Source organism: Strigops habroptila, chromosome 1 (genome assembly GCF_004027225.2).
Source record: "Strigops habroptila isolate Jane chromosome 1, bStrHab1.2.pri, whole genome shotgun sequence".
Taxonomy (NCBI): domain Eukaryota; kingdom Metazoa; phylum Chordata; class Aves; order Psittaciformes; family Psittacidae; genus Strigops; species Strigops habroptila.
In genome coordinates, this window is record NC_044277.2 from 25,691,844 (window position 1) to 25,821,040 (window position 129,197).

The following is a 129,197-nucleotide window of genomic DNA, read 5'->3' on the forward strand; positions in this document are numbered from 1 at the left end:
GGGAAAAGTAACAAGCATAACATTTGATGTACCATTGGAAATGGTAAGTGCAGCGAGGAGCAGATCAACATAGGATGCAAGTCAAAGGGCCGTTAAAACAGGTTCAGTACTTGGTTTCCATTTGTACAGGCTTGCAGGAACCTGAAATTCTGCACTGGACAAAGTAATCCAATACACTTGGCAAATGTAAGAAGTTGCCTCATTGGCACAGACCTCTTCTATCTAAAAATGATGGAAATGCCATTTCCATCTTTGTCTTCTTCCAGTGTCCTTGCGTCACTGGCACCCCGTTGTCTTTCCCAAGCACAAAGGATAATCTCAGGCTCGATTCACTGTGTTTCCACTTATCAAGGCCAGAGCACTGCCATGTCTGTGCTCCTGGTAAATGAAAAAAGCCTCATGAATCCTCTCTTTTCTTGCCATCATTGCTACTTTATGGAAATGCATTAGTTTCAGATTTTTATTTTCAAGACAAGATGTAGTCAGATTACAGACATTTCAGGATATGGCTCCCACTGAAGTCTGCTACCTTGAGAAAGCCATGCCTGGAAATCAGCTCCTAGATAGGAAATTGACCCAGTCATGATTTTTTATTTCTTTTTTACATGGCAAAACAGAAAGCCTGATCAGAAGGAATTATTTTCCATTTCCTCAGTCCTTTTGCAAATATATAATGATATTTGTGGCTATAAAAGTATTCTGAACACTTTTTGTTAATACAAATATTTTGAACTGGAGGGATTAATGATCAGATTATTGTCTTCCATCTTAGCTGCTGCTTTGTTCAGCAGCTCACAAAACACAAACCAATATGATGTATCTCTTCAAAAACTCACAGCCAAAGAGCAGCAACAGAATGAGAGAAAGCTGCACATAACAGGTGGAGAAACAGGAGAATGGAAAGATGGAGGGAATCAAGTATAATGTCTCATGATTACTTAATCGCTATGCCCACATCTTGTTCCAGAATGCATACAAGATTTCAGCCACCCAATCTACTGAAATCCCTCTCAGGACAAGTCAGCCTTTAACTAAGCATCCACTTCTCATCCTGCTGGGTTATCTATCCCCCTCGGCATCTTGCTGTCTTCTGTTCTGCGTTATCCCAGCATTTTTTTTATTCTCACACTATATGTGAGTCTTAACATGCTATTGTCCTACTGTTGCTCATGTCAGTCACTTCACCCATGGAGATTCCCAGGTATCCCAGCTGTTCTCATCCTCCACCCTTACTATACCACTGTATTTGGCAATGTCCTGTCAACCAATCACTTTGGCCATCGAACTAGGGTAACTTGATGTAGCATGTGAGGGATATTGCCGGATGGAGAAACGCAGCTTCAGTGCTTGAGTACCCAGGTAACCATAATAACTAAAATGAGTCATCCCAAAAGGGACTCAATCATTACTACTGGTACAATACTATGTTAGCCTGTGACAGAAGGAAGATTTTTGGTAAGGTGCTTGGTCTCCTCCCACCAACCCACTGCTACAGGAGGGCAAGTCTCCAAAGCTGGTCTACCAAAAAACATTCCTGCCCAGTCAGAAGTGACTGTGGTCATGTCTCTCACACCTCCAAATGGGGAAAGAAAGAGTTTACTAATGAAGCCTTCCATACTTACCTGTTGAGATGAAATTACTTCCTAGAACAGTATATTTAAATTTATCATGCCTGTTCCCATGCTACCTCAATATGGATATTGCAATATCTCATGATATCTCAGTGGGAATACTGTATTAAAGGGTTGCAGTGCTTCAAAGAGTTAAGTTTGCATGGAGCTATCTGCAGGTCTGGATTGAGGATGCAGCTGTGAAATATGGATACCTTGCACCCCACATGTCCCATATGGCTTTTCTATTCCAGGACGTCCTGCAGTGCTATTAGCCATATGCTCTGACCTCCAGGACCCTTTCCCGATGGAAACCCAGTGACTAAATTGGGAGACTGTGCTCACCCTCTGTGCCCCCCACGTCTCATGGGCACAGTCTCTCACCGCGAGGGACTCACAATAACCACTGGGTCACCCAGCGCTGCTTCCCCTGCCCGGGGACCTCCATCCAGCACCCGTACCCCCTCCCTCCGACCCACGTTTCGGGGTGACTGTCCCCCGGGGCTCAGCCGCGGGGCCGGGGCGGGTGCTGCCGGGCTGGACCAAGCCGCGGTGCCGCCGCCTGGAGACCCCAGCCCCCCCGCTCAGGGCAGGGCGGGCAGGCCGCGCCGGGGACCGCGGCGAGGAAGGGCGGGAGGGAGGACAACGCCGGGGGGAGTGGCCCGGCCGCGGCGGCCCCATAAATAGCCCTCGGCGGGGCGGCGGCGGGAGGAGCCGTCGGAGCTGTCGTCGCCGCCGCAGCCGCCACCGCCGCCGACCGCGGGCAGAGTCAGCACCGCGGACAGCGCCCGCCGCGCCCCCCGCGCCCCACCATGACGGCGGAGACCCACCTGCAGGGCGTGGAGATCTCGGCCGCGCAGTTCTTCGAGATCTGGCACCACTACGACTCCGACGGTGACCCCTTCCCCAGGGCGGCGGGACGCGGGGGGCGGAGGGGGGCAGGCCCGCGGGAGGCTCGGGGGGATCACACCGCTCTCCTCTCCGCGACCGCCGCCCCGCAGCCCTCGGGGCTGGCGTCGGCGCCGGGCGAGGCGGGCAGGGAGCCGCTCCGCCGGGAGGGAGCAGACGGGTCCGAGACGTTCCCGCCGGCGCTGAAGAGCGGAGAGAGTTTGGAGGGAGCGGTGACGGCAACCGTAACTCTTTCTTATTGTAGGCAATGGGTACATGGATGGGAAGGAGCTACAAAACTTCATCCAGGAGCTGCAGCAGGCACGGAAGAAGGCAGGCTTGGTAGGTTAACATTTCGCCCCACTTTTCCGTCTTCTCTGGGAAAGAAGAGTTTACTTGAACAAACTCCAGCGCCCCGGTTCCTTCTGTTCTCTGTTGCCATCACAGAGTTCACTCAGTTGCCTCACCAGGCACAGGGAAATAGCTCAGTTAGAAATCAGCAGATTGCAAATGAAATAAATGGTCTGCTTTGGAAGGGTGAGGCCAGGGTCCACCTCCCCGGCGAGCAGGTCCTGCTCACAGCTTGCCAGGCTACGAGCTGCTGCTTCTGACAGTGCTCAACAAGAAAAGTCAGGAAATGCGTGAGCATTATCTTTTTGTCTTGGATGGGACCTTAACCCATGGCAATTAATCTTACCCGATCCAGATATGTACCAATACTAAAAAGAAAGGGGAAAGAAAAGAAAAAAAAAGGGGGGGGGGGGGAACCACAACCAACAGTTCCAAGTTAGTTGGACTCTTAATTTCGTACCTAATGGGCAGTATGGGCAGTATGGGCTGTATGGGCTGAAATGCATTTCTGCCCCTTGGTGGTCACTAAATAGATCTGCAGATGACTGCTAACCACTTTTTGCCCTTCACTGGTGTTACGCACCAAGAGTATGAGCACCAAACCCTGGTAATTTAAATTGTTCAGAGACACAGCAAAGTTTTTGACAATGTTGTTAAAAAAATTCTGTGTGAGTTATTAAAGCACGGATGATTAATTTCCTCCAAACTATTCCCACATGGAGAAAAAGCAGAGAGATAAAGTAAAAAAAAAGTAAAGAAATTAAAGATTCCATGTAAAGATTTGAATTAAAATAAAAGTGAACATTTTTAACAGATAAATTGTCTTTAAAATAATCAGTTTCTAAAACAGGCCACTTAGCATCAAACTCCAATATAAAACCTAATGGAATAAATTTAAATGAATCTATGCTAATAGACTTCTGAAGTAACAGATAATAAAATTGTAATTTAACTGGATGGCTTGTGTGCATGGGGGAAATAGCTTAATATTTCATGTAAGGATACCTCCAAATTGAGCAATAGCTTTTCTACTTTGCTTTAAAAACTGATGCATGTTTTAGAAGTAAATGCAAAAAGATATTAATATGAATCTTAATTTATATTGTGGAAAATTGTAACTTCATATTAATTATAGAATCATAGAATCATAGAATCGTAAGGGTTGGAAAGGACCTTAAGATCATCTAGTTCAACCCCCCTGCCATGGGCAGGGACACCTTGCCCTAAACCACATGGTTCAAGGCAATTGTATGAGTGTAAATTTCACACAGCTGGAAATCTGTCCCCCGGTAATGCCTCTAATGTTACTGCAGTCTAGGTTATTGGTTAATTCTTCTTAAATACATTTGCGTAGACACTCATTTTCATGAGTGTAAGTTTAAACTAAACTAAACTAAAAAAAAAAAAAAAAAAATCCCCAGAAAATTAGCAAAGGAATGTTTGTGGAGGGAAAAAGTGTATTTTTATTTTCACAGTAAAGATTAAACGTAACTTCAATACCTTTCAGGTATTGCAACAGTGTGTTGAAGTGCAGGAAACTTAAGTATGTCCAGTAGAAAGAAGACATTAAAGCCTCTGTATATTTAGTGTGATTGCCATTCTTAGTAGAAATGCTGATATATTATTCAGTAGTTCAAAAATTAATTAGAAGCTCAAGGAAAAAAAAAAAAATTAGCATTGTAAGATCAGATTCTTTTCCCTCTCAAAGCAAGCCTGCATCTCTTCTTAAAATAGAGCCTGCTCAAAGTAACACAGAAAAGCCTTGCAAGACTATTCTTATCTGATACAAATTTTGTAATATATGCCTTTTTTTTTTAATAACCCTTGCCTGTATCTCACCCTATATTTTAATGCCTAGGTGCTTAATTAAGTTTTCATTTCCTGTTTCTCTGATTCAAACCTATCTTTGGATGAAAAGAGCAATCTAGAGTAGCAACATCAAACTCAGTACTTGGGCTGTTGGCTCTGGAGTATGGATATATGTCATCCGAGGTTTCAAATCTAAGCTGATTCTTGGATTTGAAAGCTCATTTGCTAAACAAGCATCTCATTAGTTTGTGTCTTTTCTCACAGGGTACTAATTCAGTAGCTTTGAATTTCTATTCTTTTGCCAGAAGGGACACATTGAGTAACTAGTGTAGGTTACATGTCATTTCCTCAGCTGTCCTTCTTTTAACACCCCAAAGCTTCTTTGTCATCATTAACTTCTGCATTTCAGGTCAATCTCCTGCTCACTATTTTTGAAATATTCAATTATGCATTCTTCATAGCTGGATTTTACATCAGTCATGCCATGTGCACTGAAGAATCACATTGATTCTATGATTTAATAGAATGGTTTAACATTTCCCAGTATTCTTCCCAACTACGGAACTGTTCTAATTATGTCCTAATGCTAATCCTTTTATTAATCCACTTAGTAAGACCATACTTTCATAGCTGATTTTTCTCAGATGGAGCAGTAGCATGCAGCTTGATTCATGCTGACTCCAAGGGGTGGATGCGTACTTGGACGTTTTATGGCTTGGGCTTTTCTTAGGTAACACTGTGTCTTTTTGCTTCATGCATTATGGTAGATAGTGAATTGATCTGATATACTTTCAGACATGTTGAAAGAGCTGCCTTTTTTAAAGATAAAAGCTATATAAGTATGTAAGTATAGCTTCCATTTATTGTGCCCCACATTTATGCAATACATTATTTAGGTATGCCAACTGCCAAATAAACTGTGGGGTATAAGTGACTAACATAGGGATTGATAAACAGTCAATAGGTGTATCTTGGCTGAGCTATTCCACATCTGTTTCTCACTTTCTCTGCATATATAGATGATGACAAAATTTCTCCACAGAAATATGTGATCTAATAGAAGTTTATGAATATAGTCACGTAAATGTTTCTGTAGTGCCATCTATCCTTACGTTTTCAAATCATATTGAAAAAAGCTATTTTTTTCTAAAGCTCCACTTGGTTGGATAAGTGTCTCTTCAGTTTTAAAAGGGGAGACTGAGGTATGAAGGGCTAATTTCTTAATTTCAATCATCGAGCACTGCATCTGTATCTGGTTTAGGACCAGGCTTGGTTAAATTTAGGCTAGTTTTTAGACTGAAAACATATATTTGAGTAACATAATTCAAATAACCCATCAAGCAGCTCAAAAGCAGGTGAAGTGAACACCAAAAAGAAAAATACCACCTTTCTGAAGGTAGTCCTAATATACTAGAGGATGAGCATCCTGTTTTGTTTAACCTGTAATCAGCTGTGCCTCCTTCAATGGCTGGACACTGGCACTGCGGAGCTGCTGTTAGAAGGATTAGTAAAATATTTAACCGGGACTAATTAAAATCCAGGTGTCCAAATTCTCCATTCTATCTGCTAAGCAAACTTATCCCCACTTTGGGATCATTAGATGAAAGGTGACATTGAAGTGCATTGTATTAATAACCATATCTCTAATTAAAGCCATGGCAAATTACTAACCTGCCATGGATGACTTTGACAGAAATAGGATAGTAGGCCATGATTGTATCAGCCACAAGGAACTGACATTTTACTTAGCTTTGGTAGATGAAATTTGGGACAAACTACAACGGACTTTGTACAGCTGAGATTCCCTGTGTCTCCAGTGAGAGAATCACTTTGGTCCTATATAATCATATCAATTACAGCAACTAAGCCTTTAATTTCCAAAGATTGCTGCATCTTCATCTATAACCATAAAATTCTCCATTGTTTTAATATATCTGTAGTCCTAATTGTTGCTGTGTGGTTTTACTAGATGACACCTATAAGAAATACAAAGAAAGTTAAAAGTTTAGTTAGTATTGAAGGCTGATGGCAGCTCATGTCAAAGCAACTCATGTCAAGCTGAAGTGTGAAATCAAATATTTAGATCTTCACCCCAAGGCTGGCACGTTTGCCATAGCCTAGAGCGAGGATAGCCTTTAGAGAACAGATGTATAGCAGGGACCATAGTCTATATGAAGAACAGTCAGTCTGGCTTTACTTTGTTGGATTTAAGGTACTGCTTGAAGTTTTCTCCCTCTTAAATCTGCCTCTCTACTTAGCAGTGACATTTTGACTCTGTTTCTGTGCTAAGCAAATACCAAACAGTGAAAAATATATCGTGATGAGTTCTTTTAGGGTAAAATAGCATCCATTGTTCAGGAAAAATCCACTCAAAGATGTGGGAAGGCTATTTTGGTGTTCAGATATATTATACTGAAATGTTCCTTATTTTGAAAGATTTTGCACTGCCTTCAAGTTACTAATTTAAAAATGAAAACTGAGAAAATTGACTAATAATTGGCTATGAACTTCACTGTCATCCTCTTAAACAAAGGAGCTGTTATACACATTTCCATCACATCTATCTTTATAATCTTTTCATACTGTAAACTAAAAGAGGAGTTCTAAGTATTTAGATGCCAATCATTCACACTGAATATAATATAATTCCTTAGGAAGTAAAATCTATCACAATGACATTATTCATGATTAAAAATTACTAAATTAAATTTGAAGAATTTAGCTGCAAAAAGTGTGAGTACTTCATTAAATGTAGCATATTATTTGGAAACGAATCAAATATTCAAGTAAGTTTACATATGTTTCTTTGTATCTTAAAGTAATGATTCTCTCATTGTAACTTTTTAGGATTTAACACCCGAAATGAAAGCTTTTGTGGACCAATATGGGAAGGCTACTGATGGAAAAATAGGAATAGTTGAGGTAAGACAGTTACTTTATAACAAAAGACTGACATGTTTACTTGTAGAAAATACATTTAGCACTGAACGATGTGAGCATAATATGCAAATATCTTGGATTTTTAGTTACGCAGAAAATTTTTTCCTCTGCCTTAAGGTCTTTAGTATTTTTTTCACCAATGAAACTTTTTACTTAACAAAGGGTAAGGTATTCCCTAGCCCTCTCCAGACATTTCACTACACTTTATTTAACTTTGCACACTTTATTCTGTACTATTAAACAGCAATTTAGTTTTCCTGCAAAGCAGATTGGAGCTCTGTTTTAGAAATTTAAATTGTGAAAGGTAATGTGATTTATTTCTAGCTATGATTTTGAACTAATGCTCTGTCACCACTCCTGTAGTAAGGATAACACACAAGTGAATGCAATTGAGCCATCACTGTATGTAGTCTATTCTAAAAAAAAATCCATATATGGTAAGAAAGCACATTAATCATGTTAAGTGTAAACAAAATTTGAATAGTAGTTGTGATCCATCTTGTAAAAGATCAGGATTTCTTATAAATTCCTTTCTTGAACTTTAACAGAACTTGAGACAGAAAAATCCCCTATTCCTTACTCCCACTTTCTACAGAGGACAAAGATAACCAACGCCTTCTGCACACACAGCTGCTCAACAATTGTATATCTTAGACACCTTACTAGGAAGGGGGGGACCACTTCAGTGGTACAAGTCAAAAAGGACAGTTTGCTGGGTTACAGCTTGAGAAGTCACTTTTTCAAGCCTAAATCTACAATTCATTTATGTCACTGAGTGCAGTGAGACTGCAGTTTTATTATTAAGTAGTATTATATTTTTTTCTGCTAATAAGAAATCTGACCTAGAGAGCTAATTAAGAAACAGCTGGAAACAAGCCAGGTCTGCAGAATTTCTACACTGACCAACTTGGGGTCAGTAGCTAATTTTAAAATAGAGGACTGAATAAAATCTGTAAAAGTCAATAGGAAGTTATCACTGCTGATATAACAGATCCTTTTAGGGTATCTTTTCTCCTCTGCCATGTGTCTGAATTGCATATACTTGTTTAAATGCACATGTAATTATGACTAAACTGCTATGGAAATATGAACAGTTTGTTTCACTTGCAGTTATACTTTATTTTTAAAAATGCATCCTTTGACAATACTTAGCATTGATCAAATTGTTCTACATCTAAAAATAACTAGTGTTTATTTGAATAAAAAGTTGCTTGGGTTTGGACTAACAAATGCTTATTGATTTAGTATTCAAGAATCCTATTTAGTTTAGTATTTTTGAATATGTGTAATAGCAAGCATTGAATGCAAGAAGAATGCATAGACCGTGCCTGAAATAGATTGCTTTTCTTTGCTTAGGAAAGATAACTAAAAGTTTTACCTTTCAAATTCTATTTCTGATACTGCTGTTGACTTAATGGCTAAAGGTGAGCAAATCCAATAAGGCTGATATGGCATGGTGCTCACCACCCCCAGTGAAGTGCCAGGCATGGTCAGCATCACAGACACCACTGAATACTGACAGTACTCAGTTTAGTGACTGAAGGGACTTTCTCCCTTAATATAGCAGTTTCCTAACCCAATAGCTGTATTTTATTTCACTTACATCAGCATGAAGCTGGATTTGGAAAGTGCTGATGGGACTCAGATGAAATTTGTTGTATACGCAGAGAAGTATGATGTTAAAGTTGGTATTTGGACTTGATTCTCTTTCCTTACAAATAAAAATGTCCAGTAATTCCAGATTGCTCCCATTTACATAGTATATCAAATAGTTTTTATGAAAAAGTGTATGAATTTTGTCTAAAAAGAAAAAAAAGTAAAGCAGTTCAGACTCTCAGCCATCATAATGAATACCCCAGCATCTGAAGGAAGATGTCCTAGCAAATAATGATTTTTCAGGAAGGGTCTGTTGACTGAGATAAAGAGGAGGCCTGGATGGCTTCACAGAGGAAAGAGTGGATTTTCGTTCAGATTGGCTTCACAGAGGAAAGAGTGGATTTTCAGTTCAGATTAAGTGTTGATTCTGTCTTTGCAAGCACACTGCAGTTAGCTCACCAGCTTTTATCCAGCCCTCTCCAGCTGGATAAAAGGCAGAGTCTGACCTGACCACTTGCTTGTCATTGTGTAATTCACCTTTTGTATTCATTCAGACCAAAGCTTTCACTAAAATTTAGATGTGAAACCCAAGATTTCAAAACTCAGGACTGCAGTAATTCCACATCAAATTATTTGAATCTTACTGGTGCTGTAAAAATAACTACTTATTAGCCTAAAATACTCTTTGTACTCCCATTCTCTATTATAGGATTTTAAAAGGCAAACTCAATGTATTAGGTGAAAGGAATTTTAAATAAAGTTAAATATCAACAGAATTTACTTTAAGAATGATTTCCAGAAAATAGTTCCGATAGTGTTGTAAGAACTGAGAGTATTTTTTCTCCATAAAAGCAGCAGAGCTCACAGAAGCGATCACCAAACCGCTATTGCTGCCATGCACAAACATGTAGCAGTCTTCACTCGTATTCAGATACTCTCAAAGTCCCCCTATGATTATCCTCACAAAGAAGTCATCACTAGAAATAGCACCAGGTTTCTATCTTTCCTTTCTGAGGTGTTATAACTGGGACTGGGAAGTTGAGCCAATTTCCACATGATGTCCTCATCCCTTAATAACACAGTTTTCCACAAAAGGCAATTTAATTCTATTTGATGAATGAGCTTGGAGAACTGGACTTTCCTTTAGCTATATTGTTTCTGTTACTCTAAAAGGTACAAAAGAAAGAAAACATGAAAGACATTTTAATTTTTGGCAGAAGCCTGAGCTGATGTTGGATATCGAGCTTCTACATCTTTGTAACTTGAAAGCTTGTGCTTTCTCCTGAGACTTACAAAGGGTCAGAAGTATAGCTTAAAATAAGGTAATTTTCTTCCAAAGGTAATATATTCTGTACCTTAAATACAGTTTGGTACTGCTATTAAATTGTTAATGATTCTTTGGAAAGTTACCATTTTACATTTACCCTTGCACTTTGTACTGTTTTACAGTGCCCTTTGCAAAATTTACCAGTTAGCTAGAGATCTCACAAATGACATCTAATGTATAATTTCCATGCATATAAACCCTTTCCCATTGTCATAATCAGTCCCTTCCCCCAAACTCTGCTTATTATTGTAATCACTTCTTCCATCAAAAACGTTTGATGGTGAGTAGGGATGTAGTCTAAAAATCAAAGCTTCCCTGTCATGGCAGAAATAAATTTTTCCATGAATCTGTACTGTTACACACATTTAGCTATTGCATATGTATGAATATAGAACCATAGAATGGTTAGGGTTGGAATGTACTTACTCGCATGTGTATAAGCTATTGATAATGGAGTTGCTGACAAAAAACATATCAAGTTGATTGGGTTTGGTGTTCAACCGTTTAGTGAAAGCCCTCAGAACACTCTGATGGGCCTGACAGTCTGTCATTAGACGTACCATGTCTGTAAGAGAGTGCTCTGATTTGTCTTTTGTCATAACCACACTTATATCAGTAATATATACTGGAATCAGTATAACTGATTCCTTGCAAGGATAATTTTAGAGAAACAAGACATCTGTCTCCATAACCTTGCTATACGTCTAGGGTGAGAGGGAGACCTGAACTCACCTAGCATGCCACGGGACCCCAATAAAAAAGCCAGACCAAGTAGGAAATATCACAGAAATAGACAGAATGAGGGTGTAAAATGAATGCAGAAAACCAAAAATTTTAATCAAAATTTTAAAATGGGGCTCCAGAAAGTCTGCAGATGTCATTTTTCATGAAAGAATGCAGCTAAGAAATCTTTTTTCTCCATTTTCTCTTCCTAGTAAGCACAGCTGGTCTATTCTTCAACTAAAAAGTTTTCTTTAATCAAAACACATTTCATACGTTTTGAGAATAGAAAAAGATATTGGGCTTTTGTTAAAAAGAAATCATGATTTTACATTAAATTATACAGCATACTTTCCATCTTCTACATTTGTCCCTTGCCAAAGTTGAGTTATATAGTAAATGAACATTTTCAATAATCAGTACAATAATGTCTGATTTTAAAAAAGCCTTTTGTAGAGCAGAGGCATTGGAAGAACCACCCCTGATTTTGCAGGGCTAAAAGACCTTCTGATTTCTTTCTGGTATTTATAGCTCTTCTTGAATACATCTCTGTGCCTGACAAATGATTACCGGTTGTCATCCCCATACACTGCCCACTTGCTTTTTTTCTCTCCTGGCTTTTCCATACATTTTTCTGTTTACCTTACACATGTGTTCTTCATGTCAGCTTTCCCCTCTCTTCTTCCTCTTCCACAACATCTGTGAGTAGTCTATTTTCCTTACTTTCTGAATTCATGGACCTTCGCACTTATCCTCTAAACATCCTTGTGTTATGCTTTCCCTTCATGCCAATTCCAAGCTTTTCATCACAGGTCCTAACTCTGCGTGGGTGTATTTTTCTCCCTCTTTCCCCAGGTACCCCTTTGGTATGTGCTGTCTCACTCTCTTCTCTCAGACCTCATTTCTGTTTGACCTTATGAATATGGCAAAGCTGCAAGCCAGAAGCCTTTTAGAAGCATCTTCCAGACATTCTGGCTAGCAGGATGAAGCTTCCTATGGGGCTACAACAGGGCAATATGAGTACAAAGAATTTCATATTCTTTTAAAAAGTTTCATGCTCTTTCACAGGCTCAGCTGCCTAATGAAGAATCAAAATTTAATCTTTCTTAAATTCTGTTATAGCTTGCTCAGATATTACCAACAGAAGAGAATTTCCTGTTGTTCTTCAGATGCCAGCAGCTAAAGTCAAGTGAAGACTTCATGCAGGTACAGTATGAAAAGTTACCTTTTGTAAAATCATCCAAGACCCACTTGCCATGAATATATCATTAAAGCATTCACTTTCTGATTGCAGACCTGGAGAAAATATGACAGCGACCACAGTGGCTTCATTGATTCTGAGGAACTTAAGGTAAACTGATACCTACGAGTATACACAACATGAGAACAGGCATTGGATTACAGCCTGTGCTGCTGTTTCTTCAGATACCCACCTGTGCATGGTTTTGCATTTCAAACACAACCGAAAAGCAATATAATTAGCTGATTTTTTTATTGCCAGTAAATTATTTAAAGGGGAACTCTAATCTGATCAATGTTTTTTAAAACATGTTTTAATTCAGATCAATGTTTGTCTCAAGTGACTCAGGGTAGCAGGTAGCTTACAAATAAGAAAGATTGAGAAAGCAAGGTAGACCTCTAAGAAAGTTGTGTTGTTCTTTTTTTTGTATATTAGGGAGAAGGGCTGTTTTGTGGGGTTTTTTTCCTAAGGGCATCACTGGTGTGAATTGCTGCTGCTGGAGAGATCATGCTCTCTCAAGTATCATGTAGCCCTACGGTTTACACTATAATACTGTTAGGCTAACACAAATGGAACTGTGTTGCCCCTGCTTGGTTAACTTTTTGGGATTTTGGTATGACCTTTAATATGCACATACAAGAGCAGAATTGAGATTATTCCATTAGCCATCTCAGCATTGCAGAGTTAACAAACCTGAAAACTAGAGTGATTTACCTAGCTAGTTATAAAACTAACAGTGATTTGTAGATGCTGAGTCACAGTCACAGAATCACAGAGTGGCTGGAAGGGACCTTGAGGTCATCTGGACCAAGCCCCCTACTCAAGCTGGGCCACCTAAAGCCAGTTGCCCAGGACCATGTCCAGATGACTTTTGAATATCTCCAAGGATGGAGACTCCACAACCTTTCTGGGCAACCTGTGCCAGTGCTCAGACACACTCACAGTGAAAAAGTTTTTCCATACATTTCAACCATGTTTCAGCTGGTGCCAATTGCCTTTAGTCCTGTCACTGGTCCCCAGCCTGGCTCTGCCCTCCTTGCATCCTCCCTTGAAGTATTTATATACGTTGACGAGGTCCCTCTGAGCTTCCTCTTCTCCAGGCTGAACAGTCTCAGCTTTCTCAGCTTTTCCTCATAGGAGAGATACTCATATACAGCAACCTCTGAGTAGAAAGGTTCCATTTTCCACAGTTCAATTGCTCTGGATACATTACCATAGTGGTTTCTGAACTTAATTCGTAAGAACCAAAACAATTCATAGCAAGAGAAAGACCTAGCAGTGTTTATCCATCTAATTTGGACTATTTTGCCCATATGTGGTATTCTAAAGAACTACATAAGCTTTATTAATTAAAGCACCAGGAGATCAAATTGTCTGAAGTCCTCACAGCTCTTTTGTTCAGAAGAGGAATCCACATCAGGCAGTTCACATCTTCTTTTCTTTTCCCTTCCTCTTTGAGTCTGTTATCTGTGTGGTGTTTGCCAAGGATTCTAGCTTAAGGTAACCCTCAGGCAGACAAGCCCATTCTTCTGCTGGCTAGTTGCAGCAGGTCAAAATATCTAAATCAGGAGGCCATGCAGCACTTGAGAACTCTCCAGCTGTTACACAGTGCTTTAAGGACTGTTGTCATTTGCTATAATTTACAATAGACTAAAAAATGCAGGGCTGATTGAGGACCAGCTGAAGAATGAAGGCATTTTAACTGGATTCCTAATGGTCCCACCTCTCTTGTCCTGTGAGAATTTGTCTGCCTCAAAGAAATGGCCCATTTTAACATGTTGAAAGACATAATGTCCAGTTTTATATTTAGATCAGTATTTCTTGATGAGCCCAAACATTTTAAGTATTTGTTATGTGAGGAGTACACCCATTTACAACTTTGTAAGAGAAATTTAAGCTGGAAATCAGGAAAACTTTCTAACAATAGTAACAGCAGTGGAATACCTTGTCTAAGGAGGAGGCAGACTCTCCATCACTGCCTCTATTTAGGATAGGTTTGGTAATAGTAAGTCAGGAAGTTTAGATATAGATGATCCTTTCTTGAGACATGGATATGGACTGGATAGCCTTTCAATGTCCTTTCCAGTTCTATTTTCCATCAAAGCACGCAAGATTAAACATATCCCCATAACATCCATTTACAACATTTCAGTCATGTTCTTCATATGCAAGCTACCAGGAAGGACTCCCAGCACAGAGGGGGCCAGATGACAAGAACTATAGTGGGTATAGTCATATGGCTATTGATATGGTTGTATTCAAGTTCAAGAATGTAATCTATGCACAAATAGATTTTCTTATGAGCTACCCCATTTTCTACCTTGCAATGTGGACCAAAATTCCACAAAGATAATGACACTCCAACTGATGACAGGAATTAGGTATTTCATTGTGCATTGACAGGCATTCTCAGGTCTTGAAATGTCCTTTTTAAATAAATTGATATCTTTCTTTTTTAATGCCACAAATCTAGTACCAGAATTTAAACCACTGAATGGGTGGAAACAATCTTATTTTTCAGAGTAAAAATGACGCTGTTTCAAGTCATGTGTTACTATGTCAAATTCTCATTCAAAAAATGCAATGTACTGGCTGCACACATTTAAAATACAAGGTAGGAAGAGGCAACATAGGTTAACGTTCACATCTAGCATCAGGTACTGCCATAGGCAAGGAGAAAACTTGATTAATCATTGATCTTTCTGTAAAATTGTTCCTATGTTGCAAGAAGTGATTAGGCATCCAAGTCTTCAAGGAGACCCAAGGTTAATTAGTTTAGTTTACTGATAGAGCTGATTAGGAAGCAATATACTTGAAAGACAAACTATTTTTTTCCAAATTCACAATACAACAAATGGCATACAACGCAGAATGTTTTATGAGTCACTTTTTCCAAATAAAACCGCAATATACTTGAATTGATCAAAAGAAACTGTTATATTCTTAGCTGTTAATTACTACTTCTTTTCATACTTATTTGGAACTTCAGCAGTAAATAGTAAAGTGGGAGTAAAATAGTATTTTCCATTACTTTAATCTGAAGTTAGCAAATCAAGCATTTTATACTGTAGTTAAAAATTCACCTATTACTCTTCTATTTATTTTAACAGAGCTTCTTGAAAGATTTATTACAGAAAGCGAATAAGCAGATCGAAGACTCAAAGCTAACAGAATACACAGAAATAATGGTAAGATTATTTACAGGCATATTTCATCAGGACTAGATTAGTCCAAACTCCGTTTATCTTTAGTCACTGGAAAGCTCCAAACAATTTGGAGCTCCACCAGGTCCTAATCAGGCTAACTATGTGGTTGCAACAGAGACGACTGTGGCATCCAGCACAAGTACTTCTGCAGCTACAGAGCTTTGATGGGCAGTTTTCAGTGCTGCTTAAAAATACACAAAAAAAAAAAAAAAAAAAAAAAATCAGGATTTCTTAATTTTCTTATTATTTATTTGATACTAGTCCATAGTATAGTACTTCCCCCTGTTCTTCTTCCCTGAACCATTAGTTGTAAAACTGAATTAAAATTGTATCTGTCAGAATTGCAGAATGGTTTGGGTTGGGAGGGACCTTAAGATCATCCAGTTCCAACGCCCCTGCCACAGGCTGGCACACCTCACACTAGACCAGGTTGCTCCAAGCCCCGTCCACCCTGGCCTTGAACACTGCCAGGGATGGGGCAGCCACAACTTCTCTGGGCAACCTGTGCCAGCACCTCACCACCCTCACAGTAAAGAACTTCTTCCTAATATCTAATCTAAATTTACCCTGTTTCAGTTTAAAGCCATTACCCCTGTCCTATCGCTACTTTCTGTTATAAAAAGTCCCTCTCCAGCTATCCCATAATCTCCTCAGAAACTGGAATAGAAAACTAATAGAAAACATACAGTCCTGAGCAGCTGCAGGCAGGCACAGCCAGCCACTAACAACCCATCAAAATCCAAAATATGTTTACTTCACAGCTGCCACTGCTTACCTCCCCCAAATGCAAATCTCCTTTCACAGGAAATGCATGAAAGACAGATGCTTTTATACAAGGAAAGGAAGTGTTAAAAGGAACCAGGGTGTTATGTAGAAATAAATGTTTATAGAATTGGTCTCTTTTCTGTTCTCCTTTGCCATTTATTGTGCATTAACCAAGTGAAACCAGGTCTTTTTTTTCATGGCATTAATTCTATCTTTAAAAGGATATACACTTAGTACAGGATGTTGCTTTTCCTCTTATCTAAAAATTACATCTAAAATTACTGTGATTGAAAGTGATGGGATGGAGTGTGGGTGGTGGTGTTTTCAGTACAATGTCTAAAAATGTTTTGTATGGTTTGCTGCTTTTGTGACTCTTTTATACAGCAAAGACAAAATAATACTTGAAAGTAGAAAAATGGAGCTATATAGACATAAAAACTAGAGAGGACGTCCCACGCAGTTGCAATATCTCCATCTACTTCTAATAATGAATATAAGCTGTGCCTCTCAAGCAGCAGGAGCTCATCATTTCAAGGCCTCAAAGGGAAACACTTTAATACAATAGAGTTATTAAAATTGTTAGAATAGTATTCACTTATTTTGTCAAATTACAATAATATATTCATTCCTATAATTTCATTATCATTATTTGGAGAGATTTAATATCCCATTTTCATACCATTAACAAAATGTTATAATCTACAGCATCTGCTCACACTTTTCTTGAAATGTATCACAGAAACAGAACATGATCTTTACTTAAATATTTAGATCTAGCAGCCAATTGAATGAAAAGTCTATTATTTTCTGTCTATGGAATTGAATGCTTTGGATTCAATTGAACTTTACCGAACTGTTCTTTCACCTTTATGAATAGAGACTAATGAAGCTATTATCAAATCATGACATGAATTCAAAAGTAAAATGTTATCATGTCAACACTCCTCTCATTTATAAATAATTACATGTGCATTTCTCATGTGGGACATTCATCAGTGTAGGCAGGTTAAGACTTACCTTACAGTAGGTTAATCAGAATTGTTCGTCCGGATTCTTATCAGGCTTTTGCAGTAGAATTAATTACTAAAATTACTTAGCACTTTAAATAAATGTATTACACAGCAAATGTGACAGATTAAAAGCTGGAGCTACCATTTCACCATGAAATAAAGGCTAAGTTTCATTGAATTTAAGTTTTCCAAGAAGTGTTTTCTTCATTGTGTTGATTTATTTTGGTTAGTAATGTAAAACTATACATTCTTTCAGCTCAGGATGTTTGATGCAAACAACGATGGAAAGTTGGAGCTTACTGAACTGGCCAGGTATGTCTTCTGTCTATTTCACAACAAATACCATGTACCATTGTTGTTATGGAAGCAGTTAAATATTTTGACCTTTGTTTTTTTCTCTCCAAAGACTACTCCCTGTACAGGAAAATTTTCTCATTAAATTTCAGGTATGAGTATTCTCATTCTTAAGGTAACCTGTTACCATCACACATAACTGGTGTCATTAATTCGTTTTCCTTTTGGCATATAGGGTGTCAAAATGTGTGCAAAAGAATTCAATAAAGCCTTTGAGATGTATGATCAAGTAAGTCTTTAAAAAAGCTTTTTATTAGTCGCATAGTTTGAAGACACTTGTTTTCTGAATTTGTGGAAAACTAACCATAACCTCTGAAATGAAGAATAAATATTTAATAAAATTAATGTTAATTTTCAGGATGGCAATGGCTATATAGATGAAAATGAACTTGATGCGCTACTGAAGGATCTCTGTGAAAAGAATAAAAAGGTAATCCTGAAGGGCTTTTTTTCCCTTAGAGATTAGATTTAATTTAGATTTTAAGGACACTTTAATCCACCCTATTAAGATAAATATAGAACTGCTAAATCATAATTCCTGAAGTCAAAGCACGACTGAAAATCTTGGCAGAAGTCATAGCAGTATAAATCCTGAACTAGTGGAGTTGTAATTGTATAGCAACACTGTCAAAGCTTGCTTCTGAGACATCAACTATTAGCAGTCTAACATATGGCTATAATATGGATAACATACAAATACATTAACAACATTTGCAATGTGTTACTGATAGACAGGCTGAAAATACCCTTTTGTTTTCTCATTTTCTGCCAGTTACCAGCATTGTTCATGCTGGTAACTAAACAGGATTATAAAGCATTATCTGTTCTTTAAATAGGAATTAGACATTAACAACCTTGCAACATACAAGAAAAGCATCATGGCCTTGTCTGATGGAGGAAAGCTTTACCGAGCAGAACTGGCTCTTATTCTCTGTGCTGAGGAAAACTAGAACTCTTCTATCATGTCCACTTAACTAGTGATGTAGTCTATCTACACAATAACTGTGCACTATAAGGGAGTAGGCTGTATTTTTAAACTGCATATAGAAAATTAGCCAGGATGTGTGGCACATTCCTTTCAGTTTGTTTCTATACTGTTTGTAATGTACAGTTTTTGTAACAATAAGATTGATAAAGAGAATGTCTATGTTTGGGCCAGTCTGTATATTCAAAAAGAAACTAAAATATGTCAGGGTTGGATTTGTTTTTTGATTTTGTTTGGTTTTTTTCTTTCATAAACACGGCTGGAAAACAAATTAAACCTGCTGAAATTGCTGTGGTCATCATATCCTTTGACATTTGCGACATTTCTTGTTGAACTACATAACGAAAAAGTCTCAGATATCTTTCCCCACTACAACTAAATGGATTTTTTCTTAAGGCAAAACATGAATTCATATTAAATATGATCTAGGTCTGAAACAGAAAAGAGATGTTGGCATGTCTGATTTCCAAAATGTAACAAGGCACTAAAGAAATACTTCAGTTGTCAAACCACCCACTTACAGCTCTGTGCTCTCTGCAGTTTTCCAATTACTTGCCTCATTACAACCTCATAGCATATAGACAAAGCATTTATCTGGGATAGATCTCCACACAGTAGTTGACAAAAATATAGTGTTTTCAATCTAGCTGTTTAACTTTACTGAATTTAAACATAGGCACTTCAGAAATAAATGCCTTTAATCTGTCTTGGAATCCTGGCTAAATGACAGGTAGTATAGTTAATACACAGATTAACATATGATATTATAAGTGTACCTTTCATGACTATTGCTGTGTCAGAGAATATGACAATCCATTTTCTAAACTATTTTCACATTTTGCAGGTTATAATTCTAGTAAATTGCTGTTTTTACATCATATTCTGTGTAATCTCTAATTAAATTTAATATCCTAAGATTGTTGGTGTCTAGTTTGTCTATCATCTCCTGGATTCTTTTTTCTGTAACATTTAAAGGACAAAACAATTTAAAAAAAACAATGTGCCTCCTTGGATCTTACACTGAATTACTAATCTATAATAATAGTATTAAAATTTAAAACTCAACAAAGCAAAAGACTTTATATCAATTTAGTAATTTAGTTTACATGGTGGGCTCTGCTTTTTATTATGCTAGAGAGGTATTTTTTAAATGGGAAATATACTATGGAAACAGCCCTGTCTTCCTGAACCTTTATTTTTTTGGCCTGGCTCATGTTTTACTTTACACAAGTTGTATGCCAGACAACTCCACGAATCTCCAGGCCCTTGCTTCCAGTATGTACTGGTGTAGAAAGGAAACTGGGCTGTCTGTTACAGCCAATAAACCTATGTTGTATCCATGTACAACTGTTTCAGAAGCAATTCCAGGTTAGCAGATTAGCTGTCTACAACTTCTTCGATACATCTCTGTGTCTTCTTATTTAACAAGCAGAAGCAAATGCATTTGATCTGAAATGTGTCTCAAACAATGAGGTTCAGGTCCTCCAAGATTACAGTCACTGAACTCCCACCTTAATAAACCCTTGAATTCCTCAGGTGAACTCAGGTAACTAAATACCATTTCAGAAATGGCCTTAAGCTATGGGTTCTCTCCAGTCCGAGCCTTGGAAAGTTAAGGAGTTGGTAGTATGGAATGGGATCTTGCTGAAAAAAAGCCACAAAAAAATTAAAGTAAGATTAAGCTAGCTCGTTCTCACCACTCCATGCACAGTGATTTAACTTCTCACCTGCTTGTTTTCTTTTCTCTATGCAATGTGAAATACAGTTGTGTTTGTTAAGTGAAGGAACAGTGAATCTGCCTATAAGTACAATAAATGATTGATATTGTTCATACCATGCACTTGAAACCCTGGATTTTGCCTTATTTTAACATTTTAAAAGTGTAAAGGTAAAGGAAAAAAAAACCAACAAAAACTTGTACGTAAAAATATAATGGGACTGTCTGCTAAAATTGTTACAGTGGAAGATGAAGTGTTTAAAGTGTTTTGACAAAAAGTCATCACAGAAACTGGAATCTGTCTTCCTGAATATGTGTAAAATTATCTGTCACAGATATGTTCTGAAGCCACCTTTCTACTACTACTGCTGCCTACCGGCTGGCTCTGCTGCCAAGCACAACACAGAAACCAGTTCCCAGTCACCCACAGGCAGGATGTTTCCTGCAGTTACTTCTCATAAATGAAACTTGGATTAAAAGACAGCAATTCTAAACCCCAGTTCTAGCACAGGTGCCTGCTATGCCAGTGCAAAGCAAAGTGTAGCAAATATGGATAAGTCAAAACTGCTGTAAAAGCTCCAGGATTTCAAACCTCTAAAACACTTGTGGGCAGAGCTCTTAAAACTGTCAGAGTTGGAGCAGAACAAGGCTTGGAATAGTAAGAGAGGTGATGACAGAGAAGACTGCAATCTTCTTTTTTCTGGCAGACATCTGGTGACCAAAAATAGGAGTGAAAGTAAAATCATAGCATGCACAAAAATCAATTTCATGAGGCAGTGCAGGTACTCCAGCAGTATTCATGCTAACAGAGAAACTGACTGATACATAGCTACCTGGGATCCACTCTACTGAAGCTGTTAACCATTTTACTGTCAGAAAATACGTATTTTATTAAAACAAACACTCAAATAAGGACCCAAGCTAATAAATACTCAAAACTACTGTCCGACTTAGGCAGTGAGTGCATGCTTCCAGATGTGCCACAACACAGCCCATCAGTGCACCTTGAGGCTCGCCTGATCCACAGCCACTAACACCCCGCCACTGGCAGCTGTGACACAAACCACTACCCGTTATGGAGAGTATCATGCTAATTTTCTTGACCACTTAATCAGGATTGCACACAGCCCTTGAAGCGAGCGATCTGGCTTTTACTCACTGCTGCAGTATTGTGCCCTGAACAGTTCATGCACGGTATCACAGCAACAGCCTAACCCTGCCCGCTTACAACTCAGTTACGCACCTTTGGAAAGATTACCCACATAAGCTTAGGAAATTTCTAAGCAGCATATTCCACATGCAAATGTCAAATACAGATGAAGATGCCGACAGCCAGCAGTGCTTTTACGTAAAATGAACTATGTCTCACAAAATGCACACATGCTCCACTTAAACTGGGATTAAGTCTTTGTTTCATTAGACAACATCAGCTTCTTCTGATTAAGTTCCATTCAGCATCTCCTGCATTTATACTAAGCTCTCATCATAATCATTGATCTACTCACTGGTGTGGAGGCATAATGAGACCCACACCTACTTGCTGTGTCCACGAGGAGGCTTAGAATCTGTATTTAGGCACCCAAATACATGTGGCCTGATGTTCTGAAGTGCTGAGCACTTCCACATCCCTCTGAAATCAACTGAAGTTGTTCTGCACCAATTAAAAGAAGGCAAATGCACCAAAATCCCAAAGATCATTTTATTTTACTGTATATTAAATTATCACAAAAAAGACTAGGGCTTTTACCTTGGTTAAGGAGGAGTTATGTGTTTAGCAGTTATAATAGTAGATGCTCCATGGAGTTCAACAAAGGTACAAGTTTCCTTCCAACCCAGTGTCTTTAGTCACATGTTATCAGCACATGAAAAAAAGTAAAGATAAATGAGCAGTTCATGTGCCAATCAACTTGGAAGCCAGGATGGACAGGTGGAAACTCACAGTTCCCTTAGATAGTGTCATCACCTGGTTGTAAAACAGATTCTTGCATTGGTAAACAGCAGCAATATGCTCAACAGTGACTGAAATATTCAAAAGGAGAGAGGGAATTCCCAGAAATAGAACCAAAGGTTGACAGCAGTTCTAGTATCATAGTGAAGAGGCAATACTGATACTGACAACTGATCTCTTTCATCAAATGATTTTCATAACTTGCTCATAACCTGCTACTATAATACAATACCACTTTTATAGCACTGAATTCATCTAAGAAATTTTAAGACAGGTTCAAAGACAGTAAATTGTCAGCTGAAATAAAAAGGGTAATTTCAAGATTTAATCAAGCAGACAAGATGTACTTCTCAGTGGAAAATAGACAACAAATCCTCCTTTATGAATGTCTCCAAGTTGAGTTCATAGAAGCAACACCACCTTTGACTGACGGGTCATGCAAAAGTAATTTTAAAAAAGGTATTTAGATTCCAGCAAAGTTTTCTATGTGATCCATGAAAACCAAACTGCCTCTGCAGTTGCCTCTGCAACCCATCACCTTTTCTGACTGATTCCTCCACTTTCTTATCCCTTCATCTCCATAAAATTATCATGCTGCAAAGCAATACCTTTTTCACACTCCCCTTTACATTGTAGCTTGCTAGCAATCTGAGGTAGGGTCAGGAGGTAACCAGCTCAGGACAAATATGTCAGCAAAGGACAATGTGCTTAACGTGGATACTGTCTCCTACCATTTTTGCTATGTTTGGAATAAAGCAGCTGTGATGACCATGCTTTATATCTGTGATAAGCGTGCGTGATACACAGCTGTGAAACATGCTTATGGATTGGGCACCTCTTGGGAATTAGTGACATTTTATGCCTCTTTCAGGACAGTCTCATCCCTGTGGACATCTAGAACAGGTTCCAAGCCAAGCCATATATTGCTATAAAGATACTTTCTCTTGTCCTTTTCCTGAGTTCAGATGTCATATGTTGCTACTTTAGTAACAAATTGCACTTGAGATGTTCAAGATTTATCTCTTCATAGAAATGTTCCTCTCCTGTCCCTAACAAGTGTAACAACTATTTTAAAGAAGGAAATGAATCCAAGCCAGACTATTCCATTCTCCTGCAAAAGTGGATGGCTACATCAGAGTTAAATTTTTCCACTTAATTAAGCCTATACATTACAAAATACTTTATAACTCCAGTAGCATATAACTCTTTAAAACATGACATGCCATTTCTAAAACCTGCATCAACACATTGTGTATCTCTTGTGAAGACAGGATGTTCTGAATCTGAAAGCAACTACTTGCAGAGTTTGAAATGGATGTCATTGGTACAGGCAAGATAAAATACTCTATTCTTATTATAGATACTCATTAAAATTTAAACTGTGCTTTCTGGTTCTGTCACTGAACCAGAATGCTTTACACTTTCAAAATGTTTTGTTGTCGCTTTACAACTAATAATTCATTTAGCTACAGGCAGTGAATAGGTAGAAGAAGATACTTTGGAAGTAATACCTGTTTCTGCAAGTGATAAATGTTCTGGTTTTGAATTAATATCTAGTATCTATTTGCAAGACAGGCTTTAAGTATCCTCCCTTTGATATTCTCACCTTATCAAACAGAGCAAAAATGCCACCCTTAAAGGAGACATTCCAGTAACTCTGATGGTTCAGAATAAAGCTTCAGTCCCTGAAAGGTTCACTATGAATTCAAGTGAGTTCCTCCTAGATGCAAAGTTGGCCTGGATGATGAGTAAAGCAATGAATGAAAGCCTTTAATCTTTTTTTTTCTTTTTTAATCTTTTTATTTTTAGGTCAAGAAGCAGTATTAAACTGCAAAGCACTTGAAATTCTTTATATACTTTTGAATAGGGACCCAATGCCTTTCGTTGTGGAAGAGGCTGAACTGAGCTCTGAAGTTTACTTTCTAAACAAAGAACATACCCAGGGAAAGCAATACTTTAGTGGTGGTTGAGCAAAAGCATAGTGGGTCTGTGTGTTTAAAGTCACATCATGGATTTCTGGCAATTATTGTGTCAGTAGACATTACATCTAAGCACTGTGGTACCTACTGCTGAAATAATTGGAAAAAATAATTGTAGAGCAAGCACAGCTATGTCCATGCTTGTATGTGTGGACTGTCTGCAGCTCAGGTCAAATAGTTAAAAAACAAAGGCATTGATTTCAGGCTGTTAATTTCTTTGAAGAATTCCATCCATGGTTTGAAGCAGGGGGGAAAACAACTGGCACCTCCCTAATCTGGAAAATACAATACTAAAAGAGGGACAGCAAAAACTTGATAGGGTTTTTGGGGGGTTATTTTGGGTTTTATTTATTTAAATCACCTGCTCATTTGGGATGGATAAACTGACTAGATTCAGAGGTAATGCCATCATAAAGCTTCGTTAGTACCAGTACATGAATGCAAATGAAACCTAGGGATTTCCGTAAATCTCAACCAACCAGTGAGGTTTCAACACTTTCAGTCCAGATTTACTGATCTTAAGTAAACCATTTCATGGAGAGACTCCCCTAGTCACACACATACACTAGGAGCAAATGATTTTTAGTTTCTCATTTTCAAGAACATTAACTTATTCATGACAAAGAGCGAGCTCCTTGGAAAGGCATTGCTAGTCCTTAAATGTCAGTTTTAAAGTTCAGCATAAAACAATGAACAGACTGAAAATGTCAGCAAAAGCTGAGACCAAAATGATCTGGTATTTCAAGATTTTGTAACCACAGTAGTTACATCCTATCTCAGTGTTGTTAGTTGCAAGTTTAGGACTTCTTACTGAAGTGTGAAGATTAAAATTTAACTGAATGTTAATTGTTAATCTGAGAAAAAAACCTAATAAATTATGATATTCCTGAAATGCTATTGGAATTACAATATTGAGACAGCTGCATGTATCTGAGAAACAAATAATGCTCTGAAATATAAAAAACCAATTAATTGTAACTATGGCATGGCTTTATATGACATAATCTAAACCCAATAAAATTCCAGTGAACAACTGTTGTTCACTATTGGCAACAGATTACAGATGGCAAAAATACACGTTATGTTCAAAATATGACAATTTCAAAATATTTTATTGAAATTTGCATACAAACAATTTTGAAGGTTATTCCTCAACTGGTTAATTCTAAATATTAATCAAAAAGTAGTGGTTGATTTCCAAAGATCTCCACCATACAGTTACGTGCTTCAAGAGCTTTTTGTTTTTCTAATCATTGCTTCCATCATATCCCACTGCTCTTTGGTAACCTAATAAAAGAAAAAAGCATTTTATTGGAATTCCATATAACAATTATACATCTAATTATTCGTTTGAATAAGAAAGGAATTAATACCGTCTTCAAATCATTGAATTCTCCTGCCATTGAAACATATTCTCCACCATCCATTCTTATAACCTAGAGAAAGCATAAGCAGTGTATTTAATAGTAGCGGGGTTTCTGTAGCATTTCCTTGTTATGAGCTATGAAAGTTATTTTTTATTAATTTGGATCAGAAAAACCCATGCTCAAAATAATAATTCAATCACTTTTAGAAATTTTTAAAGGCACTAACTACCATGCATTGCAATTAAAAGGTTAATAATGCTTGTAAAGAATTTCAAAGTAGCAGTTTGTGTTTCATTTCTGAAAACAGGGCTTTATAGAAAGTATCAGCAAAACTCAGACTGTCATAAGGTTAATTGTGTAAACAAGATCAACCCAAACTCACTGCTCCATTAACCCAGCTTGCATAGTCACTGCAGAAATAGGCAGCAAGATTTGCAATTTCTTCTACAGTTCCCAGACGACCACAGGGAATCCTCTCAATCATTTTCTTCTCAAATGTGCCTGTTGGGTCAAGGCGGCTAAAAGCACCCTGAGAATTGAGAGAAACATTGTGGGGGTAAAGTTATAACTGCATCAGAAATTAAAATCCAACAGATATTTGACTGCACATAAACAATATGGACATTAACATTTGTCAGTAAACTGTCTACACCCTCTTTGTCAGTAGGATGAAAGAGAAGAAAGCAGGAAACAGAAAACAATTCATCCCTCTTGCACTGATACACACCTACTGAGGATGATAAGCTAGAATTCTACTCATTTGGGACAATCACCCACCATCTATCTATGAAAAACAAAAGGAGTTAATAATCTTTGTTTCCCACTCAACCCCGATAAACATCTGAGGTAATAAGCAAGACTCAAAATTGCTGTATGGGCAGAGGAGAGGAACAAGGGCAAAAAATGAGCAGGAAAGTGACAGAAATAAATTATACATGACATGGAGTAAGTAAAACTGAAAAGAGAAAAAAACCAAGTTCAGTTAAATTGCAGCAATGGCTAGAACTAAACCAAGTCACTGGAAGTTTTGGTATTTGAATAGTTTAGAATGGCATGGGAAATGGAAGAAGATTTTGTTCTTCCTGGTTCCTCCAGAAGGAAACAACTTCCTCACATAAAATCAGAAATGTATTAGTAACATTTATGTTAAGTTACTGCAGTTATGAGTTAAAGCACACTGTAATTTTGTAATCATGGCTGTTCTCGTGCCACTTAAGTCTTCTATCATGTTTTTAGATGCCAATTTATAAGCTTAACAGTACTGCACTTGTACATTTTTTTCTTTTCCTCTCATGACTTATAACAGTGTTTTCTGAAGACATGGATGCAGCCTCTAAGGCAGAAAGCCTTGATCTTGCAATATGCTGTTTTAAGTAAGGCTGGTCTGCCTTTTTATGCTTTCAGGGCTATTTTAACTTGGAACCAGTATGACAAATGCAGTACTTTATTAAGAACGCACAGTATCTCCAGTGGGATATACACTATTAGTTTAAATCAGAAACATTACCAGGAGGTAGCAATACTGACATTTAAAGCAGTTAACTTGCCAAAAATTATGAGAATCTATAAATCAAAGTGATATATTGCCACATGATATAGTGGATGCCAAACATTTATATGGATTCAAAAAGGAACAGGACAAACTAATGGAAGAAAAGAATCCACCAAGATGACTGTAACATGAAGAGCTACCAAGTGTATCAAACTTCCCAGATAGAAAGGAGAAATGTTACTCAATGTTTTTCTTCTACTCTTGCCTAAAAATCCACCAGATACAAGGCCTGGAAGACTTTTGGTCTGATCCTGTAATGTTGTTTTAACATTCTCACAACCCTGCTGGTACTGCCACTTATCTTTCTTTACAGTCAAAAAAGGTAAAATCGAGTTGTCCAATGTAGCATCTAATACTGACAAGAGGAAAAAAATAAAAATAGAATAAAAAAAAAGCAAGCAACCCTACACCCCTACCCCAAAAACAACAGCAAAAACAACTGTGAAACATTTTACAGGTAGTAGTAATACCATTATTAGCTGTTACTGCTCATAATTGTAATTTTTTGGTTCAATGTGAAACGCATCCTCCTCTCTCCTCTTGCAGGACTGCTTTCTTTTCTCTTCCTGTTCCAGCTGGTCTGGATTACTTCCTTCGAACCCTCCAGTCCTCCTTTTCACTCATAACAAAGCTTCACATTTCCTTGCTGACTTAGTTTTTCTCTTTCTAGATTTGTGTTTTTCAACAAAACTAGTGAGATTCTGTTCTCATAAACCTAAAAGAGATTCTGAAATTTTGGAACTGATGAGATGTTTTGTTTAAAAATTCGGAGTTCAGGCAGAAAATAGGCACTCTTACTCCACCAAGCATAAGTTGACAAACTATGTATGTACAGTTGATAAGAATCAAATTAGGTATTTTGATATATTTCTTTGAAACCCTAAAAAGGGGTTTGTTTATATTAGTGTAGTAAAGGGGCAGTAGCAGGCTTCAGAAGTTCCAGAAATTCTGTTTTACAAAAGGACTGAGATGTAGTGTGTTCAATATTCCAGCGCAGTCTTGAATACCATGGAAATCATACTTTAACAGTTACAGAAAAGGTTACAGAAAAGGTTACACTATCTTAAAGTTAACTACAAAGCATAAGGTGTACTATAAAGAATATTCAAGGCTGTGTTTCACTTCATGCTATGTACCTTTGTTTTTATTGGACCTGGTTGAATCACATTGAATCTCATGCCATATTTACCCCATTCAGCTGCAAGAGACCTAAAAATGCATTAACAGAATGCATCAATATTTTAAACACAGTATTTTAATAATGCTATTTAGACAAAAAAAAAAATTAAACTGAATCAAACATGTAAATACTACAATTTTCCTGAAACAGGCATTTCTACTTGGGGTTGGGGTTTTATATTATTCCTAACACTTCAAAGAAGAAAAGATCGCATTCACAAACAGAGGAGTATTGATTTGGTAGATACATCGTAGACAAAGCAACATGAAGGAGTAATTCTTCCCTCACAAATCATACAGATGATTTTGGCACCTAAACTCCTTGAAAAGCAACTGTTAAGCCACCATCTTTCTCTGGTAATTTAGACTATCCCATATGATACTCAACACAGCTCTCGGATGTTTTGAAATAACCCAAATCAGAGGTTACATTCTAAAATGGGACCAGTAGAATAATTCTGCTTTATGGCAACATTTTCTCTGCATAAGCAGTACTTCAGACAGATCCATCTACTACAGTGAATGAATTTGCTGGGTCATAAAGTCTCTCAGAAGTACACAATTCACTTACAACTCTACACACACAAATCAAGACCATCACTCGTTTCCTCATCTTTTTCTGGATAAGGAATTCTAGTTACTAAAAGGCTGCCAAACTATTTGATTCCTTCTGCCAAAAGGCAGAGGAGGATCTATTCCCTGTGAAGGACTGCCGTATAGTTAATAACAGTAGAAATACTTTTGTTTGCTGAGAAACATGGACACATCACATGATACTGTTCTGAATTAAATATGACTGCAGACCTTAATTTAAAATAGTGATAAGAAATACATTTCTTTATGAAACTAGACAGGTGAAGCAACAGTATACTCCCCCCAACTACAAGCACATCTTTTCCTGAGACAAAAGAAAAGTGGAACACGCTACAGACCTCAAACAGTTCCCCTAATAACTATCTTTAAGTGCTGGTTCGCCCACGAGAATGCAAGAGAATCTGATTATCAAAACTCTGTAATTGAAACTTTAGAACTTGTTATTGCCAAAAGTAGTTCCACTTGCCCTTACCTTGTCCTTGTGAGAAAAATCATCCACTCATCCTTGTGATAGAAATCATCATAATAATAGCAGTTAATACTTCCTTCTGCAAGAAGCTGTCAGCATACTATTTTCTTGCCAGGATACTGGAGGCTGGAAGGTTCTCTTATGATACAATGGAATAAGAGGACTACACCAACTAGCTTCATTTTTACAGACCAATTACCCTATGTCAAGGATGCGAAAAGCAGAACACACATTTTGCTATATTACTCACTTGCTCATTGCTTCTACACCAGCTTTGGCAGAGGCGCTCGGCAACACAAATCCTGAACCACTCTCTGCATAAATTGTTGTAATAGCCAGAAATGCCGCTCCTGCAATTTTCAACACACATTTAAAAAACCCCACGCCAAACAAACAAAAAATACATGAAAATCAAATTCTGAACTTAAAGTAAAAACAACCTCAGTGGTACAGAAGTTTGCAGCTCAAATGCTAGGGCTGACATTTCACTCTGGGTTGTAAAAAGGCACTTTAAAAATCTGGTCTTGGAAGCTTTGCTTTCAAGCCTTTTTATTTCAGTTCCCTCTTTTCCATCAATGTTGAGTTGTTCCATGTAAGTGTAAATAGCTACTGATTAGGCTCCAAAGGTCTAAACCCTCAGACCTTTTCTGATAATGAATTTACATGTGCAAATCAGTCTAACTGGAGTGAAGGTCTAAGATGTTACTGTCTTTTTAGAAGCTGCCCTAGTCTAGTAGTCACTAAGCCGGTAATTTGCCCCAGTTTCATCAATACCTGGTTGGAAAGAGAAAAAAAAACAATCAACATTAACAATTAGGTTTGGCATTATCTTAAAATGACACAGTGTAGGGCTTGAGTTAAAGTATATGCAGAAAAAAAGAAATTTTCAGTAGCTTTTTCTGCAGTAGAGCTTATGACAAAGCTAACCTGCGTAACTTTTTCCTATTATTATCACAACAAACTGTATTAGAAAAAGACCACTTTCCTTTATATATTTTGTAACAGATTTAGCAAAAACATTATGGAAACTGCAACTGTTTATTTAATCTTTTATGGAAGCCTGCAAATTCTATTTGTCTGATCAACGATGAGCAAGAACTCACTTTTACTGGGAAATGGAGGACAAAGGATGACACTTCACTACTTATACCACAGTAACTAAAATAACTGTTCTACTTACCGTATTTTAAAAATAATTTAATTAGAATAGCTACCCAAGAGATATTTCTGAAACAATATACATTACTGGTAGAATGTATGTGACGAAGTAGAGACTTGGTTAAAAAATTACAGTAATATTACACAAGAGAAACTAAAGAGAACCATACACAAGCACTGACAGAAATGCCAGCAGATATCCCTAATTTATAAAAAGTAGGGCACACCAAGTGACTTTGAATAGAAAAATCAACACAGGAAAAAAACACTGGAGTTGGTTGTTAATTATATGTTTTGCAGAATTAAACCATTGAAATTTGAAAATATGGGTTAGAGGTGAGTTGGGTGAACCTAACACAGAGGCAAGAATGACAATTTACAGCTCTGAAGTTAGTACTCTTCAGTTCACACTCAGTTTTTATTTCTAAAGCTTATATTCATGAAATGGACAGTATCTAACCAATTAACTCTTCTCATTCTGTAAAACTTTAGCACATAAATAATGCACTAGCAAATTACAAATCCCTTTTAAATACCGGTACAAACATAAGAGTCTAAGAGCAGAGCACTTTTATTAGTTACTAAATTGGGTTTAATGTAGGTCACACTGTAGACCTAAAGGACGTGCCAGTGTTTTAGTAACTGTCAGATGTATAGCATCCTCACAGACTGTTATAAAATACTTGCATGGGGTAACATCACTTCAGAAATTAAAGACTCTGCTCAAACTTAAAAAAACAAGCACATAAAAATAAAATGAAGGTGGAAAATGCACTGACTAATAGCTACGCTTGATTTACTTACAAAAACATGTCTTAAAGAAAACCTTAAATAAAAAGTCTTAGTTACAGAATCCCCTAGAAAGAAGGCATGCAAGTAATAGCAAAAGAAATTCATGTGTTTTGGAAGCTAGAAGTGAAAGGAAGAGAGACTAGAAAGGAAGGTGAATGACTTCTGGATTTTGCCAAATTTGAGGGTGGAAACAAGAAAAGTAGTTTTTCATTCAACAGCAGCAAAGACAAAGGTGTTCCAATTCATAACTGTAAGATAATGTAAAATGAAAACAGTTATTTCTATATAAAGTATGACTTAACACAGAAGGGCATATATTAGTTTTCCCTTAAAGACAATAATCTGGTTAAGTAAACCTCTGGCTATCAAAGAACTATCATATTTTTAAGGTAAAGCTAAAACAGTGGCTTAAACTCCTTGGTAGTCTAGAACTAGGAATTATACTTGGGAAAATAAAAGCTAATACTGATTTCAATTTTGAAATTCTTTTTCAAACTATCTCAAAGGTAATATTGTCTAGTGCTATTAGTCAAACACCACAGCTGTGAATTTACTGGAAAATTTGAAGTGATATCCTGACTTGCTGCTCATTTAAATAAATGTCACATGCTGAGTTGCTCAATAGAATCAACACGGATATAGAAGACTCAAGAGAAGTAACATAAGTAAGCATATGTTTTAAACAAAGCCTTATTTTTCTCATTTTAGAAAAGTTTTACAACTAGTACGAACTCTGCAATCAGATTTTTATATTCAACTTCATGGCTTCTGGGTTCAATTTTGAGGGCAGATTCTAGAATGAAGTAATTGCTAGCCAGTTTTACTGTGTGATACTTAAGTTATGGCTTTACTAAAAATTAAGTTTCTTTCTAGAAATGATGTATAATGTTAAAAATTGTGTTTAAAACTCTTAAAATATATAACAATAGTAAGGCAAGGAACGCAAGTAATAACATTGTGTAATATAACATGCTTAGTTACCATTTATCTTAAGATACCTTTCTGTGCATTAATGAGCTCCTTTCCGACTTCCAGAGTTACAAACGCAGTACCATTAAGCACAATATCAGTTATTGTTCTCCATGCATTAGCAGAAAGCCGTTCAGAAGGGGAAATAAAGTTTCCAGCTGCATTGTTTATCACAACCTGAAACATATGAAGGAAAACCGAAGAGTTAACTAGAAGTAACTTTCCCTGAGAGAAAAGCAAAGAAGGAACTTTTTAGGGTTTCTAGGTGGAAAAGTAAAAATATCCTCATCAAATGGAGGGGGGGAAGGACAGGGAAGAATAATTAACCAGAAATTTTAACATCTGTAGCATGGATATATATCAATAACAGAAAATGAGCTTTATTTCCAAACTGCTGTAGTTACTAATCTAGTACTGAGGAACTGTAGAGGGTGATTTAAGTCGCTATTTTCCGTAGAGTCTCAAGTTCATCCTAACAAAATAGTTTGTCCCCACCAAGTTCCAAGGTCACATATCATATTTAATGTAACAGTTGCATGGGAATAAAAGCAAAAGAAGTTCAGGTAACCTGATGACTAAAGTCTGGATTAGCTGACTGTTGTGTAACAGGAAGTCTAATCAGCCATGACAAAAGAGAATATTATGATTTAGTGAACTGCAAGCAACTAGACAGAACTTTTTTTTAATAGATGTATATCCATAATTTGTTGCCTCTCTACAAACAATAATTAGGCACAGGATACTTTCAATATATCATTTGCTTAGCCCTTCAAACTAGCAAGTTAGATATATTTTATCTTAAGGCAACTAAGCATCACATAAGCAGTTTTTAACCCAAAACTTATGTGGCCAGATCTTGTGTATTTAATGATAATAACATGCAAGGAAACAATAAAATAGTGTATTACTTATGGAATGGCACCGAGATTCATGTAGGTTTGCACCTAAAAGAAAGTATTTGTCCTGAAGAACTTCTAGTCTAAATTAAGACATTAGGCCTCCCTAGAGTTCGAAGAAAAATAAATATGTGAATACCTCAAGATACTGAGGACATTACTTGAATCACTGAATAATTATAGTGAAGACACAACAGTAAAACTAGTGAACTAAAGACTGCATAACACAATCTTTGAGGCATGTAGATAAATGACTGCCAAAACAATCCATACGACAAGAGAATGACTGGTTTCTAACTGGGACTAAGACTCTTGGGGTTGGAGCTGTAGCTATAAGGAGTTACTGCCATTAACTTCTATTTTTGAGATCTCACCTCACATGCACAGTGGCAATGATGCCCAGGCTTGCAGTATCCATAAACTTAGGTGTCATGTCTGTCACTAAGAGAAAAACTAGACAATAAGAACTGAATATCCAATTTACTCTGCAGTCTCTCACACAGAATATGTGAAATTAAAGAGAAATTAAATGCTTATAAAGAACAAGTCATGGGAGGTATTTATTCAGAAAATTGCTGATGTACTAAAAATGTAACACATAGAAAGAAGTCTTCTTCCTTTCTGCACACGCTTAAAAACTTGAGATTGTGACGAGCTTTGGCCAAAACCTGCAGTAACCATTAGCCAAAATAACATACAGAGTATCTTGTCTACAAATCAGGACAGTGAGCTGCCCTATTTTATAGCATACAGCTGTGAGAAAAAGTTTCTCCACTTCTTACCACATTTAGAATTCAGTAGGTTCTATTCCATGTCTATAAGAAGCTACTGGTGAATGCAGTGTCTACAATAAGTATGTCTACACATGACAGTTTTAAACCCCACTGACTATCCTTTACGTTGATGTTAACATCCTCATCACACTATCAGCTAGCAGAATCCGAGTTATTTCTCTCATGATCAAATCAGAATTTGGTGCCTATCACTGTCCAGACTCCACCAGACCACCCTTCTCAAAGCAACAGTCTGATGTGAAGTGCTCTGTGTTTTGTTCCAAATTACTAAAAAGCACATGCTTAGCTTGACTGAATATTTTTTTCCTAATTTTATGAGAACTTAGTCTTCAAGTTGGAATCTTCTTTGTGTATTTAATCAGCTAAGCAAGGACCAAAGAAGACATTCACAATTACTTCCATTTCAAATTTGTGAGACATACTATTAATAGGCAACAAGTGTAATTTGGTACCAACACAGGTAAGTCACCTTTTCAGGAGGATTAAAGGGCAATAATATTCAGTTTACTTAATTAATTCAAAGAATCACATCATAATTGTTTCACTGTTTAAAAAGAAAATGTTAAGTCTTCAGAATAAGGACAGCAACGTTTTGTCTATTTGGCCACTAAGTATTTTAAGAACCACAGGAACAGAGTAACCAGTCTAACTGTGAATGCTAGCTTTACGTTGAAATACTGCCAGTTTCTGCCTAATGTCTCTTTAGATCCCATTAACTTTCTATCATAGTCATTTGCTTCATACCTACTATGCAGAGTATTTTCAGTAACGAAGACTGAAGTTCTTTGCTTTCACTAGAACACTTACATCAGGATGTCCTGCCACTTGGATTACTTCGGCAACAGCATTCTTAACAGAAACTGGATCTCTCACATCACACTGGATGGCATGAATCTACATAATAATGGAGAGACAGTTGTAAAACTTCAAAACTATGTCACTCATAAATTCAACATGCCTACAGAAGCAGATACATGCATAAAAATCCTAGAAGCATTTAAAGTATAATAACTAACATTCACAAAACTATAAAAATTTACCTTATTCCCCGTTTTAGAAGAAATTTCTTCTGCTGTTGCTTTCAAAACATCAAGCTTCCTAGAAATAAGTACACAACGTCACTAAATTGCAATTAAATGCAATTAGAATTCAGATTAATAAAATTTGATTATTTTTTCTGAGCAAATGGGCTAAAACTTATAATGGGTGCACGTGCGTGTTGCTGATTTTCATGAAACTATGTTTGGTCACTAACTTTCTGAAAGAAAATTAAATCCAAACAATTTCTCATTAGTGCTACTTCAAAGCAATCCAGAAGTGACTACAGTAAGAGACTGTTAAACTAATCAAATGTGATAACCTAGAAAACATTTTTTAAAGGAAAATCAGGGCTGTTTTTAAAGTCATAAGAATTAAGAGGAATGGCTTTAATTCTTTATTGCAATTCAAATCTGTATCAATGACACCTGCAATAATACATTCAAAATGTTCAATAATGGCTATTTCAAAATTTTTGTTCTCTTTTAGGCTTTAGTTGAATTTAATATTCTGGGTTGTTTATTTTGCTGCTGTGTTTCATGGAAATGCATTTGGTTTGTTTCTTCTTACTGTTGGTTACACCATTAGTCATTTGCAGATGGATCTGCAAATGTCTGGTATTTGCAATATGACATAAAAGCGTACTGAAATAGAGTAAACAGAATACATTTATCCAGTTTATGAAGAAAGCAGCAAGATCCATTATGAAGAAGAAAACAGATCTATTCATCATTTAGTACTAAATGAAAGCTCTAAACTACCTTCATTAATATTTACCTGCTTGCTATAACACATGTGGCACCTAAACTGGACAAAGTTGTTGTCATCCCTTTGCCAATACCAGTACCTCCACCAGTTACAAAGGCCACTTTCCCTTGAAAGGTATTTGGTGGCAACATCACTTTTTGAAGAGGTGAAAAGAATGCAGCTTGAGGTGCACTGCTGCCTTGATGCAGTACATTTGGCCCACGGCTGAAAAACTGAAAGAAAGAAAAAGAGGAAAGCTAGTTTTTTCTTATTTCTGCATACAGGGTTGTTACACGAGATTAGGTTTTCTTATGACACCGGAGGAAACCGTAACTGCCTTATTATAAAGTGAATGTAAGAATGATTCCATTGTACTATACTAAAACAGGCCTTCATGCAATTAGGAATAATATTAGGAAAGCGCCTGAGCTATTTTTAGACTTCCCAGTCCAACTACTGAAAAAAATATTGTAATCATTATTTGTGTTATTTTGAAAGTTGGTCTGTCTTACGTCTGTCACTCTTACTAACGTAGATGGAAAAACATTACCAACTAATTAGACTCCCAGCAGGATTTAGATTTCAGATTCATATACATACGGGATGCATAGAGTTTAACCCTAACAAATCCATGTGATTTTGAGATTAAAGTGTACATGTTTACAAATTCAAAACCTTCAGTAGCAGCTTCAAGGCTTTGACCCTTTACTACTGTAGTTACTAAAACATTCTTCCTTACTGGAGAATAGGGCAAATCAAACTCCATGAGACCTGACTCAAACGTTACTGCTGCTAAGCAAACCAATGCCACCTCCCAGACAAAATTGTTCCAGGTTTGGTTATCAGGCTAAGAAAGTTGGGGCTGTTCAGCCTGGAGAAGAGAAGGCTGCATGGAGACCTCATAGCAGCCTTCCAGTATCTGAAGGGGGCCTACAAGGATGCCAGAGAGGGACTTTTCACCAGGGACTGTAGCGATAGGACAAGGGGTAATAGATAACTCAAGCCCTAACCTAAACACTTAATTAAATGCTTCGGGACAGTAGCACTACAGTAATAATTCCCAATTTATTTAGAATACAAAAGTTACCTTCACCTGAAGCTACAAACTCTTCCGAACATGACAAAACTAGATTAATTTTGATATGTGCAAAATTAAAACACTGTAAGTTATGTTTATTTTCTCTAGCAGTAATTTGTCCTTTCATGTGTTTATTTGAATTTAAAAAAAAAAAAAACAAGAAAAACAAAAAAACAAAAAAACAAACAAAAAAAAAAAAAAAAAATGAAAGAAGACCACATGGCTACTCTTGTATGGTGGTCTTAATAAAAACATGAAATTGTTCAGTAGGTTGACATGAATAAAGGTTATTTTAAAATAGTAAAAAATATTACAACTTAACAGGGGAGAATCTGGCTGAACATGAGGAAGTTTTTGCAGTGAGGGTGGTAAAACCCTGGCACAGGCTGCCCAGAGAGGTGGTGGATGCGCCATCCCTGGAAACATTCAAGGCCAGGCTGGATGTGGTTCTGGGCAACCTGATCTAGTTGAAGATGTCCCTGCTCATTGAAGGGGGTTAGACTAGATGACCTTCGAAGGTCCCTTCCAACCCAAACTGTTCTATGATTCTATTTACTAACTCACATTGTCAACACTAAAATTAAGAGACAGCATTTTTAGTGGTAGCTGAATCACCTGTACGTGCCACAGCTATAATGCACAGGGATGAGGGTTTCACAGAGCTTAACGTTGGCCTGAGAAAGTGTGCATGTGAATCTTTCTGTGTTATAATACATCTGCATATGAGGAACAGGTGAAAACAGAATAATCATGGAATTACGCTCCCAATTTAACAGAACTCATGTTCCAAAGAAATGATGAAGCAAAAACAGAGTGAAGAAGAGTGGTGGGCACTATGTAGAACAAAATCAAGAAAGTAGAGCTCAAACTACAGCTAGAATTACCACAAAAGTGAAGCAGTGCAGCAAGTCCTACAGCATTTATATTAAACATGTACTATCTAGAAGGGATACCTTCTAGAACCTGTGACTCTTCAGGTATGTGCAACAGCTTCTCATAAGGACAAAAATAAGCCAAAGGTGGTTCTAAGGAACACAACCAGACCAAATGGAAAATCCAAAGAATGTCATAACATTTTTCTGAAACAACAAAAGTCCATGGATCAGATCTGCCACAAATGTCTGTAAAACAGTGGTGATTTGTTTTTTTTTTTTCCCAATTCTCCCAGTGAAAATGAAATTTGCGTATTTTCATGGGAGTACCAGAATACTATTAAGTCGCCAGGAAAGTGGAGCGTGAAGATTCTCTCTTCCATCTTTCTCTGTAGTTCCCTCACTCACGTCATCTCTCTTCAGGTATGCAGGGAGAGAGGAGGGCTCCCTCTGGAGAGCTTCACCTTATGGCAGAGATTGCAAATCAAGATAGCATTTGGACTCCCTCTTCTTCCAGTATGAGGAGATAACCAGAGATAATCCTTACGCAATACTGAGAAACCTTTATCAGGTGCTCTGTTAGTGACAGTCACAGCCCACTTCTCTTGCTCACCACTACAGAAACCATGCAAGTACCTTTCCTCCTGCTTGCGGGAGGAAGCCAGCTACAGCAGCGGAAGGCATGAAGACTGCACTGAGACTAATAAAGTACTGTAATGACACTAAGCAGCCAGTAAAGTTGGTATAATTCAGCAATCTTTTCCCAAGACTGCTATCATCTCATTACTAGCTTGCACAAGGGGCTTTGTGACAGGATTCACTATTTAAGGTCAAGGTTTTAAATTAAACCTCAGGTGTAATCAAATATAAAGAAGCCACTAAAGGGCTTAAGAAAAACGGCGCGGCAAGGGAGGGTGGAAACACAAAAAAAAAACCCCGAAATAAAAAACAACCCACCATTACCCAAGGGGTGGAAGTGAATGGTGAAATCAGTGCAGAAAGCCCTCCCAGCAGCACACAAACCACCACTGGCAAGCAGCACCGTGCCTAGGCTGAACTCGGTAGAAATGGCCTCGAGAAACACCCACCCACAGAAATCAGCCATGTCACTGCTTTGGACTGCAGCACTCAAATCACTTGACCTAAATCGCACTGCACAACTTTGCTACGGGGATCGAGGGGCGATACCAATTCTTCCACGGCCTGTACGGCAATGGGAAAGAAACGCGCCTGTCCTGCGGCGAGCAGGGGCCGTGTCCCGGGGAGCACAGGCCGCACCTCCGCGGCGGACAGGGCCGGCACGGGTCGCGCCGAGAGCTGGGGAGAATCGGGGGGGCCCTGCTCGGCTGCTTCCCCAACCCCAGCAATGGAGCTTGCCTCAAGCCAGGGCCGCCCCCTGACGCCGCTTTGGCGACAGCCAGGCGACTTTCCCCGCGGCTGCGGTGGGATCCCGTGAGTCGGCCGGGCGGCGCTGCGGGGATCCGCCGTGTCCCTCACGGGACAAGGGCGCACGGGCACCGCCGGGGCGGAGGTCGCAGAGCGCCCCCGCGGCACCGGCCGCCTGCCCTCGTCCCCAGCGCAGCAGAGCAGAGCACGGAGCGCCTTACCCGCGCAGTACCAGACAAGCAGGCCGCGGCACAGCCACGGACACTGCAGCACCCCTGTCGCAGCGCCACCGCCATCTTCCCGTGCGGGGGGCCGGGCTGCCGGGGGCCAGGCTGTGCGCCTGCTCCGGGGGCAGCACCGCCCCGCGATTGGCTTCCCGGGCATGCTGCCTCACCGAGTTGGGTTTTTCAATTGCAAATTATCCACTATTTGAAGGACACTAAGTACCTAACTTCGTATTTGTCATGTGGGATCTAACCCCAGGAATTGATGTGCCCTCCATACGTGTACCATAGCTCCTCTCAAGGGGTTCTGCAAATTCTTGGCATGTGTTTTTTGGGGAAAGGGGTCATTTATTTAAGAAACATGAGAAAAGTGGTGGCACAGCAGCCTGCTAATTGGGATTTCAAACGGGCTAGGTAACACGGCCTGGAAAAGGGTAGATTTAGATTAGATATTAGGAAGAAATTCTTTACTGTGAGGGTGGTGAGGCGCTGGCACGGTGCCCAGAGAAGCTGTGGCTGCCTCATCCCTGGCAGTGTTCAAGGTCAGGTTGGATGAGGCTTGGAGCAATCTGGTCCAGTGTGAGGTGTGCCTGCCTGTGGCAAGGGGGTTGGAACTGGATGATCTTAAGGTCCTTTCCAACCCAAACCATTCTATGATTTGGAGTGAGATTGTGCTGATTGCATTTACAGGTGACTCCCAAAGATTCCTCATTTCAAATTTAGCACTGTCAGTAGAGTTCAGGAAAGGCCTGATCAGTGAACATTAAACCATGCTAATCTAAAAGGGATTACTTTGAGTTACAAGACATTTATCTGTGATGAGCACATAGACTGTCCAGTCAAAAAGATAACAACTGACTGATATCCAGTCTTCTGCACAGCCTGGGTAACAAGGCAGAGAAGCCTGCAGCATCGTATCTGGCCATAAGGAATGGCAGTGTAGTATCTCGCCATAAGGAGTGGCAGGGCAAGGGGGTGGTAGAGTAGCACAGTAGCTGTAGAAACCTATGGATTCAGTAAAGCTGCAGGTTTTGAGGAGAAGAGATGACACCGACGAAACTACACAGTTACAAAATAGGCATGAAGGATAACAAACCTGTTGGTGCGTCTATATTATCAACTTTTGAATTAGGAATGCCAGGCAAACTGAATACACACTGACTGCTATGGGAGTTCAGAGGCATCAGAATTAAAATCCTACACTTAGTCATCAAAAGACCCTTGCCCAGGTGAAGATCCTTCCTCCGCACAAGCATAGTAACACAAGAGAATGACGCAGCAGATATAATTATATGCAAATCACTAACTAATCATTGTAACTGGGAGTGTACTACCTTGTAATTTTTGTGTATAAACATAATGATGAAATTGGCATGGGGTGTGCTAGATTTGTGCAAATTCCACTTAGCACCCAGCACTGCAATAAAGAAGTGCCTGCTTCTTAATGCTACATTGGTATTATGGAGTTTTATTCTCCTGACTTTTGATGACAAAGTGATCAAGAAGATATGACCAAACAAAATTTCAGAAAATGTTTTTCGGCAGCTTTCATCAATGAGGTGCAATTCCTATACCAGACCTGTTATTTTCTGGTAATAAGAAGAAAGTGGTCTCCAAGACGAGGAAGCAGATAAATTAAAAAAACTGTCATAACACTTTCATGTCTCGTAGTCGAGAAATGTAATTGAAGGCAGACTACCTGCATTTTGCAGGGAAAATAAATTTGCCTACTAGGCTATTTCTTCACTTTATAAAATCCTACTTCAGTTTGGGTGATGTTTATTTACAAGTTCAGGAAGAGTTTAAGAATAACTTAACTGAATTATTAAAGCATCCAATCTCTGGTTTAAATTATGTCAGGAGGTTTAAAGTGCAGAAAATATAGGAATTTTTTTTAAATCTTTTACGGCAATGAGAAATTATAAGACTGTAAATCTGACATATGTAGGGGAAAAAGTAATCAAAACCATAAAACCTAGAAAAGCATGATCTGAAAGTGTCTTAATGAGCACTAGTCTTCTGCAAAAATAAATTATGCCTCAATAATCCGTTACAGAAGTGCCTAAGGGTAATGTGTATATAAGAGCTGGCAGGCATGATTTAGACTTTCAATGGTCTGGCCCAGTGGCATAACGTAGAGCTCAGCAGAACTTGAGTCCTCGTTGTAAACTTGCATGCCAGTGCTGTTCCTGCCACTCAAACTACCTTGACGGAAGAAATTCACAGCACCTATGTTTAAAGATAGTCCAAGAGACTTTTGACACAAAAGGCTACTTAAAGAACAAAACCAAACCAAACCAAATTTTAGGTCAGGGATAAAATATCAACATGGAAATAATGCAGACCTACATTTCTGTTAAGGGGAAAAGTTTAATGATAGATCAGCTCAATATTCTGTTTAGATACGGTTTCACAGGGGTTAGTCAACTGTGGTACTATTTCACCAGCTATATGCAAGTTAAACCTGCAGTCCATACAAAAATCTGAAATGCCTCTTTCTGCTCAGATAGTCTCTGAGTTTTGGACTCAGATGAATCATTTATTTATGAACTAAAAAAAAGGAACAAGTAGAAAACCAACAGATAATAGAAGACTGATAGGTCAATCAGGATCAGAGAGACAGCAAGAACTCTGTAAGTCTCAAGGTAAATGAGTAGGGAAACATGGTACCAGACTATAAAATAAAATTGGATAAATGCATTGAAATTGAAAGTATGAACATTATAATGGGGTTTACAGGATTCATACAGTTTCTTATGATGATGATTTGTCATATGAAGTTGTGATGACAAAAGCTAATAAGATAAATAAGACATGGAATAATGACAACAATACAGAGAATATGTAGGGACTGTTATATAAAGCTGAGAAATAGTTTCATTTAGGAATTTAACTCTGTATTTCTGGTCACCTTAACAGAAAACTGACTGAAATTGCAAAATTATGAGGGACTAAAAAAACAAGCACAGATGAAGAAAACTCACAAGAAAAGAGATTAAGGAGACAGCGACATTTATCTTCAGAGAAGCGCAGGAGGGAAAATATAAAAAGGTATCAAAGTGAACATTTATGGATGAAGGATACTTAAAGTTGTAACACGTGAAGATTTAACGGATTATGATTCTCCAGAAGCAACATTTCTGACTGACAGCTTGTATTTACATTTCCATATGTTTTAATCTTTTCCTAATAGAAAAATGTTATCCCGAGTCCCCCCATTTTAACTGCATGGGTTTTCTTATGCTAAAACATTTTAAATAACTGTGAACATACCTCCAAAAGCCTTCCCTGTTTTGCAAAGATAAAAGGACAACCAACTACCAAGACTGATCACTTGAGAAACAAGACCATTGCCCAGTAGGAAGAAACCTGCTCTCCCCTTGCTGGCCGGTGTGATTATGAACATCAGAGCTTTGACACTCTCCTGCTGTGAGCTGCTTAGCACGAGAGAAAATGGGTGTTTGGAGCCATACCTCAAATGGGACCGGAGTCATGCAGGGATGGCTTCTCTGTACCTGTCCTCTGCTGTGCCTTTCCAGAAAACTCAGTGTAACAGAGCAGCAAGTCTTTGGTAACCTGCCAAGTGGCCTTCAAACTTCCAGGTGCTTTGCTTTTTTTTGTTTTTGGGTTTGGTTTTTTTTTTTTTTACTTCGAATTTTAGCTAAGTTTATTTATTTTGTTAGGGCACCATGAAAGGTAGGTCAGAGGGATACAGCTGCCAGGGTGGTGGCGGTCTCCTCAGGTTTTACCGGCCCTGCCCACCCTCACTCACGCTACCAGCTGCGCCCAGCCCCCAAGGCCAGGAGCTCCGCCTCTGTTCAGCCCGGGGCTGCCGGTCCCTGCCTAACCTGTTATGGGGCGGGGGGGACCGGCGGTTCCCGGGGGACTAAACGGGGTCTTGGACCGACAGCCGGGCACAGGGGAAGACCAGGAGTGAGGCTGCCGAGACACCAAGGGCCGCGCGACGACCGCGCCCCCTCCATCCTCCCCATCTTCGCGCATGCGCGCCGCGGCCGGCTGCTCTGCCTCCCGCCCCCAGGAGCTAGTGCTCACTCTTTTCCTTTCCCTTCCCATCCCTTCCTTCCCGCCCCGCGGCCGCAGTCCCGGCCGGGGCCTCGTTCGCAGCGACGGGGGCGGGGGCGGACGGGGCGCAGAGGTCCCTGCGGCAGCGAGGGAGGGGGTTTCTCTTCCTGTCCTGGCGTCGCCCCGCCACGCCGGGCACCCTGAGCGGAGCCCCCCCAGAGCACTGAGGCTTCCCGGGCCCGCTCTCCAGGATGTGGAAGCTGGTGCCCGCCGCGGGAACAGGTGAGGGAACGCCAGAGCCCGGCGGGCTGGGCCCGAGCACCGCGGGCGCCGGCCCTTCCCCGCCCTAGCCTGCGCCTATGCGAGTACTCGGGTTGAGGGCGCCTCCCACCCTCGGGTTCGTATCCCGCGGCGGCCCGTGAGGCCGGAAGCTCGGGTTCGGTAGTGCCGGCGCCGGGAGCCGATGGTTGGGCTTCTATGGTGGTCTGCAGTTGGGCTTGCGGGCAGAGCTTCGTTGGCCCGGTGTGGGCCGGTGGTGCCAGAAGTCCTCTGCTCCGGGCGCTCGTCCGCGGTTGAGCCTCTGATTTTCCCTTGGGCGCTGCGGACCTCAGCTCCCCTTAAATTTAACAGGGTTCTTCGCTCTGCTCACCCGTGTGGGATCCCTTCAGGTGCAGCTGTAGCCAGTGTAGCAGGTCACAGAGCGCTGCTTTATCGGGGGAGTTGAGCTCTGAGGCAGAAGTCAACCTCAGGAGTTTCTCCTTTAAGAAAAGATGTCTAAATATTATGTTGATGCTTCAAGGACCAAGCGTCAAACTGAAGACATCAAGCTGTTTCTTGGATGCAGAGTTCTAAAACTGAATTGCCACTGTGCCTTTTTTCATCAGTTCCCTTATCCACAGGAACTTTGATACATTGATAACTCTGACAATAGGTATCATATAATATACAAATTTCTTCTTCACTTAAATGTTTTCTTGTCTGTATAACAAGTAGTCCTAGCACAACTTCATCTGCTTTTTATTTCCTATTTCATTGGAAGTGAATTTTGGTTGTTTGGTTTATCTCGAGTGGCAATAGTACCTAATTCCATTGAAATGAACTGAGTTATCTCTTACTGCCTGGAAAACTCTTGAGCAAGAGCCAAAACACTGGGATTGTCATTGTGTTCAGGATGATTGTTTCTGTGCAGTTCACATTTGGAAAGTTACTTGCCCAGGGTTGTTAAGTAGAATTTAATCTGTAGTTATTAATTAATTTTCATCAGTAAATGTTTCTGGTTCTGTTGACAAGTAGGTAACACACACCTTTTGGATGTTGTCACTGAAAGCCGCCATGTGGTCTAGATGACAGATGAGCTAAAGAATAGGTCAAGAATGAGCTAAAGCATAGGTCAGAGACTCAACTTACTAAGTGTCAGTTGATTTACATTGCAGATCTTTTTACATTCATTAGGAGGACATTGAACCTCTTAATACACTATGTAAATAAATTACATGCCCTCAAAAAATTATGTACCCTTAAAACTTGTGGTTTGGAAAAGCTATCTTACATAGTATCTTTTATAGTAATCTTTTTTTTTTTTTCTTCTGTATGTAGCACTTCTATATGTAACACTTAATGTTCAAGAAGTAATACAAGAGAAAAGCAGCAAAGTATTTGTGAAAATAGGTTGTCCTTAAAATTGTGCTGCCACTTTTTTAACTGGTTTATTATAAAATGTAACTTTTTATAATGGTCAAAGCAAGAGAGAGGGGAAGAAAGAGATTTTGTCTACAAACTAAGTGGGTAATTTAAGTCAGCCTAATAAATGATGCATGACAAAGTTGAGTTTCACATATACGACAAACGTTTGAATGTTTACTAAGTACTTAAGGTATTTGGGGTTTTTTTTTCTACATTAATATTTTTTTATCTCCTGTTTATTTTCAGGAGAGCCATATCGGCTTTTGAGTGGTACAGAATATGTTGTTGGACGTAAAAACTGTGCAGTTTTAATTCAGCATGATATGTCCATCAGTCGAAGTCATGCGGTTCTGACAGTAAGTCGTCCTGAAACAACCACTGTAAGTAGCCAGTGTTTTACTGCATTATCAATATGCTGTGTGGATAATTCAGTCTGCTGTGGCCATACATACTCTCATTACAATCTCACTGGTGTTTTATGCTTGGAGTAGAACCACTGATCATCTCTCTTTTGGGTTTGGTGTTTCTTTTCCACAGGGTTGCTTGTCTATTTTGAGAAATTTAGTGGCATAGTTCTACTGATCCAAGCTCCCTCTTGAGTGAAGATTCACTAGGAATTTGTATTAAAATAATAATAGCAGGAAAATTATGCAATTAAATTTCATTACATAGACTAGTTTTAGGTCTGGTTCTGGAAAGTGCTTCAGTTGTCTTACTGCAGGCTTAGTTCGTGTTTCACTGCATTCTGTATTTACTTAGGGGACTGAAAAAAATGTCCAAAGGACTGTCACTCATCTGCTGCAATGTTTATGGACATGTTGGAGCCAGTCAGCAGGAATTTCATTTATGTAACCGTACATAGAGTTTGAAGTTAAATACATAAAATTTATTTGTCATTTTAATACTCCAGATAGTGTATAACCACGTGTCAAAAATTTCATAGAAACAAGCTGTTAGTGTTCTCATTAGCTTGTGAACCGTTTGGGAAATACGACAGTGTCTCACCTCTTCTTGAGCTATGCTGGTGTCACCATCCCCTGCAGCTTGTGGAAGACTAGCAGTGCTCAAGGATGGAAGTGAGGGAAAGTGACTTGGGCACCTATGCCAGGGCTGAATGGTAGGTAAAAGCATCAATAATAAATCTCAGAGCCTTGCTAAACCGCTTTTGCTTTGGGCTGGCAATTGATTGACTTGCACAGCTTCCAAAAAGACTCTGTAAGAAGCACAGAACTTGTGAAGCTAAAAATGTGTATGTTTTCCTCTCATTCCTTCACAGTGGAAATAAGAGGATGTGTAATTACAGGTAGCCAGCCTCATTGTCCAGAGTTTTTATTTAGGATGGTATTCTGTGGGCTTTTTCTTACTCATCTACTGCTTTGATCCATAATGGTGGTAACCTGTTTATGAGAAAACTCTCTCATTCTGGTAAACTATAATGGCTTATTTGTGTTCTTATTTTCAGAGCCAATCTCTCTCGGTCCCTATATTAACAGTAACAGATACATCTAAGTATGGTACCTTTGTTAATGGATCAAAACTCAGTGGCACTTCAGTGTCTTTGCAGTCTGGTGACAGAATCAACTTTGGAGTCCTTGAGAGCAAGTTTAGGTAAGCACTTTGATTCTAAAATATCAAATAGAAAATTACAGTTTTTGAAAAGAGTATTTTAGCACATCATACAGCTTGGCAAGTGATGCAAGAGTGATGAGTTTTTAGAAGGCGAAGGAGATGAGTAGTATTTTGCCTGTGTTCCACACCTGGTTTTGCAACAGTTTTCCATTACATATTTTTAGAATATAATTTATTTTGACACTAAGACGTTAAATTGTTTATAGTAAAGCATTGGCAATTTAGAAGACGATGTATCATACACAGTGAGTGTTTTCAGGCTATCTTAGGTAAAGAACAAAATCCTATAATATAAATGATTATAAAGAAGAGGTGAAAGTTTGGCATAGGAAGAGAGCTTGTCTGAGCCCTTGTTAGCTGCTGATAATGTAATGAGAAAAGAATTGACATAGCTGGAGGGTGTTTTGTGCAGCACTAGCCATTGAGTGCTTGTTGCTGTGATGTATGCCTGCATTCTCTTGAGCGAATCCAACTTGTTAGTTTTTCAAATTTAACACGGTAGCCAGTGCTATCTGTTTAAATACATCAAGCATTCCTTGAAATGGCAGGTAAGCAGAACAAATTCTGATCACCAATAAAATCAGCATTAAAGCAACCAGAAGTTGGCTTTGTTCCTTAAAATTTGACTCATTTGTTTCACTGCTGCTGGCATTATCTGATTTCCCTTCCATTTATTACAATAAATTGGGTTTGAGTTTTTGAACTCAAAAAATCTACACCACTTAGATTTTTTCTTTTTTTCTTTTTTTTTTTTTTAAATTCTTATCTACTTGTGGACTGTTTTGTTGAGCATACTTTTGCCTTTCAAAGCACATGCTCAATTTCTTTTAATATTTTCTGACCTTGCAATATTCTTGAAGCAGTAATTGTATGTGATGTCTGTGAAAGATTCAAAAGTCCTTAGAAATATTTCAGTCAAAATCTTATGTTTTCTGAATAGGAATCAGTATTCAGTTTCTTTGGGAAATTTTAAAGCCGTCATAGGTCTAAGTAAGAGTATGGGGGTTGGGGAGGGGCTGTGGTTTGTGGTTTTTTGTTGTTGGGTCTTTTTTTTTCCCCTTCAGATTTCCCTGAGACACAAACATAATAGTTAAATCAGCTTTGTTCATCATGATTGACTAAAATAACTACAGCAATTCTCCCTTGTTTTTTGCAGAGTAGAGTATGAACCTTTGGTTGTCTGCTCCTCATGTTTAGATGTAGCTCAGAAAACTGCTTTAAATCAAGCCGTCCAGCAGCTTGGAGGCCTTGTAGTGAATGAATGGACAGAAGACTGTACTCACCTTGTAATGGTGTCAGTAAAAGTAACTGTTAAGGTATGTTGAGCTTTTGCATATTGATGGCATTACTTTGCCATTTTCCCATGAATGCAGATTAAATTCTAGACCTGCTCAAGATTTCCCCCACAAAGCTACTAAATCAACTCTTTCATGTTTAGAAAGAGGAGTATGTTGATGAAAGGTTGGCGGAGAAGAAAATCAAAAAAGCAAATTTTGAAGACCCTTACTGATTTTCATCAGTTGCCTTTTACATTTTCATAACTTTGGTCAAGACAGCAATTAAAAGCTAGGCTGTTAGAAACAAACCTGTCCTGGTTTTCAGTAGCAAAAATCAGTATTGCTCTATTTGTGTGACTTTTTCCACATCTAAGATCTTAAAAACCTAATGTCAGTTGAGCCATATTCTAGCTGAACTTTTTACGTAGAGTAATTATATATTTTTTGTCTTTTCAGACTATATGTGCTTTGATTTGTGGTCGACCAATTATAAAACCAGAGTTTTTTGTTGAATTAATCAAAGCTATTCAGTCCAGACAGCAGTTGCCAAATCATAAAACGTAAGTATCATGTTTCCAGTGTCACAGAATTAAATTTGTGATGTAGATTATCAAGTAACTACACGTTTATCTGATCATATTTGACAGAATATGTGATTTACAGTAACTTGTGGAAGAATGCTGAATATGACACACATTTTAATATTCAGGCAACTTTCTTGCTCTTATCCCTAGAGGATAGAAACGAGCTCTTGGAACTGAGCATATGCTTAGAGATGTTACTAGCTCTAAATAGGAACTTGTTTTGTTGATAGGTTTGAAGCAACATTTAAACTCATGGGTGTTTAAATAACACAGGATGTATCTTGGTGATACAGTAACATAAAGAAAATTATATTTTTATAAAAGAAATTATGTCAAGCTTATTTCATTATGACATAATTTCCCAGTACAAAGTTACTCAGTTTACTGTAAACTTTGGTTAAGACAGAGTTAGCCTGGCCATTGACTTCCCTGGAATAGCAGGGGGTTTTAATTATCTGTTAAGAGGTGACATAAGACTAATGTGCATTGGTCTTTACTATACGAGAGTAAAATACTCATTGTTTTCATGGTTAAATTAACTTGGAAAGGGAATTCTGACTTTGGAGCAAGTATTGCAGAATACTCCCTTTTGGTTATTTTCTCTGTGTAGAAAAGTGTAAAATAATCCTCTTATAGTGTGTGAGAATTTCATCTGAGCCCGTATAGCTAGTATTTTTACCTTGAAAAGGGAGACAGTTGTGTTTTGGTTTGGCTTGTTTGTTTTGTATGAACACATGATTTATGCAGGTGAGAAGTTTCTATTGTGTATTTTTAAAAGGTAAACTGCATGGGTAAGTTGTTTGGTTTGGGTTGGGTTTTTGTTTGTTTGTTTGTTTAACTGCTTCTATTCTTCGCATGCTTTGGAAGATACTGGGAAATGAAATACGTAATTGAATGGAAATTGTAAGAGTACTTGGCATTTGAAAATAACATGTTGAACTTTTAATGTCAGTTAATAGGGAGAAAATTCTGTGAAATTCATTTAAATACTTTCAAGATACTATGACTTTTCTGGGTGTATTGTTTTAACCAGGTGGATGTTGGACTCCAGACATTTGAGTTGGGGGAAATAAGTGGTGAAGAAGAGAATCACTGTTGGTTTTACATATGTATGGGTATACATGCATAAATATGTGTTAGGGCATAGCAGTTTATTTTCTTTAGTGGGTTTGATGATACCCATTAGTAGAATAGCTTGAAGAACCAGGGTGAGATGGAAAAGGGCTCCCTAAAATAGAACCAGATGGGTATGTTTCCCTTTCTTAAATATTTTTGCTAACTGTTAAGACCTTTAGAGGAATTGAGTTGACTAAATGTTAGTGACACTAGCAGTATATCCATCATGTAGCTTTCCGAGAGAGAGTTCTGAGTCAAGCTAAACGAGGCAGCTGGTGTAATATACAGATCTATATTTAAAATAATTGCAGTATTTTAAACCGGTGATACTTTTAAGATGTAGCTGGTGGGAAGATACTGAAAATTGTTTCAGCAGCTGTTTGAATTCTATTTTCAAAAATACTTTTAACTTTCACAGGGAATCTCTACATTTTGTATTGTAGCTAGAGCTGACCTGAGCTGGTACACCCACAAGACACTGAAAAACTTGGGGCAATACTAGATTGGGAATGAAATAAGAAAGGTATATTGATGTGGTAATGCAGGGTGACACTGTTAATTAAATTTTGATTACTACTGTAGACTTGATCTCTAAAAAGTCTGAGGGCAGGATAATCTTACAGCTCAAAAATAATTAGACTTCACAGAATTGCAAACCCACAGTTCGCATATCAGTGTGGGCCTTCTTACTTGAGGCTTTTTATGGTGAAGTATATTACCCCAGTCCTCTGGTACTCTCCGATAACTTATGCAAGGAAGAACAATAACTGAAGATTTTGCTAATGGCTGCATAAGTGCAGCCCTGCACGAAATGATGTATTTTATTACAGCAGATCAGTGTAAATAGTGCAGGGCTTTGAAAAAGTAGGAAAGTAACTAAGCCTTTAACTCAACAAGAATCAAAGTCTTTTTATTGAAAGATTTAAGACTGTAGAAGGTCTTTTCTGAGTAACGGTGTTACTATTCAAAGCTTATGGGGAGAGAGTACAAGGAGCGCTTCAGAATCCTAAAATGGAAAAGGATTACGTTGCCTTTGAGCTTCAATCAGCATTAGATAAGAGTTTCAAAGGAAAATCAAACATTTCTTTGAGGAGGAGATGATCAGTTGACGTTTCCTGCTGAAATTAAAATAGGTTTGAAATGTATTTACAGGGAAACTACAGTCAAGTTCCAAAGTAATGGCAACTGCTGTTTCTCCCTTTTTTTAATTCATCCTTTGGTCTTTAAAGATTACTTTGTTCCCTGTATTTATCTTAGGTTAGTAACTGTCTCTGTGGGACTCAGAAGTCTGGCCTAGTAACTAAAATCCGAGTTGCCCTATTTCTTACAATTAGTAGACTTTATGAGATCTATTTCATTGCAACAATATTTTTGTAAACAGACTTGAACAGGTTGCTGAAACTTATCAAATACTCATTTTTCAAAACTTGATGGTTTCAGGCTGGCTTATTTCCATTATATACATAAAGCTTCAGGAGTTGATTGTGAAAAACACAAAAGAACAAAGATTACTTAAAATTAACTGTAATTACTAAGTACATTTTAGACTATCATAATTGATTTATGTATTTGTATTGTTCGGTTGATACGCTGGAGGGAAGGGATGCCATCCAGAGGGACCTTGACACGCTTGTGAGGTGGGCCGATGCCAACCTTATGAAGTTTAACCAAGCCAAGTGTAAGGTCCTACACCTGGGTCAGGGCAATCCCAGGCACTGCTACAGGTTGGGCAGAGAAGGGATTCAGAGCAGCCCTGCAGAGAAGGACTTGGGGGTGTTGGTTGATGAGAAACTGAACATGAGCCAGCAGTGTGCACTCGCAGCCCAGAAAGCCAACCGCATCCTGGGCTGCATCAAAAGAAGCGTGACCAGCAGGTCAAAGGAGGTGATCCTGCCCCTCTACTCTGCTCTTGTGAGACCTCACTTGGAGTATTGTGTACAGTTCTGGTGTCCTCAACACAAAAAGGACATGGAGCTGTTGGAGCGAGTCCAGAGGAGGGCCACGAGGATGATAAGAGGGCTGGAGCACCTCTCGTATGAGGACAGCCTGAGAGAGTTGGGGCTGTTCAGCCTGGAGAAGAGAAGGCTGTGTGGAGACCTCACAGCAGCCTTCCAGTATCTGAAGGGGGTCTGTAAGGATGCTGGGGAAGGACTCTTCCTTAGGGACTGTAGTGGTAGGACAAGGGGTAATGGTTTCAAACTTCAACAGGGGAAGTTTAGATTAGATATAAGGAAGAAGTTCTTTACAGTGAGGGTGGTGAAGCACTGGCATGGGTTGCCCAGGGAGGTTGTGGATGCTCCATCCCTGGCGGTGTTCAAGGCCAGGTTGGACAGAGCCTTGGACCACGTGGTTTAGGGCAAGGTGTCCCTGCCCATGGCAGGGAGGTTGGAACTAGATGATCTTAAGGTCCTTTGCAACCCTTACTATTCTATGATTCTATGATTCTATTTGGATGCATTAGTAAATTTACGTATTTATTCTTGTGTTCATCTGTAAGGTGAATATTCAGTGTCTGAAGAATGTTTATATGTTTACAGATGGTGCATTTTTTCAGAAACTTAAACATTTCATCATTTCATGGAGTATGTTTCTTTCTTAGAGTCTGCTAATCTTTGCATATATTAGGAAAAAAAAGATATGTATGTGTATGTATATAAACATGTATAAATGTGATTTATTGTGCTGTTAAACCAGTTTTGGGGACTGTGTTTTAGCATTTTTTTTTTTTTTCCCCTGCATAGTATTATGAACAGGTTGTGTAATCAGCAGTCACAATAAAGATAAGTAGTTCTGTGGTCAGCCAAAATACACACATAAACTGCTGATTGGGTACAGACATAGCATAACATGATAAAAATTAACCTGTAGTTTCCCTTTTTTCTAGCATGGGCCTTCACCTTGCTCTGTCAGAACTGCAGTAGTAGGGAATGTGTGGCTCAAATACCCCGTAAATACTGTCCTGAAATTATCAGTTAGATGCTTAACTCTAGAGCCTTCATGATGTGGGCATGCCATCATTAACTGGATCTGAAATCATAGGCTGTGACTAAAAGGAGAGTTTCAGGGTAGAATTTCACTTCTGCCTAATCAGTTCCCCAGCAGAGATCCTGGTCACTTCTCTTATTGTTAGACAAAACAATTGAGAATCTTCAGGGTGAATCAGTTCAGTTCTCTATCCCACCAGCTAGAAAAGCCTCCTTTTCTGTCATATTAGTAGGCTGTCATCTAGTGTGGTGGTATACAATTTCTTGATTCAATAGAAGGATGGTGGCTGTCCCCACTTGAAGAGTAGAGGAAACAGGATGACTAATTTTGTGGGTTTGAGTTTTAATAATTAGCTAGAGTAAGCGCAGAATGAGATTGCAGTCTTATTTGTCAGTATTGTTAGTGGAGAATGTGGATATGTGTACAACAGATGCTTAAAGTGGATAGTTTGAATATATTCCTAAAAGTGTTTTCCTCTTAGTTACTGAAGTAGAAGGTCTTGGTCTTAGCTTAGATAATGAGAAATCAGAGGCTCTCTTTCTTCTTAACATTCTCTTGGAAAAAAAGAAATATTTGTATAAATAGTTTTAACACAGCAAGTATTTTAACTTCAGAGCTTTACTTTAAAACAAAAAGAACAATGAGTCAGTGTGGATAGGTAAATCTGAATTTTGTAACTTTAATTTTCTGTTCTTGCAGCTTTTATCCTCCAGTTGACGAGCCTTCCATTGGCACTGAAAAACTGGATTTGTCTGAGCATCATGAAAGGAAAAAAATATTCAGTGGAAAAACTTTTGTATTTCTAACTGCCAAGCAGGTAATGGGGCTTTACTTTGCAAAAAAATGTTGCAGGGGTAGCTAAGCACAGATTTGATTCTGTTCTCTGTGAATTTACCCTCTTTCTGGGTTCATGAGGAAAGAAGGATTTCTGTGTATTTATCTGCTTGCAATACAATGGCCTAAGCAAGATGAAAAATGGGGAGAAGCAGAACATATCACATCTGCATTAGTGCATCAGTGATAAGCATTACGCTGATAGTTCATTAAGCTGATACTTTTAAACTGACTGCATTTCAAGGTTTTATTTTTGTATTTGCATTCCTTTTTTAGTACAAGAAACTGGGTCCAGCCGTTATTCTTGGAGGCGGGGAAGCAAAGTTGATGACAGAAGGAAGAAAAGAAACATCTTTACTAGTTTCTCCTGGCGTTTGTGTTGTTGATGTGATGTTGACAAACTCTCAGATCCCAGGATCTGACTCCATGAGAAACTGGACTGATTCTGTTCTGACTGTCTTGCAAAGGTGCAGCATCGTTCTCCTGTACTTCAGAATTTCTGCAGAGATTTAGTCACTGTGTTTGCATACATAAGGCGGGCATTTTTTTCATTGCTTTAAGTATTTAGCATAGTAATTAAAATTTCTTGAAGCAGGAAAGAAAGGACTTGGCAGCTTTTTGAGGATTTGATGAGGTTTTTGTGGGTTTTTTTGTTTTGGTGTTTGGTTTTGTTGGGGTTTTTTTCCTTTTTTGGAGGATCCAATTCTGTAAAAAATTGATTGTAATGGAGCTGCTTTGAAATTACAGACAGCAAGTGGGTTTTCTACTATCTAAAAGAAGTTAAAAATATATTTTAAGAATGGAAAATAGATAATCTGATTTTTTTATAAATATACATATTCATTTCATGGAAAACAGATGAGATGGCGCCTTGAGGTCAGGTGGTTTCTTGCTGTCTAATTATTTGCATACAGTGTTTCTGAAGAGCAGCTTCTGTTTAATGAAAATCAGTTTTGGTGGTAAGTTTCGTTTGAGAGGGCAGGCCATTTTATTAAAACAATGAAAGAAAACAAAATCCCTGTCTTTAACCTAATACATAAACCTAGTTCCCCTGAATTTTCTTGCTAATTAGAGAAAACTGTACTCAAGCTCTTCTCATAGCTGTAGTACAGAGGAGGTGGGGGTGTGTGGCTGACTTAACGTATAAGAAATGCTCATATCTTTCCATTCACACACATTTTTGAACCGGAGGTAGAGCACAGTTGGTTAGATGCCCAGAAATCGGGTAGGGAGAGATACATTGGTCAGGTTACTGAAACCAGACAGTAACTACAGCAGCAGTAAACATGGAAGTTTGTATGTATAGGACATGAGTATAATGATGGATAATTATGCTGACTTATTGTATCATGAAAAATTGTAGTGTAGACTGCTAGTTTTTGACAGGAGGAGTGGAACATCTTGTACTTTGTCATATCTATGCCCATTTACCTATTCATTTTTGAATCTGTATTGAGAAACTTTTTTTTTTCTGTCTTTATTTTATTTGTATATTAACAGCAAGGATCTCAGGGCTATTCCCGAGGCAGAAATTGGATTGGCAGTTCTCTTCATGTCTACAGAAAAATTCTGCAACCCTCAAAAGCAGCTTGGTAACAAAGGTAATTGGAAGAAGGCTAGTAATAAGTTAATAGCATTAAAGAGGCAGTATTTCTTTTTCTACAGGGCAGCAACTGCTAATGTTCAAGTTCTTTTGTTTTGCTAGATCACTAAAATAGAACGAGACTGTATGAAAAATATATACAGATCTGAAGAGGTAATTGTTTTTTAATGGTCTTGCAATAAACTGCAATGACTATCATATGACTCATAAATAAAAAAGTAGGAATCTAAAATCAGCATAAGAAGCAGACACTTTGCTCTTTAAAGGAAAGATACAGTCTTCTGAAGTTCATATTTTTAATGGCCACTGAACTAATATGTGTGTGGTAGTTTGGATTTCATGCTGTTGTCTTTCGTGAAAATACTGGGGTAATGGGGAGGTAAAACATGAGTGTTAGAAATGGAGAGAACGGAATTAATTTGTAAATTTGCCGCCTTCTCCTCCTCCTCCCCCCCCCCCCCCAAAGGAATTTGCTTCAGGAAAATTCAACCACCCCCCACCCAGTAAAACCAAATGCAATCTTGGCATAAGAAGTAAAAACAATGAGGCATGATTGCCACATTTACTAAAGTAATAGTTTGAGGGTGGACATTCCAAGTCTTGACTTGAAACTTGACACATCTACTAATACAGTAGTAATAAAAATCTCTGAGACACAAAAAGAGTTTTTATTTGTCTAATTCTCTTTTCATGCTTCTTCCAAAATTATTGCTCTCTAGTTTGTTTCAGTAAAATTGTCAGAGTTGTGTATAATTTTAGCTTCTGTTCTGTTCTACAAATGTTGTAATGGGTAGCAAATCCTACAATTTAAAAAAAAAAAAAAAAGGGGCACCCCATAAATTTGTATATATAGGAACATTACTTAAAAATATGTTTTGAATAGAGAAAGATATACATGCAGTAAGTGGCAGAGCTCTGAAAAATACTTTGGCTGATGGTATTCTTGTATAAATAACTTGTATATGATTGTCTATCCATTTAGTTTAGAAAGCAACGCAAAATAAATTAATTCTCAGGTTAAATTTAAAGATATAGACCCTGCAGATATCTGAAGTAATCAGAAATGCTGATTCTTGTTTCCAGTCTTAATGATTCACAGGTAAAAGCTGTCTGAATGAATTGTGTAAAAAGTTTGAATATCAGGCATTTAAAGGTGGCTATGTTTACAGTTTATTTGCTAAGAGGAAACAAATACTATTATTTGGGAGTTACAACTTCCATGTATGTGTTTCAAATCAAAGGAATTGTAAACAAGACTTCTTCCTCAGTTCTTGTCTCAGAACAAATAGCAACATATAATAAGATGTGGTTGCTCAAGGAGGAGACCTATGTGTATCTGTAGGTGATTTGTTCCTCTATAGCTTACAGTGCTAGGAAAAAATTAACGAATGAATGTATAGAGAATGGGTTATCTGAAATCATAATACATCATCGTCTTGATCAGAACGAGATGCAGGAAGAATGTAAAGGGCTGAGAGATGAGTAGTAATTAAAAATGTATCTAGAAGCACCATGAGACGTTAAAATAGTGAATGTTAGCATCCTTTGGCTTGGAGAAGACATAAGTATATGAAGACAAGGACATACGAAAGGGAAGACAATATAAAGATGTTACATGTGCTCTTCTTTCTGTTATACAGAGAAATAATGAATGGAGAGCAGCAAATGATGTTTTAAGATAATCCCCTGACTATAGGGATTATGCGAAGTTGGCTGTGGAAGACAGTTAACCTAAATTTTTTTGATAGCAAATACTGGTTCTACATTAGTAGAAATAATCCCAAATATAATAATCACATGTTAAATATCGTCATAAAGCAGTAAATGTAAGGAGTTTTGTGCTCTGACAGTTGTGCATGTAATATGTATTGCATGACTTATTATGTTATATCCATATTAATACATGATTTCCCATTGTGCTTCATTTTTATTAAAAAAAAAATCCATTACTTCATTCAGTGGAATATTTAATTAAACCTGAATCCCATAATATGGTCCTTTAGACCTGTTTCTTTCAGTTGTGTTTTCTTTTTAATTAATCTGCTTAACTGTTTTATTAAAATTGCTTTAAGACCATTTTACAAAAATCTCACCAGATCAGTTACTGATGTGTGATAACACATGCAAAGAAACACCAATTTGATCCTAACCTTTTAATTCTTCTCTTGTGTTGATCTTGCAGTTGTAACTGAAAGTACTTCTGCGTCAGCTGTTGTTGGGCGAGCTGTTTCTCAGAGTTTGGTTGTGGATGAAACCATAATGGTAGCTGCTGCAGATAGCAGCACAGCATATGTAGCTGACACAGAAATAGAAGAGCAGACGTGGTAAAGTATTCTTGGAAACAGTTTCTAAGCTAATACTTGCACATAAAGCAATCTTTTGTGACAGAGGAACTGTATCATTGCCAATGGGCAAACATATATGGTGTCTGAAATGGCAGTTACTAAATAGCTTTCATTTGTCTGCAGTGAGATAATTTCTGCAGAAGACATAGGACTTGCATGACTCAGATACAAATGTAGATACTGCTTATCTGATTTGACAGTCTTAACTATTAGAAATTTTCAAGCCATTTCACAATTATAAAAATATATTTATCATGATGGATTTTACAATTTGTTTTTAGCACACCTGCATTTTTTGTAAGTATGTTCAAAGTACAGGTACAGCTGTTTTTTTTAAGTGGTATTCTGCAGTGTATCTCTGTGGTATCTTCTTATGTGTTTGCTTAATGTTTTTTTTCTCTTTAATGTAGTATGGAGGTAGAGAATACTCCCCAGATGGATAGACTAGGGAAGATGGCTTTCCAGGATATAACCGCCATAAAGAGAAACCCTAGCACCAGTGGCAGCTTAAATGCAGGAACATCGACATCTAGAGTGAACAGAACATCTGGGTTTAGTCAAAAAAGTCATTCTGTCTCACCGTCTAAGAGTTCAGAAGCTGTTAAACTTAGTGAGTGTGCTTCACGTCACCAGTCTAACTCCATTACGAATTACTTCCAGGTAGCTAGAAAAAGGTATGTTGAAGTGTTCTTGACATTATTTCCCTTATTGTTACATTGGTGCTGTTCTGGGAAATAATTTTAACTCGAGGGATGTACATTTCATTCAAAATATACTTAAAAAGGTAATTTTTAGATCAGCTTTCTAGAACAGCAAGCTTTTCCTCAAGGGTACATATGTTCAAATCTCATAATGCAGTCACTAAAACGCCAGGAAGCTGTTAGTTGCAAATGCAGCTAGTTATATTCAAAAATGCTTTTGTAATTTCTTTCTTTTGTAATTACTTTCTGGTTAAGGGAAAGAGCTGAAGAAGGAGAAGAAACATCTGTAGCCAAACTAGGAAGGCTGAAGGAAGGGTCATCGCCTGTTCTCAAGTTCACTGAACCCGCAGTTTCATCAGTGCGGAACAGTGAAGCAGAGCAGCATCAGAAGGATAACAACATCCTGGACCTAAGCCCAAATTTTGCATTAGAAGACACAGGTGTAAAGCTTGTGAGGGAAAGTGGCAAGCTGACAAGTGATAAAACTGACATTAAAACTACTTCTAGTGAAAAGCATGCGTCAAAGAAGAGAAAGGAATTAGATGATTTATCTGAAGATACAGAGGCACTAGAAATTGTGTTTGGAAGCAGAGACCTAGACTGGGAAGATCAAATGGCAGATCGTGACCAGAAAGCTCAGAGAAAAAAAAAATGTTTGGAAGGCAAAGGAAGCAGGATTCAAGAAGTAAATGTAAAACAGAGAGAGGAGAATAAAATGCTGGTAAGTTATATTCTTCTCATGTGACTAATTTTGGAAATTTACAACTGTGTTAGAAGGGTGCAGATTAGGGTGCTTGGCATACAGGAAGTGGCTTCGTAAAGTTTGTTGCTTAAACCTCTCAAATCACTGTGAACTAAAAATTGACATGATGTGTCTATTACATGTGAACGCCGCAGTGTAACACCTATCTAAATGTTTTTTCATTCTTCAGGACATTGTTCCTATGTGAATTGAAAGCTGTATTCTGAAGGTTTTCTTCTCTTTTTGCTTGAAGTACTGTGGGTAGAGCAGCAGAATATATCACTGGTCCAAGAAAAAGTTCTTGTATGTTGTTGTTAATTATAACATTGATATTTATACAAAAATAATAATTATATTACCTTTATGTAATGGATTTTCTGAATAAATCCTTAGTTGACCTGTTGGGTTAGCAAAGTAGTATCCAACATCTTACGAGTCAGACTCTCTAGATGTCATGAGAAAGATTATTAAAATTCCTGTATGAGTCGATTCAAATCACTAATATCCTCTTAAAAAAAAAAAAAACCAACAACAACAACAAAAGCAGAAAACAAAACCAAACCAGCTCGTAATTAGATTTCTTGATTAGTTCTCTGGTTTTGAGAATAAGGCAATTTTCAAAGAGAAATGAAGAAAACAATAGATTTTGAGTTAACAGTAGCCACTTCATTGAAAAAAACAAAAGCAGTTTTGTAGAGGAAAACAATTTTGAGAGCTCTAGCAGAGCAGACAGTTAACAGTGCAGAAGGGAACAAGAGACAAGGACTAGGTTTAAGTTTTGCTTATTTAAAAAATATGTATATATATTACTGTACTATCAGCATAAAGCTGATCTGACTTTTTCAACCACTGAAAATAATTTATGAAGGGTAAATCTGGTTTTAAACTATTAGGAGGAAAGCAACCTGCAGAGTACTTTCCTGTCCTAGTAATGAAATGTGCTGTCTGCACACATGTACACTTCACATGTGAAATTGAAAGTGCTACTTTTTATATTCAAAAGCTTTTACAATATTTTCCACAGCCTGGCAGGTCTTTGAAGACTGTACACATGGAGAAAGATGTGAGCGAAATAAAGAAAAAAAAACCAAACCCACAATTGTTACAGTGTACATAAAATAATAAAAATTTAAAGTGCAGTTTCTTTTCTGTAGAAATTTTTATATTCATATGAAAATGCTTATTCTAATGTATAGAGCAGAAAACAATTTTATGTAGTTAAATTTGTATTTTAATCAAATAGAAAGAAGAGGTACTTGGATCAGTTCTAACTCCAGAAATGAAAACTGAGTTCAAACAAGAGTCACCAGTCGTGGTAAGAAACCAGGTAATTCTAAGTTTGAACAGCAAACATTTCTATTAAGAAAATGGATCAAAATTTTGCTTTTAAGAACATAGCATTTGTGGATCCTATTTCAGGGTAAAGGAGGTTCTGAGGATTGTACTCCTGAGAATAATCACATGTAAATTTGAATTGTACAGTCTATATTATTGACTGTGAAAAGACAGAGCGAAGTGTCGTTCATCTGCATGCTTGTGTAATGGCATTTGTATGGATACTTAAGATGACTGAAAGTACAGAAACCTAGTTTAATTGTGTTAACCCTTCAGTGTGGCTAATGCGTGTACTCATGTTTTTGTTAGGTTACTGCTTAAAGACCAGGCAAGAACGCAATCTTGTTTGCTCTAAGGAGATGAACCAGTGAGAAAATAGATGTAACATACACTGATTAACAGTAAATAGTGTGCTAGGTTTGTTATAGGTGAGATGAATAAAGGGGAGTAATGCTGGGAATGACAGTGGGGCAGCGGGAAGGGAGACTAAATGAAACTAAATGGAAAGATTCTGAAGAGATTAAGTTGAGCATAGCCAGTGAGCAAGTGGCAGGATCAAACCTTTTCAAGTACATACAGAAATCAGCCCAAGAAGAGGGAATGCTGTGCAGGTATACCAAAGTGCAGAGTCTGCTCACATTAAGGGACTTCTAGTTTATACTTTGCTATAAAACAACTGTACTGCATCTGGGCTGGAGCTGTCTATGAAAATGGTTTAACAGTGCTTGTGAACTTGTCCTGTACCCAGACTTCCTTTTTAATCCACATAGGTCTAGCTCCAGGCAGCAAAGTGTGCATGCAAACTTGCTGGCATATGAGGTTTTCTCATGTACAAGAAAAAGTTGCTTCATTGATCACATCCAGCTTACAGCCCTAAAGTTGGCTGTCCTGGGTTCAGCTGTAACAGTTATTTTTCTCCTTCTTAGTAGCTGGTGCAGTGCTGTGTTTTCGACTTTAGCCTGAGAACAATGCTGATAACACACCGATGTTTTAGTTGTTGCTAAGTAATGCTTGCTCCGATCAAGGACTTTTCAGTCTCATGTTCTGCCAGTGAGGAGGGGCGCGGGAAGCCAGGAGGAAGCAGAGACAGGACACCTGACCCAAACTAGCCAAAGGGGTATTCCATACCACAGCACGTCATGCCCAGTACATAAACTGGGGGGAGTTACCCGGAAGGCCCAGATCGCTGCTCGGGTCGGGCTGGGTATCAGTCGGTGGGTGGTGAGCAATTGTATTGTGCATCTCTTGTGTTTATTGTTTTCCTTTTCCCCTTTTAGTTTTGTATTCTCTCCCCTTGTATTTCTCTTATCATTATTATTATTGGTGGTAGCAGCAGTGGTTTTGTATTATACCTGAGTTACTGGACTGTTCTTATCTCAACCCGTGGGAGTTACATTCTTCCGATTCTCCTCCCCATCCCTCCGGGAGCGGGGACGCAGGGAAGAAGGGGGAGAGTGAGCGAGCAGCTGCGTGGTTCTGAGTTACCGGCTGGGCTTAAACCACGACACTGGCCTAAATGGAAAATCTGTAGGCTAGAATTGAGATGAAGATGTTTGACTTTGTCTTCCTTGGAGTTAGCTGGAGTTTCCATTAGAGTAAGCATACTTGACTGGTCCAGGTAAGAGGCAAGGTGGAGAAGAGGAAAGAAGTTAATGAAAATAAAACAAAAAATTTCTTACTTGAAGTTTTATCTGGAAGTAAAATCCTAGTGCAGTGAGATACACTGACTTCATTATTATTACTGCAGTTCTTAATGGTCCTGTCTTTTGAACAGATGTAAATACGAAAGAAATTTACTGAGCTCCCAGCTCTGTCGGTCGTACATGAGGAGGCTGAGAAGTACATCCATCTTCTTGGTTTCTAGCACTGCTGTAGCTTCCCTTTGCCCTTTTGTAATCCTAACTTTTGCCTCAGCTGTGCTCATGATTATTTCTTTCTCTAAAGTTTATACTGTTAGATACGCTGTATGTCTCTTTATACACTTGAAATGCTTTTTCCTTTTCTTCCCACCTAAGAACCACAACAAAATGCAAGATGACTCCAGCAATCTTCCTAGCAGACTTCTGTTGACTGAGTTTAGATCATTGATTGTCAGCCATCCAAGACAGAACAGTCAGCTTACTGGAAATACCAGCTATGGGGGAAAGAAAAATTTCAAACTGTTCAAAAAGGTTGGTGTGTATTTGAAATGGTCACAAGATGGCACTATTTAAAAGTACTAGAAAAGTTTGCCTTAAGATTGCAGAAATATGTTAGGAAAGCTTGGGGTTTTCTTAAATTGACAGTAACTGCAGAAAGAAACAATTTAAATACCATATTATATTGTTAACAGATATTTTGCTAATTGACTGAAGAAGTACCAGGCTGACAGAGGCTTACCTCATGCTAGATTATTTAGAGACTTGTACTCTCTATTCCAAGCTGTTACTTGAATAAGTTAAGTGATGGCTACCATCTCCCAAAAGCTAGCAAGTTGACTTCCCCAAACACCATATGTTAAAATACATGTTTATACATATGCTGTGTATGAAGCATAGCATATGCTTTAACATGTTTCAGAATCTTGCATTTTACCTAATAAATCTTGGATTTTAAATAGAACTAATATCTTACAAAGGTAAGATATATTGGTTGCTTGGCTCCTGAGGATAATTTAAATGTAAAAATACCACTTCAGCTCATATTAAAAAATAATATAGAAAAAAAGGCATAAGATTACTAGAAATGCATTTCAGTAAAATATTGCGTAGAGAGTGAGAGTCACATAATACAACTTCCAGCTTTCTGGGAGTATGCTCTCATTTTTAGATAACATTTTAAATTTCTAATAGTATTTTCTTTTCCACCATTTTGTAAGAGATGCTTATGCATTCTGATGGTAAAATAGAATCTATCAGTAAAAATCAGTTTATAATGTTTTCAAACTCCACTTAATGTAGTATGATTTATTTAGCATATATAACTTGTCAGCTTTTTTTTTTTTTTTTTTTTTTTTGGTAAAAGGAGGGAGTTAATAGCTTTCTGTAAATGTTGTGGTTTTTTTTACTACAATCTCTTTTAAATATGGTCTCTGATGTTATTCAGAGGAAGACTGACTGACTTTCTTCTGTGATATCTGAATAGACTTTCTGAATTTGTTGAAACAGACCTTTTACTTGCAGCGTGGTTCCTTGTGTTGTAATTGTAAGACTTTATTGTCTGACAGGTAGCTTATCCAGGGGCCGGGCAACTTCCATACATTATTGGAGGGTCAGATTTGATTGCTCACCATGCTAAAAAGAATTCAGAGCTAGAAGACTGGTTAAGGCATGAAATGGAGGTAAGGAATTATTTCGTGAAGGTGATCAAAAACTTGCCTTATGTAGCTGCTCATACCAACCTCTGGTCATTACTGAAATACTTCTGAACTTTATTTTTTAAATAAAACCTCAGCTGTCCACAGATGCTCATAGGAACATATACATTAGAAAAATTACTGGAAGTCAGAGGTCAGTGGTAAGGCTCATCTTTTTGCTGAGTATTTGAATTCACTTTACATGCAACAGTCATATAATCAGAAATACTGATTTAAAGCAAAATCAATGAGTTAAAAGAAAATTATCTTCTTTTTCTTTTTTTTTCCTTTTTTTTTCTTTTTTTTTTTATAAGCAAAATAAGCATTATGGAAACTTGTGGCTTCTAAAAATGTGACAGTGAGCTAGAAAAAAAATCTTCACCTTTTTTATGTAAAAGTTATAAATAAATTATATTTTGTCATCGCAGTTCTCTAGCACTTTGATTTTCCAATAGTTTCTTTAAAAATACTTGCTGATAAGTCATATTCTGTTTCCAGAGCCTGATTAAGATCCCATCATATCAACACTTTTTGATTATCCCCCCTTTTGCCTAGATAACACTAATTACACCACAAATACTCAGATAAAAATTTCCCTATTTCTGTAATGATGCTTAAAACCCAAACCCCATATTTCTGACAAAAAATGCTATCTTGCTCAAACTACTACATTCCGTAAGTTGGTAGTAGTAGCCAAACTTGAGTAGTGAAATACATTATCTAATGTGAACATGCACTAAATGGAATGTTTAGAGAAAACTTACTTTTTCAGGAAAAACTGTGTTAGTGCAGTAGTATATTGTTTTTCTATGTTGGTTATTAGTTTCATCCTTAACATCAAATAATAAATAAATTGATTTTCTCAGGAACAGAACCGACATGCAAGAGAAGAATCACTTGCTGATGATCTCTTTAGGTAAGAGTGTTATGTTTGTACTTAGAAAATGTGGTGGAGTTTGGTTTTTTTGTTTTTTTGGTTTGGGTTTTTTTTTTTTGCATCACATCTTTTGTTGGGCAAAAAGGACTACTTTGGCTATTCTTTTCAAAATTCCATGGGTTCCCATGCATGGAATATACCCAGAATGATTCAACTTGTCCCAATTTTTTTTTTATGCCTTAAACTTTCAATTTCATTCAGACTTGCTACAGTTTTTTAATAAGAACATTCTGAAACAAAAACATTGCTATTTCCTGGCTGATATGCACAAGCTTGATTGTTCACAAAGGCTGGAAGAGATTCCAGGGTCAGACTTTCTGCCATTAGTGTTTGCTAGAGCCTAATGAAGTGTTTTGGTCTTATGATGAAGTCAGTCATGTGAACTGTGAAGAAAAAGTGATGGAGTCTGCCACTTTTTCATTCTGACCATGGCACTTGCCTATCCTTTTGCTGGATGACTTGAGGGAGCTAAAGCAACAGAATAATACCTGTGTGAACAAGTGATGGGCAGGACTTTCTTTTTTTATATCTTTGAAGTAATGATTCACAGAATTTAAAACAAAAATTAAGAAAAAACCTAACCCGTAGGTAAATCCTTTAGTATGGCCCCTCTCTGTCCCTTATCTTTGAGACCTTCAGCTGCTTTCAAACCCATTCACAATGAAAAAGCTTCTACCTTTTGGGGTTTTTTTATTATTATTTGTTGGAAACTCCTTCAGTGCCTTCCGGTTTTCAGACTGAGGAGAGGAGGCATTTTTACACCTATCATTCTATGCTCTTGACAGTGTAGTAGAGTCATTAATTCTGTCTTAATCAGTGCTTATGTCACAGGAGTAGGAAGCCTCAAAAGGGGTTTTGTCTGAATGAGTTGTGGCCAAATGTTGTACGTTGCTGTGAATATACAGTACCCCTCCACCCCCCCCCCTTTATTTATTTTTTTAAAGTAAGAAAATTAATGTTGGGATATTAAGAACTTGGAGAAACTTACTCATGCATCAGATTGAAGGATTTTAAGTAGCTAGGAAGTCAGTGAAAATTTTAGTAAAGGTTACCTCTAGTTCATGCACAGGTTACACATCCTTCAATCAAATTGTAGCAAGTTGTTAATTCTAGAAGTGTAGTCAGGGAAAGGCCTGAACAGTGACCAATCCCTTGTTCTGAATATATAATAAAGCTGTTTACATCCCATTGTTAACTTTGAATATTATTAAGTTTTACTGCTTTGTGACGTATTTTCTTTTTTCTTGCAGATATGATCCAAATGTGAAAAGAAGAAGATAAATTGTGACCTGAATTTACAGTGATTCTCTAGCAAAATCAGCTTTCTGCTCCTTAGGTTTGCTAGTTACACAGTGTAATACATACCTATGTGTGACCATTTGAACTATCTGTTACTCCAAGACTTGTTTTTAAGTCTTCCTTTTATTAAAGAAAAATAAAAGTTTCTTTCACTGCTTGCTATTTATGGATTTCCTGTTTTCAAGACCTTAACATTATTTGCTCTTGAGAGGGGAGGGCATTGTGGGGGTTTCCACAGTAGTACTGGGGACAAAAAAGTTAGTATTGGCACTTGGCTGAACATACACCCAGTGTATGTTCCTGGTTTAGGTCCACCTTGAGGGTGTGCAATAGGTGATGATTTGGCTTCTAATTCAGTTACATCTCTGTCTGGTTGATGAGAGGCCTGTAGATGAGTGAACCTGAGCCTTTTGCTATTTTGACATGAAGTATCAGGTAGGTGATAAAGGACGTGATTACATGATCCAAGTCCTGGGAGTCCAAACATCCAGTTAATTACGTCAGTATTTGCCTTACTCCTGGAACTGTTACATTAACTTGTCCTGATGTTTCCTTTATTTTATAAAACAGTGGGGGCTCATCCCTGTAGGCAGCTAAAGCCCCTGCAGCCACTCGCTCTGCCCAGCAGGAGGGGGAAAGAGAATCAGAAGGGTAAAAGCAGGAAAACTCATGGGTTGAGATAAAGACTGTTTTATAGGCGAAGCAAAAGCTGCAAGCCCAAGCAAGAGCGATTAACTTCGCATTCTGCAGTTCAGAACTTTTGCTGCATGCTCCATTTATCATTCTGTGTGGCTTGTGCACTGTGGTTTCAACATTCAGTTCACCAGTTTTCTGGGCAAACTTGTGTGACGATTTTCTTTAGAAGGTTAAAAAAAGTTCAGTCACGGCATCTGATGTTTCTCTCATCTGCTTCAGACCACAGACTTGCAAGCACACCCACCTTTTTGGCAAAATTATGTTCTTCACCTAAAACTACATCTAAGCAGAAGCTTATCTTCAGATCTTGTTTCTTGCATTTTTCCGCGTAACACAAAGTTTGTGGTTTTGTTGGGATTGCTTTTATAACAGGTTATCTTTGTTCACATGGCTCACAGGAAGGAGATTGACACAATACATAAACTAAATGTACTTTTTATTAGCAAGGCTTTTAAAATACAGTCTTGCATTCACCAGCTTAGCTGAACAGTTTAAAGCAGATTATATTACTCCATGCACCACTAAATAGAAGATGGGTGCTGCAGGAACAACATGCTTAACATTCAGTTAAACTCATACCAGTTTCAGTTGACTTCCCATTTTTCCTACATCGGTTGGGGAAGCTACTGCCTTTTTGGGCAAGGCTAACAAGGTATTCTCATGCTTGAAGTTTGTTTCTATCCATTCATATCTGTGAGTCTGCCCCTTTTTCTTGTACCCTTACTCCCTACCTTCTCCCAGAACAGGGGGCTGATGGAGCAGGGCTGGCCTCTCCTGTATCATTGCATCAGGTCCCATACACTGAAAGCGTTTGCAGTCAGCTCCAGTTTCCTGCATTGACTTCCTCCAGAGTGCTAAGCCCCCTTCATTACCTCCACTCCTGATGAGGCTCTGTTCCATGCATTTACCACCAAACATCAGTTCCTAACTGAGACAGTAGCTGAAGTCTCTCCCATCTCTCCCATTACCAGTTCATTTTGTACAGGTGATTTCTCAGTCCTTATTTTCCTGTCTTCTCCCTCCTCTCCCCTGTTCCATCTCCTCTGCTCTGTTCCATTTCTTGAATCTATCCTCAGTCACATCTGGCCACATCTGGTGTTTGATTCATGAATTCCAATTGTGTTGTGGTATATCCTTAGAATTTAAGCCAGACGTGACAAAACCTGAACCATCTTCCTTACCATTATTCTTCACTCTTCATCTTACAATGTTTTGGTAACCACCACATTCCAGCAAGTTAGTTCTAAAAATGGTAGACAAAATCAGACCTCCCTCTTTCCCTGCCACTTGCTTTAGCACTCTGCCCACAACTCTCTGCCCCAGCTTTAACTACAAGAATCTCTCCTAAGCACTGGTTATAGCACCAGACCCATGCAAACCAACACCTTTTCCCTCTTTCTGAACAGAGGCTCTCTGGATGCTTCTTCCTTCCAAGCTTGTTTTTAACTTTGACTTAATGGTTCCCCACTTGTGCAAACCAAAATAATTGTCTTCTAGGTGAAACACTTTTAATCACAGAATTGTTAGGTTTGGAAGGGACCTCTGGAGATCATCTAGTTAATATTTAGGTTTCAGTCATTATCAGTTTTCAAGCTTAGCATTGGTAGGTTTATCGGGTAGGTTTATCATCTAACCAAAGCTGAGGTTTTGCTCACAAGTTGCTTGCAGCTCAGGAGAATAATTTCAGCCTATAGCAGCTGTTCTGTACATGTTTACATTGATCATCTAAAAATAAAAAGGTATGACCCAAGCATACTCTAGCAAAAGCAGAAAACTGAGACATGACACAAGGAAATTACATTTATATAGTAGCTCCAAGTCTGGGTGTATCATGCGTGAACAAGCATACAGGTAGATGAATATAATCCTTTATCTCATTTAGAACTTGAATGCCACAACCAGCTTACCAGGCCTAACAGAGAAATGGACAAGATCAGAGTATTTACTTCCCCAATTGTGTCAGGCAGATTAAGGTGGCAGCATCAATTCTTGATCAGCAATAACTCAGCATTCACGTAGAAGCTGGTCCTAGAATCTACCCTGATGGTAGATAAAAATGGTTCATTTTTAATGAACCATTTGCCTCCCCAGAGTACCCCCTGGAACTGTATCTTATCTCCTGGATCGCCTTGACTCTAGCTTTATATTTGTGGACAACTATTTTTTCTTTATACACCGAGTTAAAAAAGAACCTAAAAATGCCAGGATTCTGTAATATTTTGTAAATACACAACAACTCTAGTTGTTCATTTTCTTTCTGCTGGCATGTAAGTCTACAGAGGGTGTCCAGGGACATGAAGCTGAATTTTAGTTTACTGAATCATCCACTATAGGCAGTGTAGGCTGATACTTACACACTGCCAGTCATCTCAGTATAAAGGGATGGAGGAGGAAAGTGCAAATTAGATTAACTTTGTCTCCAGAACATGTAATTTCAAAAGGATAGGAGAGCTAAGAATGTGAAGTGTATTTTTTTTTCCTGGTTTTGATGACTACTGATGACCATGAGGTTTTAAGACTTGGCTTTATGCGCCCTCTAAGTACCAGATTATCGTTGTTAGAAAATCAGCTACCATGCAGGCAGGTGTAATGTGAGCTCAGGGTCAGGATTTGCTTGAGATTAAATGTTCTAGTGTCTGCAAAGACAAAACCATCTTTAAAACAGTGCTTAGCTTCACTATAATTACTGTATTATACTATAAATGGTCCTCCCCCTCCAATCCTTGTTCCTTATACCAAATTCATTTTTGACCTCACAATTCCTTGTGTAATTCAAGCTTCAAAAATTAGCTAAACTCAACAACTGCAGTGTACCATAACCCCCAAATATGATCTCTTTCAGAAAAAAAGAGCGGTTTGTAATTCAATATCCTCACTTCAAATTTGTACCTAATGTCACTAAAACCTTTCTTTCTCTGTCAGAGAATGTTTAAGTTTCCATTGTTTCTGCTGAACAGAATCAGGTACTATGGTTATTTCAGACAAAGTGCAACTATTCTTTCAGGTTGGGGAAGGGGAAAAGGGGGAAGTAAATGTCCAAAAAGCTCCCACATCAGCTGAGGTACTGTGCTCACATCTTGTTCTCATCTCAAAAAATAATCCAAAATTATGACAGAACATTGTTATTGTAAGGTTCTAAAATATTATCTAAATTAAAATGTAACAGTATAAACCTCTGAGTATTTCTTGTCCCATAACTTCTTCAAAAAGAAATCATTACTATATGGATGATAACAAAATTGAATAATCAGCTGCCTTTAAGGCAGCTGTTCTACCTCTTGCTGTTTAGAAATGTTTTAAAGGTAGCATTGTTAGAGCACAAATTCCGCTATTAGATGAAAATACCTGCCTGCTTTCTCAGAAGTAGAAAATATGACACCAGAGCAACCAGACCTCACCTCTTGGTACACCACCTTACCGACTCAGTCCTGCACCTTCTGGAGCAAATACAATTGCTTCTAGTCCATACACGTGTGTTGCATTTCCATGTAACTTCAGTTAATAGCCAGTTAAAAACATATGGTAACCTGTTAAGAGTAACAGCTCCAACACACAGCTCTAAAGGTGCAGTGTGCAGATCTTGACACAAGAGCATGGGAGACCACCAGCCCATCAACGCTGCATGGATTCACTTCAGCATCTACAGGTTTGTAGTTCATACTGCTCACATTCTTTATTGCTTTCCTCCCATTGCTCCTCACTGGTCATTGCTTGTTATCAGTGAGGACTCACTAGAAGTTTGTAAATTTGACATCCTTTCTTTCAAGAGCAATTGGCCTAAAAATGGCTTTTTCTTCCTTTGAACTGGATATGCCAGGTCAGCTCTAGCCTCAAAGTTTGGGTCTTAATTTAATTTCGTTTTGCTTTGAATAAGTACTCTGGATTTCTGGTCCTAGCCGCCTTTTCACAGTTTTTGAGCTGTGCAGAGAAAGAAGCTACCGCCACCTCCTTCTACAAAATTAGTATTTTTCATTATGCAACCATCACTCTATGAAATTCATCATTAAAAAAGAAGGTGCCTCCACTCACCAGGCTAGAAAGAAAATACAGTGTATCCCAACAATTCCCTGCATGCTGAGGACTAGGGACCTACAGCTGTGGGATGCACTTTGGTGTCCCTTAGTCAATGCACAGGTGCTGTTTCTGGGAGCTATCCTCTTTCCGTGCTTCCACTGGCAAGCCCAGGCCCATGATAATGCATTTTCCTGAGAGAGAAGAATCCTATGTTATTGTGACCACTCTCTGGATCACTTGCAGAAAGGATTTCTGTGTTTACTCAACAGTGTGAAATTTAGCCTCACTTTTTGTGGATCATGTTTTAAGCAGAAGTCAGTCATCTACTTGAAACTAAAAGAAAGGCTGTCCTATTTCTTACCTTCACTAACAAGCACCCATTAAATAATCACATATGAGGCAGACTGTTAGGGAAATCTACTATGACAAATCTTCGTCCCATTTCAGCAGCTGGATACTACTTTGAATAATCTTAGCAGTAATTTGGCTAGGACACACATTCAGCATTAAGAACCAAAGCCAATTGTAAGAGACATTTTCATAGAATCCCAGGCTGGTTTGGGTTGGAACGGACCTTAAAGCTCATCTAGTTCCAACCCCCTGCCATGGGCAGGGACACCTTCTGCTAGACCAGATTGCTCAAAGCCCCATCCAACCTGGCCTTGAACACTGCCAGGGACGGGGCAGCCACAACTTCTCTGGGCAACCTGTGCCAGTGCCTCAGCACCCTCATAGTAAAGTATTTCTTCCTAATATCTAATCTAAATCTCCCCTCTGTCAGTTTAAAGCCATTTCCCCTTGTCCTTGTAAAAAGTCCCTCTCCAGACTTCTTGTGGGCCCCTTTAGGTACTGGAAGCTGCTCTAAGGTTTTCCTGGAGAAGCCTTCTCCTCTCCAGGCTGAACAAGCCCAGCTCTCTCAGCCCGTCTTCATAGGAGAGGGGCTCCAGCCCTCTGATCTTCATGGCTCTCCTCTGGACACATTCTAACACTACATATTAGACCTACCTACCACTAGCCTATTAGAAAACGCACAGTATGTGTTAACATACTTTCACAAATTCTGTAAATCCAAATTAAATTCCTTTTGCTAAAAATTATATTCTTCCTGTCTGTATTTTAGTAATAAAGCTTCAGTAGTAAGCATCCTTCTAAAATTCATGATGTTTAAAAGCTTATCTTTCTCACTGAAAGAAGAGCTGAAAGAAGCAGTTTCCCTTCTGAGAACTATTATAACTTACAGGAAATTCAAATGTTTTGTTGTTTTGTTGGTTTTTTTTAAATCTGAGAAACAAAGTATTTCCCCAAAAGGCAACTATTCAGTGCCAACATCTAATCCACAATATTGCTGTAAGTATGATATAATGCTTTAGGTAAAGCCTGAATTTTACATTTCTTTTTCTCATAAATTACCAAAGAGGCAAGAAACAGAAATTTCTTTCAAAATCAGAAACCTAAAAGTGGGAAAATCCAGCCACAACTTCAAACCTAGCAATTCCTACAAGAAACAAGATGATGTTTTGTTAGTAAAGCTTTAGTTGAAAACCAGTATTTTCATACTGGCTCAATAAACATGACCACCGAGAAAACGTCTCTGCCCAATGAAGGGGTCTCACTTGCAATTTCTTATCTCAGAAATATTGGCAAGATTGATAGAAGAAAATAATGCAGTTAAACCTCAAGGTGCTGTAATACTGCACTGAAAGATACCTGCATAGTAACAGGATGAAAATCTCTTCTACCAATTTCTCACTACAACACACAGAGCTTGTAAGCAGCTGCAACAGCTGAGGCTAGAGATTTGGTTGTTTGAAGCTATTTTCCCTTTTGCAAAGTAAGTGTGTAAGTAAATTGCTTCCTGTTTTGTTGGTATTTTAAATACTTCACATGACAAATGAAAAAGCAGTAACATGCCATGATATATTGTATTTGGACATCTATATTGACACAAAACTGAAAGAATATAATCAGAGTGCAGATGTATTCTCAATATATTAACTGCAATAAAGTTCCATAATGAAGTATTTAGCACTTGTAACACTGATTCTCAGCTAAAATTATTAGGTATCACAGGTTTAGGATATATTTATATACACAGTTTCTGTCAAAGAAGGTAAATTATAGAATCTCAATTCAATTATGAATAAGCCTAGAATTTAGGATAATTAAACCCAGCTCAAGTACCAGTATCAAAAAGTATCTTAACTAGTATTGACAATGCATGGTTAAATCCAACCATGTAGGCAATGCAGAAATTAATATGAACATTGCTTCATTTGTGTTAATTTTTCTGCTATTAAGTTGGCTCCAAACTAAATTTCAGCAGTAGCAGTAGCATAATTTCATAAATTTCTTTGGACTTCCATTGAAAATACAGTCATTTTAACCCTTGCATACTTTACCTTTTCAACTTCTAAGTCCAAAGCATGAGTAACTCACTCAGGTGCATAAAGGCCTGCAGTAGCCACAGAACCCCACAATTCAGTAGGCACAGAAAACAGGCATTTATTGCATAAAGGTATCCACAGCTTCTTAGACAGCTGGGAAACCAGCAAGCACTAGCAGTTTCGCAAAGTCTAAGCCTAATTTCCTTTTTAAAATCTGTTCAAGTTCTTATATGGAGATTTTAATCATGCAAACACAATACCTTAAACTAATATGATATTCTTCAACACAAAAAAGCCCCCTCCCACCCTCCCCCAAAAAGTAATTAAATAACACCTATTCTGTCACGTTGGACCTGAACTAAAATGTTTGTTAATATATCAGTTAAAACCAAGCACTTTTGTCTATTAAGAGTTCTGGAAAATAACTGAAGTTTTCTAACTAGCTGTTCCTTACTTCACTATGGTGAATGACCCATGAGTGTGTTTAGGTAAAGTAACTACTCTAAAACCCAGCAAATGAAACCTAAGGCTTATATTATTATGGAGCAGAAAGGTGAAACTTCAATTCAGAGGTAGGAACAAGTTAAGTCCTTGTCTTTCATACCAGGCCTTGAGATTTACAGGAAATACAGCATGTTTGGTTTGGGTTTGTTTTGTTTATTTTTTAGCTGGCTGTGAGATAAAGCTCATTTTCAAGTTTCAATATCTGCAGGCTAAAACAGTTTGAGTGTTATGTGCTGCTCTAAAAAAAAAAAGAAAAAGAAACAATAAAAGACAAATAACCAATACTTGGTCAAATGAAGATGAGAATATCTATTGCCAACCTTCCAACCTTCACCGGTCAAGCGATCCCATTTAGTCTTCCTGAGCTAGGAAGCAAAAAAGCCTGAAGTTTTCTCATTAAATTTTTCAGTAGTACACTAGATATTCATTATATTGACACTGTAATAAGAGCACTTATATCAGTACTTTATTGTTTATGTTAATGAGTATTCTCAGAAATGTACATACCACCATAGGGGAACACCTGATATTAGTCTTTCTGCACTCACCCAAGTCTAGGCATAATGTGAAAAAAACATTAACAGACTGTGTCAAATCATGTGTTAAAGATTAAATGGGAATGCTTATTCTTTTACTCCAATTATCAAATAGGATAATTTATAACTGTTGAGGAATACTTCATGTGTACAGAAATCCTTCTTATAGTAAACCCCATTTTACTAAGTGCTCATCCCAAGTATTACTGTGTTACTATGGCAAATAAATAAAACCCTTGTTTCAAGCAGAAGGCTCTCCTTTGCTTTGGGACCAAGAATCACTTTGCACTAAGCAAGCTTTCTGCTTTTAGAAGTTATTTTAATTTCATGGTAGGAATATTTTGTCACATTTGACACTAAAGTGTAAAGCCACTCTGGTAGGCATTGCTTTTCCAGAGGAAGTCTGCTCTTTTAGCTGAGCAAGAGATGACAGGCAGGTCAATGTAAGTTAGTCTCATTTTCTGTTTATCTGGAAGTAATTCCAGTTGAGATCAGTTGTAATAGCAGATCAATTTTTTGCGTTTTGAAAATGTGAAGTACTGTAGTATCAGCATCCTTTACCAAGCAATACAAGCGCAGGTAGGTTACTTGTACACAACAGAAATGTGACTGCTATCAACTTTCGCTGCCAGTGAGTATTCTGTTAGACTACGTCTGTAATTCTGTGAGAGCTTCTAACATCTCATTTATGGTACCCCATCACCTCCTCCATCCCTACTTTCAATCAATTCATGTTTCTTCTTTTGCCTTATTGCTAAGCATCGTGCAATGCCCAATGCACCTCCTTTTAAAAACCGAACAAAGTTGTCTCCCACCAGAGGACCTAGAGCAAAGAGGTTGGCTTCTTTAGTGCATTCATAAGTGTATGGATCAATCTCTATAGGATTCCCCTTGCATGTGATGGGCTGATTAGAGTGATGACCTATACTATGTCCTTGGTCCTTAAGAAAGAAAAGATTTGGGTGAGAACCTATCAGAACTAAGGCTACAGAAAACTTCAAAATTTTCTTCAGTCCGCAGGCACTCTGAAGAACACACTTCATTTCAGGCTTGAAGGAAAGTACATTGTGCTCAGGGAAACTAGTGTAAGCAGAATGTAGATTAGAGTCCACAGTATGGGACTGAGTACACATCATATGATAGACCTTCTGGTATTCAGGGTAAAGCTTTTTAGGTAACTGTTTGAAAATTAGACTTGTATCAGTAACTCGTCTACGAAACACATGGATTACTGGAATGTTGTTGTTGTAGGCACACAGTACTGCATCGGCTGCTGTAAGTCCAGCACCCACAATTAGCACAGGGTCTGGCTTCCCACGTAACTTTCCTTTGCTGATAGCAGCTCCAAAGTCAGACATAGAATGAAGCACAAAAGGAAAGTCTTCTCCTTCAACTTGTAGTCGGCCAGGAGAATCAAAGGTTCCTGTGGCAAGAGCCACATTCTCAGCAAAGAGGCAGAAGGGCACATGAGAACCATCTGTTGCTCGCTGATAACCTCTGACTTCCCAGTTTCTCTTAATCAGTGATTTCTGTCCATCTTCCACTTCCAAATGCTGTGTTGAAATATTTTCATTTAGTTGACTTCTACCTTCATCATCCTTTCCTCGGTAAAGCCGGGATACTGATGTTATGTAAACATTGTCTCTGAAATTCTTTTGGAGGCCCATGACTTTAACATAGTGTTTATAATAACAAGCTATTTCCTCTGGCATTACTCTATCACTCTTTATATTTCTGAAACAAAATTGAATGGTTCCAGTTAATATATAGACCTTATCAGTAATCTGAATATACGACATACCACAAGACAGTCAAATTTAAGAGGATTGAATCTACTCAGTGTAACTGACACTGACCTTAGTATCTTTAAACGCACTCAATTTGTTTTCTTTGCTGTCTTGACTCCTGATATAAGAGATAAGCTAACTTTTTCTTAATAGTTGTAATTCTTTACAATGTGAAGTGCTAAACTTGTACTCAGTGAGAATACACTGACTTAGGATATAAGTAATTAAATATCATAGTAATTGTTAAGTGCCAACTTTGAAACTCTAGATTTATTACTTGAGTAAAGTACTCTTCATCAAACTTTGTAGAAGACTTCTCCCTTGGGCACAGGTAAGTTCACTACGTATCAAATTAAGTTCCATGTCACAGGAATCGACAAAGCAAGTATGATACAGAACCTTAATGCAACTATGTAAACAGCGTTATGATGTCCAAGTGTCTGATAAAAAACATTTTTGCACTGCAATCCTGGTATTACATCTATACTTCTCTTATATTTGCTGCATTCTCATTTATAAATGAAGCTGAAAATGTAATTATTTTGAACAGATGCATGAATTTTGCCTTCTTTAGAAGTAAGCTCTAGGAAGAAGACAAAACAAATAGTACTGAACATCAGGTTTGCCACTGAATTATGCTTAACAGCATATTTACAAGAAATCGGGCAACTCATTCTCATAGATTAAAAAGGTAAGTGTACGTGCTTTTAAATGTTCAGGTTACTACTCTGAAAATCCTGATGTGGTTTATTGAAAAGGATAATGCAACAGTGTCACATCTGTTAATATGAAATTTAGGAAACTATTTCATGTGACTTGAAGTTTTCATTATCATCAATACTTTTAAATACATTTGTTTAATTGTAGTATAACAGGGCAGCATTTCTGGGGTTAGTATTGTTGAAAGCTGTAATATAAACAAATTAGCTTCAGATAATAAGCAGCTTATGGGATTTCAGTTGATAGGGAAGCAGGGTTACTGTGATTATCTAAGAAAGCTGTTATAGGACAAAGGTATGGTTTCTTCACTGTAAGTGGTATCCTGAAATGAGTAACAGTCTGCCACTAAAGACATATGCCCAAGTAATTCTGCTTCTTTTGCCATATGTGGTACAAGAACAACTTCCCTTAATTTTCCTAGAACAAAGTCAGAAAAATTAAAAATTCAGAAAAAGCTTATGTAGTGTTCCTAGGTTCCTCTGCTGACAGACCTTTATGAACTAATTGTATAACTGAAGTAAAAACTGTGAGCTTGTACAAGGCAGTAATTTTTGTTCTTTAAATTTTTTCCAGTAAACTTACTACTGGAAAATAACATTGGGAAATAATGAACTATACTCTTAAAATATAGATAGCAACATTTCAGATGCTGCAGCTTTTCCTTTTCAGTATTTGTAAAAGCAAATACTGAAATACACAACTTCCTAAATCACAAGAAAGCTAGTGTACGCAGCAGCTTAAGTTGCCTCCATGTTGAAAGAGGAACTTTCAATACTTCAGCTGATTTTAAATTCTTCCCTCAATATTCCCTTAGCTGTGACCAAAACTGCTTACAGTAACAGTGCTTCCTTGTGAAATGCTGCTAGAAAACACCACCTTCTAGAATGTAGGCTTTCGAGGCACTCAAAACAATTACTCTGGCTGACCATTGTCCATTTTTTTCCATTGGAGTACACACAGCAGAATAATTTCCAGTGCCATCAGGCAATGTAAAAAACAAAACAAGAAGCTCTCTTGTGAACAATGACATTTGAATGTGTTCCATTTCTCAAAATAACATTATTTGGATTCTTAGAGCAACTAGGTTTCCCAAACACATTATGCAGTATCTTTACCTGCGCTTGCTAGCTGCCCACTCCTTAAAGCTGAGGCCAGGCAATTCCATCCAGTCTCCAAAACTGATTGTTAGCATAGAGCCTTCCATGGACTGTGGACAAAAAACCAAGATGCATGACCAGATACATTTCAACAGATACATTTATGCAAAATACAGTGAAGTTCACCTCACTGTACTCAGTACCAGAATGTAAAACAATTCCAGGACATTACATGAAGTGCTGATGAACTATTTTCATGTTACAGTTAGGTACTATTTTAATGAGCAGCTACATGACCCAATAAAGCAGAAGGTGAAGACAGAACAAGTGAAAGGGAAACTAAAACCAAGTTATTTAAAATACAAAACAGGAAGAAGAAAAAAAATGAAACCAACAGAATATGAACACATTAAGATTTAATATTTTGTGTAAAAGCACACGGAAACAATGCAGACAACAAAAAAAGTCATAGAAAATACTCTTCCTTATAATTCACTAAATTTAAGCTAATAAAAAATGCCACATAAGACAGCAGTTATGGTCACAAATCACCAAATAAAGCACAACTTCTTCCTTCCTTTCTCCTCTCCCCAACATATTTTGGGTTTAGTAATCGAGCAGTTGAAACTGCAATTGCCACTATCATCTAAACCAGCCTTCGATACTAAGAAAACTCCAAACCACAAAATCACCAAGTTACCATAGAAGTGATACGAAATTTTTACTCACATGCCAAGCCCCTCCAGGTGGTCCTTTACCAAGCACTATATGGGGAATGTAATTATGTTGTTCTAGCTTCCAGTGCAAAACAGGTGGGTAGTCATACCCAAAGTCAGCATCAGGATGAAGCAATGTGTCAAAAAGCACTGCCACTGGGTTTGAAGAGCGTCCTTCAAGACCTTCAGACAGGTATTCCAGATCCTAAAGTACAAAAAAAGTGATATGTTCATGCAACTTTTACTGTTCATCATGCTATTCTGATGTACAAGAAGTTGCATTTCAACAGAAAACACAATTAAAGTTTTAATTTAAGTAGAGGTATTTAATGTAAAGATTCAATCAAAACACTTTTCAGAAATAACTGCCATGATTCAGTTCTTCTTTAACTTTGAATAATATGTTTTACTTGTTTAAAAAATACATGTTAATGACACAGTAATACTGGGGCTGGTCAGTATTTGAAATTCATTGTAGAAAAAGAAATACAGGAACAAATATTCAGAGATCAGAGCAACTTAGTAACATTTATGTTTATAGATAGCAGACTGCTTTTAACAAAAAATTGCTAGTATTTCTAGAAGCCTCATTTAGATAAAGAAAAATTGGTATCTAAAAGATTTAGTTCTAAAGATGTAAAAAAGCTTTTTTTTTTTTTTTTTCTTTTTTTGCAAAGGAGCAAAAGCTCCTTTGACAGCTCTTAGGTAGTTCCAACAGTAACTTTAGAATATTTTGAAATAATGGAGGTATTACTTTAAAAAACTGATTAAAAAAAAATAAGCTTATTGTACAAAGCAGTTAATGTTGAGAACAATTTCTAGAACTTCACAAAAATGTTCACATTGCAGCATCTATTAACCATCCCTGTTGTAAAAATTTCACAATGCAATAGCAAATATTTGAAGAGAAAAGAAAGAATTGGCCATAAAGCCACTTTTTGCTGACAAAACGTTTTGCTTCCAAAACTGGGAAAATATCAGGTGGTCACGAGAGGATGAAGTACATGAAACACCTGTAGCCAAAGCTTAGGCAACTTACTCTCTTACCAAATCAAATAGCTGTAGAATGGGTTGAGTTGGAAGGGACCTTAAAGCTCATCTAGTTCCAACCCCCTGCCATGGGCAAGGACACCTCCCACTAGACCAGGCTGATCAAAGCCCCATCTAACCTGGCCTTGAACACTGCCAGGGATGGGGCAGCCACAGCTTCTCTGGGCAACCTGTGCCAGCGCCTCATCACCCACATAGTAAAAAATAAACCTTGAGACTTAATGTCAACATTACATGTAAACAACACAGCGCTGAAACAAACAAACAAACTAACAAACAAACCCAACACAAAAAACCCACCATCAACCAAAGAAAAACAACCCCAAACCAAAACTGTAACTAAACAAATGAAGCCAACCCCTACTTCCCCACTACAACACATATGCGTGTCTGTATTTCAAATAAATTAGTCATACAGGCAATACAGTTAGTGATAGCATTGTGAGTAATCAGTCAGGAGTATTGTCAGGTGAGTAGAAAACAATGATAACATGGCAAACAAATGGACAAGTGGGGATAAAAATAACAGAGATGATTTAACTAATCAAATCAGACAGAAAATTTGGATGTATACAAGCGTAACACACACTCACAATTGACTCATGCCGTAACACAAACAGGAAGGATACAGACTGTTCAGAAGAGAAAAATGGATTGTGTTTATAGAGGATATATGCCCCTAATGTTACTAATAATGAAGTCTTAATAAGAATTGTACTATTTAGAAAGATTTTAACTTGAAGTATGTGTACTCGAACTATGTTCGCAGCACGTGTTGCCTGATGATAGAGCCCAAACATCCTAGGACCTGAAAGCTGGAATTCCTGCATCAGCTACTCACTGACCAAGTGGTGCTTTAGACACTTTTGGCAAGTAGTGAGAACATAACAAAGGCAGTTTGTAAAACAAAAACACCACAAACAAAGAGCCCTCAAGAACCACAAAAATAAGACAAAAACAACCACATGCCGCAGGATTGGATCTAATGGTCATGAGTTGCTTCTATTTAAATTATCAGCATAACAAAGTAACTTATTAATGTATTACTGGGTAAGTAGGCTGGTTCTTCACAATGCAATCTGCAGAATTTTGCGGGATAAGCAGTTCCTAAAATGCACTGCTTTTCACCTGAAGTGCCCTACATATAATTTGTTACAAGCCACTGAATAAGGTATATACTACTCTTTATTTTACAGGTAGGAAAAAAAGAGGACAAGAGAAAAACCTAGTTGTTTGAGGTCACACTGTTACCAAGCTTCACTGTGGTCTAATTCTTTGTGGGTTGAGAACATTAGGCTTTTTCTTATCTATGGCACTACTTATGTAAGTTGTAAAAGCATTTTAAATAGGATCATTAAAGAAAGTCTACTGTTTCATAATCCAGCTTCCAGAAGGAAAAGAGCTAGACAAGATGGTAACCAAAGCTTACTTGATCCACAATGGAAAGATGTCGAGCTTCTTCTAATTTTGTATGTAAAACAGGGTTTGGGTGTATAGCTTCAGGAGATAAATATGGCCTGTATCCAGAGAGCAGGTAAGAAAGACAAATTCCTGAAGGTCCATTTCCTATTAAAGAAATAAGTTACTGTTTTAGTAAAAACATCAATAAACTAAGTTTGTATGTCACTAAATAAGCAGCAACAAAATCGTATAAAGTAGTGTAACACAATACTGCCTGACTGAAAGCAGCTTACAAACTTCACAGTAAAATAAACCCTACCATAGGAACTTCCTCCAAATAAACTGAGCAAAATCTCTTTCAGATAACAAGAAACATAGGGCTGTTTACACCATAAAACAAAATGCATATATAGGAGTTTCATAATTTAGTATCTCAAATTCACTATTCTCGTGTGAAAATGGTCTGATGGTAAGATCTGGTCTGCCTGTCAATCACAATGATATCTGAATATTATTGCCATCTTACAACTTTGCATTCCCATTTACATTGGGTACTGTAAAACACAGAACAGAAAGACAACCTAGAGCATATGCTCTTCAGGTCTGCCCACAAAATAAAAAGGAGAGAGACAAGCAGAAAGCTGAAAACTGCAAGTCGGAGGAGAATTTACAGACACAGCACAAGAGCAGCGTAAAAGCTGAGTGAAGACAGATACAGTAGATAAGTGGTAACGTACAAGAAACTCATGTGAAACCACATTCATTGTTCAGCAACAATATCAATTCAAACATCTTTCTATATCCTTTTTGTAACATTTTATAATTCATGTATGTGCATTATTGCAATTTTAATAGACTAACTTATTTTCTGAATGTTATTAAAAGTGTGAAATGGATGGGACAAAAACATCACTGTAAGATAATTATTTCTATCTATTTGACTAGTATTAAACAAAGTAGGTGACCATATTTACAACATGCAAATACAGAAATAATGTTCACGTTGCAAAGTCAGATATTGAAAGCTAGGGAAAACTGAAGTCAGAAAAGTATGTGCTACGATACAGAATTTAAACATGTAACTATGTGTTGTTATTTCTATAGCTTCTCTTCCTCATTAACCGAATGAAAGCACAGTGTTCTCCTAATAAGGTACTATTGAGTATTTTGCCTTTGTTTTCCATCTAGAGTGGCACAAATGGTATTTACTACACAGTATTCAAATTCTGGGCTAAAGACATAGTTTCTAATTTATTCATGGTTTTTATGTAGTGTTCATTGTTAGGTTGATAGCTCTTACCTCCTACTGTTTCAACTTTTGATCTCTAGTGTTCACCTGTCAATTTCCTGTTCCCCATCACCTTAGCACACACTACTTCCATCACCTTGTTAACAATCCTGCTTTTCCAATGCCCGTCTCTTCTCTCCAATTTCCCATCAGTTTGGGAGACCCTGTTTTAAATCCTCCATCAGTTTGCTGAGACCCTGTTCATTCTCAGTCTCTTCATACATCAGATCTCTTTTTCCTCTTCCACCAGGATACGCTCATGACTCTGGTTGCCAGTGGCAGTATATCCCATACTTCATTACAGTGCTGTGTGCATAGACCGGTCACAGCCATGGGCTACAAGAAAATCATGTAGGCTCACTGTAGATGAGTTCTTCAAAGACTAAGACTGCTAAGCTGCAAGAAATCTTCAATAAGCGCATTTTCTCTGAAGGCCTAGAACCCAAATAAGTATGTGAGAATGGCTCCTGCCAAACAATCTAGTTTTTGCACCCAAATATGGAGGCAAAAATAGAGGCACAAATAGAAGACATTAGAGCACCTGTGTATCCCAAGGACCATAATGCACAGGAAAAAAACTCTCTAGAAAGCCGTGAGTTTCTGTCACTGGGATCTTCTTCCATAATTAAGGGTTTAAATATTGGTGATCCTGCCTATATTATTCCCCAAATCACCTGGATTCCTATTTTGCCATTTACAAAAAAAATTGTAAAGAATCTTTCAGGCAGTGAAAATGCTCTTCCTTGCTCTCACGCTGTTCTACCCTCCTACAAACAGATCAGTGTGAGATGGCTGGCTACACTTCAGCCCAAGAATTTGAAGCTTAAAACAGATACAAGCCCCTCCTGTCACCCACTTGCCACATTAGATAGATGTGAAAGAGAAGCTAGCAATATACTGAAACCATCCGTAACAAAATCATATGAAGTTGTGAAAACACTGTAATCATACCTGTAGTTCACAAACATTCCCAGGACTGAGTAAATTCTTAACTATTTTTAGAATTATATCTCAGGTTCTGTTTCTTTTTACAAGTGCATAGCTGGATTTTTTTTTTCCCTCTGGGGTGTAAAGGGAGTTAGTCACAACAGAAAGAGAAAAATGTGTGTCATATCCAAGGATTCCACACTAAAGATAATTTCCTACCAGATAAGACTAAAAAGAGCCAAATGGGTAACAAAAGTTGCCAAAACAAAGGCCAGCAAAATTACTGAGGATGGGATTATGTCAAAGTGAATTACTGTCACTGGCCACTTCCCTAGGACCATCCAGAGAACTGATCCAAACCCAGTTCCTATTCTTTGTGCAGAGTAAAGAAATTCCCTTGTGGGTAATGCCCTCAAGGACATAAAAGATGAAGGTTCAGCTGCGAGGTCTGCAATTAGACTTGCTATGAGTTTCTCAGAAAATCCTTGTAGAGGGGGAAAGGGAGGGAAGTAATCTTTTTGAAATGGGAAATTTATACTTAAGAAGTTTGCTCTTTATTTACACACAATGCCTCCAATACTAAGAGATTATACAAACTTTAGATATACAATCAATATACCCCCAAGCTCCATGGCCCTGTTCATTTAAGGAGCAGTTAACATTTTATTTGAATAGTAACAGAAGCTTCTCCTGATCAACAGTAATCATCTTTACATATGTATCTAAATTTAAAGCAAATAATCAACTTTAAACATTGTAACAGCCTTCTTATTTGGATGAAAATTTAAAACATTGTGTTTACACAGTAACGATCAAAACTAGTACAGAAGATGAAAGAGTTCAGCACAGAACGCCCTCTAGGATTAAGAGCTCCACCATGAAATTCTTCAATTCCAACCCATTCAAATGGAATGCATCTGTTTCTTCCCAATTTCTTGAAGGCAGGTAGAGCACAGAAGTTTCTCATTATTACCACATTAGCTTAGTACTCTATGCGGAACAACAGTACAATATGCAGCACAAGCTTGGAATAAAATCTTAAATCAAGCATCGTGTAAAGTAAAAGGGAATGGTAAAGTTAAAGAAAGGGAAACATTAAGTTATTGTTCCATCACTACGTTAACTGCTTGCACATGTGCCCTCTTTTTCTTTCTGATTGATAAAATAGTGCAATGAGAAGATGGTGGCACTAGGAAACTACGAGTATGTTTAACTCCAGCTATACAGGAATCACGTGGAGTAGAGAGAGTGTGTGTGGGAAGATGACTATTTTTCTATTCTTCTACTACATTATTGAGTCATTTTAGATCCCTTTTAAGGCTCTTCAGACAGCCAATGACTTACTGATAACAGGCTGCAATGGAGAAGATCAGCATGTGAAGAAGTGTCTCAAGAATGTGTAAAAAGCATTTGGGGAATGTATTTATTTTTCAAGGAAAAGTACTCAAGGCAGCTGTATTTGATTTCAGTACATAGAAAGGTGCTCTAGACAAAAGACGTATTGAGCACACGTATTTGCATAATGCATATCTGCAAAACTAAACAGTGAAAACTGAGTCATTAACCATATGGCAAACCTGTACTAAGGTTGACAAAATGCCAGGAAACTGTTGCTCTTCAACTATGATGCAGAACTGAGCCAACGATTCATATCTGTCACATCCATGCAAGCCTATTACACGAGCACTATTTTAAGCTATCATGAAGAGAGCTTTGAGAACAGGCACTGTACAAATACCAGTCTTTCAAAGTTGTGCAGACTTACTGTGAGTGCGTTACACTGAAACATCATTATCTGGAATCACTGCTTGTTTGCAGGTATAGTTAAAGCTGTCGGTTTGCTGTAGCCCCAACAGCTTTGGACTAGATTACTGAAAACCTCCTTTACTCCAGATCTTTTCTTTACCCCCTCATCAAGTCATGGCAGTAAGGAGCTGGTGATCAGCTGTTGCTGAAAAACCTTGGCCCAATACAAATCATCCTGGCACTCTTGATTAAGCTGCACACCCAAGGAGCCTGCTTCCTCTTCTATCCTGTCATTCCGTAAGATTTAACAAGTACAAGCCTTTAACTATTTAATCAAAACTACAATTTATTGTTCTAAACAGGTTGAACTGATTTGGATTCATTCTGGAAAAGACAGGACAATAATCAGACATGACGGATGCAACATAGAAAAAGGCAATTAATGAGAGAGGTTAGCATCTAACCAACACACAGCACACACTTTACATTCACTGTCCCATCTGAGCCCAAAAATTTATACTGGTGCACCATCAACAACCTCCACGCAAGCTGAAGTAGACATACTGCATTCATGAAACTAATGTGATCAACACAATTCTTCCGTTAAGGCTCACATATCTGCTGCCAAATAATGCAGCTCATTTTGTCAAAGCACAATTTTGAATTCAAATATACTCCAACAGCGAGTTCCTTAACATCATTTTATGGTAGGGCTGTTCATCATAACAACTGTATTACGCTAACAAACATCTTCACTGTAAGAATGCTAAATATTAGTTATTTAATGATAAATGACTTCATGCAACAGGTCTATAAAGGCAGTGACATAGAATCTTAAAGTGAAAAAACTCACCTATTACCACTACAGGCAGAGTAAGGACGGAGTCCCCAGGCAGAACAGTTTCTTCAATTAAAGGCATTCTTTTAATCTTCCTCCCGAGGCTGTCACCAAAATATTGGGTGAAGGAATTCAAAAGCTGTCCTTCAGCTTCAGGGTTGCTGTAACTTCTAATTAAGAAGGACAGATGGGAGGAAACTAAAATGAAACAGTTGAACTGTTGTCAGAACATTCTTTTCAAAAATAAAGTTGCTTTTGATGCTTTACTTTAAGAGTTACAGAATTGGCAAAACCAAGACCAAAACAGATATGCTTCCATCCAATCTACAAAATTTTACTTTTCAGCACAGCTTTTCTAACAGAAGATTTTTTAAAAGTCTACTTTCTCCTAGGATGTCTACAGAAGGATAACAATAAGGCACAGATGGCTCTGCAGAGATGCAGATTTCTAATTTTGGTTTATACAAAGCCAAAGTATAATCAACAAGCATTATTTTGATCCCACACACAGCAGAACTCATTCCTCATTATCCTTATCAGAAGAGGAGAGATACACACCGCCTAGCCAATTAACATCCTTAAGGCCAGCCAAAGGCCGAAGGAGCAGCTAAGGTACCGCAGCAGCTGCTGCCATCCCTTCCTTACCACTGAGTAGCACAGGGGACTTCACCTCAACAAATTTCAGTTTGGGTAGAAGTAAGCCTTGTTAAAACTGGCAGTGGCATGAAGGCGGAGAAAAGTGTGACCCCTGTAAGGCCTAGACACAGCTCATTTTACCACTGTTAAAAAAACCCCTTTTTCAAAATGGAATTGCCATGCAGCCAGGTCAGCTACTGAGCAGCAGACTGCTTTCACCCTGAGTCATTTTCCTCGATTTCTCAGTCCTTTCTCTACAGCATCTGCTTAGGTTTCTCTCATAACTCTTCACCGTCTAAATGTGCTTCTAGACTATGAAGACTTGTTTTATCTTGTTTGCTGTTTAATTATTTAGAAGCCCTTTCTGAAGCCTTTCCAGGTCATTGAGGAAGCATGCACTATCAGTTTAGCCAGAAAGGCACAGGCAAATTAAAGATCGTCTATGACTGGCAGTTATTTCAGTAAGTCTTCAAAACAAAGACTTAACTTTTTAATTAAAAGTACCCCAACCAACTGATCTAAATATTTTTCTCTTACAAATACGATTTTTATTATTAGTAAATAAAAGTACTCTTACTTGTTGCCTAAGAATCTCTGTATCTTAAAGCTATTCTAGTATTTTAGGAATTATTTTTTACGCAGGACCGAAAGCATACGATGCTGATCCAATTCCCACAGCCTTCAAGAAGCTGCGTACACTACGTGCTGCTGCAACTCCCACAACACTGAAGGTTCTGCTATGTATTTCGAGAGCCTTTCCTCAATGGAGAAGTTGGAAGTAAACTAGAGTCAATGCTGTACAGCAATAACAGCACTAGCACATGCTGTTATACACCTCTCTGGTGATTACTTCCTTGTTAAAAAGGGTGGGGAGCTATTCTAAGGTTATATTTATTTCAGAAAGCAAGAACTTGACACGTGCATTCCTTGCACTACAAGAAGGAAAGTTTGCAAATTACATGCTTACTGTTTGAGTACAGCTGCACATTAGCGCTTCGTGATCCTAGAGGCGCATAAAATACAACAGTGCGAGTTAGACTAAGGCAAGAAGGCGGCAGAGAGAGGATATCTAATTACCACACTGCTTTTTTCACCTCCGTTTTTAGATTGGCACAAGTAGACTACATTATTCTTCAGAATTTGCTCAAAGTTAACTAAGGCAATACTGCCCTATGCTTTGCAAAAGACAGGCTTAAAGGAAGTATACCTGTTCTAGGGTGGTCTTAATATATTTGCTGTGCTAGCTGGAAGATAAAAACCAAAAGAAACATTTCAAAGCCTCTTTTATAGGATATCTACACAGTGCTGTAGGCTATAATAGAGTCTTTAACAATAAAATTGTTGCTTCTGTGCAGCTCGGACAGTGTACCACAAACTACCCAACTGTTTCAGGGCAGAATGTAATTTTGCATAGAAATACCTGCATACCACACACAGTTTCCCAGCTATTGCGCATGCAAAGCAGATGAAGGACTGCTGTCAGGAGTACGTTCTTCCTCTGCAGGAACAATGTAACACAACTCAAGAAGATCTTAAGTTGGGGCCACCATCTTCCTAACCTCTGAACAGCACTGAAAGCCACCAAATACCTTTTTATCTTAATAAAACCCTCACGGTAGACAGCTTTGCAGTGGTGGGGATTTGGTAAAGATACCTACAGCTCTGGTCCTGCAGAGATGCAAGTGGGCACACAGATGAGTCAGTCCCAAAGCTGGTGCTTAGCTTATGCTGGTCATAACCTCCAGCACTACATTCTGTCAAACACCTAGATTCTAAACACGTTATCAGGAAACTCGTTATATAAAAGGAATTTATATTTGGTCTCAAGTTGACACTTTGGGAAGGAAATCTAACGCTGTCAGGTCGTTGGGGATTTTTTAAGTAACGCAGAAGAGCAATGCCCGTCGGCATCGGGGTCTCCGGGGGTGCTGCGCTACCAACCCCGACGCGAAACCGAGCATCACCAGGCGCCGGCTCCCTGCCGCCCGCGCTGCGCCTCCGCGCTGCCCAAGGTCACAGCGCGCCTTCCCGGGCGACACCTCCATCCCCTCGACGCCGGCCCAGCGCCTCTGCCCGCCGGCCCGGCCTGGCGCAGCGCAGGGGCCGGGGGCCGCCGCCGTCACCACGCAGCGGCCCCGCAGAGGCCGCAGCACCGGGGCCGTGCCTGCGCCCCGCGCCCGCCGGTGCCTCCGTCCTCCCCGGCACCGCCCCCCCCGGCCCTCTCACCCCACTCCTGAGCCACAGGCCGCTCTCCCCCGCCGCCTCACCTGAAGTGACCGGCCAAAGAGCAGCGGCAGCACCACACGGGCATGGGGAGCGCCGGCGGGGCCCAGCGATGAGGCTGCGGGGGTACGCCGCACCGCGGCTCCCGCTCCTCCTCCTCTCGCCGCCGCTGCCGCCACAGTGCGCCCCGCGCGGCGCCGTCCCTCCTCCCCGTTCACATGCGGCAGCGGGTCACACGCGGGAGGAGGAGCCGCCGTCCGCACCGGGAGGGAGGGAGCGAGCGAGGGAGGGAGGGAGGGGTGAGGAGATGAGAGCGCCGCTTCCTCCTCCCGAGAGGCCGGTGTGGGAAGGCAGTGCCGCGCAGGGCTCCGCAGCGGGGTATGGGGTGCGCCGCCTCCCCCAAGGGAAGGCGGGGAGGGGAGAGAGGGGGAGCCCTGGCGTGGCACCGGCGCGGCGGCTGGGGGACACCTTCTTGGGCAGGGGGTGAGCGGGGCGGTGGCAGGAGGAGCCGTCCTGGCCCCTCTCACACAACCACCTCAGCCGAGGCACACCTGTGGCCTTGACCGTGCCGTGCCGTGCCGTGCCGTGCCGGGAGGGGGGCACCGGTGGGCGAGGGGAGCCACGCCGAGCTGCGGTGGCAGTGGCGGCCATCACCCAGCCCCACAGCCGGCTCGGAGCTTCCCGCTGTGCCCCGTCAGGTTTCACCTGTGCAGTGCACAGGTTTTTGCTAATCACAAAGGTATTTTTAACAACATCTGTGGCATAATCTTTCTGCTGACCAACTGACTGGTAACTAAGTATGTTTAATAGTAGCTCGACTCCACAGAATTCCAGAAAATCCTGTAGATGCGCAAGTTGGGAGCATGAGAGCAGGGGGCTGTTGTCTCAAGCCATGATACGCAGAACGTTAAAAAAAGGCTTCGTCCTCTTCCACAGCAGTGGCATAGCCAGTGAGTAACTGAAGAATGACAACTGTGTGCTGAATACAACCTGCACATTGTAATACAGCATGGGAAACAAGGAAAATGACTGCAACATTTTGATAAGAGTCCCATACTTCCACCCACTGCAATACGAGATTAAAGTACAAACTAAGTAGAAAATAGACCTGCAAGGCTTCAAATGTCATTACAGGGATATGATCAACTCTGGATAAATAATGCAGTATGTCAGTAGTGGAGCTTACTCAGAACAGATGTCGCATCAATAACAAACTTGTTCTCTGTAACATGAAATGACTCTGAAAGATGTATGAACAAGGCGCAAGCCCAAGTCACTCGCCAGGCCCAGCGAGTGGCAGTGTAGTGAAACTTCTTCTGACATGAGGAAACAGAAAGTTTATCACAAGCCTGTGGCGCTCAGCCTGAAGTATGAGGTGCTGAAGAAAGGCCAGGAGAGATTAAGAAGGCTTGAGGTTATTTACTCTCAATGCTGTTAAGCAAGATGGCAATTAGGAAATTTAGCTGCGAAACAACTTTCTGCCTGGCAAAGGAAAAAGAATGATAAAGATGGGGAAATCGCAATCAAGAAGATCCTGCCAAAAAGTCAAGATACCTGCCAAAAGGGATGAATTAAAGACACTTATGAAACAAGCTAAAAGGAGCAGGACTGTCAGGGTCCTTTCTCACCTGTTGAATAAAATTGTTTTTAATGGTTTTCTTCAGATGTTTCAGAGTGCTAATGAAGTTATACTTGCTTGGAGAATAAAGATGCAGCAATTTCTGTGTCAAAAATTATCTTGGTAGTATAGAAGGATTGACAGGAGGGTCTTTATGGGCCTTTCGGACTTCAGAGAGTGATTTGCATGACTGTCTCAAAAGGGATCTGTGTACAATTCTGTAATGATATGCTAGGAGAAGAATTCTGCTGATGGTTTAACCTGGCAGGCAGGTAAATGCCACCACACAGCCACTCACTCATTCCACCCCACACACAGTGGGATGGGGAGAGAATGAGGAAAATGGAAAAGCTCACAAACTGCACAGCTATGACAACATCATTACCACGTGGTAATGATCATCTTTGAGCATTCAAAGGTTTTTGTTGTTTTTCCATGATGGGAAGTACTCCTCAGGTGTGTTTGAAAGATGGGAGAAAGAATAGCTAGCCGGAGTCTAATTGACAGTAAGTGAGGCTGGGAAGGGGTTAGCAGCTTCCAGTGTTTAAAAGACTCCTGATGGGTATGGCCAGAAGTTACACTCTGGGAACTGGAGAATTTGGTGGTTCCAACAAATGTGTGGTAGTCAGCATGTTACAAGGCATGAAACAAACTTCATGACATATTCCTGAGCAAGGCAAAAGGCATATATTGCCTTAGATAAATTGCCATAGATCTGTTTGCAAGAATAAGTACATGGGTGAGGACATATCCTATGTCATATGCTAGACCAGTTCTGTAAACTCAATCAGTTTAATCCCTGAGGCAACCGTTTCAGCAGTAGAACAAGTGAATCTTTTGTACAGTTTGTATTTAAATTTGGATTTGTGAACTGCTCTGGTGTTAGTATACAAAATTATCCATGGTAAAGTAATATGCATATGAGTAAGTTCAGGGAAGTAAATATTGTGTTCTGCTGTGTTGTTAATGATGCATACATTTAACCAGCTACAGCCTTTAATGAATACAAGGTTTTATTTAGAGAATTTTCTGTTTCTAAGCAAAATTGCTATCTCTTCTCTAATTATAATAAATACACTGTAGGTAAAATATGCAAATGGTATTTTTGGAAATACAATTAGTCTGGAAGTTTTATTTCCTTTTGCAGGAAAGAAATTCTCTAGTATTCTCACTAGAGAATACAATTCGCTAGTGGGACCTTTGAAGGAGCTATTACCACTATCTGTTTGTATAAAAACAACAGGCATTTATGAAAAATATAAGTGGAAAATATATGAAAATTATTTTGAATTGCTTTATGAAAAGACACTGTCAGTTTGTTGAATAATGTTGCATCTCTATTTTATGTATTGGACCAGAATCAACTGTATGTTCTAAACCTGAAATATAAGTTCATACAAATCTACCTTTGTTCTTACACCTTTGTTTGTCCTCTCTATGTTTTATGCAAGTTATTTTGCCTAGATATAGTTCCATTATGTTTTTTAGGAATTCTAACATAAAACTAGGCCTAGTTGTCTAAAAAAGAATTCATAGAAAATATTCAATATATGGGTTATTCTACTAAGACAAGCACACAGTTTATGGCAGGCAGTCAGACAGCTTTGAATCTTTCCTGGATGTAGCTGTAACTTGAGTTGCCTTTGGTAATAAGCACAAGATACTTAACGTTTGCAAGATAAAAATTAAGAGGCATGCCAGTGCTTATCTACACAGATGAACATCTGCCCTTTCAATTTTAGGTTATTTCTGTATTATGTTAAGGAAAAATAGCAATGACAAAACATTCTGCACAGAGACATGAATTATTCAAAAACATTCTGTATCTGATCTGAAACACAAAATGCTGCAGTGGAGGAACAGATTCAAAACCAACAGAGCAGAGCAGAAGTGGTTGTGGATATCCTGTTATTGGACCGGTGACTTGCTTTTAATCAATTTTCTATGAAACAATCTTTACGACATGTTTAAAGCCATGCCAAAATTACAAACCATGGCCACTGAAGCATGGTGAAGCAGGCCCCTTACAGTGTCATTCCACCGATAAATTTCCAGTAGTGTTCTTCCAATAGCTACTTCAGAGAACATGTATTTGCTCCATATTTTTGATAGATAACTCTTTGTTGTATTTTTGCACAGTATGTTTTACTTGGTTCCGAGAGCAATGTGATTCTGAATGCCTGTTCTGTAAAAATTAGATTGTCCATGGAAAACCAAAAATATTTAGTAAACTTCACCCTCGGTATTGTAAACTACCCTATGAATCAACCAAAGCACCATGCTGGGGCAGTGTCTATACCAATCTGTGAACGCACTGGGGTGGCTGGAGCTCAGTACCCAGCCTGAGCAAAATGAAAGCATGCTTCAAGCCGGTGGCAAAATTCCGGTAAAGATATCCTCTACTTACAACTAGTAATTCTTATCTTGTTTATTTGAAATGCCTTATTCTATAAATAATCCAGTTGAAGCTTACTGATAATGCTACTTTATATCCTATATAACTATCCAGATGCACATTCATTTTGGGAGAAGTAATTCTTCAATTTTCATTTAGGAAAGGCTTCCTATTACCTCAGAGTTTTTCCTACAGAAAGATTTCAGGGCATGCATTTTTATTTATAAGTAAGTACTTTTAGAAATAGTAGAACTTTCCCCTCCCCAGTACTGCCAGATCTTTCTCTGTCCTCGTTATTTTACTAAAGTCCAGCTCCCAGAAACAAATTATTATATAGGCTGCATCTAATCCTCTGTTCCCAAAAAAATCTGGAAAATGTGTCTCAGTCATACTTCTGATTGCGCAAACACTTTGTCAAAAGTAGCTCCTTAAATATAAATTAATTTCAACTCCATATATTTTGTAGGTCTGATTCATAATTTCTTAAATAGTTAAGTCTGGCTCTATTGTGTTGTTCTAATTTCTTTTAGATATAATGCCATGCTACAAACAGCATTTTCATTTAAATGTAAGAATGTACAGTTTGTTCTTGCTGGTATTCAGTGTGTACTTCATGCTGCCTTCTCAGAGTCAGTGGTGCACACTGGGTAGAGGATCAAGGCTTCTCAAAGGAGATGTTGGAAAGAGAGTAACATAATTCTGAAGATGTCAAAATTGCAGTTGAATTCATCGTGGATTTCATGTTTCTCAGTCCTTCTGTTATGAAATACCGATTGTTCCTAGTCACTCCTGAGCCTGCCTGTTGTGAAAGTCAGGTTGCACCTCTTAGGGATAGTGACAAATCCACGGGAAAGATTTGTGTACTTGCACAGATGCTTGAAAAGGGCGAAAAGAGGATTGTGTGCAACGCAAACTGGTCAGGGCTGGCATATATGAAGGCACAACGGTTTGAAGAATAATGTAAAGAATGATTAACAATAGTTTTCAAAACAAGGACAAAACCTCGGGTTGAAACAGCTGAAATTCTTCAGTTACAATAGGTTGCAGTGTCCTGTACTCCAACCTACTTTTTTTGCTGTGGCTTCTGCATTCCTCCCTCCTTTAATCTATTCAAAATCCAGCTGTCATAAGTATCCTGTTGCTTTTGCTGCTTCACACGTTTCATTGAATCACACTTTTGTTGTGTTGCTCCAGTCAGAAGTGAGGAAGAGACTGTGAGAGAAACATCAAAACAAGAGTATCAAGTAGTGAAAGATGGAGCATTCAGGAGTAGCTCTTACAGGCAATTAAAAGGGAAAATAAAAGCTTTCAGTCCTTGAACTGGGCAATGTAATTACTTGTAGGGTCTTAGAATCACAGGTGTTTTTTTCTTTCCTGTTTTTCCTATCATCTATCACAGCTATTTGTAGCATTTTATTTGTGATTACATTCTCAGGAGAGCAATGTGTGCTTGTGTGTTTGGGTGGGCACTGTTGTCCTGGAGTCCTGTCCTTAATAGGCCTTTCAAGTTGTGCTGTAAGACAAACTAAGTAAGTGGGGGGGGGGAGGGGAGACTAGATGATCAAAATATTTTGGTAAAAAGTACAGTTACTCCTGATTTGGCATTTCACTGATCCTTGTGACCGCTTACGTGGCAGCCATTTTCACTTTTAGTGCAGTTGAGAGTCAGTGCTTTTTTGATTCTGTTGCAAGACAATCAAAATGTTAGTCTGTGATTTTATTCTGACATTCTCATTTTCTAAAGCTGACCAATAATAATTAAAAGTGACAAATGTATTTTTTTTTTCCTCTACTGCCAGTGACCTGCAGCTTTATCACAGAATGGGAGACGCAATTGCTGGAAGTTAGGGGAAGTCACTTTTTACAGTACTCAACACATACTTACCTCAAACTTCTGCCTTTGCTTCTGTTAGGTACCCAAGGAAAACAAAAGAAGAGCCGTACAAAGGGTTTTGTCCCTTTAAATATTAGATTTCTAAATTGCAACAGCACAGTTTGGTTAAAGCTGCACCTCTATAGCAACACCACTTTGACCACACTTTGCAGTTGTATGTGAACGTGCCGTGTTATTTTAAGTCACGATGTTTTATTTGTCACATCTGTTAACTGCTTCATGACTGTAAAAGGCATTAGACTGCAAGGATCTTGGAATTTAAACAGTGAAATTAGAGGTATGACCAGTCTGTAAATAAGTGGGTGGAAAGCAGAGGCTGCAGGTTACAGGAGAGGGAACTAAAGGGGAGTTCACATTGTCTGTGTGCATGTCTGTGCTTTAATTACACATAGGTGTCCTTAAAAAAACCCCAATAGCCAGGCCAAAAAGCAAACCAGACAATGAGCAAGTGTTACAGAAAGCTTTAGAAACAATAACGGGATTTTCTGTTCTGTACCAAATATATTATCAAGCCTCTCATAAGCCTGCCTAATCATAACTTGCCTCACCCTTTTGTAACTCAGTGTTTTGTTTTGTGTCCTGTCTTGTTTTTCAGGCCACAGGAATGGTCTGCAGCTTGCACTTGGTTTTAGATGTGTTTAAGGATAAAATGGGATTTGACTTGGGTGGTGACTTGGCAAAATTTTTGGAAGCATTTGCCAGTAATAACTGTACTCATAGCTTGTTTGTTTTTCTAAAGAAAGTATGCAGTACACTAGATGGGCATTTTTAAGGACCAATTTGAAAAAACATGTAGCTGAAGGCACATAAATAAATAAGTACTGACTATATGTTTTCCCATCCGAGAATAAATGGATTATTCCACAATCCACTGAGGTACAGTTTATCTCTTTTTCTTTTTTTATAGGGTCTCTCTGTCTGTTTCATTTTCTTGTACATTGGCTGAAGGATTATTTGTCTGAATGCGTGATTATTCCTTTCTCATTACTGTAAATACAGCGTCAGTTTGCATAAGATGTGCCATATTTATGGAATTCCCATGCAGTTGTTCCTCTTTACCTCATGTTAGACAAAATGCAGAATGTATTCCAACTTCAAGGTCACATTTTGAAAGTAAACACAGACCTCTCAGTGTGAAATGCTAAGGGCCACAATTTCTTTCATACAGTTTTGCTCCTTAGGAGCTATAATTTAAAGTGAAATTTGGACCCAAATATTATTGTGTTCCCTCCTTAGATTTGTATTGTAAAATTTTCCATCACAGTTTCTAAAAGAAGAGTCCTGCGTATTTTTTAAGTCATGAGTACATCTGATGTGTTTTGTTATATATATGATGCTTTTAATTATTATTTTTAATTTGCAATAAAGCCTTCACATTTCAAAGCAGCATTATATAACCTGTTAAACCCAAATAAATTTCCTGATTCAGTATTGTTATATGTTCTTTTACCAAAGGGCATTTAATATCAAAGGTGGGGAGTGGCAAATGCAGCTAAACTGCAGAATCCATAAGACAAAAAATAGAATAGTAGGAAATATTTGCTAAGCTCATGTTCTTGAAACACAAGACCGACAACACCACAGACCACCTACAATAGCTGTGATAAATTCCAAAAAGAAAACCTGGGAAAAGCTGCTCATGAGAACCTTTAAGGTCAGTATTGTATTAGGGCATTCTTTCCCTGAAGAGCATTCCAGTCTGTCAAAATTAGCAGTTTCACCACTGAAAATCTTTGGGGTTTTGTTTTTTTTTCCCAGCAGGATGTAGAGCAAAGTCAAACACTTGGCCACCTTCTACTCATGTTTTGGGACTCAAACCTGTGTTTTCGGTGGTGTAGTTTGTATGGATTTAGGGAGTCTTCAACTGTGGAAGTGCAAACCACTTCAGAAAAAGAGAGATAAGAACCCCCACCCTGAATGAGCTATCTGTTATTTGCATTAAATATGCATGAGTAACACAGTGATGGTAAATTTTGATAAAAATAAAAATCAAAATCATCAAAATGAACCATGAAGCATTACAGGCATCCAACAGTAAGACTTATTTCACCTTAGCAGCTATGTCTGAAGGAAAGCAATAGCAATAGTTTGATCAAAAAAGCAGGGAAATAAAATCTAATGGATATTTAATAATAATAACGCTTTAAAAATGCTAACGACAAATGTTATGTATTTTTCTAGTGCTTACAGGATGATCTTTATCACTCTGTCCTTATTGAATTCTACAGACTTTGAGGGAGAAGTCATGTTTTCTTCTTTCTTTGTACATCGTCTAGTACTGTTATACCTTAGTCTGGATTGTGATATCATGGGGAATACTACCATACAAAGACATATTTATAATTATATTTTAAATGAAGAAACAGCATTCAGTACAAGATAAAAACAGATGCTGTTATATCCCCCAGACTGTATTTATCTCAGTAGTCAAATTTGCTGGTGACCAGATGTACTGATTTGCATCTTCAAAGAATATTTTAGGATGAACACATGATGGAAATAAAGTCATCTGGCTCCTCAGTGGGATTGCATGAAAATCTATGAGGAGTCCCTGTGAAAAACTGGCATAGAAGCAGACAAGGCTCTTAATTTTGCATGTTCTTAAGTGGCTTAGTGTTTCTGGTACAACTTTGTTTTGGGCTCAGCCTCAGTAATACACATAGGTCTCTGCATTGCTTAAAAAGCCCCATGGTATATTACTGAAACAACAGATGAAAGTCTCACTGATAATAGCTTTATTCAACCTTGCTGAAAATGTTAAATCTAGTAACAATAAAGGCTTAACTGTTCTACATGCCAGCCAACTGTCCTCTGCATATTACAGCAAACAATTGCAGGCATTTAGCATTTCAGTACATATAAAACCAAACTACTTGGGAATGCAGGATCTGAATACATACCCCTGATGCACCCGCACAGCAGACTGGCAGAAATACACATTGTAATCAATATTGGCAATCTCATCTTTGGAAAAGTAAATGTTGTATACATTTCAGTTTTGCGTTCACACATTCAGATGAAACTGAAGAGATTGTTTCAGAGTTTCTGAAACTCCAGGGACTCTTAGACAGAATTTAGGCTTGTTCAATTTGCACTGACCTGGCAGAGTAAAGAAGATACAAGACTCTCTGCAGCTTGTATAGCCCACCTGGGACTGGAATCAGGAATAGTTTCTAGCTGATTTAGGTGCAGCCTGCATTAACAGAGCTGGCGCTGGTCAGGTTTGCTTGCCACAGCTGTATCAGCTAGTTTAATGAAAAACATCTTTTCCATCTAGTGTTGCCTTATGCACCTCTTTTGGGTAGCAAAGATATTGGCTAATGAGCAAAGGATTTTTAGCAAATTGTAATGTAAATAGTGTAGAAGTCTGTTTATTTGCATATGTAGTCATTTTGGGTCCCTGACCTGCTCATGCTTGTAAATTCTACACTTAAAAGCTAGTGTAAAATAAATCAGAGATAGAAAAGCAATGTTTTATCTGTTTTGAATTTAATCTTTGTGATTTGAATTTGAATTTTCTTCCTGAGTTTGAATCACCAGCTACAATTAAACTTATTCATCTTGATAATTCTTAGTATAAAAAGCAGGGTTTTTTTCATTGCATTTAATTGATCGTATAGTTATTGTATGATTATATGCTGCTTGTGTTTTTATTTTCCAAAAGTTGCTTTATCTGATAAGGACTAATACATTTTCACTCATAATCTATGTTCTTTATAAAAAATAGTTTCCACTCAGCCTCATCTGTTCATGACTTTGGTTTAAGTACTTGACGATACTTATGACACTGTTTTAATTTTAGATGTCAGATACACCCTCCTACTCCTCTCTGTTTTAAAACTGTTTTATTTCTCCAATCCTTTTTTCCAACCCTTCTTCCCTGACACCAGCAGCATATGAACGTCTGTGTTCAGCTCACTTCTATTAAACTCTTCCTACAGGATTTCGTCTTCCCTCTTATTTGTGCTAATACTTTTCCTTTATTTGCTTTTATTTATCAAGTTTTATCTAATGTACAGTTTAGAAATACTTCAATTGATAACAGCAAAACAATCACATTAGGACGTTCTCTCTTTATCTTAGCAGAACATAACTATACACATAATTTCAGCTACAGTAAAAAACTACAGGACCCTTTTCATTTGTGCTTAGACTCTTCCTGAGAAGAGTAAAATCAATCCTTGGAGATCCACCAGCCAAAATTTTGCCTTTTCTACTGTGGTATTCCTGGTGGCAGCAATAAGTTATTGTGTTTAGTATGAAAAAATGACAGAAAAGGTCTCATCACAGGCACTGACAGATAATGACAAAGCTTTTTGAAAGAAAGATCACCATAGATTTTAATACAGGAAAAACAATGTATTTCCATAATCTTCCTCACGGAAATTGCTGAGCTATAGTCTATGTTCTGGCATCCACTTACAAAATCTACTGACTTCATAATTTCTTGGCATCGCTTACTGACTAAGGCCTTGTGGCTTTGGCCATCTATTATTTCCACAGCCCCCTGGAAGTCAGAGCGCTGTGCTCATAGTACTCCTGATATTTTCAGACTAGCAATTCTCCAGTTATTTTAACAAGCTTTCAGTTGTGATACAAGGATGATGTTATGCCAGCGAGTAGCTTGCATGGCTGCCTTTAGAATAAGTTTTGAATGTACAGTAACAATCTCATTTTGGAACAATTGGCTTTTTTTTTCCCCAAGCTATACAAATTCTCTGCTGCATATTCAGAGAAGTAGTTTAGGGTCTTTGGAGGGTTTTTTATTTGGTTTGATTTCTTTGTTTTTGCTTTGAGAAAATCAAGAGGGCTCCTGTTACTAGTTTGTGTCACATTTCTGGTTAAAAGCTTTCCATTATGTGAGAGAAAAAAGTATTGCAGATGCCCGGGCTAGGTTCATTTAATCTCCTAGGAAAAAGCACTCCATAGCTGTATCCCGAAGCGAAAGAATGCTTTGCTGAGGCTGGGATCACATGCTCTGTACTGCCAGTGTCCTAATCCAAGGCAAACTGAAATGTTTCATAGCATCCATAAAAGACATCACAGTGCTTGGGGCAACGGGGCAGCCAGCCAATACCTCTAGAATCACTTTTCTATGGCAGTATCTTTGTGTTAAAATAAAAACATTCCCACTTTTAGAGGCAGTATTTTCAGAGATGTCCTTGTTGGTCACTTTATTTTTGAAAAATGAGCTGCAGACAGAAACAGCAAGTCCCCCAACAGTATTCCCTTAAATGCCACACATTCATAGTGTTTGGGACACATCCTGAACAGCTCAGCTGCCTTGTCACATCAAATGATAGGAAGGCATTTTGGCAGCATTTAGCCTCTGACCTTAAATTTCACTCTCAATAAGCAGAAACCAAAACATATCCCACAAAACACCGAGAAAATAGAAACTACGAGTGTGTCATTCCAAAATGAATCCCTATCACTACAGATGAGACATTTCCCTGCTTTCACACAATGGATGCTTTTATTTATTACTATCAAGACCAGAGCCAAAACTGAACAATCTCTCTTTGTATACAGATACTTCTTCTAATTTGTTAGCGGGTTGATCCTTTTAAAATTGCTAATTAGCTGAGCTGTTATTAATGTGAGTCAGATAACTGGAAAATCTCATAGTCTTATGATCATAGGGTTTTTCAACTGACTTGTCCACAAGTACCACTCATTCACCTTGTAAGTAAAGTGGTGTTTAGCCCAGAAAGAAAAAAGTAAAGTAATACAATTGACAATAAAAGGAGTGTTCTCAATACAGCATTTAACACTTCCCATACTTGAGTAAATGCTCAATTAGTTTCTTTAGGAAAAAAAAACCCACAAACAACCAAAACCCAAACCCAGACACTTACTGCAAAATTAATAGATAATTTTTAAGAAGATGAGACTTTTTTTTTCATTTCAAGTTTCTCGGGGCATACTGAAGCATCTTACTGCAATGGAGATCCTGCTACAGAATATACATCCTTGTCTGTGTTTTGTGTACTAGTGTTTTACACTGCTAAATCTTTCAGTTCCCTGGTGTCTGTCAGCATACCATTTGTTTTCAGTGTGTAGTCGCTGAGATTAAACCTAGGTTCATGTTACATAGGTATTGTCTGTAGTAATTTACAAACAAATAGTAGCATACTTTGCTTCAACTGCTCCTCCTCTTTATGTTAGATCTCTCTTTTCTTTTTGGAGACTTATGCTAAAAAGTATTGTCATTACTTTTCCTTCTTTCTTCTTCCTCTGGAGAAACACACCAAACCACCAATCCTGTTTCAGTTGCTAACCAGCCAGCTGGGGAGCAGGAAGTTGTAAGAAGCCTTTCTTGCCTGCAAGTCAATTTGTTGTTTCATACAAGTCAGCTGAGTTGATCTTAAATCACCAGCTCTGCAGTTGGTAGTAACTGGTGTTTAGCAAATGCTTTTTCTCCTTGAATCCAGACCTTTTGGTAGAAACAGTTGGAATCTGGTTATTTTCTAGAAATGCCATCTGCTGGGATGAGTTATCTAATTGGAGCAGAGGGCAATGGGAAAAATAGGACATGCAAATGCAGCTTATTGGTAAATTATAGCTTCATAACAAAACTAACTTTTACAGATGTGCAATTCAGTGAGCAAGGAGAAATTCTCTTGTAAGTTAATTGCTTTAATGTGTGTCAATCAACAACGAGCTCATACATAAACAGATTTTAGCTAACAGAGGAAAGCTAAATTTTGTCATGTTGCCTGACCTGAACTAATTAGATGGTATGTCAGATTTTAAAGATATAAATGATCATCAAAATAAAAGTTACACAGTTAAGAGTTTATTATATTGGCATAACTATTAAGATTTCAATTTTATTTCTGTAAATATAAATTACAAGACTTCAACTTGTGGATGTTCAGCATTAATAACATAACTTTGAAATGCTAAAAAGGCAAAGATGGATATTTTGCTTCTTTTTTGAGAGCATCTATAATGAAATCTTTGTTTAAAATTATCCAAATTTTAATACAAAATTTACCAAAATACTTTTAAATTGACATCATGCATTTGCAGTCAGACTTTTCAGTATGTAATAAGCTGACACAATTGCTGAATTCTGTAAATCATTTTAATACAAGATTTTGGAATTTTAATACAGATTTTTTTAAGCTTGGTTGCTAAGTGGACATATTTCAGATTACAAACGAACTCAGTTGACACTTCATTATTGAAAATAAAGTTGCCACCTGAGTAATTCATTAATACGTTTACATGAGCAGAAAATGAAAAGCATGAACAGAAAATCCAACAGGAATTCTTATGAAAACACCTTGAGTTTTCTGGAGGCCAGATCTGCCCACAGACTGGCCAGTGAATTGGCTAAATACAATATAATGACTTTTATTTTTTTCCCTCCAAGCCTCCACAAAATGGCTCTGGCCAGTCTGCATTATTAAAGGTGGTGAAATAAAATCATAACTTCCACTTGTTTGATTTGATGTTAGATTCCTTAGGCCAGCAGAGGTCCTTCTGCTAACTGTGGTAGTCTTGTCCTGCACAGGCTACTTGGGAACACTAATAAGGGCTGCCTAGGGACTCCTCCTAAACTGAAAACAAGCCCATAGAGGTTTAAAGCAGGAGTCTGCCTTTAGCAAAGCTTTTTTTATGCATTTCTGTGGCAATATAGATTTTTTCCTTCATGCCTTAAATTCTTAGACCTTGGGGAAACATGAGCTTTTTCAAGAGATGTGATTTTTTGAGTTTCTTCAGAAGCCTTAAAATATACAGCATGAAAGTTGTTCAATATTAAAAAAAGAAGAGATTTAGGATAGAGTTTTCAGAGGTACCTAAAGGACTTTTTTTCTGCTCTGAGCCCTTTATTTGCTTAGACATGGCTGAGGACACTTCATGCAGACTATGATTTTGTTTGTGCTTTGTGTGGCATCATGTAGTTTTGAGAGGAGTGTGTAAATGACCTAAGGATATGTATATTCGAATAATACACCATTCAAAAGAGTTTAATGAAGCAATTTTAAAACTACTTAAATCTGATAAGATATTTCAGTAAATAAGATTTCACAATATATATACACACATATATATCATGTCTATTCTATATACATATATAAAGTGAACCCCATCTCCTGAGCTACATCAAAAGCAGTGTGGCCAGCAGGTCAAGGGAGGGGATTCTGACCCTATACTCTGCTCTCATGAGACCCCACCTGGAGTACTGTGTGCAGTTCTGGGGCCCACAACACAAGAGGGATGTGGACTTGCTCAAGCCAGTGCAGAGACGGGTGATGAAGATGATCAGAAGGCTGGAGCACCTCTGCTGTGAAGACAGGCTGACAGAGCTGGGCTTTTTCAGCCTGGAGAAGAGAAGGCTCAGGGCAGACCTTAGAGCATCTTCCAGTACTTAAAGGGGGCCGAGAAGAAATCTGCAGAGGGACTTTTTACAAGGACATGTAGGGATAGGACAAGGGGGAATGGCTTTAAACTGACAGGAGGTAGGTTTGGATTAGACATTAGGAAGAAATTCTTCACTATGAGATTGGTGAGACACTGGCACAGGTTGCCCAGAGAAGCTGTGGCTGCCCCATCCCTGGCAGTGTTCAAGGCCAGGTTGGACAGGGCTTGAAGCAATCTGGTCTATTGGAAAATGTCCCTGCCTCTGGCAGGGGGTTTGGAACTAGATGATCTTTAAGGTCCCTTCCAACTCAAACCATCCTGTGATTTTATGATTTTAGGAAATTAGACATTTTTCTGTAATATGTTAGTATCTTTAGCAATTGTTGAGCCTCTTGAGAAAAAGCTGAGCAGTTTATATTAACCCACTGGTATAGTAAATTCAGTATTCTGTAGGGATGTGTGAGACTTACTAATAAGCACAGAAAGAATGACTCTACATGCAGCAGGGTTTCAGCAGGTCCCCTCTTGATGATTATCCAATGCCCTGGGGGAATAAAACTCACTCTCAGTAGTCATAGAGCCTGCTGAGGCTTCATAATGTGAGACTGTGGTTGAAATTCATAGTTTTATATTAACAATAATACTTTAAAAATTTCAAATCCACAAAGTTTAGGTTTTAAGGGACTCATATGGTTTTGGAGTGAGGTAGGCATTGCAGATGCTTGTAGGTGGTGTGAAAATTGGAGAAGTGAAACAAAAGTAATTAGATTTGTGGCATCAAGGCTCAGGTATTCTGTGGTTTTAATTTTTTTTTTTTTTTAATGGAAGAACTGTAAACTTTTAAAAAGTTATTGGGATGCTGGCGAGTTAGCAAGCATGGGTGTGGTAGAGTGTATAAAACCACTGAAATATAAATGAGAGGTGAAAATGAGCTCCTGGCAGTTCAACGCAATATGTGAGAAGGAGCAAGATCAAAGACAAGGGATACTGTACCTGAAACAAAGAAAAGAAACCCCTGCAGAGCAGCTGAGAGGAATTCTTTTGTGGACGAAAACTAATGCAGAAGATCTTGTGATCATGCTGTGTTCACACTGATCAGTTTGGTGCCTTTTTCAAGACATGCCCCTCCCCGCTGCCCAGATGGTGTTGGGGAGCTCAGGACTGATGTCTCAAATACCCTGAGGAAGAGTGCAAAGTAGTCTTACAAATACAATAGGTAATGCACACCTCAAAGCTTTTGTTCTAAGTTCCATGTCTTTGTGGAGTGGAGCACTGCCACAGGCATTCTTGATCCTTTTGACTAATCCTCTTTATATAACACTGACAACGCTGTGAAATTGCTTCTCTTTCCCATCAAGTACAACTGCAACTGGGTAGAAGATGATGCTCAGTACAGATATGTGCTTATGTTGGAATTCAGCTTTCTGGTTGTTATGAGTGTCCTTTAAAGAAGGCTGAAGAATGAATGTGTGACTAAAACTCTGATGGATCCAAGCTGGATGTCTGAAAATACATGTGAAGATCACCCTACATGCCTCTTTAAATAGGCATCTAATTCAAGGAAGTAGATACTTGGGAAACAAGTCTCTGTTACTCATTAGAGAATATATTAGTCAATGAAAGAAGTCTGATGTGATAGTAGGATGTGATAGTCTGATATTACCTTTAGCAGATCAGGCATTTAATAAACTAATCTGATTATGTGAAGCAGTCATCAGGTCTGGAAGCAATTGAGGTTTATAATATCAGCTGAAGCTTGAGATTAAATTTTAACATTTCATAACAGAAACTATGTGAAAACAGTGCATAAAAATCAGCTTTCTTAAATTTCTGTTCCTGGTGCATAATTAGTAAAGATATTATTTCTGTTTCTCTTTGCTGTATGGTCTTGAATGGGCTTACAACACTGCCACAGGAATCATCTTCCTCTCTCGCTGACCAAACCATGTGTCATTCCCCTCCATCTCCTTCACGAGGTCCTTTTGACCTATATCATGTTTCTAAGAGTCACCATTTTTTTTTTATGGACATCTAGTCAAAATATTTGCATGTCTTTTATTTCCTGCCTTTTCCTTTCCCCTAGTGTGTACTGATTCAAACATTCCTGACAGGCTGCCTCTCTTGGCAGCTTTATTTTGCTTATGTCCTTTTTCACTCTATGCTTATATTCCCCCCGTGTTTGTTTGGCAAATGATCTCCTCTTGTAACAGCTGAGTTTTCTGTTTCTCCTCAGAAAGACACTCCTGACAGATGTCAGCCTTTAAAAGAAGTAAAAAGAAACCTGGAAGCGAAAGTATTCAACCTTACACCCTCTATGTTTAATCAAGAATAGTATTCAGTTTAATTCAACATTATATTGTTTCCCACAAATAAGCACCTATTTAATTAATGAGTTTATTTGACATTTAGATGTCATTGGTTGAACATATCTCTCTGTTGTCACCTTAGTCTGGTTCTGAATTTATTTTTTTAATTCAGGTTTTTGTATATGCCTTTTGAAACCACAAGTTTCTTCACCCCTGCCCCTTTCACTGCCCACACACACTTTCTGTCTGAAATACAGCTCTGCTGGTTGGAGTACTATTTGTAGTGCTCTTTCTTTCTTCCTCTGAACCATCAGTCTAAAAAAAACCCCAAACAGTGCCTGGTTTATTTTAGCTTTGTGCATTGCTTATGGAAAGACAAAAAATAAAATATCTACTGATTGACTGTGTCACATTAAGAATAACATTGGTAGTGCTGTTGTTATGACAGCTTAAAGACATAATCAAGACAGATTTTGTTGGTGGAAGCAATATCTTTTATTAGACCAGCTTGTGTCACTGGCAAAATTAGACAAGTTTTGGGGCATGTGAGTCCTTCCTCAGATCTGAAATAGAAGCAGCAGATTTCAAAGCTAAGTACAAGTTGAGAGCATTATCATAAGATAAGTTATGACACTAGCTGTGTCTCAGACCATATCAAAGAGAAAGCACCTGATGTTTCTGGAGGAAAGAGGATGCTGGAGGACGGAACAGAGAGCGGAAGAGGAGTCTGAGTGATAAAGTCATCAGGTTGTTGGTGGGAGATTTTAATCTCTCAAAAGCACCATCTGTGAGTTGGAGTGTTTTGGTATCCAGCAGATATGTGAAAGCAGTCATTTTTTTTCTTTGGAAAATGTAGGCTTCCTTGAGGCTCAGGCCTAAGACATTCAAAATGCAGTGATTATTTTCTAAGAATGTTCTCTCCTTATAACTGTGTGCTTCTGTCCTTTACAGCTTGTATATGTTTATTCACACACATGGTAGTTGCTAAGTTCCACCTGCATAGTTACCCTGAGAACACTTGAGGCACTTGATGAAATGTATTATGTCTCCAGAAGTACAGGCATATGAGTTGGTTGCTCTGTGTTAAGAGCTATTTGTTGTGGGAGAAGTTGGTTACATTTTGTACTTGGGAAGGGCCTAAGTATATTCAGTTTGTTTTGGCCACAGGCAGCTTGCTTCTCGTAATGGGTTTAGTGAGGTTGGGGCCTGCGTAATTAGAAGGGTGGTTCTGGAGAGCCCTATTTCAGAACAGGATTGTCTTCTAATAAATCTTTCAATAATTGTGTGTGTATATTCCAGCACATGAAATTGCAAGTGGGAAGCATGTGTAAGAGCTTGATGATACTCTGCTACCACTACATTATTTCAACACTGTGTGTATCCAACAGTTTGTCTTGCTTTTCTTCTTGTGGCAGTCAGTCCAATAAAATATATTATTAATACATGCAAACAAAAAGAATATGCCCTTGCCTTTTAAGGACCATGTCCTAACGGCAAGAGAAGATAAATGGTGCTAACATTAGCTTTTGTATGGTCTGCGTCACCATGTGTCAAGTATGTTGATGGCACTATAGTTAAAACAACATTTATGCAATGGATTGAATCACTCTATGGGGGAGGATTGCTAATAGTGTTGCATTTAACCTACTCCCTAAATCTTTCTCTTTAGTTAGGAGCCCAACACGATCATCAGTGTATGATGATCATCGTTAACGTTTGTTAACCTTATCTACATCTCGACCTTTTGCACTTCTGATACAGTTGGTCATTCTTGGTGACTACTGGCAATGCTGAAATACAGTGTCACCGTTTAAGTGAACAGCCCACACTGTCCTGTTCACTGTTGGAAATCCAATCTGTGTCTAAATAACCAGACATCTGTATATAGTACATTGGCCTTTTCCAAGAAATCTGCTCTATTTGGGTAATTATTTATAATCCAGTTCTCTGTGGCTTCTCATAAAGCTGTCCCATGATGTCCTCTCTTTCAGCCAAAAGTTTTCCTCAAATCCTTGTTCCCTGAATGTCTGATGTATATTCCGCCCTTACATGACCAAGTTCTGCACAAGAGGGAAGTCTTTAGAGTTTCATTGAGTACCTAGTACAGGTGGGTAGTTTGCCTTTGTGGTTCTTGTAACATTATTATTAAACTAGTATTAAACATTGGAAGATTTGCTGAAGTGGTGCCCCTGTAATTCTTCGGGGTTTGGGGATGACTGTGCTTTGTAAGAGATCTTCCTCAAAGCTGTTGTATTAGCGGAACACAGAGAAAAGAGCTAAATTTTGGCAGCACTTTTTCTGAGGGTTAGTTGGCTAAGAAATTAGAGTGGTAAGGAGGAATAACATTTAAACACTTTTGGAAGATGAAGATGGACTTCTGGAAGATATCACTTCTCCATGATAAAATAAAATAAAATATAAAATAAAATATAAAATAAAAAATAAAATAAAATATAAAATAAAATAAAAGAAACATAAACGTAGCACTAGAGTTGCAGCAGTTCTTGATTTCTAGTGCTCCCTGACCTTGAAGATGTGTAACACTCTACTTCTTACCAGAAGTCATCCACATCTTAATCAATTCATACTGTGGAACTTTCTTTTCTCTAGCTGCGACAATATGTTTCCAAAATGTGTTTTCTTCTTTTTTTCCATCCTACAATGCCACGAGAAAAATGGAAAAGCCTGAGGTATTTAATAATATTGTATTATTATTGTAGTATTGTAGTGTGCTGGTGTTCTCAGCATTTAGAGGATACTAGTTTAAGAATACAAGCTCTTGTGACCTGTGCTTTATTGTCTGATTTCAAAATACTGAGCAGAAATATTTTGGTTTAAAATTATGTTCTTTCACAACAAAACTTTTTACAGTATTTTCTATATTTTTCCATCTGGCTCTACCAGAGCCTTTCCATGCTTTCCAAGTGGAGACATACATTGCTAAAAACCATTTGTATAGTTAATGATGTATCTTTAATAAGAATATAACATGAGATTAATTCTTCGTGCTTTTTGGAAGACAAAGTCTCTGGAAAAAAGAAGTCCCCACAGTTATAGCTACAGAGGCTATCCCAGGGTGACACCCTCAAGGGTCCTCTCTTTCCCCTTGAGCAGGACATCATGCTCAGGGCCTGGGTTTACGCTGTGGAAGATTGCTCTGATATCAACCAGATCCCAGCCCCAACAGATATCCCAGATCATGTGGAAGTTGCTGCATTACATGGTTATGTCCTGTGCAGGACACATTCCTGAACAAACCTTCTCGGCATGCTCAGGAGGACGCAGGCACCGCATTTTGTTGTGTGGGACATACACTGTGTGGTTTGTCCCTCTCAGACTCCACCAGCCCTCGGTCACCATCGTGGCCAAAAGCTTTGAGATAGCCCTTCCCAGGGCAACACAGGGCTGTTCCTGCTGAGGGTTTGGCCGAGGTTGGAGGAATAGCTTCCCTTGTGAGCTGTGGCATGAGGTAGAACCCGAAAACACTGCTGCACTGGCGAGGCTTTATCTCACTGTCATATAATGAAATGTCTGGTAGAATTACATCAGCTGGGGACTCAACCTCTTTGACGAACCTGGCTTGATGTATGAAGCTATGCTGATGTTTTTTAGCTGGGGTTTATGAGTAGAAAATACTCAGTAGGGAAAATAAAACAGAATATAGGCATTTTAGAATGCCATACAGCTTTTAGAATTTAATGTTGTCACTTAGGACTGTGGAAATGTTACATAAAGAAATACAAATATTTGATAGAAGAAACACTTCATCTTGGTTTTTTTGCAAATAATTTTTCTAACTCATCATTTAGCTTAGTGACAAAGTACATATTCTGTTCACTTAGGGGGTTTTTCCATCCCCTCTCTGATTCATATTTCTCTTTGGGCTCTGAAGTCATGATTCAGAATATGTCTGGGTGATTATATCCTACCTGATATATATATATATATATTTTTAATTCCATATGACCAATATGGGCTTATAAAGTATCCAGATTTGTAATCTAGAAAAGAGTCTTTTTTCCATGTTTAGAAAACAATAGAAAACATGAAATTTTGTTATTAACTGAGAGTACTACACGGTTCTTCTCTGTTAAAGCAACAGCTAAAAAGCTATTAACTATGAAAGTGCAATTTACACTAGCCCTTTCCCTTTATTAAAAGGGGGAATTTATACTAATTCTTAATTAGAAAACAGAGTGATAGTCAGCAGTGTTTAAACAGATGTCATGCATTATAGCTGTATAGTAATTAAAAAAGAAGGGAAGATTTCTTCACTGTTTTGTTTATTGTGTATGTAACTGTGGACTACACATATTCAAAGATGAGTCAAACAAACTGCAAAACATCCTTGGTAACAAGATAACAGGGTAAAGTTTTCACTACAGAAACAAATTTATCAAATATTCTTAGACCCAGTTTAAACTTTGTTCATAAAAGAATGGGAAGGAGGTAGATGGCATAAACTCTAATGTACCATTTCTCTTTAAGTAGGCACTTTCAGCTTATTTAGCAGAGATTTATCTATTTCAATCAGCATGGATCTTAGCAGTCATTTTTTGTATACGTGGCTCAGAAAAAGCTCTTTAAAGGCAGAAATCCTGAAGTGCGCTGCAGAGAAACAATACTGTGAACCAATTACCTGAAGAACACAAGCGTGTTCAGACCTTTAAAGACATAGTAAGCCAAAGAAAAGTTACTTGATCAGTGTGTGTTTGGGGAAGATGATGACTCAGTACCTGACTTCTAAAGGTATTCCTGTACAGTCCTGTACACCTCCATGTACAAGTCCCCGCTCTCTTTTTGTAACCAAGCAAGTCTGTATTGCCTGCACACAACAGTATTACTGCTGATACCTCAGTCACGGGGTTTTGGAGCACTTTTATCAGTTGTGGGTATGCAGCTTAAAATCTGTTGCAGCACAAAGTCATTGGGGTACTTACCCTAATGTCATAATGACATAAATGACAGAAACAGTCACCCTGTTTATGCTCATGAACTGCTCAGACTAATGTCAATGGCTGAGTAAATAAAACTAATCCCTTTTCCTCTGCCACCTTATTTTTCTAATACTAGGAAATGAGCTTTCGTGTGTCTGACAAATGGGAAGTTCTTGCCTTCACATTTACAACCTGGCAAAGAAAGTCAAACACGAGTCATGTCTCTTGTCAAGGGCACACCAGGAGTGAGTGAGGTAGCTGGGAAGAGCTATTTTCTGCTGCTGAGTCCCTGCGCTTTAACCCCGCGATCAGACAAATGAATGCAGGCAGAAGTCTGACCTGAAAATAGCAGGTTTTCAGTTAAGATCACTAATGAGGATTTTAATTAGTTGAGTAAGCCAGTGTCAATACGATCAGTAAACCAAGCTCCATGACCTAGCAGCCTTCTGAAGGAAACTATTGTACACATGTGGATATCAGGCATTTCTCAGCCATTTTTTACCATTTATTGGCACAAGTCTGGCTTCATTCATTTGTATTTTAATTAATTTTAAATAACATGGCTCTTCTTAGGGTGTAGATAACATGTAAATAAAATGGCTTTTCTCATCTGGGGCAGCCACCCATTTCCCACAAGGGCTGGTGTGGCCATGTGGCTCACTCGTGGGGACCTCCTAGCCCAGTGTCTCCTTTGCCCCAGGCAGCTGGGCTTTCCCTGCCTGGCCCTCTCCAGGCTGCCATTGCTTGCCTGTCATCTGATCCCAGATGGATTACAAAGGGAACTTTCCACTCTGTGCCAGTGGTTGTGGGAAAGCCCCTTCCCCAGCATCACTGAAGGTTTTCTGAGATGTTCCTGGGACGTGGCTGCCCCTTAGGTAACAACAACTGAAATAAACTTTTCAGCAGACCTCTTGCCCCACTCAGACTTTTACTGTTTTAATATGTTACCTGTTATGAAAAGCTTGGCAATGGCTATAGTATTACAGTTTTAATTAATCTAGATGATCTAGACATTTTCTGTGATGCAACAGGGCCTCTATCCTTTTAAAGTAGCAGATCACCAGTGGAAACAGTTTGCTCTATTGGGGTGATTTGTTCTTTCTGTGGTGTGGAGTCACAGTCACAGCAACAGTCAGGGATGCTTTCTAGCTAAAAGTTTATGAATATGAAGTAAAATAGGGAACTTCTGAACTTGCAAATAGCTTAGAATGACTGCATGAATGATAAACAATAGCCTTGCAACGATCACCAACAATCACAAGTGCAATATGTTGTGCAAGCTCTGAACAGGAGAATTCCACATCCCACAGAGCTTGTTATAAAAAAGACTGGGTGAAAGGGAGGAGGAAGGCCGAAGTATGGCAGGAGAGAGAATAGTGCGATAGCTGGCAATCATCAGGGCAGCAGCATGAAGTAATTAGCAAACCAGGAAGGGTTTGCTAATTAAAAGGAAAGGGAAAACAGGTAAAGAAGTTTTCTTTGAAGCTCCCTAGGATGGGAGGGAAAAGGAAGTGTGGAAGGGAGAAAATAGTACTGCTTTGCTGGACTCTGCTGGATGAGTTGCAGAATGTCCCTGTTATGACTGCACTGAGAAAGCTATACTAGCCTGGGAAAACACTACATAAAATGGCTGTAGGGCAGAGCTAGTGCTGATACCAAGAACTATTTCACCAGTGGGATTAACTGCCTTTCTCAAAAGCAGTGTGCAGGAAAGCCCCCATCTGAATAAAGCCTGCACCAAACTAGAGAGTCTTGCTGCTGGAAACAATGTGTTGGTGAGGGCTGTAGGAGGCCTTTTTATAACTCTCCATTCCATCGGCAAGCCTGAATTTCATGAAAGTGAATACAGAAAGAAATATAAACCACAGAAATACTCCCAGGAGTGAGAATGCAGAGCTAAATGTCAGGTCTGACAAAGAAAAAAGTTCAGAATTAAATCAGAGCAAAAAGCCTACTGACTATTGACTTAGGTCAATAAAGGACTACAGGCACAGACGCTAAGTCAATAACCTTTTAAAACCTTTAAGCTGGTTTCTACGTGCTATTGGGAACAAAATGTTATATTCAGAAAAGATGCTGCAAGCAAAGACAAAAATAAAAAATGTTGTAAATTACTTGCTCATATCTTGGTTATACAGACCATTAGTGGCAATAGAGCAGTATCAATTTGTATTAACTTCTGCCATTAATAGCGGATGAAAATGTGGTTCTATTTTTACCCATCATCCGTGATGTGCTGGTAATTAAGAAATATCACAGCTTAAAATAATTTTCTAATTCAGTAACTTTCCTTCTACCCTTTTACCTGAGTTCAGAGTGAATGGAAGTATTTAAATGGTCACCAATTAGAACTTTAACCAAGTTCTGTGAAGATTACTAGATGTATTTTTCAAGTATGAAACTTTTTACAGAAGCATAGTCTTTCTGGAAAAGAAATGGCAGTTTTTAATGGTGTTTGTCAACCAGCCTTGCAGGGGCAAGAAGCCCACGTATGTATCCAGGATTTATGCACTTTCCTAAGCACAGGAGCCTATTTTGACTGTTCTAGAGCCTTCTCTCACTTTTCTGCTCACCCTTTCCTTCCTACAGCAAACTCAGATCAATTAGTTTTAAATTTTACCTGCATTGCAGGGCATTCCTACAAAATCATTAGCTCAGGTCTCAAATGGCTCTCTTCATTACATGGGATACTGCAATGAAGTTGTTACCGCAAAGAAGCCTGTGCCATCCATCCAGTCAAGAGAACTAGATTTACTAATGCAATGGTGAGACAGAGCTGCCTCTTGAAAATATCTTTGGTCAAAATTTTAGCTAGAATAAATAATTTTGGCCCCACAAATGTTATTTTGATTTTTGACTCATTTCTAATATGCGCAGAAGTACTGGGTTTATTTCAGAGTATGGTCTTGTTCTTACCCCACTTACCCAGATAACACTCAGCAGATCCTCTTTTTAAAAGGTAAAGACATTATATGAAAGCAGTATGCATTTGGAAGACAAACACAGTTCTTTTAGGATGGTGTATCCTGTTCATTTCTAAAATGGAACTGTCTTAGCTTTCTTGAGTGTGAAGCTGTAATGAAAACTAAAAAGGAGGTAGCAGGTACCAATTATAATAATCAGTCTGCACGGGTACCAAACCTGCAATTATAATTTGCAGGTTAAGTGATCACACCACAGAAAATCTGGGAACCTAATAAAGAATTTGTTCAAACTTAATTAGGACAAGTCATTAAAGCAAATTCTGAGGGGGAGGAGAGGAAAAAGGAGGCAATGAAAAGAAATTACTGTCCTTCATACTGTTGTATAAAGTAAAATCATTCTCAAGTGCATCTAATTATGGCAGTGAAACAGTACAGAACGGAAGGGTAGGAATAAAAAGCAAGGGAAAAAATTGAAAAGAAGAAGTAAACCAGTGGTGTAGGAAGGGGAAAGGGGAAAAAACCTAGTGTCCTGGGTTCAGCTATAGCAGTCATTTTTCTCCTGCTTAGTAGCTGGTGCAGTGCTGTGTTTTTTAACTTTCAGCCTGGGAACAACGCTGATAACACTGATGTTTTTAGTTGTTGCTAAGTAATGTTTATTCCAACCAAGGACTTTCTCAGTCTCATGCTTTGCCAGGGAGGAGGGGAAGCCGGGAGGAAGCAGAGACAGGACACCTGACCCAAACTAGCCAAAGGGGTATTCCATACCACAGCACGTCATGCCCAGTATATAAACTGGGGGGAGTTACCCGGAAGGCCCAGATCACTGCTCGGGTCGGGCTGGGTATCGGTCGGCGGGTGGTGAGCAATTGTATCCTCTCCCCTTGTTATTTCACTAATCGTTATTATCATTGGTGGTAGCAGTAGTGGTTCTGTGTTATACCTTAGTTGCGGGACTGCTCTTATCTCAACCCGTGGGAGTTACATTCTTCCCATTCTCCTCCCCATCCCTCCGGGAGCGGGGGGAGGAAGAAGCGGGGGGGGGAGTGAGCGAGCGGCTGTGTGGTTCTGAGTTACCGGCTGGGCTCAAACCACGACAGTTCTTTTTGGCGCCCAACGTGGGGCTCGAAAGGTTGAGATAACGACAGATCTGACCAGAGTGTGTTTAATCATATTTGTGATAAGCATTCATCGTTACTACTCGTCACAATGGTGATTATTTGGCTCTCAGACGTGTTGCGCTTGATCTCAGAGTTTCAGCATGTTGTACCTTACTTACAGCCACTATTTGCTGTTTTAGCGTTTATCGGCTGGGGGGCCTGGGCTAAGGTTCTTGTTTCACTGTACTTCATGGTAATGACTTGTAATACAATAGACTCATTGATCATGAAACTGGTCTGGTTTGTGCTTCCAGCGTGGCCATCACCACTATACATTGGGAGGTATATAATGAAATATTTTAGCAATTGCATATCTTTTTTTTTCTCCTCGGGGGGTAAACTTACGAAGGAAGCATTCTCTTTCACCCCCCGTTCCCCCACCAGCCTATTTGCAACAGCAATTGAGAGTTCTGAAGGTTTTAGATGGCCTTTGAGTACCCTTGAAACCTGCCTGCTGATTGTGCTGGGGATCAGCATGTTGGCAAACATACGGAGTGTGTTTTACCCACGGCCATCCCGTCGTAGGAACATCCTATTTCGTTTAATGTCAAAAATTCAGCAGTATCAGGTTCGAATCTGGTCTAGGGTTAGACGACGATATAGGAGGACCACCAGGAGATTTTCCCTGAGGCTGGACAGTTATGAGTGGCAGGGTGTGTGGGATAGTATGGGCAAGTACCTAGGCCAGTGGGCCCCTCCAGTGCTTTGGAACTTCACCACTGAACAAGTGCAACATCCGGAAAAACTAGTAAAACACTTAAACGAGGTGTGCTGTCGTCCTGGTTATACCAGAGAGGGACAAATTTTGGCAACGTGCTGGGGCTTGGCCTATGCCTACAGAGCCCTGCTCAACACTATCCAGCACCTTCAAAGGGAAAAAAATGTCTCTGGATCTGATGGCAAAGCAACAGACAACGCAGCTATGCCAACTACAAGCACAGCAGCTACTCAGACCCTGACCACAACAGTCAACACAGCTACTCCAAGTACAGCAGCTACATCAACCCCAGTGACAAGCACAACAGCTACTCAAACCCTGACCACAACAGACAACGCAACTACTCCAACTTCAAATACAGCAGTTACACCAACCCCAGTGACAAGCACAACAGCTACTCAAACCCCGACAGCAACAGACAATGTGGCTACTCCAAGCACCGCAGCCACACCAACCCCAGTGACAAGCACAGTAGCTACTCAAACCCTGACAGCAACAGACAATATAGCTACTCCAAGCACCACAGCTACACCAACCCCAGTGACATGCACAGTAGCTATTCAAACCCCGACAGCAACAGACAATATGGCTACTCCAAGCACTGCAGCTACACCAACCCCAGTGACAAGCACAGTAGCTACTCAAACCCCGACAGCAACAGATAATGCAGCTGTTGGTGTTACTCAACTCCCAAGCACAACAGCTGCACCAACCCCAGCAATAGACATTGCAACCACTCCAATCCTAGTGGCAGACACTGCAGCCACTCCAACCACAGTGACAAACACTGCAGCTAAACCAAATGTCCAGTTTGTGACAATGTCTGTTGCCCCTGTAAGCAAAAGCAAACGAAAGGCACAAAGAGCAACCCGTGAAGCGAAGAAAGATGAAGACCCAGTGCCATTACTATATGCAACAGCACCTGAACAAGAGTTACTACTACGTGGGTCAGAGGAAGAGGAAGAAGAAGAAGAGGTCACTTCTCGACCCCGGACCTCAACCGAACTACGGAAAATGCGAAAAGATTTCACCCGTCTTCCAGGGGAGCACATTGTCACCTGGTTGCTCCGGTGCTGGGACAATGGGGCCCTGAGCAACAACAAGCCTTTGAACAAATTAAACGAGAAATAGTTCATGCAGTAGCCCTTGGACCAGTCCGGGCCGGGCCAGATGTGAAAAATGTGCTCTATACCGCAGCTGGGGAGAATGGTCCTACCTGGAGCCTCTGGCAGAAAGCTCCAGGGGAGACTCGAGGTCGACCCCTTGGCTTTTGGAGTCGGGGATATAAAGGATCCGAGGCCAGCTACACTCCCACTGAAAAAGAGATACTGGCAGCCTATGAAGGGGTTCGAGCTGCCTCAGAAGTGATCGGAACTGAAGCGCAGCTCCTCCTGGCACCCCGGTTGCCTGTGCTGGGCTGGATGTTCAAAGGCAGGGTCTCCTCTACACATCATGCAACTGATGCTACATGGAGTAAGTGGGCCGCACTAATTACACAACGAGCTCGAATAGGAAATCCCAGTCATCCAGGAATTCTAGAAGTCATCATGGACTGGCCAGAGGGCAAAGATTTTGGGATGTCACCAGAAGAGGAGGTGACGCGTGCTGAAGAGGCCCCACCATATAATGAACTGTCAGAGAGTGAAAAGCAATATGCCTTGTTTACTGATGGGTCCTGCCGTATTGTGGGAAAGCATCGGAGATGGAAGGCAGCTGTGTGGAGTCCCCTGCGACAAGTTGCAGAAACTGCTGAGGGAGAGGGTGAATCGAGTCAATTTGCAGAGGTGAAAGCCATCCAGCTGGCCTTGGACATTGCTGAACGAGAAAAATGGCCAGTACTTTATCTCTATACTGACTCATGGATGGTGGCAAATGCCCTGTGGGGGTGGTTGCAGCAATGGAAGCAGAGCAACTGGCAACGCAGAAGTAAGCCCATCTGGGCTGCTGCATTGTGGCAAGATATCGCTGCTCGGGTGCAGAACCTGGTGGTGAAGGTACGCCACGTAGATGCTCATGTACCCAAGAGTCGGGCCACTGAGGAACACCAGAATAACCAGCAAGTGGATAAAGCTGCTAAGATTAAAGTGGCTCAGATGGACTTGGTTTGGCAACATAAGGGTGAATTATTTTTAGCCCGGTGGGCCCATGACACCTCAGGCCATCAAGGCAGAGATGCAACATATAGATGGGCTCGTGATCGAGGGGTGGACTTAACGATGGACACTATTGCCCAGGTTATTCACGAATGTGAAACATGTGCTGCAATTAAGCAAGCCAAGCGGTTAAAGCCTCTCTGGTATGGAGGACGATGGCTGAAGTACAAATATGGGGAGGCCTGGCAGATTGACTATATCACACTCCCACCAACCCGCCAGGGCAAGCGCTATGTGCTTACCATGGTGGAAGCAACCACCGGCTGGCTGGAAACATACGCTGTGTCCCACGCCACTGCCCGGAACACTATCCTGGGCCTTGAGAAACAAGTCTTGTGGCGACACGGCACCCCAGAGAGAATTGAGTCAGACAATGGGACTCATTTCCGGAACAACCTCATAGACACGTGGGCCAAAGAGCATGGCATTGAGTGGGTATACCACATTCCCTACCATGCACCAGCCTCTGGGAAAATCGAACGGTACAATGGGCTGTTAAAAACTACACTGAGAGCAATGGGTGGTGGGACTTTCAAACACTGGGATACACATTTACCAAAAGCCACCTGGTTGGTCAACAGTAGGGGATCTGCCAACAGGGCTGGCCCAGCCCAATCAGAACTTTTACGTACTGTAGAGGGGGATAAAGTTCCTGTGGTGCACATAAAGAATTTGTTGGGGAAGACAGTCTGGGTTATTCCTGCTTCAGGTAAAGGCAAACCCACTCGTGGGGTTGCTTTTGCTCAGGGACCTGGATATACTTGGTGGGTAATGCGGGAAGATGGGGAAGTCCGATGTGTACCTCAAGGGGATTTGATTTTGGGGGAAAACAGCCAATGAACTCAATTGTACGCTGTTGCCTGCTCTATAACACTTTTATAGCCCACCAGCTAGATATCTTCAGGTCACCAGCCATTGACCCTGACTTCCCTCCGATCATCACCTCAACAAAGAATGAATTTTGAGGAAACCAGACGAGCTCAGCAGTGACCAGATGAGTTTGGCGGTATCATCAGCAGGCAACAGCCCAACACCATGTACCGTCCCTCCTGCCCTGAAAGACTATTACAAGAGATGGAGCCTGACATCATGGACTGGATGAGTTCAGCAATTTTACAGGGATTGGTCCATGGACTAGGGAACGATATCTTTCTCTGTGTGTGGGTGTGGGTGTATATATATGTGTATATATGGGACAGGGGTGATGGTGTGCTGAGAGATGTGGGATCTGAGCATGACGTGAATGGTATGGAATAAGGGGTGGATACTGTCCTGGGTTCAGCTATAGCAGTCATTTTTCTCCTGCTTAGTAGCTGGTGCAGTGCTGTGTTTTTTAACTTTCAGCCTGGGAACAACGCTGATAACACCGATGTTTTTAGTTGTTGCTAAGTAATGTTTATTCCAACCAAGGACTTTCTCAGTCTCATGCTTTGCCAGGGAGGAGGGGAAGCCGGGAGGAAGCAGAGACAGGACACCTGACCCAAACTAGCCAAAGGGGTATTCCATACCACAGCACGTCATGCCCAGTATATAAACTGGGGGGAGTTACCCGGAAGGCCCAGATCACTGCTCGGGTCGGGCTGGGTATCGGTCGGCGGGTGGTGAGCAATTGTATCCTCTCCCCTTGTTATTTCACTAATCGTTATTATCATTGGTGGTAGCAGTAGTGGTTTTGTGTTATACCTTAGTTGCGGGACTGCTCTTATCTCAACCCGTGGGAGTTACATTCTTCCCATTCTCCTCCCCATCCCTCCGGGAGCGGGGGGAGGAAGAAGGGGGGGGGGGAGTGAGCGAGCGGCTGTGTGGTTCTGAGTTACCGGCTGGGCTCAAACCACGACAGAGAGGAAGTGCAGAGTCAGTGAAATAGAAGAAAGGCAAATTTAATGGTAATGACCAGAAGTTCAAGGACAAGCTGCTGAACAAGACATCTGACCCCTTTAGATGTGCTTCTACAATAACCACGAAAGCATTTCAGAACATGGTCACAATGGCACAGTATGCGCTCAGGTCAAAATATGCTCGTTATGATGATATTACCTTATTTCTGATTAGCCATGGCTTTTTTCCATACTATGCCATCACATAAGGAAGCCTGCCAATTAAAGTCACCTTTCACTTCCTATCTTAGAAGATAGGTCCTGTCTCAGTGAGCATGTGGTCATGGAAGCAGAATTCAACATTTCCAGTGGAGTTACATTTGACACCACGAGAGGGAGAACTCCTTTGCTTGAAGCTCTCAGGAAAGAAAGGCAGCCAGCAGTTTTGTGACCTGCTCAAAGGAGCAGAATCGGAGAGATGTGTATTCCCGCCCAGAGCAGAAGTCCAGAGAAGGACAGGCTTAGGTCCACTAAATAGTGGCAGCTACATGTTCTGAATAATGCTGTAAAACAGCCTGCTGCAAGTTCAAATGAAGTTACAGTTCAAACATTCCTCTTTCCTTATAGGATTGCCCTCATATCTGTAGCAGAAGACAGATTTTGTCATCCTGGCTGTTTCCAGTATGTAACAGCATATATGAATACCTAATTCAAAAGGACGATGAACATTCTTTTCATAACTTTCACATTAAGCATGAATAATAAACAAGCTAATAATAGCTAATAAATAATAAATTAGCTATTTTATGGAAATGAAAAAGAAAAAAAGTTCTGATTGAATGTCTGAGCAGTTCTCCATCCTCATACTTTCCTCTTCTTTATCTTTTTTCTCAGATAAAACTTGTGAAATCTCCAAGTCTCTCTGATATTTGGTAGTGAAGAGCTATTTGTAAAGGCACCCTTTGGAAAATACAGTGCTTAGGTCAAATCAGTTGCCTTTTCACGTCCTGCCAGTATGATGTCAGTACATGGGCAGCTATGGCCTTTGTTCTATATATATAATTCTTATTTCTCCATATCACTCTGTTGAATTCACTTCTGCTTTAACTGCCTTCTAGAGTAATCCTCTAGCTCTGCCCACTTAGTGTAATACCAGGGCATCGTTGCCTTTCATCTCAGCTTGATATCCATCTGCTGCCAGTAATTCTCTTGACACATTGAGGTACTCTGAATTAGCTCCTGCCAGTAATAGCTGCAAGTGAGTAATATGCACAGAGCAGACAAGACCTCTACAAGCAATTGCCAGCAAAAGGTAGCAAGTGAAGAAGAGCATGCAGGTTTCGTATTCCTTTCTTCATTTTACTTATTTTTTCCCTCAGACAGAGCACCTGCATTTGTTGCAGTGCTTGCCACAAATCCAGACAGTAAAGAGATGTATATTGGCCTACTGACCTCCCTTCATATATCTCAGCTGTTCATTCTCCAAAACGTGTCAAGTAGTAGGAGACTTGACAGCGTTCCCACTTTCCATTCATGCCCTCATTTGTCAGCTGTTCAGTTTCTGAGCCCTGTTAAGTTGCTTGCTAGGCTTGGCTAACAGCATGGTGGCACTTGGGTCATGATAGCATCACCTTACACCCTTGCACTGCACAAGCTTTGCCTCTTCCTCCTTCTGTGGGACACGTATTTAGGCAGGACTTTTTGGACCTGCTGCCAGCTGAGGAAGAGGTTACTGATGCAGAAGTTATTCCAGTTGACGCAAAATGTATCTCCTCACCTTCTGCGTGACCTTGACTGTCATGAGCACATCGGCCCTGGCATCAGATATTATATTGCCTCCTTTTAGCAACAGATGCCAGCGAGCAGGATTTATTCCTAACATCCACTGTAATTAATAGATCGAATCCAAGATACACTAAATATTGAATTTAGACCTACAAGTCACTAAGATGTTTTCTTTTCTGGAACTGTGCAGATTACCAGACTTCATGTGTGTTATGGTGCAAAAGAAGTGATCTAACTTTCTAAAAGCTTTGAGGACATTCTCCAGAAATTGCCTGGGTTACGAAGGGTGAGATGGGGGAGCAGGCTGCTCCTCCAATGGACAATGCTGTGCTGCCATGGCAGGGCCAGGACCATTAAGGAGAGCCAGTGGCTGGGCGTGGAGGCAACACAAGATATGGGGGAAGCATGGCATTGCTATATGGTACCTCTTGCATCATAGGTTTTACATCCCCTTGACATCCATGGCATTTTTAAAACAATCTGCCACTATTTAAATTCCAGGATTGAAAAGGGATGGGGATTGACAGCAGTTCAGCCTCTTCTGTGACTGGGAAGGTGTACCAGCACAGGCTAAGGTGGGGTAATACAGCCTCCTGAATGCAGTGTAGGCTCAGAGAAGGGTGCTTTTGCAAGACCCAGTCCACAGAAACAGGACCTAGAGCAAAAATCTGTGACAGTGGATCACCTTCAAACCTGCAACACCCTAGGCTCAAGCAGTGCTGGTTTTCAGTCGCCCTATGGCTCTATCACACTGCTTTAGCAGAATGAAAAAGGCTGTAACTCAGACATGGTCACTAGGAAATAATCAGCTGGGAATGACTTCTCTGTGTGTAGTAGGGTCAGGATATACATTTCTCCCCCCTAAGTGCACCATAGGGCACTGTCAGAAAAATGCTGTGCTCTGGCTGATCACAGGCACCAGAGCAGTCCTGCAGTGCCATGACCATCCGAAGATAAATGACAAGAGCTTGAGTATAGCTGATGATAGCTGGGTAGACCAGGCAGCAGCCGTGCTGAGGCTACGAAGGTGGGCACAAGCAGCCTTCTGCACAAATGGGACAGACACTCAGCATCCTACAGCCAGAATAGGAATATCCACACTCAGAGATCTACCAGAATATAAATAATTGTAACTCCTGCATTTGATAGACTGGAGGCTGACAGTCCTTAGGTGGTGTGAGCTATGTGCTTGTGCTGTTCAGTTCTGAGAGAGTGAGCAGGGCTGGGCAGTGTCTGGGGAGGGGGACAAGGAAGGACAGCAGTACTTTGCTATGAGTATTGTCTTAATTTATTGTTCAAAAGTCAGAAATCAGGCTCTCAAATAAACCCAAAACCAAAATCAAAACCAAAAACAAATACAAAAACAAAACAAAACAAAACCATGAGATCTAAAAGAGCAGAGCAGTGTTGAATTCTTTTCTGTCGGGCCTTTTAGTTTCTCTGTTTATATTTTAGTTGCATTTTAAACCTTCCTCTGCAATAATGATGCCTGGAAAGGGTATTTGTTTGGGGAGGTTTGTTCTTTTATTAGTTACTTTTTGGTTTTAAAAGGACAGAGTACTACAGAATCAAAAGATTCAAGTTATGGTTTAACCGAAACCTTGGAACAGTTTAAAGTGAGAAACACAATTAACAGATTTCAACAATTACATTCATTGTGAAAGCCAGGAAGGAGGGCAATCAGTGTGCAGCTGTGGTCACACAGCAGTTTCCAGGTTTGACTGATGGGCCAGTTCTGTCTGTACGTTCTCAGCACTGCCCTTCATTCATCTCATTAAGGTCCTTACACATGTTGTCACAGGAGTGCAGACAGCTGATGTGGAACCAGGGAAGAAACCAGAAATGGCTGTGCAGGGACAACATCAACCTTTCTGCAGCAGCTAGCAGAAAATACAAAGATTTAAGAAAGCCATATACCTAGGTGTCGTGGTTTGAGCCCAGCCGGTAACTCAGAACCACACAGCCGCTCGCTCACTTCCTCCCCCCCCCTTCTTCCTCCCCCCGCTCCCGGAGGGATGGGGAGGAGAATGGGAAGAATGTAACTCCCACGGGTTGAGATAAGAGCAGTCCCGCAACTAAGGTATAACACAGAACCACTACTGCTACCACCAATGATAATAACGATTAGTGAAATAACAAGGGGAGAGGATACAATTGCTCACCACCCGCCGACCGATACCCAGCCCGACCCGAGCAGTGATCTGGGCCTTCCGGGTAACTCCCCCCAGTTTATATACTGGGCATGACGTGCTGTGGTATGGAATACCCCTTTGGCTAGTTTGGGTCAGGTGTCCTGTCTCTGCTTCCTCCCGGCTTCCCCTCCTCCCTGGCAAAGCATGAGACTGAGAAAGTCCTTGGTTGGAATAAACATTACTTAGCAACAACTAAAAACATCGGTGTTATCAGCGTTGTTCCCAGGCTGAAAGTTAAAAAACACAGCACTGCACCAGCTACTAAGCAGGAGAAAAATGACTGCTATAGCTGAACCCAGGACAGTATCCACCCCTTATTCCATACCATTCACGTCATGCTCAGATCCCACATCTCTCAGCACACCATCACCCCTGTCCCATATATACACATATATATACACCCACACCCACACACAGAGAAAGATATCGTTCCCTAGTCCATGGACCAATCCCTGTAAAATTGCTGAACTCATCCAGTCCATGATGTCAGGCTCCATCTCTTGTAATAGTCTTTCAGGGCAGGAGGGACGGTACATGGTGTTGGGCTGTTGCCTGCTGATGATACCGCCAAACTCATCTGGTCACTGCTGAGCTCGTCTGGTTTCCTCAAAATTCATTCTTTGTTGAGGTGATGATCGGAGGGAAGTCAGGGTCAATGGCTGGTGACCTGAAGATATCTAGCTGGTGGGCTATAAAAGTGTTATAGAGCAGGCAACAGCGTACAATTGAGTTCATTGGCTGTTTTCCCCCAAAATCAAATCCCCTTGAGGTACACATCGGACTTCCCCATCTTCCCGCATTACCCACCAAGTATATCCAGGTCCCTGAGCAAAAGCAACCCCACGAGTGGGTTTGCCTTTACCTGAAGCAGGAATAACCCAGACTGTCTTCCCCAACAAATTCTTTATGTGCACCACAGGAACTTTATCCCCCTCTACAGTACGTAAAAGTTCTGATTGGGCTGGGCCAGCCCTGTTGGCAGATCCCCTACTGTTGACCAACCAGGTGGCTTTTGGTAAATGTGTATCCCAGTGTTTGAAAGTCCCACCACCCATTGCTCTCAGTGTAGTTTTTAACAGCCCATTGTACCGTTCGATTTCCCAGAGGCTGGTGCATGGTAGGGAATGTGGTATACCCACTCAATGCCATGCTCTTTGGCCCACGTGTCTATGAGGTTGTTTCGGAAATGAGTCCCATTGTCTGACTCAATTCTCTCTGGGGTGCCGTGTCGCCACAAGACTTGTTTCTCAAGGCCCAGGATAGTGTTCCGGGCAGTGGCGTGGGACACAGCGTATGTTTCCAGCCAGCCGGTGGTTGCTTCCACCATGGTAAGCACATAGCGCTTGCCCTGGCGGGTTGGTGGGAGTGTGATATAGTCAATCTGCCAGGCCTCCCCATATTTGTACTTCAGCCATCGTCCTCCATACCAGAGAGGCTTTAACCGCTTGGCTTGCTTAATTGCAGCACATGTTTCACATTCGTGAATAACCTGGGCAATAGTGTCCATCGTTAAGTCCACCCCTCGATCACGAGCCCATCTATATGTTGCATCTCTGCCTTGATGGCCTGAGGTGTCATGGGCCCACCGGGCTAAAAATAATTCACCCTTATGTTGCCAAACCAAGTCCATCTGAGCCACTTTAATCTTAGCAGCTTTATCCACTTGCTGGTTATTCTGGTGTTCCTCAGTGGCCCGACTCTTGGGTACATGAGCATCTACGTGGCGTACCTTCACCACCAGGTTCTGCACCCGAGCAGCGATATCTTGCCACAATGCAGCAGCCCAGATGGGCTTACTTCTGCGTTGCCAGTTGCTCTGCTTCCATTGCTGCAACCACCCCCACAGGGCATTTGCCACCATCCATGAGTCAGTATAGAGATAAAGTACTGGCCATTTTTCTCGTTCAGCAATGTCCAAGGCCAGCTGGATGGCTTTCACCTCTGCAAATTGACTCGATTCACCCTCTCCCTCAGCAGTTTCTGCAACTTGTCGCAGGGGACTCCACACAGCTGCCTTCCATCTCCGATGCTTTCCCACAATACGGCAGGACCCATCAGTAAACAAGGCATATTGCTTTTCACTCTCTGACAGTTCATTATATGGTGGGGCCTCTTCAGCACGCGTCACCTCCTCTTCTGGTGACATCCCAAAATCTTTGCCCTCTGGCCAGTCCATGATGACTTCTAGAATTCCTGGACGACTGGGATTTCCTATTCGAGCTCGTTGTGTAATTAGTGCGGCCCACTTACTCCATGTAGCATCAGTTGCATGATGTGTAGAGGAGACCCTGCCTTTGAACATCCAGCCCAGCACAGGCAACCGGGGTGCCAGGAGGAGCTGCGCTTCAGTTCCGATCACTTCTGAGGCAGCTCGAACCCCTTCATAGGCTGCCAGTATCTCTTTTTCAGTGGGAGTGTAGCTGGCCTCGGATCCTTTATATCCCCGACTCCAAAAGCCAAGGGGTCGACCTCGAGTCTCCCCTGGAGCTTTCTGCCAGAGGCTCCAGGTAGGACCATTCTCCCCAGCTGCGGTATAGAGCACATTTTTCACATCTGGCCCGGCCCGGACTGGTCCAAGGGCTACTGCATGAACTATTTCTCGTTTAATTTGTTCAAAGGCTTGTTGTTGCTCAGGGCCCCATTGTCCCAGCACCGGAGCAACCAGGTGACAATGTGCTCCCCTGGAAGACGGGTGAAATCTTTTCGCATATTCCGTAGTTCGGTTGAGGTCCGGGGTCGAGAAGTGACCTCTTCTTCTTCTTCCTCTTCCTCTGACCCACGTAGTAGTAACTCTTGTTCAGGTGCTGTTGCATATAGTAATGGCACTGGGTCTTCATCTTTCTTCGCTTCACGGGTTGCTCTTTGTGCCTTTCGTTTGCTTTTGCTTACAGGGGCAACAGACATTGTCACAAACTGGACATTTGGTTTAGCTGCAGTGTTTGTCACTGTGGTTGGAGTGGCTGCAGTGTCTGCCACTAGGATTGGAGTGGTTGCAATGTCTATTGCTGGGGTTGGTGCAGCTGTTGTGCTTGGGAGTTGAGTAACACCAACAGCTGCATTATCTGTTGCTGTCGGGGTTTGAGTAGCTACTGTGCTTGTCACTGGGGTTGGTGTAGCTGCAGTGCTTGGAGTAGCCATATTGTCTGTTGCTGTCGGGGTTTGAATAGCTACTGTGCATGTCACTGGGGTTGGTGTAGCTGTGGTGCTTGGAGTAGCTATATTGTCTGTTGCTGTCAGGGTTTGAGTAGCTACTGTGCTTGTCACTGGGGTTGGTGTGGCTGCGGTGCTTGGAGTAGCCACATTGTCTGTTGCTGTCGGGGTTTGAGTAGCTGTTGTGCTTGTCACTGGGGTTGGTGTAACTGCTGTATTTGAAGTTGGAGTAGTTGCGTTGTCTGTTGTGGTCAGGGTTTGAGTAGCTGTTGTGCTTGTCACTGGGGTTGATGTAGCTGCTGTACTTGGAGTAGCTGTGTTGACTGTTGTGGTCAGGGTCTGAGTAGCTGCTGTGCTTGTAGTTGGCATAGCTGCGTTGTCTGTTGCTTTGCCATCAGATCCAGAGACTTTTTTTTCCCTTTGAAGGTGCTGGATAGTGTTGAGCAGGGCTCTGTAGGCATAGGCCAAGCCCCAGCATGTTGCCAAAATTTGTCCCTCTCTGGTATAACCAGGACGACAGCACACCTCGTTTAAGTGTTTTACTAGTTTTTCCGGATGTTGCACTTGTTCAGTGGTGAAGTTCCAAAGCACTGGAGGGGCCCACTGGCCTAGGTACTTGCCCATACTATCCCACACACCCTGCCACTCATAACTGTCCAGCCTCAGGGAAAATCTCCTGGTGGTCCTCCTATATCGTCGTCTAACCCTAGACCAGATTCGAACCTGATACTGCTGAATTTTTGACATTAAACGAAATAGGATGTTCCTACGACGGGATGGCCGTGGGTAAAACACACTCCGTATGTTTGCCAACATGCTGATCCCCAGCACAATCAGCAGGCAGGTTTCAAGGGTACTCAAAGGCCATCTAAAACCTTCAGAACTCTCAATTGCTGTTGCAAATAGGCTGGTGGGGGAACGGGGGGTGAAAGAGAATGCTTCCTTCGTAAGTTTACCCCCCGAGGAGAAAAAAAAGATATGCAATTGCTAAAATATTTCATTATATACCTCCCAATGTATAGTGGTGATGGCCACGCTGGAAGCACAAACCAGACCAGTTTCATGATCAATGAGTCTATTGTATTACAAGTCATTACCATGAAGTACAGTGAAACAAGAACCTTAGCCCAGGCCCCCCAGCCGATAAACGCTAAAACAGCAAATAGTGGCTGTAAGTAAGGTACAACATGCTGAAACTCTGAGATCAAGCGCAACACGTCTGAGAGCCAAATAATCACCATTGTGACGAGTAGTAACGATGAATGCTTATCACAAATATGATTAAACACACTCTGGTCAGATCTGTCGTTATCTCAACCTTTCGAGCCCCACGTTGGGCGCCAAAAAGAACTGTCGTGGTTTGAGCCCAGCCGGTAACTCAGAACCACACAGCCGCTCGCTCACTCCCCCCCCCCGCTTCTTCCTCCCCCCGCTCCCGGAGGGATGGGGAGGAGAATGGGAAGAATGTAACTCCCACGGGTTGAGATAAGAGCAGTCCCGCAACTAAGGTATAACACAGAACCACTACTGCTACCACCAATGATAATAACGATTAGTGAAATAACAAGGGGAGAGGATACAATTGCTCACCACCCGCCGACCGATACCCAGCCCGACCCGAGCAGTGATCTGGGCCTTCCGGGTAACTCCCCCCGGTTTATATACTGGGCATGACGTGCTGTGGTATGGAATACCCCTTTGGCTAGTTTGGGTCAGGTGTCCTGTCTCTGCTTCCTCCCGGCTTCCCCTCCTCCCTGGCAAAGCATGAGACTGAGAAAGTCCTTGGTTGGAATAAACATTACTTAGCAACAACTAAAAACATCGGTGTTATCAGCGTTGTTCCCAGGCTGAAAGTTAAAAAACACAGCACTGCACCAGCTACTAAGCAGGAGAAAAATGACTGCTATAGCTGAACCCAGGACACTCTCTAAAGAGGAAGGTTTTATTACAGTTTTAACCAGTGCATGTTCCTTTCTTTTTTAATGGTTTCTGCATGTAGGTAGAATGTTCTTACACAGCCCCAAGGAGGTTTATTTCCAGTTTAAACTCTCTTTGCCCTCCCTCCAGCAGGTGTAGCTCACAGTTGGTTTTGGCTTTGTGAAATGGACATTTCTGAGCACTATGTAAATATATTGCTGAATTAATCTTTGTTCTGTTTGTGTGCTGAAATGTATTAAGTTCCATCACTTGACAGACAGCACATTTTAGGTGATCAGCTCTTTAAACACCTACTAATCTGTACTGTGTTTTTTGTTGCACTGTATCATGAACTGGTTAATTCTCTTATTCTTCTTGTTAAAGAGGATCAACTCACGATCTTTTGCTTTAATGTTAACTTCTGTTTCAAAACCATAATGATGTAAAATAGATTTCTCTCCCTTCCTTTGACTGTAATACTGACCTTTCTAGGTAGTTAACAACCAGACATTTCACTAGCCCACTTGTCTTTCGTGTGTTTCAGTGACATCCATTACATTAAATGTGTGTTCCCAAACAAGCATTTCTAATTCCTTGTGGTTATAACGCGGGCTCCCGATGTTCAAAGAAGTTATTCTCCTTTTACTGTGTGGCATCTTCTTTAGGTTTGCATTTTATTTTCCTCATTTGCCTTTACAATAAATAAATAAATAAATAAATAAATAAATTTAGAGCTTTTGAGCCACTTGTAAATTTGTAGCACTTCACATAGTTGCTTGGCTGCCACTCCTGATGAGTCAAAAATCAATCCTGCAGAAAAAAATGAAAGATTTACAAAACCTGATAGCTTATCAGCTGAAAGAACAGGGACTTGACAGATCTAGTACTACAGATTCAAAGATTGTGCAACAATACTTCTAAAGTTCCTGTTAAATGATGAAGGTAAATTTCAAGAGACGGTATTGGAAGTATCTTTGGTTTCAAGACACACATGTGCCAAAGGCGCTTTGTCCTGTAGCAGAGGTGTGACCTGGCACAGTGTTAGGTCGTGCATCTCTCAAGGCTGTTTCAACACTTCAGTCTCCTCATCCTACCAAATGTGTGAAGGCATTTTCTCACCTCTATAGTCAGGGAGCACACAACAGCCCTTATGGATGTTGAGGCTCATACAAAGCCCAGACAACTTCGAATTTTCTGTGGCTCATTTCCTCTTTCAATGCCAACTTCTGTTTTCCTTTACTGACACAGAAATGGAAATCTGGTACCAATTATCTTCTTCTGTTTTTATTAAAAGAATTGTGATTCTTCATA

The 129,197-nt window shown here is 39.4% G+C and overlaps 4 protein-coding genes and 1 long non-coding RNA gene across 8 annotated transcripts; 3 read left to right on the plus strand and 2 right to left on the minus strand.

Moving 5' to 3' along the window:
- Nucleotides 1-2,254: 2,254 nt before the first annotated feature.
- CALB1 (calbindin 1) lies at nt 2,255-20,648 on the plus strand. The gene is made up of 11 exons (XM_030505424.1): nt 2,255-2,504; nt 2,764-2,840; nt 7,506-7,580; nt 12,364-12,447; nt 12,536-12,592; nt 15,592-15,669; nt 17,719-17,774; nt 17,869-17,908; nt 17,992-18,045; nt 18,175-18,246; nt 18,653-20,648. The coding sequence occupies exons 1-11, from the start codon at nt 2,423-2,425 to the stop codon at nt 18,764-18,766; spliced, it is 789 nt and encodes a 262-aa protein (XP_030361284.1). The 5' UTR covers nt 2,255-2,422; the 3' UTR covers nt 18,767-20,648.
- A 4,888-nt stretch (nt 20,649-25,536) lies between these two features.
- DECR1 (2,4-dienoyl-CoA reductase 1) lies at nt 25,537-39,668 on the minus strand. Its single transcript, XM_030478344.1, has 10 exons — nt 39,558-39,668; nt 36,031-36,233; nt 35,256-35,313; nt 35,023-35,109; nt 32,555-32,702; nt 29,857-29,956; nt 28,501-28,573; nt 26,195-26,341; nt 25,819-25,881; nt 25,537-25,732 (listed from the first exon to the last, which is right to left on the minus strand). Exons 1-10 carry the CDS (start codon nt 39,630-39,632, stop codon nt 25,673-25,675), a joined length of 1,014 nt encoding a protein of 337 aa, XP_030334204.1. The 5' UTR covers nt 39,633-39,668; the 3' UTR covers nt 25,537-25,672.
- A 3,907-nt stretch (nt 39,669-43,575) lies between these two features.
- Nucleotides 43,576-66,149, plus strand: NBN (nibrin). 3 transcript variants are annotated; one of them, XM_030478357.2, is made up of 16 exons: nt 43,576-43,865; nt 45,513-45,646; nt 46,729-46,874; nt 48,052-48,211; nt 48,629-48,732; nt 53,557-53,674; nt 53,968-54,158; nt 55,192-55,292; nt 57,477-57,618; nt 58,050-58,313; nt 58,596-59,061; nt 60,326-60,409; nt 62,433-62,588; nt 63,623-63,736; nt 64,618-64,667; nt 65,939-66,149. In XM_030478357.2, the coding sequence occupies exons 1-16, from the start codon at nt 43,835-43,837 to the stop codon at nt 65,967-65,969; spliced, it is 2,292 nt and encodes a 763-aa protein (XP_030334217.1). In that variant the 5' UTR covers nt 43,576-43,834; the 3' UTR covers nt 65,970-66,149. The 3 variants fall into 3 exon arrangements, with proteins under 3 accessions (XP_030334217.1, XP_030334235.1, XP_030334224.1); XM_030478375.2 differs by having other exon boundaries at nt 60,326-60,397; XM_030478364.1 differs by having other exon boundaries at nt 43,585-43,865; nt 57,477-57,615; nt 58,044-58,313; nt 60,326-60,397.
- Nucleotides 66,150-73,874: 7,725 nt separating this feature from the next.
- On the minus strand, nt 73,875-88,740 carry OSGIN2 (oxidative stress induced growth inhibitor family member 2). Of its 2 annotated transcripts, none has more exons than XM_030478387.1 (6): nt 88,595-88,740; nt 85,707-85,861; nt 80,921-81,057; nt 78,455-78,646; nt 77,744-77,835; nt 73,875-75,855 (listed from the first exon to the last, which is right to left on the minus strand). In XM_030478387.1, exons 1-6 carry the CDS (start codon nt 88,636-88,638, stop codon nt 74,808-74,810), a joined length of 1,668 nt encoding a protein of 555 aa, XP_030334247.1. In that variant the 5' UTR covers nt 88,639-88,740; the 3' UTR covers nt 73,875-74,807. The 2 variants fall into 2 exon arrangements, with proteins under 2 accessions (XP_030334247.1, XP_030334257.1); XM_030478397.1 differs by having other exon boundaries at nt 85,707-85,889; nt 88,595-88,719.
- A 146-nt stretch (nt 88,741-88,886) lies between these two features.
- On the plus strand, nt 88,887-90,213 carry LOC115608882. Its single transcript, XR_003991679.1, has 2 exons — nt 88,887-88,928; nt 89,487-90,213. It is a non-coding gene; the product is annotated as an uncharacterized LOC115608882 (long non-coding RNA).
- Nucleotides 90,214-129,197: the final 38,984 nt, after the last annotated feature.

Coding starts and splice junctions, on each gene's coding strand:
- CALB1 (XM_030505424.1), top strand. CDS start 2,423: ATGACGGCGGAGACCCACCTGCAGGGCGTGGAGATCTCGGCCGCGCAG. Junction 17,909..17,991: donor ATTTTCTCATTAAATTTCAG/GTATGAGTATTC, acceptor TTTGGCATATAG/GGTGTCAAAATGTGTGCAAA. Junction 18,247..18,652: donor TCTGTGAAAAGAATAAAAAG/GTAATCCTGAAG, acceptor TTCTTTAAATAG/GAATTAGACATTAACAACCT.
- DECR1 (XM_030478344.1), bottom strand. CDS start 39,632: ATGGCGGTGGCGCTGCGACAGGGGTGCTGCAGTGTCCGTGGCTGTGCC. Junction 32,703..35,022: donor AAGTGGCAGGACATCCTGAT/GTAAGTGTTCTA, acceptor CATATGTTTCAG/GTTGTGATAAACAATGCAGC. Junction 25,733..25,818: donor AATTCAATGATTTGAAGACG/GTATTAATTCCT, acceptor TTCTTTTATTAG/GTTACCAAAGAGCAGTGGGA.
- NBN (XM_030478357.2), top strand. CDS start 43,835: ATGTGGAAGCTGGTGCCCGCCGCGGGAACAG. Junction 43,866..45,512: donor GGTGCCCGCCGCGGGAACAG/GTGAGGGAACGC, acceptor GTTTATTTTCAG/GAGAGCCATATCGGCTTTTG. Junction 46,875..48,051: donor GTCCTTGAGAGCAAGTTTAG/GTAAGCACTTTG, acceptor TGTTTTTTGCAG/AGTAGAGTATGAACCTTTGG.
- OSGIN2 (XM_030478387.1), bottom strand. CDS start 88,638: ATGCCCGTGTGGTGCTGCCGCTGCTCTTTGGCCGGTCACTTCAG. Junction 81,058..85,706: donor TCTGCCTGTAGTGGTAATAG/GTGAGTTTTTTC, acceptor TTTCTTTAATAG/GAAATGGACCTTCAGGAATT. Junction 77,836..78,454: donor CACCTGGAGGGGCTTGGCAT/GTGAGTAAAAAT, acceptor TTTTGTCCACAG/TCCATGGAAGGCTCTATGCT.